The 144,179-nt window shown below is 51.4% G+C and overlaps 2 protein-coding genes and 3 non-coding genes across 8 annotated transcripts; all 5 read left to right on the forward strand.

The window, feature by feature from the left end:
- Positions 1-22,020: 22,020 nt before the first annotated feature.
- Positions 22,021-67,853, forward strand: SRF (serum response factor). Of its 4 annotated transcripts, none has more exons than XM_075598835.1 (7): positions 22,021-22,308; positions 25,208-25,474; positions 47,684-47,933; positions 50,999-51,103; positions 51,264-51,443; positions 56,628-56,709; positions 62,889-67,853. In XM_075598835.1, exons 1-7 carry the CDS (start codon positions 22,036-22,038, stop codon positions 62,896-62,898), a joined length of 1,167 nt encoding a protein of 388 aa, XP_075454950.1. In that variant the 5' UTR covers positions 22,021-22,035; the 3' UTR covers positions 62,899-67,853. The 4 variants fall into 4 exon arrangements, with proteins under 4 accessions (XP_075454950.1, XP_075454948.1, XP_075454949.1 ...); XM_075598833.1 differs by having other exon boundaries at positions 56,628-56,704; XM_075598834.1 differs by having other exon boundaries at positions 22,156-22,308; positions 25,208-25,441; positions 56,628-56,704.
- On the forward strand, positions 23,549-23,682 carry LOC142494107 (small nucleolar RNA SNORA54). Its single transcript, XR_012801342.1, has one exon. It is a non-coding gene; the product is annotated as a small nucleolar RNA SNORA54 (small nucleolar RNA).
- LOC142494108 (small nucleolar RNA SNORA54) lies at positions 31,049-31,182 on the forward strand. Its single transcript, XR_012801343.1, has one exon. It is a non-coding gene; the product is annotated as a small nucleolar RNA SNORA54 (small nucleolar RNA).
- A 67,092-nt stretch (positions 67,854-134,945) lies between the features above and the next one.
- Positions 134,946-135,029, forward strand: TRNAL-UAA (transfer RNA leucine (anticodon UAA)). The gene has a single exon. It is a non-coding gene; the product is annotated as a tRNA-Leu (tRNA).
- Positions 135,030-138,182: 3,153 nt separating this feature from the next.
- On the forward strand, positions 138,183-139,490 carry LOC142492480 (uncharacterized protein F54H12.2-like). Its single transcript, XM_075595116.1, has one exon. It carries the CDS (start codon positions 138,183-138,185, stop codon positions 139,488-139,490), a length of 1,308 nt encoding a protein of 435 aa, XP_075451231.1.
- The last annotated feature ends 4,689 nt before the right edge of the window (positions 139,491-144,179 follow it).

Here is a 144,179-nt window from a genome sequence, read left to right on the forward strand (position 1 = left end):
GGGGACGGTATGACAGCACGGTGCCCCTGGGTCCCTGTGGGCACGGTATGACAGCACGGTGTCCCTGGGTCCCTGTGGGCACGGTATGACAGCACGGTATGACAGCACGGTGTCCCTGGGTCCCTGTGGGCACGGTATGACAGCACGGTGCCCCTGGGTCCCTGTGGGCACGGTATGACAGCACGGTGTCCCTGGGTCCCTGTGGGCACGGTATGACAGCACGGTGTCCCTGGGTCTCTGTGGGCACGGTATGACAGCACGGTGCCCCTGTGGGCACGGTATGACAGCACGGTGTCCCTGGGTCCCTGTGGGCACGGTATGACAGCACGGTGCCCCTGGGTCCCTGTGGGCACGGTATGACAGCACGGTGTCCCTGGGTCCCTGTGGGCACGGTATGACAGCACGGTGTCCCTGTGGGCACGGTATGACAGCACGGTGTCCTTGGGTCCCTGTGGGCACGGTATGACAGCACGGTGCCCCTGGGTCCCTGTGGGCACGGTATGACAGCACGGTGCCCCTGGGCCCCTGTGGGCACGGTATGACAGCACGGTGTCCCTGGGTCCCTGTGGGCACAGTATGACAGCACGGTGCCCCTGGGTCCCTGTGGGCACGGTATGACAGCACGGTGCCCTGGGTCCCTGTGGGCACGGTATGACAGCACGGTGTCCCTGTGGGCACGGTATGACAGCACGGTGCCCCTGGGTCCCTGTGGGCACGGTATGACAGCACGGTGTCCCTGGGTCCCTGTGGGCACGGTATGACAGCACGGTGTCCCTGGGTCCCTGTGGGCACGGTATGACAGCACGGTGCCCCTGGGTCCCTGTGGGCACGGTGTATGCTGGGCTTGGTGCACCTGGGTCCCTGTGGGCAAGGTATATGCTGGGTTTGGTGCCCCTGGGTCCCTGCGGGCACGGTGTATGCTGGGCTTGGTGCCCCTGGGTCCCTGTGGGCAAGGTATATGCTGGGTTTGGTGCCCCTGGGTCCCTGTGGGCAAGGTATATGCTGGGTTTGGTGCCCCATGGTCCCTGTGGGCACGGTGTTGGCTGGGTTTGGTGCCCCTGGGTCCCTGTGGGCACGGTGTTGGCTGGGTTTGGTGCCCCTGGGTCCCTGTGGGCACGGTGTTGGCTGGGTTTGGTGCCCCTGGGTCCCTGTGGGCACGGTGTATGCTGGGCTTGGTGCCCCTGGGTCCCTGTGGGCACGTTGTATGCTGGGCTTGGTGCCCCATGGTCCCTGTGGGCACGGTGTATGCTGGGCTTGGTGCCCCTGGGTCCCTGTGGGCATGGTGTATGCTGGGCTTGGTGCCCTGGGTTCCTGTGGGCATGGTGTTGGATGGATTTGGTGCCCCTGGGTCCCTGCGGGCACCGTGTGCTGGGCTTGGTGCCCCTGTGTCCCTGCGGGCACGGTGTTGGATAGATTTGGTGCCCCTGGGTCCCTGCGGGCACAGTATATGCTGGGCCTGGTGCCCCTGGGTCCCTGTGGGCACAGTGTATGCTGGGTTTGGTGCCCCTGGGTCCCTGTGGGCACGGTGTATGCTGGGTTTGGTGCCCCTGGGTCCCTGTGGGCACGGTGTTGGCTGGGCTTGGTGCCCCTGGGTCCCTGTGGGCACAGTGTATGCTGGGCTTGGTGCCCCTGGGTCCCTGTGGGCACGGTGTTGGCTGGGTTTGGTGCCCCTGGGTCCCTGTGGGCACGCTGTTGGCTGGGTTTAGTGCCCCTGGGTCCCTGCGGGCACGGTGTTGGCTGGGTTTGGTACCCCTCGGTCCCTTTGGGCACGTTGTATGCTGGGCTTGGTGCCCCTGGGTCCCTGTGGGCACGGTGTATGCTGGGCTTGGTGCCCCTGGGTCCCTGTGGGCATGGTGTATGCTGGGCTTGGTGCCCTGGGTTCCTGCGGGCATGGTGTTGGATGGATTTGGTGCCCCTGGGTCCCTGCAGGCACCGTGTGCTGGGCTTGGTGCCCCTGTGTCCCTGCGGGCACGGTGTTGGATGGATTTGGTCCCCCTGGGTCCCTGCAGGCACAGTATATGCTGGGCTTGGTGCCCCTGGGTCCCTGTGGGCACGGTGTATGCTGGGCTTGGTGCCCCTGGGTCCCTTTGGGCACGCTGTTGGCTGGGTTTAGTGCCCTTGCGTCCCTGTGGGCACGGTGTATGCTGGGCTTGGTGCCCTGGGTTCCTGTGGGCATGGTGTTGCATGGATTTGGTGCCCCTGGGTCCCTGTGGGCACGGTGTATGCTGGGCTTGGTGCCCTGGGTTCCTGTGGGCACGGTGTTGCATGGATTTGGTGCCCCTGGGTCCCTGCAGGCACCGTGTGCTGGGCTTGGTGCCCCTGTGTCCCTGCGGGCACGGTGTTGGCTGGGCTTGGTGCCCCTGGGTCCCTGTGGGTACGCTCTTGGCTGGGTTTAGTGCCCCTGGGTCCCTGTGGGCACGCTGTTGGTTGGGTTTAGTGCCCCTGGGTTCCTGTGGGCACGGTGTATGCTGGGCTTGGTGCCCCATGGTCTCTGTGGGCACGGTGTTGGATGGGATTGGTACCCCTGGGTCCCTGTGGGCACGGTATTGGCTGGGCTTGGTGCCCCTGGGTCCCTGTGGGCACGGTATTGGCTGGGCTTGGTGCCCCTGGGTCCCTGTGGGCACGGTATTGGCTGGGCTTGGTGCCCCTGGGTCCCTGTGGGCACGGTGTTGCTGGGTTTGGTGCCCCTGGGTCCCTGTGGGCACGGTGTTGGCTGGGCTTGGTGCCCCTGGGTCCCTGTGGGCACGGTGTATGCTGGGTTTGGTGCCCCTGGGTCCCTGTGGGCATGGTGTTGGCTGGGTTTGGTGCCCCTGGGTCCCTGTGGGCACGGTGTTGGCTGGGTTTGGTGCCCCTGGGTCCCTGTGGGCACGGTGTTGGCTGGGTTTGGTGCCCCTGGGTCCCTGTGGGCACGGTGTTGGCTGGGTTTGGTGCCCCTGGGTCCCTGTGGGCACGGTGTTGCTGGGTTTGGTGCCCCTGGGTCCCTGTGGGCACGGTGTTGGATGGGATTGGTGCCCCTGGGTCCCTGTGGGCACGGTGTTGGCTGGGTTTGGTGCCCCTGGGTCTTTGTGGGCACGGTGTTGGCTGGGTTTGGTGCCCCTGGGTCCCTGTGGGCACGCTGTTGGATGGGATTGGTGCCCCTGGGTCCCTGTGGGCACGGTGTATGCTGGGTTTGGTGCCCCTGGGTCCCTGTGGGCACGCTGTTGGATGGGATTGGTGCCCCTGGGTCCCTGTGGGCACGGTGTATGCTGGGTTTGGTGCCCCTGGGTCCCTGTGGGCACGGTGTTGGATGGGATTGGTGCCCCTGGGTCCCTGTGGGCACGGTGTTGGCTGGGTTTGGTGCCCCTGGGTCCCTGTGGGCACGGTGTATGCTGGGATTGGTGCCCTGGGTCCCTGTGGGCCCGGTGTTGGATGGGTTTGGTGCCCCTGGGTCCCTGTGGGCACGGTGTATGCTGGGCTTGGTGCCCCTGGGTCCCTGTGGGCACGGTGTTGGCTGGGTTTGGTGCCCCTGGGTCCCTGTGGGCACGGTGTTGGATGGGATTGGTGCCCCTGGGTCCCTGTGGGCACGGTGTTGGCTGGGTTTGGTGCCCTGTGGGCACGGTGTTGGATGGGATTGGTGCCCCTGGGTCCCTGTGGGCACGGTGTTGGCTGGGTTTGGTGCCCCTGGGTCCCTGTGGGCACGGTGTTGGCTGGGTTTGGTGTCCCTGGGTCCCTGTGGGCACGGTGTTGGATGGGTTTGGTGCCCCTGGGTCCCTGTGGGCACGGTGTTGGCTGGGTTTGGTGCCCCTGGGTCCCTGTGGGCACGCTGTTGGATGGGATTGGTGCCCCTGGGTCCCTGTGGGCACGGTGTTGGCTGGGTTTGGTGCCCCTGGGTCCCTGTGGGCACGGTGTTGGATGGGCTTGGTGCCCCTGGGTCCCTGTGGGCACGGTGTTGGATGGGTTTGGTGCCCCTGGGTCCCTGTGGGCACGGTGTATGCTGGGATTGGTGCCCCTGGGTCCCTGTGGGCACGGTGTTGGCTGGGCTTGGTGCCCCTGGGTCCCTGTGGGCACGCTGTTGGCTGGGCTTGGTGCCCCTGGGTCCCTGTGGGCACGCTGTTGGCTGGGCTTGGTGCCCCTGGGTCCCTGTGGGCACGGTGTTGGATGGGTTTGGTGCCCCTGGGTCCCTGTGGGCACGGTGTTGGATGGGTTTGGTGCCCCTGGGTCCCTGTGGGCACGGTGTTGGCTGGGTTTGGTGCCCCTGGGTCCCTGTGGGCACGGTGTATGCTGGGATTGGTGCCCCTGGGTCCCTGTGGGCACGGTGTTGGCTGGGTTTGGTGCCCCTGGGTCCCTGTGGGCACGGTGTTGGCTGGGTTTGGTGCCCCTGGGTCCCTGTGGGCACGGTGTTGGATGGGATTGGTGCCCCTGGGTCCCTGTGGGCACGGTGTTGGATGGGCTTGGTGCCCCTGGGTCCCTGTGGGCACGGTGTTGGATGGGCTTGGTGCCCCTGGGTCCCTGTGGGCACGGTGTATGCTGGGATTGGTGCCCCTGGGTCCCTGTGGGCACGGTGTTGGCTGGGTTTGGTGCCCCTGGGTCCCTGTGGGCACGGTGTTGGCTGGGTTTGGTGCCCCTGGGTCCCTGTGGGCACGCTGTTGGATGGGATTGGTGCCCCTGGGTCCCTGTGGGCATGGTGTTGGATGGGTTTGGTGCCCCTGGGTCCCTGTGGGCACGGTGTTGGATGGGCTTGGTGCCCCTGGGTCCCTGTGGGCACGGTGTTGGATGGGTTTGGTGCCCCTGGGTCCCTGTGGGCACGGTGTTGGATGGGTTTGGTGCCCCTGGGTCCCTGTGGGCACGGTGTATGCTGGGCTTGGTGCCCCTGGGTCCCTGTGGGCACGGTGTTGGCTGGGTTTGGTGCCCCTGGGTCCCTGTGGGCACGGTGTTGGATGGGATTGGTGCCCCTGAGTCCCTGTGGGCACGGTGTTGGCTGGGTTTGGTGCCCCTGGGTCCCTGTGGGCACGGTGTTGGATGGGCTTGGTGCCCCTGGGTCCCTGTGGGCACGGTGTTGGATGGGCTTGGTGCCCCTGGGTCCCTGTGGGCACAGTGTTGGATGGGCTTGGTGCCCCTGGGTCCCTGTGGGAACAGTGTATGCTGGGCTTGGTGCCCCTGGGTCCCTGTGGGCACGGTGTTGGATGGGTTTGGTGCCCCTGGGTCCCTGTGGGCATGGTGTTGGATGGGTTTGGTGCCCCTGGGTCCCTGTGGGCACGGTGTATGCTGGGCTTGGTGCCCCTGGGTCCCCCTGGGTCCCTGTGGGCACAGTGTTGGATGGGATTGGTGCCCCTGGGTCCCTGTGGGCATGGTGTATGCTGGGTTTGGTGCCCCTGGGTCCCTGTGGGCACGGTGTTGGATGAGATTGGTGCCCCTGGGTCCCTGTGGGCACGGTGTTGGCTGGGTTTGGTGCCCCTGGGTCCCTGTGGGCACGGTGTTGGATGGGATTGGTGCCCCTGGGTCCCTGTGGGCATGGTGTTGGCTGGGCTTGGTGCCCCTGGGTCCCTGTGGGCACGGTGTTGGATGGGATTGGTGCCCCTGGGTCCCTGTGGGCACGGTGTTGGCTGGGTTTGGTGCCCCTGGGTCCCTGTGGGCACGGTGTTGGCTGGGTTTGGTGCCCCTGGGTCCCTGTGGGCACGGTGTTGGCTGGGTTTGTTGCCCCTGGGTCCCTGTGGGCACGGTGTTGGCTGGGTTTGGTGCCCTGTGGGCAAGGTGTTGGCTGGGCTTGGTGCCCCTGGGTCCCTGTGGGCACGGTGTATGCTGGGCTTGGTGCCCCTGGGTCCCTGTGGGCACGGTGTTGGCTGGGTTTGGTGCCCCTGGGTCCCTGTGGGCACGGTGTTGGCTGGGTTTGGTGCCCCTGGGTCCCTGTGGGCACGGTGTTGGATGGGATTGGTGCCCCTGGGTCCCTGTGGGCACGGTGTTGGATGGGATTGGTGCCCCTGGGTCCCTGTGGGCACGGTGTTGGATGGGATTGGTGCCCCTGGGTCCCTGTGGGCACGGTGTTGGCTGGGTTTGGTGCCCCTGGGTCCCTGTGGGCACGGTGTTGGCTGGGTTTGGTGCCCCTGGGTCCCTGTGGGCACGGTGTTGGCTGGGTTTGGTGCCCCTGGGTCCCTGTGGGCACGGTGTTGGCTGGGTTTGGTGCCCCTGGGTCCCTGTGGGCACGGTGTTGCTGGGTTTGGTGCCCCTGGGTCCCTGTGGGCACGGTGTTGGATGGGATTGGTGCCCCTGGGTCCCTGTGGGCATGGTGTTGGCTGGGTTTGGTGCCCCTGGGTCTTTGTGGGCACGGTGTTGGCTGGGTTTGGTGCCCCTGGGTCCCTGTGGGCACGCTGTTGGATGGGATTGGTGCCCCTGGGTCCCTGTGGGCCCGGTGTTGGCTGGGTTTGGTGCCCCTGGGTCCCTGTGGGCACGGTGTTGCTGGGTTTGGTGCCCCTGGGTCCCTGTGGGCACGGTGTTGGATGGGATTGGTGCCCCTGGGTCCCTGTGGGCACAGTGTTGGCTGGGTTTGGTGCCCCTGGGTCTTTGTGGGCACGGTGTTGGCTGGGTTTGGTGCCCCTGGGTCCCTGTGGGCACGGTGTTGGATGGGATTGGTGCCCCTGGGTCCCTGTGGGCACGCTGTTGGATGGGATTGGTGCCCCTGGGTCCCTGTGGGCACGGTGTATGCTGGGTTTGGTGCCCCTGGGTCCCTGTGGGCACGGTGTATGCTGGGATTGGTGCCCCTGGGTCCCTGTGGGCACGGTGTTGGCTGGGTTTGGTGCCCCTGGGTCCCTGTGGGCACGGTGTATGCTGGGATTGGTGCCCCTGGGTCCCTGTGGGCACGGTGTTGGCTGGGTTTGGTGCCCCTGGGTCCCTGTGGGCACGGTGTTGCTGGGTTTGGTGCCCCTGGGTCCCTGTGGGCACGGTGTTGGATGGGTTTGGTGCCCCTGGGTCCCTGTGGGCACGGTGTATGCTGGGCTTGGTGCCCCTGGGTCCCTGTGGGCACGGTGTTGGCTGGGTTTGGTGCCCCTGGGTCCCTGTGGGCACGGTGTTGGATGGGTTTGGTGCCCCTGGGTCCCTGTGGGCACGGTGTTGGGTGGGATTGGTGCCCCTGGGTCCCTGTGGGCACGCTGTTGGATGGGATTGGTGCCCCTGGGTCCCTGTGGGCACGGTGTTGGCTGGGTTTGGTGCCCCTGGGTCCCTGTGGGCACGGTGTTGGATGGGATTGGTGCCCCTGGGTCCCAGTGGGCACGGTGTTGGATGGGATTGGTGCCCCTGGGTCCCTGTGGGCATGGTGTTGGCTGGGCTTGGTGCCCCTGGGTCCCTGTGGGCACGCTGTTGGCTGGGCTTGGTGCCCCTGGGTCCCTGTGGGCACGGTGTTGGCTGGGTTTGGTGCCCCTGGGTCCCTGTGGGCACGGTGTTGGATGGGTTTGGTGCCCCTGGGTCCCTGTGGGCACGGTGTTGGCTGGGTTTGGTGCCCCTGGGTCCCTGTGGGCACGGTGTATGCTGGGATTGGTGTCCCTGTGGGCATGGTATATGCTGGGTTTGGTGCCCCTGGGTCCCTGTGGGCACGGTGTTGGCTGGGTTTGGTGCCCCTGGGTCCCTGTGGGCACGGTGTTGGATGGGCTTGGTGCCCCTGGGTCCCTGTGGGCACGGTGTTGGATGGGCTTGGTGCCCCTGGGTCCCTGTGGGCACGGTGTTGGATGGGCTTGGTGCCCCTGGGTCCCTGTGGGCACGGTGTATGCTGGGATTGGTGCCCCTGGGTCCCTGTGGGCACGGTGTTGGCTGGGTTTGCTGCCCCTGGGTCCCTGTGGGCACGGTGTTGGCTGGGTTTGGTGCCCCTGGGTCCCTGTGGGCACGCTGTTGGATGGGATTGGTGCCCCTGGGTCCCTGTGGGCATGGTGTTGGATGGGTTTGGTGCCCCTGGGTCCCTGTGGGCACGGTGTTGGATGGGCTTGGTGCCCCTGGGTCCCTGTGGGCACGGTGTTGGATGGGTTTGGTGCCCCTGGGTCCCTGTGGGCACGGTGTATGCTGGGCTTGGTGCCCCTGGGTCCCTGTGGGCACGGTGTTGGATGGGTTTGGTGCCCCTGGGTCCCTGTGGGCACGGTGTATGCTGGGCTTGGTGCCCCTGGGTCCCTGTGGGCACGGTGTTGGCTGGGTTTGGTGCCCCTGGGTCCCTGTGGGCACGGTGTTGGATGGGATTGGTGCCCCTGAGTCCCTGTGGGCACGGTGTTGGCTGGGTTTGGTGCCCCTGGGTCCCTGTGGGCACGGTGTTGGATGGGCTTGGTGCCCCTGGGTCCCTGTGGGCACGGTGTTGGATGGGCTTGGTGCCCCTGGGTCCCTGTGGGCACAGTGTTGGATGGGCTTGGTGCCCCTGGGTCCCTGTGGGCACAGTGTATGCTGGGCTTGGTGCCCTTGGGTCCCTGTGGGCACGGTGTTGGATGGGTTTGGTGCCCCTGGGTCCCTGTGGGCATGGTGTTGGATGGGTTTGGTGCCCCTGGGTCCCTGTGGGCACGGTGTATGCTGGGCTTGGTGCCCCTGGGTCCCCCTGGGTCCCTGTGGGCACAGTGTTGGATGGGATTGGTGCCCCTGGGTCCCTGTGGGCACGGTGTATGCTGGGTTTGGTGCCCCTGGGTCCCTGTGGGCACGGTGTTGGATGGGATTGGTGCCCCTGGGTCCCTGTGGGCACGGTGTTGGCTGGGTTTGGTGCCCCTGGGTCCCTGTGGGCACGGTGTTGGATGGGATTGGTGCCCCTGGGTCCCTGTGGGCATGGTGTTGGCTGGGCTTGGTGCCCCTGGGTCCCTGTGGGCACGGTGTTGGATGGGATTGGTGCCCCTGGGTCCCAGTGGGCACGGTGTTGGATGGGATTGGTGCCCCTGGGTCCCTGTGGGCACGGTGTTGGATGGGATTGGTGCCCCTGGGTCCCAGTGGGCACGGTGTTGGATGGGATTGGTGCCCCTGGGTCCCTGTGGGCATGGTGTTGGCTGGGCTTGGTGCCCCTGGGTCCCTGTGGGCACGCTGTTGGCTGGGCTTGGTGCCCCTGGGTCCCTGTGGGCACGGTGTTGGCTGGGTTTGGTGCCCCTGGGTCCCTGTGGGCACGGTGTTGGATGGGTTTGGTGCCCCTGGGTCCCTGTGGGCACGGTGTTGGCTGGGTTTGGTGCCCCTGGGTCCCTGTGGGCACGGTGTATGCTGGGATTGGTGTCCCTGTGGGCATGGTATATGCTGGGTTTGGTGCCCCTGGGTCCCTGTGGGCACGGTGTTGGCTGGGTTTGGTGCCCCTGGGTCCCTGTGGGCACGGTGTTGGATGGGATTGGTGCCCCTGGGTCCCTGTGGGCACGGTGTTGGATGGGCTTGGTGCCCCTGGGTCCCTGTGGGCACGGTGTTGGATGGGCTTGGTGCCCCTGGGTCCCTGTGGGCACGGTGTATGCTGGGATTGGTGCCCCTGGGTCCCTGTGGGCACGGTGTTGGCTGGGTTTGGTGCCCCTGGGTCCCTGTGGGCACGGTGTTGGCTGGGTTTGGTGCCCCTGGGTCCCTGTGGGCACGGTGTTGGCTGGGTTTGGTGCCCCTGGGTCCCTGTGGGCACGCTGTTGGATGGGATTGGTGCCCCTGGGTCCCTGTGGGCATGGTGTTGGATGGGTTTGGTGCCCCTGGGTCCCTGTGGGCACGGTGTTGGATGGGCTTGGTGCCCCTGGGTCCCTGTGGGCACGGTGTTGGATGGGTTTGGTGCCCCTGGGTCCCTGTGGGCACGGTGTTGGATGGGTTTGGTGCCCCTGGGTCCCTGTGGGCACGGTGTATGCTGGGCTTGGTGCCCCTGGGTCCCTGTGGGCACGGTGTTTGCTGGGTTTGGTGCCCCTGGGTCCCTGTGGGCACGGTGTTGGATGGGATTGGTGCCCCTGAGTCCCTGTGGGCACGGTGTTGGCTGGGTTTGGTGCCCCTGGGTCCCTGTGGGCACGGTGTTGGATGGGCTTGGTGCCCCTGGGTCCCTGTGGGCACGGTGTTGGATGGGCTTGGTGCCCCTGGGTCCCTGTGGGCACAGTGTTGGATGGGCTTGGTGCCCCTGGGTCCCTGTGGGCACGGTGTATGCTGGGCTTGGTGCCCTTGGGTCCCTGTGGGCACGGTGTTGGATGGGTTTGGTGCCCCTGGGTCCCTGTGGGCATGGTGTTGGATGGGTTTGGTGCCCCTGGGTCCCTGTGGGCACGGTGTATGCTGGGCTTGGTGCCCCTGGGTCCCCCTGGGTCCCTGTGGGCACAGTGTTGGATGGGATTGGTGCCCCTGGGTCCCTGTGGGCACGGTGTATGCTGGGTTTGGTGCCCCTGGGTCCCTGTGGGCACGGTGTTGGATGGGATTGGTGCCCCTGGGTCCCTGTGGGCACGGTGTTGGCTGGGTTTGGTGCCCCTGGGTCCCTGTGGGCACGGTGTTGGATGGGATTGGTGCCCCTGGGTCCCTGTGGGCACGGTGTTGGCTGGGCTTGGTGCCCCTGGGTCCCTGTGGGCACGGTGTTGGATGGGATTGGTGCCCCTGGGTCCCTGTGGGCACGGTGTTGGCTGGGTTTGGTGCCCCTGGGTCCCTGTGGGCACGGTGTTGGCTGGGTTTTGTGCCCCTGGGTCCCTGTGGGCACGGTGTTGGCTGGGTTTGGTGCCCCTGGGTCCCTGTGGGCACGGTGTTGGCTGGGTTTGGTGCCCCTGGGTCCCTGTGGGCACGGTGTTGGCTGGGTTTGGTGCCCTGTGGGCACGGTGTTGGCTGGGCTTGGTGCCCCTGGGTCCCTGTGGGCACGGTGTTGGCTGGGTTTGGTGCCCTGTGGGCACGGTGTTGGCTGGGTTTGGTGCCCCTGGGTCCCTGTGGGCATGGTGTTGGCTGGGTTTGGTGCCCCTGGGTCCCTGTGGGCACGGTGTTGGATGGGATTGGTGCCCCTGGGTCCCTGTGGGCACGGTGTTGGATGGGATTGGTGCCCCTGGGTCCCTGTGGGCACGGTGTTGGATGGGATTGGTGCCCCTGGGTCCCTGTGGGCACGGTGTTGGCTGGGTTTGGTGCCCCTGGGTCCCTGTGGGCACGGTGTTGGCTGGGTTTGGTGCCCCTGGGTCCCGGTGGGCACGGTGTTGGCTGGGTTTGGTGCCCCTGGGTCCCTGTGGGCACGGTGTTGGCTGGGTTTGGTGCCCTGTGGGCACGGTGTTGGCTGGGCTTGGTGCCCCTGGGTCCCTGTGGGCACGGTGTATGCTGGGCTTGGTGCCCCTGGGTCCCTGTGGGCACGGTGTTGGCTGGGTTTGGTGCCCCTGGGTCCCTGTGGGCACGGTGTTGGATGGGATTGGTGCCCCTGGGTCCCTGTGGGCACGGTGTTGGCTGGGTTTGGTGCCCTGTGGGCACGGTGTTGGATTGGTTTGGTGCCCCTGGGTCCCTGTGGGCACGGTGTTGGCTGGGTTTGGTGCCCCTGGGTCCCTGTGGGCACGGTGTTGGCTGGGTTTGGTGCCCTGTGGGCACGCTGTTGGATGGGTTTGGTGCCCCTGGGTCCCTGTGGGCACGGTGTTGGCTGGGTTTGGTGCCCCTGGGTCCCTGTGGGCACGGTGTTGGCTGGGTTTGGTGCCCTGTGGGCACGCTGTTGGATGGGATTGGTGCCCCTGGGTCCCTGTGGGCACGGTGTTGGCTGGGTTTGGTGCCCCTGGGTCCCTGTGGGCATGGTGTTGGCTGGGTTTGGTGCCCCTGGGTCCCTGTGGGCACGGTGTTGGATGGGATTGGTGCCCCTGGGTCCCTGTGGGCACGGTGTTGGATGGGATTGGTGCCCCTGGGTCCCTGTGGGCACGGTGTTGGATGGGATTGGTGCCCCTGGGTCCCTGTGGGCACGGTGTTGGCTGGGTTTGGTGCCCCTGGGTCCCTGTGGGCACGGTGTTGGCTGGGTTTGGTGCCCCTGGGTCCCTGTGGGCACGGTGTTGGCTGGGTTTGGTGCCCTGTGGGCACGGTGTTGGCTGGGCTTGGTGCCCCTGGGTCCCTGTGGGCACGGTGTATGCTGGGCTTGGTGCCCCTGGGTCCCTGTGGGCACGGTGTTGGCTGGGTTTGGTGCCCCTGGGTCCCTGTGGGCACGGTGTTGGATTGGTTTGGTGCCCCTGGGTCCCTGTGGGCACGGTGTTGGATGGGTTTGGTGCCCCTGGGTCCCTGTGGGCACGGTGTTGGCTGGGTTTGGTGCCCTGTGGGCACGCTGTTGGATGGGTTTGGTGCCCCTGGGTCCCTGTGGGCACGGTGTTGGCTGGGTTTGGTGCCCCTGGGTCCCTGTGGGCACGGTGTTGGCTGGGTTTGGTGCCCTGTGGGCACGCTGTTGGATGGGATTGGTGCCCCTGGGTCCCTGTGGGCACGGTGTTGGCTGGGTTTGGTGCCCCTGGGTCCCTGTGGGCATGGTGTTGGCTGGGTTTGGTGCCCCTGGGTCCCTGTGGGCACGGTGTTGGATGGGATTGGTGCCCCTGGGTCCCTGTGGGCACGGTGTTGGATGGGATTGGTGCCCCTGGGTCCCTGTGGGCACGGTGTTGGATGGGATTGGTGCCCCTGGGTCCCTGTGGGCACGGTGTTGGCTGGGTTTGGTGCCCCTGGGTCCCTGTGGGCACGGTGTTGGCTGGGTTTGGTGCCCCTGGGTCCCTGTGGGCACGGTGTTGGCTGGGTTTGGTGCCCCTGGGTCCCTGTGGGCACGGTGTTGGCTGGGTTTGGTGCCCTGTGGGCACGGTGTTGGCTGGGCTTGGTGCCCCTGGGTCCCTGTGGGCACGGTGTATGCTGGGCTTGGTGCCCCTGGGTCCCTGTGGGCACGGTGTTGGCTGGGTTTGGTGCCCCTGGGTCCCTGTGGGCACGGTGTTGGATGGGATTGGTGCCCCTGGGTCCCTGTGGGCACGGTGTTGGCTGGGTTTGGTGCCCTGTGGGCACGGTGTTGGATTGGTTTGGTGCCCCTGGGTCCCTGTGGGCACGGTGTTGGCTGGGTTTGGTGCCCTGTGGGCACGGTGTTGGATGGGTTTGGTGCCCCTGGGTCCCTGTGGGCACGGTGTTGGCTGGGTTTGGTGCCCTGTGGGCACGCTGTTGGATGGGTTTGGTGCCCCTGGGTCCCTGTGGGCACGGTGTTGGCTGGGTTTGGTGCCCCTGGGTCCCTGTGGGCACGGTGTTGGCTGGGTTTGGTGCCCCTGGGTCCCTGTGGGCACAGTGTTGGCTGGGTTTGGTGCCCTTGGGTTCCTGCGGGCACGGTGTTGGCTGGGTTTGGTGCCCCTTGGTCCCTGTGGGCACGGTGTTGGCTGGGTTTGGTGCCCCTGGGTCCCTGTGGGCACGGTGTTGGCTGGGTTTGGTGCCCCTGGGTCCCTGTGGGCACGCTGTTGGATGGGATTGGTGCCCCTGGGTCCCTGTGGGCACGGTGTTGGCTGGGTTTGGTGCCCCTGGGTCCCTGTGGGCACGGTGTTGGCTGGGTTTGGTGCCCCTGGGTCCCTGTGGGCACGGTGTTGGATGGGATTGGTGCCCCTGGGTCCCTGTGGGCACGGTATTGGCTGGGTTTGGTGCCCCTGGGTCCCTGTGGGCACGGTGTTGGCTGGGTTTGGTGCCCCTTGGTCCCTGTGGGCACGGTGTTGGCTGGGTTTGGTGCCCCTGGGTCCCTGTGGGCACGGTGTTGGCTGGGTTTGGTGCCCCTGGGTCCCTGTGGGCACGCTGTTGGATGGGATTGGTGCCCCTGGGTCCCTGTGGGCACGGTGTTGGCTGGGTTTGGTGCCCCTGGGTCCCTGTGGGCACGGTGTTGGCTGGGTTTGGTGCCCCTGGGTCCCTGTGGGCACGGTGTTGGATGGGATTGGTGCCCCTGGGTCCCTGTGGGCACGGTATTGGCTGGGTTTGGTGCCCCTGGGTCCCTGTGGGCACGGTGTTGGCTGGGTTTGGTGCCCCTGGGTCCTTTTGGGCACGGTGTTGGATGGGATTGGTGCCCCTGGGTCCCTGTGGGCACGGTGTTGGATGGGATTGGTGCCCCTGGGTCCCTGTGGGCACGGTGTATGCTGGGTTTGGTGCCACTGGGTCCCTGTGGGCACGGTGTATGCTGGGCTTGGTGCCCCTGTGGGCACGGTGTTGGCTGGGTTTGGTGCCCCTGGGTCCCTGTGGGCACGGTGTTGGCTGGGTTTGGTGTCCCTGGGTCCCTGTGGGCACGGTGTTGGATGGGATTGGTGCCCCTGGGTCCCTGTGGGCACGGTGTTGGCTGGGTTTGGTGCCCCTGGGTCCCTGTGGGCACGGTGTTGGATGGGATTGGTGCCCCTGGGTCCCTGTGGGCACGGTGTTGGCTGGGTTTGGTGCCCCTGGGTCCCTGTGGGCACGGTGTTGGATGGGATTGGTGCCCCTGGGTCCCTGTGGGCACGGTGTTGGATGGGCTTGGTGCCCCTGGGTCCCTGTGGGCACGGTGTTGGATGGGCTTGGTGCCCCTGGGTCCCTGTGGGCACGGTGTATGCTGGGATTGGTGCCCCTGGGTCCCTGTGGGCACGGTGTTGGCTGGGTTTGGTGCCCCTGGGTCCCTGTGGGCACGGTGTTGGCTGGGTTTGGTGCCCCTGGGTCCCTGTGGGCACGGTGTTGGCTGGGTTTGGTGCCCCTGGGTCCCTGTGGGCACGCTGTTGGATGGGATTGGTGCCCCTGGGTCCCTGTGGGCATGTGTTGGATGGGTTTGGTGCCCCTGGGTCCCTGTGGGCACGGTGTTGGATGGGCTTGGTGCCCCTGGGTCCCTGTGGGCACGGTGTTGGATGGGTTTGGTGCCCCTGGGTCCCTGTGGGCACGGTGTTGGATGGGTTTGGTGCCCCTGGGTCCCTGTGGGCACGGTGTATGCTGGGCTTGGTGCCCCTGGGTCCCTGTGGGCACGGTGTATGCTGGGTTTGGTGCCCCTGGGTCCCTGTGGGCACGGTGTTTGCTGGGTTTGGTGCCCCTGGGTCCCTGTGGGCACGGTGTTGGATGGGATTGGTGCCCCTGAGTCCCTGTGGGCACGGTGTTGGCTGGGTTTGGTGCCCCTGGGTCCCTGTGGGCACGGTGTTGGATGGGCTTGGTGCCCCTGGGTCCCTGTGGGCACGGTGTTGGATGGGCTTGGTGCCCCTGGGTCCCTGTGGGCACGGTGTTGGATGGGCTTGGTGCCCCTGGGTCCCTGTGGGCACAGTGTTGGATGGGCTTGGTGCCCCTGGGTCCCTGTGGGCACAGTGTATGCTGGGCTTGGTGCCCTTGGGTCCCTGTGGGCACGGTGTTGGATGGGTTTGGTGCCCCTGGGTCCCTGTGGGCATGGTGTTGGATGGGTTTGGTGCCCCTGGGTCCCTGTGGGCACGGTGTATGCTGGGCTTGGTGCCCCTGGGTCCCCCTGGGTCCCTGTGGGCACAGTGTTGGATGGGATTGGTGCCCCTGGGTCCCTGTGGGCACGGTGTATGCTGGGTTTGGTGCCCCTGGGTCCCTGTGGGCACGGTGTTGGATGGGATTGGTGCCCCTGGGTCCCTGTGGGCACGGTGTTGGCTGGGTTTGGTGCCCCTGGGTCCCTGTGGGCACGGTGTTGGATGGGATTGGTGCCCCTGGGTCCCTGTGGGCATGGTGTTGGCTGGGCTTGGTGCCCCTGGGTCCCTGTGGGCACGGTGTTGGATGGGATTGGTGCCCCTGGGTCCCTGTGGGCACGGTGTTGGCTGGGTTTGGTGCCCCTGGGTCCCTGTGGGCACGGTGTTGGCTGGGTTTGGTGCCCCTGGGTCCCTGTGGGCACGGTGTTGGCTGGGTTTGGTGCCCCTGGGTCCCTGTGGGCACGGTGTTGGCTGGGTTTGGTGCCCCTGGGTCCCTGTGGGCACGGTGTTGGCTGGGTTTGGTGCCCTGTGGGCACGGTGTTGGCTGGGCTTGGTGCCCCTGGGTCCCTGTGGGCACGGTGTATGCTGGGCTTGGTGCCCCTGGGTCCCTGTGGGCACGGTGTTGGCTGGGTTTGGTGCCCCTGGGTCCCTGTGGGCATGGTGTTGGCTGGGTTTGGTGCCCCTGGGTCCCTGTGGGCACGGTGTTGGATGGGATTGGTGCCCCTGGGTCCCTGTGGGCACGGTGTTGGATGGGATTGGTGCCCCTGGGTCCCTGTGGGCACGGTGTTGGATGGGATTGGTGCCCTTGGGTCCCTGTGGGCACGGTGTTGGCTGGGTTTGGTGCCCCTGGGTCCCTGTGGGCACGGTGTTGGCTGGGTTTGGTGCCCCTGGGTCCCTGTGGGCACGGTGTTGGCTGGGTTTGGTGCCCCTGGGTCCCTGTGGGCACGGTGTTGGCTGGGTTTGGTGCCCTGTGGGCACGGTGTTGGCTGGGCTTGGTGCCCCTGGGTCCCTGTGGGCACGGTGTATGCTGGGCTTGGTGCCCCTGGGTCCCTGTGGGCACGGTGTTGGCTGGGTTTGGTGCCCCTGGGTCCCTGTGGGCACGGTGTTGGCTGGGTTTGGTGCCCTGTGGGCACGGTGTTGGATTGGTTTGGTGCCCCTGGGTCCCTGTGGGCACGGTGTTGGCTGGGTTTGGTGCCCTGTGGGCACGGTGTTGGATGGGTTTGGTGCCCCTGGGTCCCTGTGGGCACGGTGTTGGCTGGGTTTGGTGCCCTGTGGGCACGCTGTTGGATGGGTTTGGTGCCCCTGGGTCCCTGTGGGCACGGTGTTGGCTGGGTTTGGTGCCCCTGGGTCCCTGTGGGCACGGTGTTGGCTGGGTTTGGTGCCCCTGGGTCCCTGTGGGCACAGTGTTGGCTGGGTTTGGTGCCCTTGGGTTCCTGCGGGCACGGTGTTGGCTGGGTTTGGTGCCCCTTGGTCCCTGTGGGCACGGTGTTGGCTGGGTTTGGTGCCCCTGGGTCCCTGTGGGCACGGTGTTGGCTGGGTTTGGTGCCCCTGGGTCCCTGTGGGCACGCTGTTGGATGGGATTGGTGCCCCTGGGTCCCTGTGGGCACGGTGTTGGCTGGGTTTGGTGCCCCTGGGTCCCTGTGGGCACGGTGTTGGCTGGGTTTGGTGCCCCTGGGTCCCTGTGGGCACGGTGTTGGATGGGATTGGTGCCCCTGGGTCCCTGTGGGCACGGTATTGGCTGGGTTTGGTGCCCCTGGGTCCCTGTGGGCACGGTGTTGGCTGGGTTTGGTGCCCCTTGGTCCCTGTGGGCACGGTGTTGGCTGGGTTTGGTGCCCCTGGGTCCCTGTGGGCACGGTGTTGGCTGGGTTTGGTGCCCCTGGGTCCCTGTGGGCACGGTGTTGGATGGGATTGGTGCCCCTGGGTCCCTGTGGGCACGGTATTGGCTGGGTTTGGTGCCCCTGGGTCCCTGTGGGCACGGTGTTGGCTGGGTTTGGTGCCCCTGGGTCCTTTTGGGCACGGTGTTGGATGGGATTGGTGCCCCTGGGTCCCTGTGGGCACGGTGTTGGATGGGATTGGTGCCCCTGGGTCCCTGTGGGCACGGTGTATGCTGGGTTTGGTGCCCCTGGGTCCCTGTGGGCACGGTGTATGCTGGGCTTGGTGCCCCTGTGGGCACGGTGTTGGCTGGGTTTGGTGCCCCTGGGTCCCTGTGGGCACGGTGTTGGCTGGGTTTGGTGCCCCTGGGTCCCTGCGGGCACGGTGTTGGCTGGGTTTGGTGCCCCTGGGTCCCTGTGGGCACGGTGTTGGATGGGATTGGTGCCCCTGGGTCCCTGTGGGCACGGTGTTGGATGGGATTGGTGCCCCTGGGTCCCTGTGGGCACGGTGTTGGCTGGGTTTGGTGCCCCTGGGTCCCTGTGGGCACGGTGTTGGATGGGATTGGTGCCCCTGGGTCCCTGTGGGCACGGTGTTGGCTGGGTTTGGTGCCCCTGGGTCCCTGTGGGCACGGTGTTGGCTGGGTTTGGTGCCCCTGGGTCCCTGTGGGCACGGTGTTGGCTGGGTTTGGTGCCCCTGGGTCCCTGTGGGCACGGTGTTGGCTGGGTTTGGTGCCCCTGGGTCCCTGTGGGCACGGTGTTGGCTGGGTTTGGTGCCCCTGGGTCCCTGTGGGCACGGTGTTGGCTGGGTTTGGTGCCCCTGGGTCTCTGTGGGCACGGTGTTGGCTGGGTTTGGTGCCCCTGGGTCCCTGTGGGCACGGTGTTGCTGGGTTTGGTGCCCCTGGGTCCCTGTGGGCACGGTGTATGCTGGGTTTGGTGCCCCTGGGTCCCTGTGGGCATGGTGTTGGCTGGGTTTGGTGCCCCTGGGTCCCTGTGGGCACGGTGTTGGGTGGGATTGGTGCCCCTGGGTCCCTGTGGGCACGGTGTTGGATGGGTTTGGTGCCCCTGGGTCCCTGTGGGCACGGTGTTGGATGGGTTTGGTGCCCCTGGGTCCCTGTGGGCACGGTGTTGGATGGGATTGGTGCCCCTGGGTCCCTGTGGGCACGGTGTTGGCTGGGTTTGGTGCCCCTGGGTCCCTGTGGGCACGGTGTTGGCTGGGTTTGGTGCCCCTGGGTCCCTGTGGGCACGGTGTTGGCTGGGTTTGGTGCCCCTGGGTCCCTGTGGGCACGGTGTTGGCTGGGTTTGGTGCCCCTGGGTCCCTGTGGGCATGGTGTTGGCTGGGTTTGGTGCCCCTGGGTCCCTGTGGGCACGGTGTTGGATGGGATTGGTGCCCCTGGGTCCCTGTGGGCACGGTGTTGGAGGGGTTTGGTGCCCCTGGGTCCCTGTGGGCACGGTGTTGGATGGGATTGGTGTCCCTGGGTCCCTGTGGGCACGGTGTTGGCTGGGTTTGGTGCCCCTGGGTCCCTGTGGGCACGGTGTTGGATGGGTTTGGTGCCCCTGGGGGCACGCTGTTGGCTGGGTTTGGTGCCCCTGGGTCCCTGTGGGCACGGTGTTGGCTGGGTTTGGTGCCCCTGGGTCCCTGTGGGCACGGTGTTGGCTGGGTTTGGTGCCCCTGGGTCCCTGTGGGCACGGTGTTGGCTGGGTTTGGTGCCCCTGGGTCCCTGCGGGCACGGTGTTGGCTGGGTTTGGTGCCCCTGGGTCCCTGCGGGCATGGTGTTGGGTGGGATTGGTGCCCCTGGGTCCCTGTGGGCACGGTGTTGGCTGGGTTTGGTGCCCCTGGGTCCCTGTGGGCACGGTGTTGGCTGGGTTTGGTGCCCCTGGGTCCCTGTGGGCACGGTTTTGGCTGGGTTTGGTGCCCTTGGGTCCCTGTGGGCACGGTGTTGGCTGGGTTTGGTGCCCCTGGGTCCCTGTGGGCACGGTGTTGGCTGGGTTTGGTGCCCCTGGGTCCCTGTGGGCACGGTGTTGGATGGGATTGGTGCCCCTGGGTCCCTGTGGGCACGGTGTTGGCTGGGTTTGGTGCCCCTGGGTCCCTGTGGGCACGGTGTTGGATGGGTTTGGTGCCCCTGGGTCCCTGTGGGCACGGTGTTGGATGGGTTTGGTGCCCCTGGGTCCCTGTGGGCACGGTGTTGGATGGGTTTGGTGCCCCTGGGTCCCTGTGGGCACGGTGTTGGATGGGATTGGTGCCCCTGGGTCCCTGTGGGCACGGTGTTGGCTGGGTTTGGTGCCCCTGGGTCCCTGTGGGCACGGTGTTGGCTGGGTTTGGTGCCCCTGGGTCCCTGTGGGCACGGTGTTGGCTGGGTTTGGTGCCCCTGGGTCCCTGTGGGCACGGTGTTGGCTGGGTTTGGTGCCCCTGGGTCCCTGTGGGCACAGTGTTGGATGGGATTGGTGCCCCTGGGTCCCTGTGGGCACGGTGTTGGCTGGGTTTGGTGCCCCTGGGTCCCTGTGGGCACGGTGTTGGCTGGGTTTGGTGCCCCTGGGTCCCTGTGGGCACGGTGTTGGCTGGGTTTGGTGCCCCTGGGTCCCTGTGGGCACGGTGTTGGATGGGATTGGTGCCCCTGGGTCCCTGTGGGCACGGTGTTGGCTGGGTTTGGTGCCCCTGGGTCCCTGTGGGCATGGTGTTGGCTGGGTTTGGTGCCCCTGGGTCCCTGTGGGCACGGTGTTGGCTGGGTTTGGTGCCCCTGGGTCCCTGTGGGCACGGTGTTGGCTGGGTTTGGTGCCCCTGGGTCCCTGTGGGCATGGTGTTGGCTGGGTTTGGTGCCCCTGGGTCCCTGTGGGCATGGTGTTGGCTGGGTTTGGTGCCCCTGGGTCCCTGTGGGCACGGTGTTGGCTGGGTTTGGTGCCCCTGGGTCCCTGTGGGCACGGTGTTGGATGGGTTTGGTGCCCCTGGGGGCACGCTGTTGGCTGGGTTTGGTGCCCCTGGGTCCCTGTGGGCACGGTGTTGGCTGGGTTTGGTGCCCCTGGGTCCCTGTGGGCACGGTGTTGGCTGGGTTTGGTGCCCCTGGGTCCCTGTGGGCACGGTGTTGGCTGGGTTTGGTGCCCCTGGGTCCCTGTGGTCCCTGTGGGCACGGTGTTGGCTGGGTTTGGTGCCCCTGGGTCCCTGTGGGCACGGTGTTGGATGGGATTGGTGCCCCTGGGTCCCTGTGGGCACGGTGTTGGCTGGGTTTGGTGCCCCTGGGTCCCTGTGGGCACGGTGTTGGCTGGGTTTGGTGCCCCTGTGGAGCTGGTTCAGCTGCTTTTTTATCTCAGCCTCCGGCCCCTTTAAGTTGGGACAGCTGCCCGGTGACGTCGCAAATGACAACACCCTCTTTGGTATTTATGCAAATTAAACCACGCCCTCTATGTTGAACAGACCAATAGCAGCCCCGCTTTCCCTGCACGAGACCAATCGGGAAGAGGCGCGGTGACTCACCATATAAGGACAGGCTTTGCCATAAAAGGAAACATTGTATCGCTTTATATGGCAGGAAATAGTGCAGACGCAGCACCCTGAACCCAAGTGATCCCTCCGCGCTATCCTTCCGCGCCCGGCGTGCTCTGACAGCTACTACAGGGAAATAGTTCCGGCAGCGCAGGAATCCGCCTCCTAGCCTGTCACTGGCGGTCACGCGCGAAGTGAGTGACGCGGCGCGGAATGTGATTGGCTGGGACAGAGTTCGCGGGGAAGCGGCGGCCAGAGCAAGATAGGAAGCCGGGGGAGAGGCAGGGAACCCGGGGGAGAGCAAGAGAGGGACCCGGGGGGAGAGAGACAGGGAACCCGGGGGGAGAGAGACAGGGAACCCGGGGGAGAGCAAGAGAGGAACCCGGGGGGAGAGCAAGAGAGGAACCCGGGGGGAGAGAGACAGGGAACCCGGGGGAGAGCAAGAGAGGGACCCGGAGGGAGAGACAGGGAACCCGGGGGAGAGACAGGGAACCCGGGGGGAGAGAAAGAGAGGGACCCGGGGGGAGAGAAAGAGAGGGACCCGGGGGGAGAGAAAGAGAGGGACCCGGGGGGAGAGAAAGAGAGGGACCCGGGGGGAGAGAAAGAGAGGGACCCGGGGGGAGAGAGACAGGGAGCCCGGGGGGAAAGAGACAGGGAGCCCGGGGGAGAGCAAGAGAGGAACCCGGGGGGAGAGAGACAGGGAACCCGGGGTGAGAGAGACAGGGAGCCCGGGGGGAGAGAGACAGGGGACCCGGGGGGAGAGAGACAGGGGACCCGGGGGGAAAGAGACAGGGAGCCCGGGGGGAAAGAGACAGGGAGCCCGGGGGAGAGCAAGAGAGGAACCCCGTGGGGTGAGGGGGGAGCCCGGGGACAGAGGGGGGAACCCTGTTGGAGGAGACCCGGGGACAGAGAGGGGGGAGCCCGGTGGAGGAGAGGGGGGAGCCCGGTGGAGGAGAGAGGGGGGAGCCCGGGGACAGGGGGGGAACCCGGTGGAGGAGAGAGGGGGGAACCCGGTGGAGGAGAGAGGGGGGAACCCGTGGAGGAGAGAGAGGGGAGCCCGGGGGCAGAGGGGGAGCCCTGTTGGAGGAGACCCGGGGACAGAGAGGGGGGAGCCCGGGGGCAGAGGGGGAGCCCTGTTGGAGGAGACCCGGGGACAGAGAGGGGGGAGCCCGGGGGCAGAGGGGGAGCCCTGTTGGAGACCCGGGGAAGGAGCAGGGAGTCCCCGGCCTGCGGTCCGTGCAGCCTCCCCGGCCTCCCATGCCCGGCCTCGCTGCGGGGGAGGGAGATCATGTTACCCAGCCCGGGGAACGGCTCGGTGCTGGGCCGGGCGCGGCCTCCCGGCGGCGGCGGCGGAGGTGGGGGTGCCTCCCGGTATGAGGGGGTCCCCTCGGGGAGCGGGGGGGGGCTGCCCATGTACAGCGGCAGCGAGGTGACCTCGGACTCCGGGGAGGAGGAGGAGGCGGCGGGGGCCCGGGGGGGGAAGCGGGCATGCCTGTCCTCCGCCGAGCTGGGGGGGGGCCCGGACCCGGGGGGTTACCCGCCCGGGGGCGGAGGGGGGAGCGTGTCCGGGGCCAAGCCGGGCAAGAAAACCCGCGGCCGGGTCAAGATCAAGATGGAGTTTATCGATAATAAGCTGCGGAGGTACACCACCTTCAGCAAGAGGAAGACCGGCATCATGAAGAAGGTGAGGACTGGGGGGGGGGGGGGGGGAGAGAGACTGGCATCATTAAGAAGGTGAGGACTGGAGGGGGGGAGAGAGACTGGCATCATGAAGAAGGTGAGGACTGGGGGGGGGGGGGGAGAGAGAGACTGGCATCATAAAGAAGGTAAGAACGGGGGGGGGGAGAGAGAGACTGGCATCATGAAGGTGAGGACTGGGGGGGGAGAGAGACTGGCATCATTAAGAAGGTGAGGACTGGGGGGGGGGGAGAGAGAGAGACAGGCATCATAAAGAAGGTGAGGACTGGGGGGGGGGAGAGAGAGACTGGCATCATGAAGGTGAGGACTGGGGGGGGAGAGAGACTGGCATCATTAAGAAGGTGAGGACTGGGGGGGGAGAGAGACTGGCATCATGAAGGTGAGGACTGGGGGGGGAGAACCTGGGACCGGGGGGGGGGGAGATACTGGCATCATGAAGAAGGTGAGGAGGACTGGGGGGGAGAACCTGGGACCGGGGGGGGGGAGGGAGAGACCGACATCATGAAGAAGGTGATGACTGGGGGGGAGAACCTGGGAGCGGGGGAGGGGGAGGGAGAGACCGGCATCATGAAGAAGGTGAGGGGGGGGGGGGAGAGACCGGCATCATGAAGAAGGTGAGGACTGGGGGGGAGAACCTGGGAGCGGGAGGGGGGGGGGGAGAGACCGGCATCATGAAGAAGGTGAGGACTGGGGGGGAGAACCTGGGAGCGGGAGGGGGGGAGGGAGAGACCGGCATCATGAAGAAGGTGAGGACTGGGGGGGAGAACCTGGGACCTGGGGGGGGGGGGGGAGAAGACTGGCATGAAGAAGGTGAGGACTGGGGGGGGAGAGAGAGACTGGCATCATGAAGAAGGTGAGGTGTGGGGGGCAGAGAGACTGGCATCATGAAGAAGGTGAGGATTGGGAGGGGAGAACCGGGGGTTGGGGAGAGAGAACCTGGGACCGGGGGGGAGCGAGACTGGCATCATGAAGGTGAGAGAGGGGGGGAGAGAGACTGGCATCATGAAGGTGAGCGTGGGGGGGGAGAGAGACTGGCATCATGAAGGTGAGCACGGCTTGTAACATCCCCCCCTCACCGCGCACGGCTTGTAACATTCCCCCCTCCTCCCCCCCTCACCGCGCACGGCGTGTAACACACCTCCCCCCCTCACCGCGCACGGCGTGTAACACACCTCCCCCCTCACCGCGCACGGCGTGTAACACATCCCCCCCCCCCCCCCCTCGCCGCGCACTGTTCGTAACCTGCTCCCAGCCTCCTCCTGGGTGCAGGTTCCATTCCAGTGCTACAGGAACCCCAGTCAGGGGGGTGCAGGTGGCGGGTGTGAGGTCCCGCTGCCTCCCCCAGAGACTGGGAACAAGGGGACGGGGGAATTACCCCGCTGGGTTTTATCGGGGAACGTGATGTCACTGCCAGGAAGCCGCTTTAAGTAGAGATGTCGGATGAAAGCGTTTCTCCCGGGCGCTGGTCAGTCCCGCTCCTAATCATTTCCTACTCGCTAAACAGCGCTACTCGTGCACCCCGCAAACACGGCCCTCACCCCCCCCCCCCCCCCGCACCGGGGGCTGCCAGACTCCCAGGGGCCCGACCGGAATAAGGGGGACCCCCCTCGGTGCTCCCAGAGACGCAGGGGTTTGTGTCGCGTTACAGGACATTTCTGCGGATAACCCAACTCCTACAGTGCCAGTGGCATCCAGAAACTCTTAGCAGGAGTGTCGCCATCTACTCTGACCTGCAGGGGTTAATATCAGTCATTTTTTGGGATGGGTGACCCGGCGGTAGCAGTCCAGGTCACATGGGTATGCGAGAGCTCCCACTTCAGAGGTCGCTCCGATGAATGAATGGTTATACTGTGATACTGTCCTGTGATACCTTATCAGCACCTCCCCGCAGACCCCCCTGCCTGTCCTGTGCTGGGGTCTCCTCTCCCCTTCCCCCCCTCTCCAGTGAGACAAGAAACAGATGTGGTGGGGAGGGGGGAGAGATAACAGCTGCAGGGGAGGGGGCTCTGGTGAGGCCATGTGCTTCCCCCATGTGCTATGAATAGTATACTCGCTGGTCTCCATGATGTCCTGGGGGGGTGGGAGGGAGTTTGTATATCATCTGAGGGTCTGGTGCGGGGAATGGGGACACATAGAGGGTCTGTGGTTTATGGCAGGGGGACAGGCGGAGCCTCTGTGGATTGGGGGGACAGGCGGAGGGTCGGTGGGGAGGGGGACAGGTGAGGGTCTGTGATGCAGGGAGGACACGCGGAGGGCCTGTGGTGTGGAGGAGTGGTGGGACAGGCGGGGGGGAGGGGGGGATTACAGGCGGAGGGTTGGTGGGGGGGGGAAGAGGGGTACAGGCGGAGGGTCGGTGGTGGGGGGGGAGAGGGGTACAGGCGGAGGGTCGGTGGTGGGGGTAGGGGGGTACAGACAGGGGGTGGGGGGGTACAGAGGGTTGGTGGGGGGTTGAAAAAATAATGATGCACAGTTATATATAGATGGAGATATCTCTATCTCCGATGTCTGTGACAATCCCTGGCAATATCTGGCGGTGGGAGGTGTTATATAGGTTTACACTGTTACACTGCCTGCGGGTTAGTCGCATGAATTATTAGTGATATATTACCATTTTAATGAATCAGAAAAACCTAATACAAGTGTCCTCCCCCTCTCCCTTCCCCATTGGCTGGGCTGGTCACTGTGGATGAGTTGTAGGAGACACCATGTGCATATCAGGCTGGAACTCTCCCCTCTCCCCTTCCCCCCTCTCCCTTCTCCCCTTCCCCCCCTCTCCGCCTCTCCCCTTCTCCCCTTCCCCCCTCTCCCTTTCCCCCTCGGAGTTGTAGGAGACGCCCATGTGCATCTCAGGCTGGGACTCTAACTCTCCCTCTCTCCTCCTGCAGGCCTACGAACTCTCCACACTCACGGGGACGCAGGTCCTGCTGCTGGTGGCCAGTGAGACGGGCCACGTGTACACCTTTGCCACGCGCAAGCTGCAGCCCATGATTACCAGCGAGACCGGCAAAGCGCTCATCCAGACTTGTCTCAACTCCCCCGACTCCCCTCCCCGCTCAGACCCGTCCACTGACCAGCGCATGAGCGCCACCGGCTTCGAGGAGACAGACCTCACCTACCAGGTGTCCGAGTCCGACAGCAGCGGGGAGACCAAGGTGAGGGGAGGCGGCAGGCTAGCAGGACCCAGCACCGACCCTCCCAAATACAGGCCACCGTGGGATGCCCATTTAATGAGCCCAGAGCTATTTACAAACGCCCGCCATTGTTAGGGTGGCACAGACTGGCGTGTAAGCCCAAACATGAGCCCTTGGTGTGCTGCTTATTCCTTCATATTCTCCTGTGCTGGGGTTAGAAAGGAATCCGTGCGTCTCGCATTGTGTGCCGGCGGCACCGCGAGAACACAACGCAGCTTGTTCAGCGCCCCAAGTCTCACGTCCAGGGTCCTGGCGTGCTCCCATAGAGTGGGAAAGAACAAGGGGTAACAACCACCCGTAGCTTAGAGAAATCCTTGGTCTCCCTAGCAGTAGTGTTTTGTGTATTGTGTGTTGTGTGTTGTATTTTCACTCTGCATTGTGTGTGTATATATTCACTTGCGTTACTGGGAAATGTTGTTAGCTGCAAAACAAAAATGACAGAAGCTGTTCCATGTCTAAGCGCTTTCACGTCATCGCAAACGTTGCATGATGCTCACGGGGACTTCCAGGAGTGAGCAGGACGCACTGTGTGTGTGTATTTTATTTATTTATGTGTGTTACCAGGAAGTAATACATTGAGTTACCTCTCGTTTTCAAGTCTGTCCTGGGCACAGAGACATATGCGTAGCTACGTAAGTGAGCAGGGTATACATTATATACAAGACATTGCATGCACAGTTACAGATACAGCCTTACCCCGGTTTAAGGACACTCACTTTAAGTACACTCGCGAGTAAGGAGATATCGCCCAATAGGCAAACAGCAGCTCACGCATGCGCCTGTCAGCACGTTCTGAACAGCAATACCAGCTCCCTACCTGTGCCGAAGCTGTGCGCAAGCGGGGAGACTATAGAGCCTGTTACATATGCGTTATTTACATCAGTTATGCACGTATATGACGACTGCAGTACAGTACATGCATCGATAAGTGGGGAAAAGGTAGTGCTTCACTTTAAGTACATTTTCACTGTTCATACATGCTCCGGTCCCATTGCGTACGTTAATGCGGGGTATGCCTGTGTTACATACATGCTCCGGTCCCATTGCGTACGTTAATGCGGGGTATGCCTGTAATATATATATTATAGGCGTATGTAACCGTTACAGACCAGGATAAAATGTGTGACAGCCTTAGTTTTGAAAGAACTTAAACTGGTGGTGGCTGTGAGAGTCTCTGGTAGCTTGTTCCAGTTTTGGGGTGCACGGTAAGAGAAGGAGGAACGGCCGGATACTTTGCTGAACCTTGGGACCATGAACAGTCTTTTGGAGTCATATCTCAGGTGATAGTTGCTGCATGTGGTAGGGGTGAGGAGCTTGTTCAGATAGCTGGGTAGCTTGTCCAGAAAGTATTTGAAGGCAAGACAGGAAAGGTGAACTTTGCGCCTAGACAAGTGATGACCAATCTAGTTCTTTGAGCATTTCGCAGTGATGTGTGTTGTTGTTGCATTGGAGAACAAAACGGCATATTGAATTGTAGAGGATGTCAAGTTTGCTAAGGTGGGTTTGAGGTGCAGAGCCGTATACTATGTCTCCATAGTCGATAATTGGCATTAGCATCTGCTGTGCAACACGCTTTCTGACCAGGAGACTTAGGGAGGATTTGTTCCTGTAAAGTACCCCTAGTTTGGCATAGGTCTTGTTTGTCAGGGTATCAATGTGCATCCCGAATGTTAAGTGGGAGTCAAACCATATGCCCAGGTATTTAAAACTAGTGACAGGGGTTAGGGTGGTGTTAGCGTTGGTTCTGATCTGGAGCTCAGTCGCTGGAAGCTTTAAAAATGTAGTCTTGGTCCCAAATACCATTGTTACAGTCTTGTCCGTGTTTAAAAACGGTTTGTTTTGGGAAATCCAGTTTTCGAGTCTCAAAAAGTCAGACTGAAGTATGTGTTGAAGGTCAGAGAGGCTATGGCTGTGTGCATATAGGATTGTGTCATCTGCATACATGTGTATTGAGGCTTCCTTACAAGCTGTGGGAAGATAATTGGTGAACACTGAGAAGGGAAGGGGCTCCAGAACAGAGCCTTGCGGGACACCACAGGTGATATCCAGGGGGTTGGAGTTAGAGCCTGACATAGACACATGTTGGGATCTTCCTGATAGGTAGGACTGAAACCAGTTTAAAGCATGCTTCCCTATTCCAGAGCTCTGGAGTTTGTTAAGCAGGATAGCATGATCAACTGTGTCAAAAGCCTTTGCAAAATCTAGGAATACTGCACCAGTGAGTTGTCCCCGTTCCATCCCACACTGGGTCTCATTGCAAACTTTTAGCCGGGTAGTTACGGTGGAGTGTTTGGGACGAAACCCAGATTGGAATTGGCTAGGGAAATTTGTCTTGTTATAGTAATCGCTTAGTTGGGAGTGGACACATTTTTCCATTACTTTGGATAGAATTGGGAGAAGGGAGATTGGCCTGTAGTTTGAGACAGTGTTTTTGTCCCCACTTTTGAAGATTGGGACAACTCTGGCAGTTTTCCAGGTCTTAGGGATATGGCCTGCAGACAGGATAGAGGTGGCTATAGAAGCAATTGGTTTGGCAATTGCTGGGCACCAAGTCTTAGGAACTTAGATTGTAGTAAGTCGGGTCCACATTGGCTGCTTAGTTTTAGTTTGAGGAGCACTTGTGTAATCTCCTCTTCAGGTACTGGGCCAAATTGAAAACGGTGGGCAGTGTTGGGAGGGGGTGGGGCTATGGGTACTCCCAGGGTGAGATTCAGGTTTGTGGTTTGGGCAGCGTTTTGCTAATAAGTTAGTAGCACACCCCACAAAGTAATCATTGAATGCATTTGCAATGTTAGTGGGGTTTGTCAGAGTAATATCCCCCTTAGTGATATTACTTGGGTGTTGATGGTTAGGAGGCTGGAATATATTGTTGATAACCTTCCAGAAGTTAGCTGGGTTTGATGTATTCTGGAGGAGATTGTCAGCGTAATATTGTGCTTTTGCGTGCCTTGTTTGCCTTGTGCACATGTTCCGCAGGCATCTGTAGTGATTGAGATCCTTGGTAGTGCCAGTTACTCTGTAAATTTTCCACAAGGCATCCCTGAACTGGTAGAGTGCTATAAGGTCCGGTGTAACCCATGGAAGGTGGGCCCCCCGTACCCTTATTCTGCGTAGTGGAGCACGGGTATCAGAGTTTTAAAAACTCGGATTGGAAATAGTCGAGCGCAGAATCAGGGTCGGGAATTAAATCGATTCTGTGCCATGGGCAGTTGGTAAGGTCAGCCAGAAACTGTTGTGGGTTAAAGTTTCTAAATGTTCTAGTGAGGAGAACTTTAGGGCTTGATTGGGACGGTTTAATTTTCCTTACACAGTACACTATTGCATGGGCTGCGCAATCTTTCTGCGCCTCGTCCCCTGCCTACAAGCCTCTGTGCTCGCGCCTTCCCTAAAATCCGGCGTCAAATGACGCGCTTTGCCATGGCGACACGTCACATGACACCACAGTGTAATTTCATCCCATGTTGCCATGGTGATGCGTCACCGAAGATGAGGTAGGAGACACTGCAGAGGCCTCACGCGATCCCCCGGCACTTAATTTAAATGCCGTGGGGAAGAGCGAGCGCGGGAGCCTCTGCGGCCCCCACTTTGCGCGCCCCCACTTTGCGTGCCCCACGCCCCCACTTTGCGCGCCCCGCACCCCCCACTTTGCGCACCCCTGCACTATTGCATGGTCACTGACAATATCAGGATGGATGCCAGAGGATTGGATTCTGCTGGGGTTTGAGGAGAGAATCCAGTCTAGCAAGGAATGGTTGTGCGATTTCAGGTTTGTCCGTGTGGGTTGTGTGATTTCAGGTTTGTCCGTGTGGGTTGTGCGATTTCAGGTTTGTCCGTGTGGGTTGTGCGATTTCAGGTTTGTCCGTGTGGGTTGTGCGATTTCAGGTTTGTCCGTGTGGGTTGTGCGATTTCAGGTTTGTCCGTGTGGGCTGTGCGATTTCAGGTTTGTCCGTGTGGGTTGTGCGATTTCAGGTTTGTCCGTGTGGGTTGTGCGATTTCAGGTTTGTCCGTGTGGGTTGTGCGATTTCAGGTTTGTCCGTGTGGGCTGTGCGATTTCAGGTTTGTCCGTGTGGGTTGTGCGATTTCAGGTTTGTCCGTGTGGGCTGTGCGATTTCAGGTTTGTCCGTGTGGGTTGTGCGATTTCAGGTTTGTCCGTGTGGGTTGTGCGATTTCAGGTTTGTCCGTGTGGGTTGTGCGATTTCAGGTTTGTCCGTGTGGGTTGTGCAATTTCAGGTTTGTCCGTGTGGGTTGTGTGATTTCAGGTTTGTCCGTGTGGGTTGTGCGATTTCAGGTTTGTCCGTGTGGGTTGTGCGATTTCAGGTTTGTCCGTGTGGGCTGTGCGATTTCAGGTTTGTCCGTGTGGGTTGTGCGATTTCAGGTTTGTCCGTGTGGGTTGTGCGATTTCAGGTTTGTCCGTGTGGGCTGTGCGATTTTCAGGTTTGTCCGTGTGGGTTGTGCGATTTCAGGTTTGTCCGTGTGGGTTGTGCGATTTCAGGTTTGTCCGTGTGGGTTGTGCGATTTCAGGTTTGTCCGTGTGGGTTGTGCGATTTCAGGTTTGTCCGTGTGGGCTGTGCGATTTCAGGTTTGTCCGTGTGGGTTGTGCGATTTCAGGTTTGTCCGTGTGGGTTGTGCGATTTCAGGTTTGTCCGTGTGGGCTGGGAAATGAGTTGCGATAGGTTAAGTGACTTGAGTTGTATCTGGATTTTGTGGTGTTTACGGTTACGCCAGTTGAAGTTGAAATCCCCATGAACCAGCAGCTCACTCTTCTAGTTCAGAGAGGAAATGGAGCCAAGAACCTGGGTAGGGTGCGGAGGTTGCCGATGGTACCACTCCAGTTTCTGCACTCACCTGTTGTGGACGTGTCTTTTGCCGGCGTGGCGCTGTGTCGTTGCCGGCGCCGGGCCGTTGCCTGTACAGTGGCAGGGAGTAAATTCCTCGTATAAATATCCCCGGGCAACAGAAAAGCTTTGTGTTCCAGGCCTGTGGCATTGAAGGGGTTAAGTACATCTTCCCCGTGTGGTGATTCTGCGGCCCCATAAATATAAACCTTTAACCGATGCCCTTTCCTTGCGGGGTCCGCCTCGGCCGGAGAAGCGGCCGCTTCCCCCCTCACCACATCATATAATCTGTAACGGCGTTTATTGGGGCGCGGTTATGCACGCATGCGCACCGCATAAACACATTTTTGCCAGACATCTGAAATTAATCTTGCCGCGTCACGTGAGCGGTTCAGCTAATGATGACGAACCGCTCGCGTGACGTCACGCCTCCGCGTCACCTGCAGGTTTCGTGAGTGACGTCACTAGCGGTTTTTAACACCCTTCCCCCCCCCCCCACCGCGCAAGGCTTGTAACATATCCCCCCCTCACGCCACATGGCTTGTAACATATCCCCCCCTCACCGTGCACTATTCGTATCATACCTCCCCCCCTCACCGCGCACGGCGTGTAACACCTCCCCCCCTCGCCGCGCACGGCGTGTAACACACCTCCCCCCCTCGCCGCGCACGGCGTGTAACACATCCCCCCCCCCCTCGCCGCGCACTGTTCGTAACCTGCTCCCAGCCTCCTCCTGGGTGCAGGTTCCATTCCAGTGCTACAGGAACCCCAGTCAGGGGGGTGCAGGTGGCGGGTGTGAGGTCCCGCTGCCTCCCCCAGAGACTGGGAACAAGGGGACGGGGGAATTACCCCGCGGGGTTTTATCGGGGAACGTGATGTCACTGCCAGGAAGCCGCTTTAAGTAGAGACACGGGTTTGTGTCGCGTTACAGGACATTTCTGCGGATAACCCAACTCCTACAGTGCCAGTGGCATCCAGAAAGATCCATGAGAAGACACTGCTCCGGGGGGGTCTGTGGGTCAGGACCCCGGGGTCTGTGTTCGTGTCGCGCAGCAATGCTGCTTTAGGCCGCGCTTCTAGTCCTGGCGACCGCGACGCTGACGTCACGCTGCGGTTGCTGAAAAAGCAAATTGAAGTGACTTCCAGCGATGGTGACCAAGCCGGCGCTCCTACCATTCAACCCTAGGGTGTGACCCCTATATAGCCCCTCACAGATATAACTAACATCTTTTTATTAAACATGTATGCGAGATAGAAACAATAACATCATCCATATGGATATTTACTTATAATAGTTATAACGGTTTTTACTTCCCTACCGTTCTCCTCTCCCTTGTCTCATTTTTGCTACTTAAAGAGACAATTATAGTGCTATTAGATTTAGACATACAGGCCTCTGCGTCCGTGCGGGAGTTCCCTGGTTTTTATCCTGTTATTGTTTCTATCTCGCATATATGTTCAATAAAAGATTGTGGTTATATCTGTGAGTGGCTATATAGGGGTCACACCCTAGGGTTGAATCTTTCCTAGCCTCTTATGTGAATAGTGAGTGCACATAGCTTAGGCCTGGGACCCGCTGCGCTCGTTGGCGCGGGCGGCCACACGCGAGTTCCCCACCGGCAGGGGAATCCTCCCGAGCCGGTCCCGGTCCCCCCTGGCTGCACAGCTCACTACACGCTGTGACGCGTCAGCCGCTACGGGATACAAGAGAATGGTGATCCCTAGCGTTGACGCGTCACGTGGTGTGGCTGTGAGCCAATGAGGAGGGGAGGCTTCGGGAGGAGGAGAGGCTTCGGGGAGCGCTGAGGAGTGTGGGGTGTATGTGTGTGTGTGAGTGCCTGCGTGTGTGTATGTGTGTGGAGAGTAGCGGGTCCCTCCGCTCAAGCCACGCCCCCCTCCCGCTCAAACCTCCCACTCCCGCCCCCCTCCCGCTCCCTACAGACCGCATATCGCCGCGGTCTGTGCCTGTCTGCAGTGCGGGAGCGCTGACGCAGGGAGCGGAGCCTTAGCCTTACTTTCTGTTGTCTGTCAACATCCATTTCTATGCGCATATATCTCCCGTATGCATCCTATTCATTAAACATTGATGTTCATTATGTAGGTGAGCGGCCGTATCTGTAACCTTTCTATGTATGAAAATAAATTCCTTCCCGACTCCAAGAATTGGCAATCGGATTAATCCCTGGATCAACATCCTTCCCATGTATACTTATTTGGTATATCCCTGTATACCTTTCCCATCTATAAAGATGTCCAACCTTTTTTTTAAGATAGAGGGTGCTGGATCTCTCCCTCTTTTAAAACCCACCTGCTTAACGAAACATATGAGCAGCTCCGTGGCTGATACTTTACACCTCATACATTAACCTTGGCCCCATGCAGACGCACTTACCAGAACGCCCTCCTACTCTGTGTACAAGCACTCCTAGATCCTTCTCCATCAAGGATTCCTCTAATGTATCCCCATTTAATTTGTAAGTCACCTTTTTATTCTTGCATCCCAAATGCATAACCTTACATTTATCTGTATTAAACCTCATTTGCCATTTACCTGCCCACGTTTCCAGTCTCTCCAAGTCCTTCTGTAGAGAAATTACATCCTGCTCTGATTCTATTACCTTACACAATTTAGTATCATCAGCAAAGATGGAGACTTTGCTCTCGATGCCAACCTCAAGGTCAATAATAAACAAGTTAAAAAGCAGGGGTCCCAGTACCGATCCCTGAGGTACTCCACTCACGACTTTAGCCCAACCTGAAAAAGTTCCATTTATGACAACCCTCTGTCTGTCCTTTAACCAGTTTTCAATCCAGGTGCATATATTATTACTGAGTCCAATTTTCTTTATTTTGTACACCAACCTCCTGTGTGAAACCGTATCGAAAGCCTTTGCAAAATCTAAGTAGACCACATCAACTGCATTACCCTGGTCTAAATTCCTACATACCTCCTCAAAGAAACAAATAAGGTTAGTTTGGCATGATCTATCCTTCATAAATCCATGCTGACTATTACTAATAATTTTGTTTTCCATTAGGTATTCCTGAATATTATCCCGTATTAAACCTTCAAGTAGTTTCCTACTATTGAAGTCAGGCTTACAGGTCTGTAATTCCCCGGTTGTGATCTAGCTCCCTTTTTAAATATAGGCACCACATCTGCTTTACGCCAATCTTGTGGTACTGAGCCTGTGCAAATGGAGTCCTTGAATATTCTTTATATATAAAATGTTTTACCAGGAAGTAATACATTGAGTTACCTCTCGGTTTCATGTATGTCCTGGGCATAGAGTTATGATGACAGATACATGGTTACCTTAAATGAACATAGTTATACATTGTATAAAAGACATTGCATGCACAGTTACAGATAATATATATTATAGGCGTATGTAACAGTTACAGATAATATATATTATAGGCGTATGTAACAGTTACAGACCAGGTTAAAATGTGAGACAGCCTTAGTTATGAAAGAACTTAGACTGGTGGTGGATGTGAGAGTCTCCGGTAGGTTGTTCCAGTTTTGGGGTGCACGGTAAGAGGAGGAGGAGCGGCCGGATACTTTGCTGAACCTTGGGACCATGAACAGTCTTTTGGAGTCAGATCTCAGATAGGTGCTGCATGTGGTAGGGGTGAGGAGCTTGTTCAGGTAGGCGGGTAACTTGTCCAGAAAGTATTTGAAGGAAAGGTGAACTTTGCTCCTAGACTCGAGTGACGACCAATCTAGTTCAAAGCGGCATATTGAATTGTAGAGGGTGTCAGGTTTACTACGGTGGGTTTGGGGTGCCGTGCCATATACCAGGGGTGCGCAAACTTCTTGAGCTGCGCCCCCCTGCCCGGGAGCCGCAGCGTTTGCGCCGCCTCTCCCATTGACTCGACATGAAATGACGACGTGACCCCGCCACGTTGCCATGGCGATGCGTCGCCGAAGACCCAGCTGGCAGCAGGTAAGTGAGTTAGAGGCCTCACGCCTCCCCCGGCACTTAATTTAAATGCCATGGGAAAGAGCGCGGGGCCTCTGTAACCGCCCGCGCCCCCCCTACAAATTCTCCCGCCCCCCAGTTTGCGCACTGCTGCCATATACAGTACTATGTCCCCATAGCCTATTATCGGCATTAGCATTCAATGTAATGGTTTGGCTATTACTGAGCTTAACTCCCTGAGAACCCTTGGATGTAATGAGATGTAAGGATGGGCTGAGTATGCTGATGTATGAGAACCCTTGGATGTAATGAGATGTAAGGATGGGCTGAGTATGCTGATGTATGAGAACCCTTGGATGTAATGAGATGTAAGGATGGGCTGAGTATGCTGATGTATGAGAACCCTTGGATGTAATGAGATGTAAGGATGGGCTGAGTATGCTGATGTATGAGAACCCTTGGATGTAATGAGATGTAAGGATGGGCTGAGTATGCTGATGTATGAGAACCCTTGCATGTAATGAGATGTAAGGATGGGCTGAGTATGCTGATGTATGAGAACCCTTGGATGTAATGAGATGTAAGGATGGGCTGAGTATGCTGATGTATGAGAACCCTTGCATGTAATGAGATGTAAGGATGGGCTGAGTATGCTGATGTATGAGAACCCTTGGATGTAATGAGATGTAAGGATGGGCTGAGTATGCTGATGTATGAGAACCCTTGGATGTAATGAGATGTAAGGATGGGCTGAGTATGCTGATGTATGAGAACCCTTGGATGTAATGAGATGTAAGGATGGGCTGAGTATGCTGATGTATGAGAACCCTTGCATGTAATGAGATGTAAGGATGGGCTGAGTATGCTGATGTATGAGAACCCTTGGATGTAATGAGATGTAAGGATGGGCTGAGTATGCTGATGTATGAGAACCCTTGGATGTAATGAGATGTAAGGATGGGCTGAGTATGCTGATGTATGAGAACCCTTGGATGTAATGAGATGTAAGGATGGGCTGAGTATGCTGATGTATGAGAACCCTTGGATGTAATGAGATGTAAGGATGGGCTGAGTATGCTGATGTATGAGAACCCTTGGATGTAATGAGATGTAAGGATGGGCTGAGTATGCTGATGTATGAGAACCCTTGGATGTAATGAGATGTAAGGATGGGCTGAGTATGCTGATGTATGAGAACCCTTGGATGTAATGAGATGTAAGGATGGGCTGAGTATGCTGATGTATGAGAACCCTTGGATGTAATGAGATGTAAGGATGGGCTGAGTATGCTGATGTATGAGAACCCTTGCATGTAATGAGATGTAAGGATGGGCTGAGTATGCTGATGTATGAGAACCCTTGGATGTAATGAGATGTAAGGATGGGCTGAGTATGCTGATGTATGAGAACCCTTGCATGTAATGAGATGTAAGGATGGGCTGAGTATGCTGATGTGTGAGAACCCTTGGATGTAATGAGATGTAAGGATGGGCTGAGTATGCTGATGTATGAGAACCCTTGGATGTAATGAGATGTAAGGATGGGCTGAGTATGCTGATGTATGAGAACCCTTGGATGTAATGAGATGTAAGGATGGGCTGAGTATGCTGATGTATGAGAACCCTTGGATGTAATGAGATGTAAGGATGGGCTGAGTATGCTGATGTATGACAACCCTTGCATGTAATGAGATGTAAGGATGGGCTGAGTATGCTGATGTATGAGAACCCTTGGATGTAATGAGATGTAAGGATGGGCTGAGTATGCTGATGTATGAGAACCCTTGGATGTAATGAGATGTAAGGATGGGCTGAGTATGCTGATGTATGAGAACCCTTGCATGTAATGAGATGTAAGGATGGGCTGAGTATGCTGATGTATGAGAACCCTTGGATGTAATGACATGTAAGGATGGGCTGAGTATGCTGATGTATGAGAACCCTTGGATGTAATGAGATGTAAGGATGGGCTGAGTATGCTGATGTATGAGAACCCTTGGATGTAATGAGATGTAAGGATGGGCCGAGTATGCTGATGTATGAGAACCCTTGGATGTAATGAGATGTAAGGATGGGCCGAGTATGCTGATGTATGAGAACCCTTGGATGTAATGAGATGTGAGGATGGGCCGAGTATGCTGATGTATGAGAACCCTTGCATGTAATGAGATGTAAGGATGGGCTGAGTATGCTGATGTATGAGAACCCTTGCATGTAATGAGCTGTAAGGATGGGCTGAGTATGCTGATGTATGAGAACCCTTGCATGTAATGAGATGTAAGGATGGGCTGAGTATGCTGATGTATGAGAACCCTTGGATGTAATGAGATGTAAGGATGGGCTGAGTATGCTGATGTATGAGAACCCTTGCATGTAATGAGATGTAAGGATGGGCTGAGTATGCTGATGTATGAGAACCCTTGGATGTAATGAGATGTAAGGATGGGCTGAGTATGCTGATGTATGAGAACCCTTGCATGTAATGAGATGTAAGGATGGGCTGAGTATGCTGATGTATGAGAACCCTTGGATGTAATGAGATGTAAGGATGGGCTGAGTATGCTGATGTATGAGAACCCTTGCATGTAATGAGATGTAAGGATGGGCTGAGTATGCTGATGTATGAGAACCCTTGGATGTAATGAGATGTAAGGATGGGCTGAGTATGCTGATGTATGAGAACCCTTGGATGTAATGAGATGTAAGGATGGGCTGAGTATGCTGATGTATGAGAACCCTTGGATGTAATGAGATGTAAGGATGGGCTGAGTATGCTGATGTATGAGAACCCTTGCATGTAATGAGATGTAAGGATGGGCTGAGTATGCTGATGTATGAGAACCCTTGCATGTAATGAGATGTAAGGATGGGCTGAGTATGCTGATGTATGAGAACCCTTGGATGTAATGAGATGTAAGGATGGGCTGAGTATGCTGATGTATGAGAACCCTTGGATGTAATGAGATGTAAGGATGGGCTGAGTATGCTGATGTATGAGAACCCTTGGATGTAATGAGATGTAAGGATGGGCTGAGTATGCTGATGTATGAGAACCCTTGGATGTAATGAGATGTAAGGATGGGCTGAGTATGCTGATGTATGAGAACCCTTGCATGTAATGAGATGTAAGGATGGGCTGAGTATGCTGATGTATGAGAACCCTTGGATGTAATGAGATGTAAGGATGGGCTGAGTATGCTGATGTATGAGAACCCTTGGATGTAATGAGATGTAAGGATGGGCTGAGTATGCTGATGTATGAGAACCCTTGGATGTAATGAGATGTAAGGATGGGCTGAGTATGCTGATGTATGAGAACCCTTGGATGTAATGAGATGTAAGGATGGGCTGAGTATGCTGATGTATGAGAACCCTTGGATGTAATGAGATGTAAGGATGGGCTGAGTATGCTGATGTATGAGAACCCTTGGATGTAATGAGATGTAAGGATGGGCTGAGTATGCTGATGTATGAGAACCCTTGGATGTAATGAGATGTAAGGATGGGCTGAGTATGCTGATGTATGAGAACCCTTGGATGTAATGAGATGTAAGGATGGGCTGAGTATGCTGATGTATGAGAACCCTTGCATGTAATGAGATGTAAGGATGGGCTGAGTATGCTGATGTATGAGAACCCTTGGATGTAATGAGATGTAAGGATGGGCTGAGTATGCTGATGTATGAGAACCCTTGGATGTAATGAGATGTAAGGATGGGCTGAGTATGCTGATGTATGAGAACCCTTGGATGTAATGAGCTGTAAGGATGGGCTGAGTATGCTGATGTATGAGAACCCTTGGATGTAATGAGATGTAAGGATGGGCTGAGTATGCTGATGTATGAGAACCCTTGGATGTAATGAGATGTAAGGATGGGCTGAGTATGCTGATGTATGAGAACCCTTGGATGTAATGAGATGTAAGGATGGGCTGAGTATGCTGATGTATGAGAACCCTTGGATGTAATGAGATGTAAGGATGGGCTGAGTATGCTGATGTATGAGAACCCTTGGATGTAATGAGATGTAAGGATGGGCTGAGTATGCTGATGTATGAGAACCCTTGCATGTAATGAGATGTAAGGATGGGCTGAGTATGCTGATGTATGAGAACCCTTGCATGTAATGAGATGTAAGGATGGGCTGAGTATGCTGATGTATGAGAACCCTTGGATGTAATGAGATGTAAGGATGGGCTGAGTATGCTGATGTATGAGAACCCTTGGATGTAATGAGATGTAAGGATGGGCTGAGTATGCTGATGTATGAGAACCCTTGCATGTAATGAGATGTAAGGATGGGCTGAGTATGCTGATGTATGAGAACCCTTGCATGTAATGAGATGTAAGGATGGGCTGAGTATGCTGATGTATGAGAACCCTTGGATGTAATGAGATGTAAGGATGGGCTGAGTATGCTGATGTATGAGAACCCTTGGATGTAATGAGATGTAAGGATGGGCTGAGTATGCTGATGTATGAGAACCCTTGCACGTAATGAGATGTAAGGATGGGCTGAGTATGCTGATGTATGAGAACCCTTGCATGTAATGAGATGTAAGGATGGGCTGAGTATGCTGATGTATGAGAACCCTTGGATGTAATGAGATGTAAGGATGGGCTGAGTATGCTGATGTATGAGAACCCTTGGATGTAATGAGATGTAAGGATGGGCTGAGTATGCTGATGTATGACAACCCTTGCATGTAATGAGATGTAAGGATGGGCTGAGTATGCTGATGTATGAGAACCCTTGCATGTAATGAGATGTAAGGATGGGCTGAGTATGCTGATGTATGAGAACCCTTGGATGTAATGAGATGTAAGGATGGGCTGAGTATGCTGATGTATGAGAACCCTTGGATGTAATGAGATGTAAGGATGGGCTGAGTATGCTGATGTATGAGAACCCTTGGATGTAATGAGATGTAAGGATGGGCTGAGTATGCTGATGTATGAGAACCCTTGGATGTAATGAGATGTAAGGATGGGCTGAGTATGCTGATGCCATCGGGGCCAGGTGCCTTATTTACTTTCATTTTTTCAAGTCGCTTATGAACTTCTTCCTCAGTTAACCAATTGTTCATTAATATGGAGGTTGTGGCTTCCTCCTGTGGCGCTACTATTACTATTGAACTTGATTCTTCCCTGGTAAACACAGAGGCAAAGAATTTGTTTAATACCTCTGCTTTTTCCTTATCTCCAATAATCTGAGAGTACTAGGGCGCTCCAATGTAACTGACCAAAATCTGTAACGTGACGATGAAAACGTTTATACGTAATAAGGCCGAAAATAAACTACAATACTGTCCCAATATAAATGCTGCAGCTCGACCCGAAGAGGTTCGTCCCGTGATCCTCAAGGGGTGCAAGGAATAAAGTAGGGGAGCGCAAGGTGGTATAAAAACAGAGATACAACACTGATTAGCATGGAAAAGTGGCTGAAGAGCAGCGAAACAGCTCAAATCAATCCTATACTATTACCACAGTGGTATAGGGATGTGCAGGGGTTAATGCAACTCATACATCACAAAACACAACACTACATGTCCCATAGCACCGTGTCACCAATTCTCCAGTAATCTGCCCGCCCGTCTCACACTGAAAGGGTCCTAGATTTTCTTCTTCTCATTTTCTGTTATTAAGGTACTTGGTGCGTGTCTGCGTGCGTGCGTGTCACCGCTCGCTCGCTCGCACCCCACAATGCCTTGCGTAGCACAATTGCTGCACCACGGAGCTGGGACTTGTAACTTGGTCTTTGTATTGTGCTGCAGTGTTACGTCTCGCTGCAATAACAGCACATAGCGTCGTCGCTGTCGTGCAATAACAGGAGAGAGGAGCGGGTGTGGTGCCTTTTATTGGACCAGCACACAGTTGATATGTTGCAAGCTTTCCATCCTCTGCGGGTTCTTCATCGGGTCTGACAGAAATACAGATTATTATATGCAGTGTTGTAAGTGAGCAGTGGCGGGGTTACCCTGTGTGCCTGTGCCCCTCTGTATGGGACAGAAGTCGGGGCGATGTATATTTGTGGTGGGGTACGATAGACATGGGACAGCTGCTCCCGGACACGGCTGGGCTGCCCGGGCACGGCTGTGCCTCCTCCCCCCTGCCCGGGCACGGCTGTGCCCCCTCCCCCCTGCCCGGGCACGGCTGTGCCCCCGTGCCCGGGCACGGCTGTGCCCCCGTTCCCGGGCACGGCTGTGCCCCCTGCCCGGGCACGGCTGTGCCTCCTCCCCCCTGCCCGGGCACGGCTGTGCCTCCTCCCCCCTGCCCGGGCACGGCTGTGCCCCCTCCCCCCTGCCCGGGCACGGCTGTGCTCCTGTTTCTCGGCCTCTCATTGATAAAATAGTGATTCTGCCTCCGTGGCCTTATAAGGCGAGGTTCCCCTTCGCTGGCTGGGCCTCCTGCATTCCTTATATGCTGCAGCTGTCTCTCCCTATGGGAGGGGGGAGTGTCTGAGGACATGGAAACACTGGGACCTTCCATCAGTAAACACACAGCATGGCTCCGTCCCGCGCCTGCTTCTCCCCGGTGTCACGCTGCCCCGCGACCGTCCGTCCTCGGCTCTCATGCCCCCCCTCCCCAGCTCATGCCCAGCGTCTCCCCCCTCCCCAGCTCTCATGCCCAGCGTCTCCCCCCTCCCCAGCTCTCATGCCCAGCGTCTTCTCTTCCCCCCCACCCTCCCCCCCAGCTCTCATGCCCCGCGTCTCCCCCCCCAGCTCTCATGTCCCGCGTCTCCCCCCCCCCCCAGCTCTCATGCCCCGCGTCTCCCCCCCCAGCTCTCATGTCCCGCGTCTCCCCCCCCCAGCTCTCATGTCCCGCGTCTCTCCCCCCCCCGGCTCACATGCCCCGCGTCTTATAGGGCGGGCATGGTGGCGCGTTCTGTTCTGGTGCCGGGTTATAGGGCTGGCATGGTGACGCGTTCTGTTTGGGTGCCGGGTTATAGGGCGGGCATGGTGACGCGTTCTGTTTGGGCGCCGGTTATAGGGCGGGCATGGTGACGCGTTCTGGTGCCGGGTTATAGGGCGGGCATGGTGACGCGTTCTGTTTGGGCGCCGGGTTATAGGGCGGGCATGGTGACGCGTTCTGGTGCCGGGTTATAGGGCGGGCATGGTGACCCGTTCTGGTGCCGGGTTATAGGGCGGGCATGGTGATGCGTTCTGTTTGGGCGCCGGGTTATAGGGCGGGCATGGTGACGCGTTCTGGTGCCGGGTTCCGGGTTATAGGGTGGGCATGGTGACGCGTTCTGGTGCCGGGTTATAGGGCGGGCATGGTGACGCGTTCTGGTGCCGGGTTATAGGGCGGGCATGGTGACGCGTTCTGGTGCCGGGTTATAGGGCGGGCATGGTGACTCGTTCTGTTTGGGCGCCGGGTTATAGGGCGGGCATGGTGACACGTTCTGTTTGGGTTCCGGGTTATAGGGTGGGCATGGTGACGCGTTTTGTTTGGGTTCCGGGTTATAGGGCGGGCATGGTGGTAGCCATATTCAGGAGGATATGACCGTGCAGAGATTGGGATGGGACCTGCATGTTTGGGGTTTGACAAGGTGTCTCCTGAAGTGTGGACATTGTGTCCCCTCAGTGAGGTCACCTGGACAAGCGGACACAGCTGTGGGGTCACGGTGCCTCCTTATCACATGCTCTTTCTAATTCTGACTGCTCTGCACAGCAGAGTTATCTTGGTGTCTGCTCCCCTCCCTCGGACCTTCCCCCGGTCCCCTCCCCTCCAGCTGTTGGAGCGACAGATAAGGCTGGCAGGGACCTACAAAGGCCCAGGAACCCTTTTATAGAACATGTAAGCTGAGCTGCCACCCCCGGGGTGTAACCCTTTCCACCCCGCAGTCACAGGAGCTGGGCTGCTTCTCTGCTGCCCACAGCATTAAGGGGGGGGGGTCTCGTGTGGTTAACCCCAGGGCACGTGGGGGAGGAGGGGTAACCCCGGGGCAAGGGCACAGGGGGTGCCTTGCCTGCCTTCCAGGGAATTGAAGATGGCTGATGTTCCTTTGAAGCCAGTTTAGTACAATCTTTATCCAACGATGGTCACTTCTTCTTGTGACATGGCCAGCCCATCGCCATTTACATTTCTTCCCCATGTTGTGATGTTTCAGACATTTGTTTGATTATTAAACCCATTCATTCTTCAGCATGCATCTCTTCGGGTAATACCCAGCATGCATCTCTTCAGGTAATACCCAGCATGCATCTATCTCTCCATACTCCTTCTTTGAGTTGTCTGACGCTTCTGAGTTTTCTTCACATAATCCATACGTTGGCTCGATACACAGGTCCCATCCATACGTGGGCACGATACACGGGTCCCATCCATACGTGGGCACGATACACGGGTCCCATCCATACGTGGGCACGATACACGGGTCCCATCCATACGTGGGCACGATACACGGGTCCCATCCATACGTTGGCATGATACACGGGTCCCATCCATACGTGGGCACGATACACGGGTCATACTTGATTCTCCAATTGATTTAATTCAGAAGGTTCCCACCTATTGTTATTTGCCGACCAAGGTAGACATTGTGTTTGAATTCACTGACTTTTTTTATTCCATTTGTTTCAGTCTTTGTAGAGTTGACACATTTGTTGAGCACCACTTTTATCTTGCCGAGATTCATATGGAGACCACCTTAATTGCTTCTGATGATACTAGAAGAATATTAATTGTTTTACACAAAGCTAATTCCCATAATTTTATTGTCACTCTATGCAAAAAAGGCATTTGGCAGAGTGATCTGGCCTTTCATATTTAGCGCTTGAGTCCTATTTTCCTTATCCGGTCAACATTATGTACTGTTTGATACTCGGCTGGGCTGCTCCTTATCTCCCCTCCTGTTTGCACTCACTATAGAAGCACTGGCTTCTAGGATTTAGGAAAACCCTGATATCTCGGCCTCAAAGTTGGTAATCTGGAATATTGCTTTATATGCCGATGTTATGCCATAGCTAACTAAGTGATATCTCTGCCGAACCCTATGGTGGCCCAGATCTACAAAGCGTGTGTGTGTGTGTGTGTGTGTGTGTGTGTGTGTGTGTGTGTGTGTGTGTGTGTGTTCCTCCCTCCCTCCCTCCCCTCTGGGATTACTACGGCTTTAAAGCTGCAGTTAAACTTCTGTTTAAAAATAAAATAAAAAAAGAAAGTACATCAATACAATTCACACAATAAGTATTTAGCTACATTGCCGATCGATCCGTTCTCCTGTGATCGATCGGCGAGGATTCGGCTTGGGGGGGGGGGGGGGGGGGTTCATTAAATGGCTGTCAGTGCAGCAGAAGAGGACCCAAGATGCAGAGTTCTGTGGGGAAGATCATGTGACCAGGCAGTCACTGGATACAATTGGTGCGCTGCTAGAGAGGACAGGGCTCAAAAAGGGGTGTGCCAGAGTCTGTTTTAGAAGAGGAAGGGGATGTGACTTTGTAAATGTTCCTATAATGTAACCACGTAGTCGCTCGAGCGATTTGTGTGCAACGGGGAGGCGTGGCCGTGACATCACCAGGCTGGTTCGCAGTGATTGGCTGAACCGCTCACGTGACGCGGCCCCCGGTGCGAAAAGACAAAATTATGTGTTTTCAAAAATGTCGCGTAATCGCTCTCCTATAGAGAGGGGGCGGCCTCCTGGGGGAGGGGTCTGTGCGCGTTGCGCACACTATAATCGCGCCCGTACTCTGTGCCCAGGACATGGGAACGACGGGTAACTCGCTGTATTACTTCCTGGTAACTCGCTGTATTACTTCTTGGTAACGCGCTGTGTTACTTCCTGGTAACGCGCTATATTACTTCCGGGTAACTCGCTGTATTACTTCCGGGTAACTCGCTGTATTACTTCCGGGTAACTCGCTGTATTACTTCCGGGTAACTCGCTGTATTACTTCTTGGTAACGCGCTGTGTTACTTCCTGGTAACGCGCTATATTACTTCCGGGTAACTCGCTGTATTACTTCCGGGTAACGCGCTGTATTACTTCCGGGTAACGCGCTGTATTACTTCCGGGTAACTCGCTGTATTACTTCCGGGTAACTCGCTGTATTACTTCCGGGTAACTCGCTGTATTACTTCCGGGTAACTCGCTGTATTACTTCCTGGTAACGCGCTGTATTACTTCCTGGTAACTCGCTGTATTACTTCCGGGTAACTCGCTGTATTACTTCCTGGTAACTCGCTGTATTACTTCCGGGTAACTCGCTGTATTACTTCCGGGTAACTCGCTGTATTACTTCCGGGTAACTCGCTGTATTACTTCCGGGTAACTCGCTGTATTACTTCCTGGTAACGCGCTGTATTACTTCCTGGTAACGCGCTGTGTTACTTCCTGGTAACGCGCTATATTACTTCCGGGTAACTCGCTGTATTACTTCCGGGTAACTCGCTGTATTACTTCCTGGTAACTCGCTGTGTTACTTCCGGGTAACTCGCTGTATTACTTCCGGGTAACTCGCTGTATTACTTCCTGGTAACTCGCTGTATTACTTCCGGGTAACTCGCTGTATTACTTCCGGGTAACTCGCTGTATTACTTCCGGGTAACTCGCTGTATTACTTCCTGGTAACGCGCTGTATTACTTCCTGGTAACGCGCTGTATTACTTCCTGGTAACGCGCTGTATTACTTCCTGGTAACGCGCTGTATTACTTCCTGGTAACTCGCTGTGTTACTTCCGGGTAACGCGCTGTATTACTTCCGGGTAACTCGCTGTATTACTTCCGGGTAACTCGCTGTATTACTTCCGGGTAACTCGCTGTGTTACTTCCGGGTAACGCGCTGTATTACTTCCGGGTAACTCGCTGTATTACTTCCGGGTAACGCGCTGTATTACTTCCTGGTAACGCGCTGTATTACTTCCGGGTAACTCGCTGTATTACTTCCTGGTAACGCGCTGTATTCCTGGGTAACTCGCTGTATTACTTCCGGGTAACTCGCTGTATTACTTCCGGGTAACGCGCTGTATTACTTCCGGGTAACTCGCTGTATTACTTCCGGGTAACTCGCTGTATTACTTCCGGGTAACTCGCTGTATTACTTCCGGGTAACTCGCTGTATTACTTCCGGGTAACGCGCTGTATTACTTCCTGGTAACGCGCTGTATTACTTCCGGGTAACTCGCTGTGTTACTTCCGGGTAACTCGCTGTGTTACTTCCGGGTAACGCGCTGTATTACTTCCTGGTAACTCGCTGTATTACTTCCGGGTAACTCGCTGTATTACTTCCGGGTAACTCGCTGTATTACTTCCGGGTAACTCGCTGTATTACTTCCGGGTAACTCGCTGTATTACTTCCGGGTAACTCGCTGTATTACTTCCGGGTAACTCGCTGTATTACTTCCGGGTAACTCGCTGTATTACTTCCGGGTAACTCGCTGTATTACTTCCGGGTAACGCGCTGTATTACTTCCTGGTAACGCGCTGTATTACTTCCTGGTAACTCGCTGTATTACTTCCGGGTAACTCGCTGTATTACTTCCGGGTAACTCGCTGTATTACTTCCGGGTAACGCGCTGTATTACTTCCGGGTAACGCGCTGTATTACTTCCGGGTAACGCGCTGTATTACTTCCGGGTAACTCGCTGTATTACTTCCGGGTAACTCGCTGTATTACTTCCGGGTAACTCGCTGTATTACTTCCGGGTAACTCGCTGTATTACTTCCGGGTAACTCGCTGTATTACTTCCGGGTAACTCGCTGTATTACTTCCGGGTAACGCGCTGTATTACTTCCGGGTAACGCGCTGTATTACTTCCGGGTAACTCGCTGTATTACTTCCGGGTAACGCGCTGTATTACTTCCGGGTAACGCGCTGTATTACTTCCGGGTAACGCGCTGTATTACTTCCGGGTAACTCGCTGTATTACTTCCGGGTAACTCGCTGTATTACTTCCGGGTAACGCGCTGTATTACTTCCGGGTAACTCGCTGTATTACTTCCGGGTAACTCGCTGTATTACTTCCGGGTAACTCGCTGTATTACTTCCGGGTAACGCGCTGTATTACTTCCTGGTAACGCGCTGTATTACTTCCTGGTAACTCGCTGTATTACTTCCGGGTAACTCGCTGTATTACTTCCGGGTAACTCGCTGTATTACTTCCGGGTAACGCGCTGTATTACTTCCGGGTAACGCGCTGTATTACTTCCGGGTAACTCGCTGTATTACTTCCGGGTAACTCGCTGTATTACTTCCGGGTAACTCGCTGTATTATTTCCGGGTAACTCGCTGTATTACTTCCGGGTAACTCGCTGTATTACTTCCGGGTAACTCGCTGTATTACTTCCGGGTAACGCGCTGTATTACTTCCGGGTAACTCGCTGTATTACTTCCGGGTAACGCGCTGTATTACTTCCGGGTAACGCGCTGTATTACTTCCGGGTAACGCGCTGTATTACTTCCGGGTAACTCGCTGTATTACTTCCGGGTAACTCGCTGTATTACTTCCGGGTAACTCGCTGTATTACTTCCGGGTAACGCGCTGTATTACTTCCGGGTAACGCGCTGTATTACTTCCGGGTAACTCGCTGTATTACTTCCTGGTAACTCGCTGTATTACTTCCGGGTAACGCGCTGTATTACTTCCGGGTAACGCGCTGTATTACTTCCGGGTAACGCGCTGTATTACTTCCGGGTAACGCGCTGTATTACTTCCGGGTAATGCGCTGTATTACTTCCGGGTAACTCGCTGTATTACTTCCGGGTAACGCGCTGTATTACTTCCGGGTAACTCGCTGTATTACTTCCGGGTAACGCGCTGTATTACTTCCGGGTAACGCGCTGTATTACTTCCGGGTAACTCGCTGTATTACTTCCTGGTAACGCGCTGTATTACTTCCGGGTAACTCGCTGTATTACTTCCTGGTAACGCGCTGTATTACTTCCTGGTAACGCGCTGTATTACTTCCGGGTAACTCGCTGTATTACTTCCGGGTAACGCGCTGTATTACTTCCGGGTAACACCTTGTACATAAGTAGCTGATCCGTGCCAGCAACATCTCTCACTGGGGTGGGCTGCTGGGGGGCCGCCTGTTCCCCACCAATGGTATACAGGCCTGGTCTTTTAGGGGGGCTGTATTCCTTACTGGTATCCTGTGAGAAAAGACTTGTCCTTTTTGTTAGGAATAGTGGATTCCAGCCGATCTGCTCATTACATTTCTCTGTTTCAATGTCCGCTTTATAATTGCGTTTGCAAAGGGTGGGAAGCTCAGGGCAGAAATCCTTCACGCATTGGGGTGGGCGCATGGCACCGTCTCCCAGCGGAGGTGCTGGTTAATGCAGTAACCGAATGGTGTGTGTGTGTGTGGCCATTAACCCCTTGGCAGTCAGAGCGGTGGGCCTGGCAGTGAACGGGTTAATTCCTGTGGTAGTTGCAGAGTAGAGAAGTAACAGGCCCCTCTTTGCTCCCCTCCCAGGACTCTCTGAAGCCGGCGTTCACCGTGACAAACCTCCCCGGCACGTCCAGCATTCAGACCGCTCCCACCACCTCCACCTCCATGCAGGTCAGCAGCGGGCACACCTTCCCCATCACCAACTACCTGGCTCCCATCTCTGCCAGCCCTACCACCATCACCAGCGCCAACGGCACCGTCCTCAAGACAGAGGGCAACGCCATGTCCTCGGGGGGGCTCATGCAGCTGCCCACCGGCTTCACGCTGATGTCCGGTAAGGGGGGCACGATGGGATGTCCCAGGGGGTCTGCGCACGGCGGGGGTGACACCTTTACAGATGATTGGTCAGCTACCAGCTTTGCAATCACCGGGCGTTGTGCCGGCATTTCCCTCAGAGCTGTAAGTCGCCAGCATGAGGTGATACTGGGGCCAGAGGAAGTGTGCTCCGCTCGCTCACCTTCACCCGGGGATACAGCCGCCTGGCACGCATGCGCGCGATCACTTCCCAGCTCGCTCACCTTCACCCGGGGATACAGCCACCTGGCACACACACGATCACTTCCCAGCTCGCTCACCTTCACCCGGGGATACAGCCGCCTGGCACGCATGCGCGCGATCACTTCCCAGCTCGCTCACCTTCACCCGGGGATACAGCCACCTGGCACACACACGATCACTTCCCAGCTCGCTCACCTTCACCCGGGGATACAGCTGCCTGGCACGCATGCGCGCGATCACTTCCCAGCTCGCTCACCTTCACCCCGGGATACAGCTGCTTGGCACGCATGCGCCCGCGATCACTTCCCAGCTCGCTCTCCTTCACCCGGGGATACAGCCGCCTGGCACGCATGCGCGCGCGATCACTTCCCAGCTCGCTCACCTTCACCCGGGGATACAGCCGCCTGGCACGCACTCGCGCTTGATCACTTCCCAGCTCGCTCATCTTCACCCGGGGATACAGCCGCCTGGCACGCATGCGCGCGCGATCACTTCCCAGCTCGCTCACCTTCACCCGGGGATACAGCCGCCTGGCACGCACTCGCGCTTGATCACTTCCCAGCTCGCTCACCTTCACCCGGGGATACAGCCGCCTGGCACACATGCGCGCGCGATCACTTCCCAGCTCGATCACCTTCACCCGGGGATACAGCCGCCTGGCACGCATGCGCGCGCGATCACTTCCCAGCTCGATCACCTTCACCCGGGGATACAGCCGCCTGGCGTGCACTCGCGCTTGATCACTTCCCAGCTCGCTCACCTTCACCTGGGGATACAGCCGCCTGGCGTGCAAACGCACACGCGCGCGATCACTTCCCAGCTCGCTCACCTTCACCCGGGGATACAGCCGCCTGGCACGCATGCGCGCGATCACTTCCCAGCTCGCTCACCTTCACCCGGGGATACAGCCGCCTGGCACGCATGCGCGCGATCACTTCCCAGCTCGCTCACCTTCACCCGGGAATACAGCCGCTTGGCACGCATGCGCGCGATCACTTCCCAGCTCGCTCACCTTCACCCGGGGATACAGCCGCTTCGTACGCATGCGCGCGATCACTTCCCAGCTCGCTCACCTTCACCCGGGGATACAGCCGCCTGGCACGTATGCGCGCGCGATCACTTCCCAGCTCGCTCACCTTCACCCGGGGATACAGCCGCCTGGCACGCATGCGCGCGCGATCACTTCCCAGCTCGCTCACCTTCACCCAGGGATACAGACGCCTGGCACGCATGCGCTCGCGATCACTTCCCAGCTCGCTCACCTTCACCCGGGGATACAGCCGCCTGGCACGCACTCGCGCTTGATCACTTCCCAGCTCGCTCACCTTCACCCAGGGATACAGACGCCTGGCACGCATGCGCTCGCGATCACTTCCCAGCTCGCTCACCTTCACCTGGGGATACAGCCGCCTGGCGTGCAAACGCACACGCGCGCGATCACTTCCCAGCTCGCTCACCTTCACCCGGGGATACAACCGCCTGGCACGCATGCGCGCGATCACTTCCCAGCTCGCTCACCTTCACCCGGGGATACAGCCGCCTGGCACGCATGCGCGCGATCACTTCCCAGCTCGCTCACCTTCAACCGGGGATACAGCCGCCTGGCGTGCAAACGCACACGCGCGCGATCACTTCCTAGCTCGCTCACCTTCACCCGGGGATACAACCGCCTGGCACGCATGCGCGCGATCACTTCCCAGCTCGCTCACCTTCACCCGGGGATACAGCCGCCTGGCACGCATGCGCGATCACTTCCCAGCTCGCTCACCTTTACCTTGGCATACAGCCGCCTGGCGTGCACGCACTATCACTTCCCAGCTCGCTGTCACCCAGGGACCTTGTTTCCCTTTGTGTCCCAGGGGTGCACAGTGTTACGGTGACACTGTGCCGCCGGTATATTAGCATAGCCAGTAATGCCGGCTCCAGCGGCTGCTGCAGGAAATCACCACCTTTCTGGCAGCGAGAGTTAGAGCTTTAACACCTGCCGTTTCTTCTTCCCTCCCCTCCCTCTCCTTCCTTCCTTACTTCCCTCCCCCCCGTCCCTCTCCTTCCTTCCCTCCCCCCCCCCTCTCCTTCCTTCCCTCCCCCCTCTCCTTCCTTCCCTCCCTCCCTCTCCTTCCTTCCCTCCCCCCCCCTCTCCTTCCTTCCCTCCCCCCTCTCCTTCCTTCCCTCCCTCCCTCTCCTTCCTTCCCTCTCCTTCCTTTCCCCCCCTCTCCTTCCTTCCCTTCCCCCCCTCTCCTTCCTTCCTTCTCTCCTTCTCTCCCTCCCCCCCTCTCCTTCCCTCCCTCCCCCCTCTCCTTCCCTCCCTCCCCCCCTCTCCTTCCCTCCCTCCCCCCCTCTCCTTCCCTCCCTCCCCCCCTCTCCTTCCCTCCCTCCCCCCCTCTCCTTCCCTCCCTCCCCCCCTCTCCTTCCCTCCCTCCCCCCCTCTCCTTCCCTCCCTCCCCCCCCCTCTCCCTCCCTCCCTCCCCCCCCTCTCCTTCCCCCTCTCCCTCCCCCCTCTCTCCCTCCCTCCCCCCCTCTCCTTCCTTCCCTCCCTCCCCCCCTCAATTTCTTTCCCTCCCTCCCCCCCCTCTCCTTCCCTCCCTCTCCTTCCTTTCCCCCCCCCTCTCCTTCCTTCCCTTCCCCCCCTCTCCTTCCTTCCTTCCCTCCCTCCCCCCCTCTCCTTCCCTCCCTCCCCCCCTCTCCTTCCCTCCCTCCCCCCCTCTCCCCCTCTCCTTCCTTCCCTCCCTCTCCCCCTCTCCTTCCTTCCCTCCCTCTCCTTCCTTCCTCACCCCCCCCCCTCTCCTTCCTTCCTTCCCCCCCCCCCCCTCTCGTTCCCTTCCCCTCCCTCCCCCTCTCCAGGAGCTATGGGGCAGCAGATGCAGGCCATCCAAGTACACCCGGCCACTCAGTCCCCTTCCAGTGATAGCAGCTCTGAGATGATACAGACCACGTCCTGTGGGACAGGTGAGAGGGGGGAGTCTGTCTGCGGGGGGGAGGGACAGCTGCCTCCCTGCAGTGGGAATGGCGAGCCTCTCCTCCTGCGCATGCGTTACATACAGCTGTTGGGCTTTGCTGACACCTGGTGGCTGTTGTGAACATTACACTCTGTTCTCTCCCCTCGCAGTAACGCTACCCGCTGCCATCATGACATCGTCGGTGCCCACAACGGTGGGCGGTCACATGATGTACCCCGGCTCGCACACGGTGATGTACGCGCCCACGCAAGGGCTTACAGACGGGGGCCTTACTGTGCTTAATGCCTTCTCCGGCTCCTCCATGCAGGTGTCTCACACACAGGACCAGGGTAAGGACCGCAGCACTCACAGGAAGGGCCTTCCTAACACGCCCACTCATCTGTCACTCACAGGAAGGGCCTTCCTAACAAGCCCACTCAGCTGTCACTCACAGGAAGGGCCTTCCTAACACGCCCACTCATCTGTCACTCACAGGAAGGGCCTTCCTAACACGCCCACTCACCTGTCACTCACAGGAAGGGCCTTCCTAACACGCCACTCACCTGTCACTCACAGGAAGGGCCTTCCTAACACGCCACTCACCTGTCACTCACAGGAAGGGCCTTCCTAACACGCCACTCGCCTGTCACTCACAGGAAGGGCCTTCCTAATACGCCCACTCGCCTGTCACTCACAGGAAGGGCCTTCCTAATACGCCCACTCGCCTGTCACTCACAGGAAGGGCCTTCCTAATACGCCACTCACCTGTCACTCACAGGAAGGGCCTTCCTAACACGCCCACTCATCTGTCACTCACAGGAAGGGCCTTCCTAACACGCCACTCACCTGTCACTCACAGGAAGGGCCTTCCTAACACGCCACTCGCCTGTCACTCACAGGAAGGGCCTTCCTAACACGCCCAATCGCCTGTCACTCACAGGAAGGGCCTTCCTAACACGCCCAATCGCCTGTCACTCACAGGAAGGGCCTTCCTAATACGCCACTCACCTGTCACTCACAGGAAGGGCCTTCCTAACACGCCCACTCGCCTGTCACTCACAGGAAGGGCCTTCCTAATACGCCACTCACCTGTCACTCACAGGAAGGGCCTTCCTAACACGCCACTCGCCTGTCACTCACAGGAAGGGCCTTCCTAATACGCCACTCGCCTGTCACTCACAGGAAGGGCCTTCCTAACACGCCCACTCACCTGTCACTCACAGGAAGGGCCTTCCTAACACGCCCACTCACCTGTCACTCACAGGAAGGGCCTTCCTAACACGCCACTCGCCTGTCACTCACAGGAAGGGCCTTCCTAACACGCCACTCGCCTGTCACTCACAGGAAGGGCCTTCCTAACACACCACTCGCCTGTCACTCACAGGAAGGGCCTTCCTAACACGCCCACTCACCTGTCACTCACAGGAAGGGCCTTCCTAACACGCCACTCGCCTGTCACTCACAGGAAGGGCCTTCCTAACACGCCACTCGCCTGTCACTCACAGGAAGGGCCTTCCTAACACACCACTCGCCTGTCACTCACAGGAAGGGCCTTCCTAACACGCCACTCGCCTGTCACTCACAGGAAGGGCCTTCCTAACACGCCACTCGCCTGTCACTCACAGGAAGGGCCTTCCTAATACGCCCACTCGCCTGTCACTCACAGGAAGGGCCTTCCTAATACGCCCACTCGCCTGTCACTCACAGGAAGGGCCTTCCTAATACGCCACTCACCTGTCACTCACAGGAAGGGCCTTCCTAACACGCCCACTCATCTGTCACTCACAGGAAGGGCCTTCCTAACACGCCACTCACCTGTCACTCACAGGAAGGGCCTTCCTAACACGCCACTCGCCTGTCACTCACAGGAAGGGCCTTCCTAACACGCCCAATCGCCTGTCACTCACAGGAAGGGCCTTCCTAACACGCCCAATCGCCTGTCACTCACAGGAAGGGCCTTCCTAATACGCCACTCACCTGTCACTCACAGGAAGGGCCTTCCTAACACGCCCACTCGCCTGTCACTCACAGGAAGGGCCTTCCTAATACGCCACTCACCTGTCACTCACAGGAAGGGCCTTCCTAACACGCCACTCGCCTGTCACTCACAGGAAGGGCCTTCCTAATACGCCACTCGCCTGTCACTCACAGGAAGGGCATTCCTAACACGCCACTCGCCTGTCACTCACAGGAAGGTCCTTCCTAACACGCCACTCGCCTGTCACTCACAGGAAGGGCCTTCCTAACACGCCCACTCATCTGTCACCCTTCCTAATACGCCCACTCGCCCGTCACTCACAGGAAGGTCCTTCCTAACACGCCCACTCGCCTGTCACTCACAGGAAGGTCCTTCCTAATACGCCACTCGCCTGTCACTCACAGGAAGGGCCTTCCTAATACGCTCACTCGCCTGTCACTCACAGGAAGGGCCTTCCTAACACGCCACTCACCTGTCACTCACAGGAAGGTCCTTCCTAACACGCCACTCGCCTGTCACTCACAGGAAGGGCCTTCCTAACACGCCCACTCATCTGTCACCCTTCCTAATACGCCCACTCGCCCGTCACTCACAGGAAGGTCCTTCCTAACACGCCCACTCGCCTGTCACTCACAGGAAGGTCCTTCCTAACACGCCCACTCGCCTGTCACTCACAGGAAGGTCCTTCCTAACACGCCACTCGCCTGTCACTCACAGGAAGGGCCTTCCTAATACGCCACTCACCTGTCACTCACAGGAAGGGCCTTCCTAACACGCCACTCGCCTGTCACTCACAGGAAGGGCCTTCCTAATACGCCCACTCGCCTGTCACTCACAGGAAGGGCCTTCCTAATACGCCCACTCGCCTGTCACTCACAGGAAGGGCCTTCCTAATACGCCACTCACCTGTCACTCACAGGAAGGGCCTTCCTAACACGCCCACTCATCTGTCACTCACAGGAAGGGCCTTCCTAACACGCCACTCACCTGTCACTCACAGGAAGGGCCTTCCTAACACGCCACTCGCCTGTCACTCACAGGAAGGGCCTTCCTAACACGCCCAATCGCCTGTCACTCACAGGAAGGGCCTTCCTAATACGCCACTCACCTGTCACTCACAGGAAGGGCCTTCCTAACACGCCCACTCGCCTGTCACTCACAGGAAGGGCCTTCCTAATACGCCACTCACCTGTCACTCACAGGAAGGGCCTTCCTAACACGCCACTCGCCTGTCACTCACAGGAAGGGCCTTCCTAATACGCCACTCGCCTGTCACTCACAGGAAGGGCCTTCCTAACACGCCACTCGCCTGTCACTCACAGGAAGGGCCTTCCTAATACGCTCACTCGCCTGTCACTCACAGGAAGGGCCTTCCTAACACGCCCACTCACCTGTCACTCACAGGAAGGTCCTTCCTAACACGCCACTCGCCTGTCACTCACAGGAAGGGCCTTCCTAACACGCCCACTCATCTGTCACCCTTCCTAATACGCCCACTCGCCCGTCACTCACAGGAAGGTCCTTCCTAACACGCCCACTCGCCTGTCACTCACAGGAAGGTCCTTCCTAATACGCCACTCACCTGTCACTCACAGGAAGGGCCTTCCTAATACGCTCACTCGCCTGTCACTCACAGGAAGGGCCTTCCTAACACGCCACTCACCTGTCACTCACAGGAAGGTCCTTCCTAACACGCCACTCGCCTGTCACTCACAGGAAGGGCCTTCCTAACACGCCCACTCATCTGTCACCCTTCCTAATACGCCCACTCGCCCGTCACTCACAGGAAGGTCCTTCCTAACACGCCCACTCGCCTGTCACTCACAGGAAGGTCCTTCCTAACACGCCCACTCGCCTGTCACTCACAGGAAGGTCCTTCCTAATACGCCCACTCGCCTGTCACTCACAGGATGGTCCTTCCTAACAGAGAGGGAATCCCTGCGCTTCTCCCGTTGGGCTAACAATAAATGGGGAAATAAATATACATAGTGACACCTAAGTCTGTAAGGCAAAGGAGACTTTTGGTTACATCCTTAGATCACATAATGATCTGCCTGCTAACCAGCGTCACGCTAAGTCCCAGTAGCAGGTCCCTATGCTGAATGCATAACAATGTTCTGGGACATATACCCTGAAGGGGTTAATATACTAAGCATATGCTCATGTAACGTGGTGCCGTTAAACTGGTACATACCAGTGAGGATACTCACGTGTGTGCAAGTAAAGTGAGTTACAGGGACCTACCTGGGAGATTATATACCTTGAAAATGAGGGACTAACCTCCCACAAGCTGCTCAGTGAGCACGCCCTAATCCTTCCTAACACACCCACTCACGGGGTGGGGGGCGCTTCCCGACACGCTCACTCACCTCTCACTCACGGGGTGGGGGGCGCTTCCCGACATGCTCACTCACCTCTCACTCACAGGGTGGGGGGCGCTTCCCGACATGCTCACTCACCTCTCACTCACAGGGTGGGGGGTGCTTCCCGACATGCTCACTCACCTCACACTCATGGGGTGGGGGGTGCTTCCCGACATGCTCACTCACCTCTCACTCACAGGGTGGGGGGTGCTTCCCGACACGCTCACTCACCTCTCACTCACGGGGTGGGAGGTGCTTCCCGACACGCTCACTCACCTCACACTCACGGGGTGGGGGGCGCTTCCCGACATGCTCACTCACCTCTCACTCACGGGGTGGGGGGTGCTTCCCGACACGCTCACTCACCTCTCACTCACGGGGTGGGGGGCGCTTCCCGACATGCTCACTCACCTCTCACTCACGGGGTGGGGGGCGCTTCCCGACATGCTCACTCACCTCTCACTCACGGGGTGGGGGGTGCTTCCCGACACGCTCACTCACCTCTCACTCACAGGGTGGGGGGTGCTTCCCGACATGCTCACTCACCTCACACTCATGGGGTGGGGGGTGCTTCCCGACATGCTCACTCACCTCACACTCACGGGGTGGGGGGTGCTTCCCGACATGCTCACTCACCTCTCACTCACAGGGTGGGGGGCGCTTCCCGACATGCTCACTCACCTCTCACTCACGGGGTGGGGGGTGCTTCCCGACACGCTCACTCACCTCTCACTCACGGGGTGGGGGGCGCTTCCCGACATGCTCACTCACCTCTCACTCACGGGGTGGGGGGCGCTTCCCGACATGCTCACTCACCTCTCACTCACGGGGTGGGGGGTGCTTCCCGACACGCTCACTCACCTCTCACTCACAGGGTGGGGGGTGCTTCCCGACATGCTCACTCACCTCACACTCATGGGGTGGGGGGTGCTTCCCGACATGCTCACTCACCTCACACTCACGGGGTGGGGGGTGCTTCCCGACATGCTCACTCACCTCTCACTCACAGGGTGGGGGGTGCTTCCCCCCCCCGACATGCTCACTCACCTCTCACTCACAGGGTGCGGGGTGCTTCCCGACATGCTCGCTCACCTCTCACTCACGGGGTGGGGGGTGTTTCCCGACATGCTCACTCACGGGGTGGGGGGTGCTTCCCGAAACGCTCACTCACCTCCTTACTCTCACTCACACAGGGGGTGTCCAGCAGGTTTTCCTCACAGCCCCGTCCGGCACTGTCCAGATCCCCGTGTCTGCCGTCCAGCTCCATCAGGTGAAGTGTGTGTCCTTCTCCTCTATCCGGGGTATACCTGTCAAAAGCATGCGTGTCATGTATCCCTCCCCCTTTGCAGGCGTGTGCGTGTCCTTCTCTATCCGGTGTATACCTGTCATTATAAGCACGTGTGTCATGTATCCCTCCCCCTCTGCAGGCGTGTGCGTGTCCTTCTCCTCTATCCGGGGTATACCTGTCAAAAGCACACGTGTCTCATGTATCCCTCCCCCTCTGCAGGCGTGTGTGTGTGTGTGTGTGTGTGTGTCCTTCTCTATCCATGTAATTGGGATATTGCGATGTATGTAAATATACAGTGTGAGTTATATACACACACTCCTCCGTGTGTCCGTCCCCGGCAGTGTACACACGGTGTGAGTTATATATATACACGCACTCTCCTCACGTGTCCGTCCGTGTGTACAGTGAGAGTTATTTATACACTCTCCTCACGTGTGTGTCCGTCTGTCCGTGTGTACACAGTGTGCGTTATATATGCGCACTCCTCACGTGTGTGTCCGTCTGTCCGTGTGTACACAGTGTGCGTTATATATGCACACTCACCTCACGTGTGTGTCCGTCTGTCCATGTGTACACAGTGTGCGTTATATATGCACTCGCCTCACGTGTGTGTCCGTCTGTCCGTGTGTACACAGTGTGCGTTATATATGCACACTCTCCTCACGTGTGTGTCCGTCTGTCCGTGTGTACACAGTGTGCGTTATATATGCACACTCACCTCACGTGTGTGTCCGTCTGTCCGTCTGTCCATGTGTACACAGTGTGCGTTATATATGCACTCGCCTCACGTGTGTGTCCGTCTGTCCGTGTGTACACAGTGTGCGTTATATATGCACACTCCTCACGTGTGTGTCCGTCTGTCCGTGTGTACACAGTGTGCGTTATATATGCACACTCTCCTCACGTGTGTGTCCGTCTGTCCGTGTGTACACAGTGTGCGTTATATATGCACTCTCGCCTCATGTGTGTGTCCGTCTGTCCGTGTGTACACAGTGTGCGTTATATATGCACTCGCCTCACGTGTGTGTCCGTCTGTCCGTGTGTACACAGTGTGCGTTATATATGCACACTCGCCTCACGTGTGTGTCCGTCTGTCCGTGTGTACACAGTGTGCGTTATATATGCACACTCTCCTCACGTGTGTCCGTCTGTCCGTGTGTACACAGTGTGCGTTATATATGCACACTCGCCTCGTGTGTGTCCGTCTGTCCGTGTGTACACAGTGTGCGTTATATATGCACACTCGCCTCACGTGTGTGTCCGTCTGTCCGTGTGTACACAGTGTGCGTTATATATGCACACTCTCCTCACATGTGTGTCCGTCTGTCCGTGTGTACACAGTGTGCGTTATATATGCACTCTCCTCACATGTGTGTCCGTCTGTCCGTGTGTACACAGTGTGCGTTATATATGCACACTCTCCTCACATGTGTGTCCGTCTGTCCGTGTGTACACAGTGTGCGTTATATATGCACACTCACCTCACGTGTGTGTCCGTCTGTCCATGTGTACACAGTGTGCGTTATATATGCACTCGCCTCACGTGTGTGTCCGTCTGTCCGTGTGTACACAGTGTGCGTTATATATGCACACTCTCCTCACGTGTGTGTCCGTCTGTCCGTGTGTACACAGTGTGCGTTATATATGCACACTCACCTCACGTGTGTGTCCGTCTGTCCATGTGTACACAGTGTGCGTTATATATGCACACTCGCCTCATGTGTGTGTCCGTCTGTCCGTGTGTACACAGTGTGCGTTATATATGCACACTCACCTCACGTGTGTCCCGTCTGTCCGTGTGTACACAGTGTGCGTTATATATGCACACTCGCCTCGTGTGTGTCCGTCTGTCCGTGTGTACACAGTGTGAGTTATATATACACACTCTCCTCACGTGTGTGTCCGTCTGTCCGTGTGTACACAGTGTGCGTTATATATGCACTCTCCTCACATGTGTGTCCGTCTGTCCGTGTGTACACAGTGTGCGTTATATATGCACACTCTCCTCACATGTGTGTCCGTCTGTCCGTGTGTACACAGTGTGCGTTATATATGCACACTCGCCTCATGTGTGTGTCCGTCTGTCCGTGTGTACACAGTGTGCGTTATATATGCACACTCACCTCACGTGTGTCCCCGTCTGTCCGTGTGTACACAGTGTGCGTTATATATGCACACTCGCCTCATGTGTGTGTCCGTCTGTCCGTGTGTACACAGTGTGCGTTATATATGCACACTCACCTCACGTGTGTGTCCGTCTGTCCGTGTGTACACAGTGTGCGTTATATATGCACTCTCCTCACGTGTGTGTCCGTCTGTCCGTGTGTACACAGTGTGCGTTATATATGCACTCTCCTCACGTGTGTGTCCGTCTGTCCGTGTGTACACAGTGTGCGTTATATATGCACACTCACCTCACGTGTGTGTCCGTCTGTCCATGTGTACACAGTGTGCGTTATATATGCACTCGCCTCACGTGTGTGTCCGTCTGTCCGTCTGTCCGTGTGTACACAGTGTGCGTTATATATGCACACTCTCCTCACATGTGTGTCCGTCTGTCCGTGTGTACACAGTGTGCGTTATATATGCACACTCACCTCACGTGTGTGTCCGTCTGTCCGTGTGTACACAGTGTGCGTTATATATGAACACTCACCTCACGTGTGTGTCCGTCTGTCCGTGTGTACACAGTGTGCGTTATATATGCACTCTCCTCACGTGTGTGTCCGTCTGTCCGTGTGTACACAGTGTGAGTTATATATACACACTCGCCTCACGTGTGTGTCCGTCTGTCCGTGTGTACACAGTGTGCGTTATATATGCACTCGCCTCACGTGTGTCCGTCTGTCCGTGTGTACACAGTGTGCGTTATATATGCACACTCGCCTCACGTGTGTCCGTCTGTCCGTGTGTACACAGTGTGCGTTATATATGCACACTCTCCTCACGTGTGTCCGTCTGTCCGTGTGTACACAGTGTGCGTTATATATGCACACTCTCCTCACGTGTGTCCGTCTGTCCGTGTGTACACAGTGTGAGTTATATATGCACACTCTCCTCGTCCGTCCGTCCGTGTGTGTGTACACAGTGTGAGTTATATATACTCACTCTCCTCACGCGTCCGTCTCTCTGTCCGTGTGTACACAGTGTGCGTTATATATGCACTCTCCTCACGCGTCCGTCTGTCCGTGTGTACACAGTGTGAGTTATATATATACACACTCGCCTCACGCGTCCGTCTGTCCGTGTGCACACAGTGTGAGTTATATATGCACACTCTCCTCACGTGTGTCCGTCCATCCGTGTGTACACAGTGTGCGTTATATATGCACACTCTCCTCACGCGTCCGTCTGTCCGTGTGTACACAGTGTGAGTTATATATATACACACTCTCCTCACGTGTGTCCGTCCGTCCGTGTGTACACAGTGAGTTATATATATATATATATATATATATATATATATATATATATATATATACACACTCTCCTCACGCGTCCGTCTGTCCGTGTGTACACAATGTGCGTTATATATACACATACTCCTCACGTGTGTCCGTCCGTCCGTGTGTACACAGTGTGCGTTATATATACACACTCTCCTCACGCGTCCGTCTGTCCGTGTGTACACAGTGTGAGTTATATATATATACACACTCCTCACGTGTGTCCGTCCGTCCGTCCGTGTGTACACAGTGTGCGTTATATATGCACACTCGCCTCACGCGTCCGTCTGTCCGTGTGTACACAGTGTGAGTTATATATATACACACTCTCCTCACGCGTCCGTCTGTCCGTGTGCACACAGTGTGAGTTATATATACGCACTCTCCTCACGCGTCCGTCTGTCCGTGTGCACAGTGTGAGTTATATATATGCACACTCTCCTCGTCCGTCCGTCCGTGTGTGTGTACACAGTGTGAGTTATATATATACACACTCTCCTCACGCGTCCGTATGTCCGTGTGCACACAGTGTGAGTTATATATATGCACTCTCCTCACGCGTCCGTATGTCCGTGTGCACACAGTGTGAGTTATATATGCACACTCTCCTCGTCCGTCCGTCCGTCCGTGTGTGTGTACACAGTGTGAGTTATATATACACCCTCTCCTCACGCGTCCGTCTGTCTGTCCGTGTGCACACAGTGTGAGTTATATATGCACACTCTCCTCACGCGTCCGTCTCTCTGTCCGTGTGTACACAGTGTGAGTTATATATGCACACTCTCCTCACGCGTCCGTCTGTCCGTGTGTACACAGTGTGAGTTATATATATACACTCTCCTCACGCGTCCGTCTGTCCGTGTGTACACACAGTGTGAGTTATATATATACACTCTCCTCACGCGTCCGTCTGTCCGTGTACACACAGTGTGAGTTATATATATGCTCACTCTCCTCGTCCGTCCGTCTGTCCGTGTACACAGTGTGAGTTATATATATACACTCTCCTCACGCGTCCGTCTGTCCGTGTGTACACACAGTGTGAGTTATATATATACACTCTCCTCACGCGTCCGTCTGTCCGTGTACACACAGTGTGAGTTATATATATGCACACTCTCCTCGTCCGTCCGTCTGTCCGTCTGTCCGTGTACACAGTGTGAGTTATATATATACACACTCTCCTCACGTCTGTCCGTCTGTCCGTGTGCACACAGTGTGAGTTATATATGCACACTCGCCTCACGCGTCCGTCTGTCCGTGTACACACAGTGTGAGTTATATATATGCACTCTCCTCACGCGTCCGTCTGTCCGTGTGTACACAGTGTGAGTTATATATATGCACACTCGCCTCACGCGTCCGTCTGTCCGTGTGTACACAGTGTGAGTTATATATATACACACTCGCCTCACGCGTCCGTCTGTCCGTGTGCACACAGTGTGAGTTATATATGCACACTCGCCTCACGCGTCCGTCTGTCCGTGTGTACACAGTGTGAGTTATATATATACACACTCTCCTCACGCGTCCGTCTGTCCGTGTGTACACAGTGTGAGTTATATATATACACACTCTCCTCACGCGTCCGTCTGTCCGTGTGTACACAGTGTGAGTTATATATGCACACTCGCCTCACGCGTCCGTCTGTCCGTGTGTACACAGTGTGAGTTATATATATACACACTCTCCTCACGCGTCCGTCTGTCCGTGTGTACACAGTGTGAGTTATATATATACACACTCTCCTCACGCGTCCGTCTGTCCGTGTGTACACAGTGTGAGTTATATATACACACTCTCCTCACGTGTCCGTCTGTCCGTGTGTACACAGTGTGAGTTATATATATACACTCTCTCCTCACGCGTCCGTCTGTCCGTGTGTACACAGTGTGAGTTATATATATATACACTCTCGTCACGCGTCCGTCTGTCCGTGTGTACACAGTGGGAGTTATATATATATATATATATATACACTCTTCTCACGTGTCCGTCCGTCTGTCCGTGTGTACACAGTGTGAGTTATATATATATATATATATACACTCTCCTCACGCGTCCGTCTGTCCGTGTGTACACAGTGTGAGTTATATATATACACTCTCTCCTCACGCGTCCGTCTGTCCGTGTGTACACAGTGTGAGTTATATATATATACACTCTCCTCACGCGTCCGTCTGTCCGTGTGTACACAGTGGGAGTTATATATATATATATATATACACTCTTCTCACGCGTCCGTCTGTCCGTGTGTACACAGTGTGAGTTATATATATATATATACACTCTTCTCACGTGTCTGTCCGTCTGTCCGTGTGTACACAGTGTGAGTTATATATATATATACACTCTCCTCACGCGTCCGTCTGTCCGTGTGTACACAGTGTGAGTTATATATATATATATATATATACACTCTCCTCACGCGTCCGTCTGTCAGTGTGTACACAGTGTGAGTTATATATATGCACACTCGCCTCACGCGTCCGTCTGTCCGTGTACACACAGTGTGAGTTATATATATGCACACTCTCCTCACGTGTTCGTCCGTCTGTCCGTGTACACACAGTGTGAGTTATATATGCACACTCTCCTCACGCGTCCGTCTGTCCGTGTACACACAGTGTGAGTTATATATATACACACTCTCCTCACGCGTCCGTCTGTCCGTGTACACACAGTGTGAGTTATATATATACACACTCTCCTCCTCACAGATGGCAGTGATTGGTCAGCAGTCCGGCGGGGGCAGCAGTAACCTCACAGAGCTCCAGGTTGTGAATCTGGACACTTCACACAACAGCAAGAATGACTGACCCCTCCCCCCCTCCTCTCGGGAGGGGGGGTGTCCATGCCGCAGGGGGAGGAGCCTGAAGAGCGCAGGGGGGGAGCCTGGTACGGCTGCTGCCCCTCACATTACAGACTGCATCCCTTATTTATTGCTGCCTTTCTCCCGTTTCCTTCTGCACCAGTGGGGGGCGGCGGAGGAGGGGGGGATACCGGGGGTCTGCCCACACGTTGTGTGTTTCCTTACCTCTCCTATGGACGAGGAGTGGGACCGCGTGCTGGGGGGCTGCTGCACTATGAACTCGCCCCTCCTGCAGTGAAGGGGTAACGGGCCGCGTCTGCCTGCGTGGGGGGAGGGGCCTGGCGGCCCCTTGTCTGATGGCAGGTGGGGTACATGCCTCGTCTTGGTATGAAAGCTCCATAGTAAAAGCAGTTACTGTTACCCCTCCCTTCTCTCCCTTCCCCCCCTCACAGGAACCACCCTGCCTCTCTCCCCCACCTTCCCCCCACACACAGGACTCGCTCTGCCTCTTCCCCAACCACCACACAGGATTCACCCTGCCTCTCTCTCTTCTCCCCACCCTGCCTCCCCCCTCTCCCCCACACACCACAGGTCCTCAGAAAAGGGAAGGACTATTTTGCACTGAAGGTGGGTGTCAGGGGCAAACATTGCAGGTCAGTCCGTGCCCCCGGGCGGGGGCAGTATTACCAGCGAGTGTGAGGCATGTGGGTATACTAGTGACATGCCCCCCTTCCCATGCTGCCCCCGTTCTTTAATGGTGCCCAGCAGGACAGCTGGCTAAGTTAGAGGAATGGGCATTTTATACATTGCTCCCCCTCCTCCTCCGGTGTTGGGGCGCTGGCACCTTCCTGCGATGTGTGGGTTACCCCAAGATGGCGGTAGCCCCTACCCCGTTCCCCTCTGACCCCACTGACAAGCCATGCGTTTCTCTGCAGTGACCGCTGCGTTCCTCAGACTCCGCCCCCTGCGTTCCTCAGACTCCCCCTGCTCGCGGTGACGGGCCGGAGATGGTTTTATTGGGGGGAAATGAACAGTTGAAAACAAATCCCCCCCTCCCCCCTCCCCCCCCCCCCCAACGCCTTGACAAGAAGCCTTTATTTTTCTAAGTGTTGATTCTCAGTATTTATGTTCTGGGGGCGACTTCTGTACAGTTTTCACAAGCGAAGCTGCGCCCCTTTTCTATGGCAAAGAAGGGGTGCTGTGATGGGGCTTTTATAATGTGCTTTTTGTGGTTTTGGTTTCCCCGCGTTTAATGTCGCGACGGTTATTTATCCCTTTGCCGCCGCTGGGCCTCCCCCTCCCCCCCCCCCCCCCCCCCCCCCGAGGCAAAGAGGTCGACTACATTTTGGGTATTGAGACACTACAGTAGTAGGGTGATCTAAGTATTGCCAGGCCGTGCTCCTCGCCTGCACCGTGACCACGGATCAGGTCCGGCAGGCTGGTTTGTTTTGTTCTTTTTGAATCCTGGCACAGATTTTTTTGTTTGTTCACAACCGGATGAGATTTGGGGAGCGGGAGCCAAGTTGTGAGAAAGTGGGGTGCCACCTCCCGGCCCGAGTGGAGGAACCTGCCCCCATCCCGAGACACGCGACCCTATTTATACCCCCCCGATCCCGAGAAACTGATGTATTTGCCGCCAGTCTCCTCCTGTTTAAGAATTTCAACATGGCGGCCTAATCCTGTGCGTCCTTCAGGCCGGTCAGGGGGTCGCATGACATCGGGGGGTACGGTTTCCTATTGGACGACTGTGTAAATGTTCAGGATGTAACACCAGTAATTAAACTGGTCGGTAAGTCCCCACGGTGGGGGTGGGGGGGGGGAGACCCCTGTTAGAAGGCAGTCCCGTAATTATCAGCACAGGTAGGTCCTAGTTATCTGACCCAAGATAACGCGTTATCCGCCGCTCACCGCCGCGGATTAACATTGGATCATTGGGTCTCCAGTCCTCAACACTGGACCAAACAGGACAGGTTTTCAGGATATCCCACGTTTCGGCACAGGTGGCTCTCAATAACTGATTGAGCCGCCTGTGCTGAAGCAGCGATATGCTGCACCTGTGCTGAAGCAGGGATATGCTGCACCTGTGCTGAAGCAGGGATATGCTGCACCTGACCTTTTGGGAGGAGGGTGAGGACTGGAGTTGAGAATCCCTGGTATAGTGAGAGATGGTGCCTAGCACGTGGCGTCCCGCGCTGAAGCAGTAACGGATCTTAATTATCCGGCGTCGGTGCCTATACGCGCGCCCCCACGCACGTGGAGTTTGTACGGGCGATTACAGACAGTCTGCACCCGCTATTTCTCACGCCATCTGTCTTATTTATATGTGCACCTTCAGTGTCGCCCATCCCTTCATGTGACCACGTGAGGCACACACGCCCCAGGGTGTTAGAAACGGGGGGGGGACAGGCCTCAGGCTTTTCCTAGGAACCCCCGAGTTACCGAGAGATTTGCCTTTTTTATGTGCTGATAAAAGATGGCGGCCTAGCGAAGGGCGTCCAATAGGAAGTTTGTGCGAGCAATCTCTGACCATAGTGGCCCGGGGATTGCAAATAGTGGTTCTACGTCCGGGACCCCCTCACCCCTCCGTTCTGACGCTGTAACAGGGAGATGGCTGCGGGGCGCTGGGTATACCGGCGGTTTCTGGTTCAGGATCGGTCACGGTGCAGGAAAAGGATGTTCCACGTGTCCGCGCTCTCAGAACTTGGCTCCTATTAGTGGCATGGAGACCGGCCAGCCTCAGATCTGTCCCGTGGGACGTGTGACGTGACGCCTGAGACCTGGCCCGAGGTGCGATGACACTGTCCCTGCGCTGGGTGGGTGGCTCCTGGTGGCATTCTCCCCACGCCGCGTGCGGTCTCAAAGCCTACGAGTGCTCAGATACGGGCGAGATATTTTACCAATGTGTATGTTCGTTCCCCTAAATGATCCTGTCGCAGGGTTTGACTCTGTGCAGAATGTGCCAAACGGTGTGCAGGGAGTGGCAATGGCACGCTCGCGCGGCAGGGAGCGCCAGTGACGCCCACGCTGGAGGGAGCGCCAGTGACATGCCCACGCTGGAGGGTTCGTCAGTGACACGCCCACGCGACAGGGAGCGCCAGTGACACGCCCACGCGGCAGGGAGCGCCAGTGACACGCCCACGCGGCAGGGAGCGCCAGTGACACGTGCAGGGGGCGTGAATGAGTTAAGATTCCTGGTCAGTGCCATTAGGTAAAGACCAGACGGGGTAATTATTTTTCTAGGAGTCTAGGTCAGCGTGGGATTTAAATGTCCCTCTGTGTCACCACCGTTCCCTTGTCCCTCTGTCACCACCGTTTCCTTGTCCCTCTGTGTCACCACCGTTCCCTTGTCCCTCTGTGTCACCACCGTTTCCTTGTCCCTCTGTGTCACCACCGTTCCCTTGTCCCTCTGTGTCACCACCGTTTCCTTGTCCCTCTGTGTCACCACCGTTTCCTTGTCCCTGTGTCACCACCGTTTCCTTGTCCCTCTGTGTCACCACCGTTTCCTTGTCCCTCTGTGTCACCACCGTTTCCTTGTCGCTCTGTGTCATCACCGTTTCCTTGTCCCTCTGTGTCACCACCGTTTCCTTGTCCCTCTGTGTCACCACCGTTTCCTTGTCCCTCTGTGTCACCACCGTTTCCTTGTCCCTCTGTGTCACCACCGTTTCCTTGTCCCTCTGTGTCACCACCGTTTCCTTGTCCCTCTGTGTCACCACCGTTTCCTTGTCCCTCTGTGTCACCACCGTTTCTTTGTCCCTCTGTGTCACCACCGTTTCCTTGTCCCTCTGTGTCACCACCGTTCCCTTGTCCCTCTGTGTCACCACCGTTCCCTTGTCCCTCTGTGTCACCACCGTTCCCTTGTCCCTCTGTGTCACCACCGTTCCCTTGTCCCTCTGTGTCGCCACCGTTTCCTTGTCCCTCTGTGTCGCCACCGTTCCCTTGTCCCTCTGTCACCACCGTTTCCATGTCCCTCTGTGTCACCACCGTTCCCTTGTCCCTCTGTGTCACCACCGTTTCCATGTCCCTCTGTGTCACCACCGTTCCCTTGTCCCTCTGTGTCACCACCGTTTCCATGTCCCTCTGTGTCACCACCGTTCCCTTGTCCCTCTGTGTCACCACCGTTCCCTTGTCCCTCTGTGTCACCACCGTTCCCTTGTCCCTCTGTGTCACCACCGTTCCCTTGTCCCTCTGCGTCACCACCGTTCCCTTGTCCCTCTGTGTCAGGGCCACGTGTTCCATGCAGTCTGCAGCATGTGCTTGGCCTGTAGGTTATAACAGACTTAGAATACCCCGCCCTATAAAGTAGCAGAGAGCAGGTGCACATGGTCTATATGGAGTTGTGCAATATATACAAATAAAAACCCAGCATTGATTGCAGTGGCTGGTGACTTCTCACACCCTTCTCGGCCTGCTAAGTTACAGAAAGGGTTAACCCCACTCACATCTCTTCCACTTCCTGTCTGGTCACACCTGCCCAGGTTCCACTTCCTGTCTGGTCACACCTGCCCAGGTTCCACTTCCTGTCTGGTCACACCTGCCCAGGTTACCTTTCCACTTCCTGTCTGGTCACACCTGCCCAGGTTACAGTCACATGATGAGTTTATTTATGGGTTCTGCCGCTGAAGCATTATACAGACATTGACGATCCGGGAAAGGAGACATTTTATCGTGTGGTGAATTGACTTTCTCCTGCTTTTTGAGTTTATTTTTGTTGTGCTTGCGTGTATTTTATTATTATTTTTTGCCTATTTTCCCAGGAGTGGTTCCCGGGAGAAGTTGTGAAAGTTAAACACAGTACTGTGTACATAATCTTTTGTATAAAACAAAAAAAAAAAAAGAGAATCTTTCAATAAATGTATCATTTTGTGCACATTTTCTTCCGCACCGTCATGGCGTCTTATATCGACGCCAATTGGGGGGGGTGACAGCCATGTACACAGCACTGTACATGTGGATTTGGATGCACAGGTCGCACCTCCCCTGAAGAGCTTACCATCTAATGTTAAATGAGATGGGGAGTTAGGAAAATAATATTTTGTATTTAATTGGGTGATGTGCCGGCTTTATGTGCAATATCTGCATTGTGGAGCCATGTAACATCTTGTGTTTATTCTACAACTGACCACGACATGGCTGATATATCTCATATTTATCCAAAGAGAACATTACTAAACAGAAGGAGATGGGTGGATATCGCCTGCGCGGGCGCTGGGATTTCAACCAGGTCCCGCTGATTTACACCGTAATAGTGTATCTTGGGTATCCGCTGGTAATATTGTTACTTGGGTATCCGCTGGCACACCGTAATATTGTTACTTGGGTATCTGCTGGCACACCGTAATATTGTTACTTGGGTATCTGCTGGCACACCGTAATATTGTTACTTGGGTATCTGCTGGCACACCGTAATATTGTTACTAGGGTATCTGCTGGCACACCGTAATATTGTTACTTGGGTATCTGCTGGCACACCGTAATATTGTTACTTGGGTATCTGCTGGCACACCGTAATATTGTTACTGGGTATCCGCTGGCACACCGTAATATTGTTACTTGGGTATCCGCTGGCACACCGTAATATTGTTACTTGGGTATCCGCTGGCACACCGTAATATTGTTACTTGGGTATCCGCTGGCACACCGTAATATTGTTACTTGGGTATCCGCTGGCACACCGTAATATTGTTACTTGGGTATCCGCTGGCACACCGTAATATTGTTACTTGGGTATCTGCTGGCACACCGTAATATTGTTACTTGGGTATCCGCTCGCACACCGTAATATTGTTACTTGGGTATCCGCTGGCACACCGTAATATTGTTACTTGGGTATCCGCTGGCACACCGTAATATTGTTACTTGGGTACCCGCTGGCACACCGTAATATTGTTACTTGGGTATCCGCTGGCACACCGTAATATTGTTACTTGGGTATCTGCTGGCACACCGTAATATTGTTACTTGGGTATCTGCTGGCACACCGTAATATTGTTACTTGGGTATCCGCTGGCACATCGTAATATTGTTACTTGGGTATCTGCTGGCACACCGTAATATTGTTACTTGGGTATCTGCTGGCACACCGTAATTTTGTTACTTGGGTATCCGCTGGTAATATTGTTACTTGGGTATCTGCTGGCATACCGTAATATTGTTACTTGGGTATCCGCTGGCACACCGTAATATTGTTACTTGGGTATCTGCTGGCACACCGTAATATTGTTACTTGGGTACCCGCTGGCACACCGTAATATTGTTACTTGGGTATCCGCTGGCACACCGTAATATTGTTACTTGGGTATCTGCTGGCACACCGTAATATTGTTACTTGGGTATCTGCTGGCACACCGTAATATTGTTACTTAGGTATCCGCTGGCACATCGTAATATTGTTACTTGGGTATCTGCTGGCACACCGTAATATTGTTACTTGGGTATCTGCTGGCACACCGTAATTTTGTTACTTGGGTATCCGCTGGTAATATTGTTACTTGGGTATCTGCTGGCATACCGTAATATTGTTACTTGGGTATCCGCTGGCACACCGTAATATTGTTACTTGGGTATCTGCTGGCACACCGTAATATTGTCACTTGGGTATCTGCTGGCACACCGTAATATTGTTACTTGGGTATCTGCTGGCACATAGTTACATAGTAGATGAGGTTGAAAAAAGACAGATGTTCATCAAGTTCAACCTATGCTAAATTTAGACGACAGATACTTTATCCTATCCTACTTACTTATTGATCCAGAGGAAGGCAAACAAAAAACCCCAGGGTCATATCATCCAATGATATCTCATAAGGGGAAAAATAAATTCCTTTCCAACTCCAAGAATTAGCAATCGGATTAATCCCTGGATCAACATCCTTCCCATGTTTACTTATTTGGTATATCCCTGTATACCTTTCCCATCTAAAAAGATGTCCAACCTTTTTTTTTTTTTTTAACAAATCTGTTGTATCTGCCATCACGGTCTCCATGGGTAATGAATCCCACATTGTAACTGCCCTTACTGTAAAGAACCCTTTACTTTGTTGCTGGTGAAATCTCCTTTCCTCCAACCTTAAGGGATGGCCCGAGTCCTTTGTACTGCCCTTGGGATAAATATTCATTCACTCCCTGTACTGTCCCCAAATATATTTGTATATAGTTTTCGCATCCCCTCTTAGACACCTCTTTTCTAATGTAAATAAATCTAATTTAGCCAACCTCTTTTCTAATGTAAATAAATCTACTTCAGCTAGCCTCTCCTCATAAGTTAGATTGTCCATCCCCTTTATTAATTTGGTGGCTCTTCTCTGCACTCTCTCTAGTTCCATAATGTCTTTTCTTAGGATTGGTGCTCAAAATTGTACTCCATATTCAAGGTGTGGTCTTACTAATGCTTTGTAAAGGGGCATAATTATGTTTACTTCCCTCCCATCCATTGCCCGTTTGATGCAAGTGTAGCCCTGGTAAGAAATGGGGCTATAGTTCTATCCTCCTCCTGATATAATCCCTGGTAAGGGCAGGTTGCCAGGAGTTATCATGGGTTTCCCCCACTTCAAGGACTTGCCCTGAGTGGTGTAGGTAGGTCACCTGACCCTGTGTCAAAGCAAGAGACACAGGGGCGGTGCCTGCTGATATCATAAAGAGCAGTGCACTTCCTATTTAGTGTCAGTTGGTTAGAAGTGTGGGAGTAGTTAGAGTTGGAGGAGAAGAGTGATCAGCTCATGAGTAGAGCTGATCCAACCATAGTGTAGTTAGCAAGGTGGACCAGTACCTCTCACCTGGACTAGGGGGTGAGGGAAGAGTTAGCCCCATTCTGGATGTCCTTGATCCAGAGTGGTGGCAGGGAAGGACCATCACAAAGGAGGACAGTCTGTGGATGGTACCTGAGCTGTGCTGTCGGCTGCTGCTGCCGCCCTGCTGTGAATAAAGACTGCTGCTTTTAAAGAAAGACAAACCTGTGTGAGACTGGAATCTCTCATCCCTGTGTGGGAACTCTGGTAAGGATTCCACCCCGCATTCCTGGGGCTTACTAAAGATGGAGGCGTTGCACCATTGAACCAGAACGAAGGCATCCACCCCAGTAACCTGTTCCTGTTATCCCCCCATGTCATCGCGGGAGACTCAGGCCCCCCTGTTGCAAGCAGGTATGCACCACATAAAGACTCGTAGCCAGACCCCAGTACACCTTAGGGGGGCCGATCTGCGATTGGCCCGGGGAGAGGGGGCTACAATTGGAGGCGCTGCTGAGAGAGCTGAGAGCAATAGGACAGGTTTTCAGCCAGGCAGAACTGAAAGATATAGGTACACTTTCAGAGCAAGTGCTGCAGAAGGAAGGGCATGTTTGCAGACTAGGGGTAGTCAGGAGAGACCGTCCTCTCGCACAGTACACCCTAGGTGCCCTAGGAGGGTGATGTAAATTTGGATAAAGAGGCTTTAGCTGTTCTAGTCCCTTGAGGCAGATAGTGTAGGATTCCTGTGGGGGTTAACCTGTTAACTAGTCCAGGGACTTCAGCACAGGGTCTGCACTATGAGTGGCCAAAAGTAGGTTGACGCCCAGTACTTAGGAATGCCAAGTACACTAGCCAGTATCCAGAAAACACACCACAGAGTGCTTGTTATGAACCGTCAGCGAGTGCGGTGTACTAGGAGAGAGTTCTGCCTAGCCTGGGGTATGCCATGCGTTATATTCATTGGTTAGAGCACCATTAAGTATAGTAAGTGTCTAGGAACGAGTTACACCATAGACACTGAGAGTAGCGCTATCGTGGGTTTAGAGGGCTCACTAAAGATGGTGGCGAGAGATACATGTGCTCTGCGGGGCATGGAGGAGGTTAAAATGGCGACAGCTGCGTCATTCACTGCAACGCGTGTTGCAGCCAGTCCAAAATGGCGACTCCCGCCAAGCCTAGATCGCGCACGTGCTGCATGCAAGCAGGCTGTAAAAGAAATGTGGCGAGAGATGTGCAGGGGTTTGGCGCCAAACCCAGATCCCCAGCCAAAAGGAGAGAGCAGCGCGAAAGCCGAAGCCACGCCCACCTGTGCAGTGACTGGCCGACAGATAAAGCCACGTCACACAAGGAGAGAGAGTGCCCCTCCTCTTGTTTCCACCAGAGGGAGGGGGCTCACCAAGAACCAATCCAAGCAGTCCTCCCCAGCGGAAGGAGGGACAGGAAGTGAGGCTGAGGAACTTCACTTCTGCTTGATTGGTGAAGGAGAAGGAGCTAAGAGCGAGACCAGCAAGCTGAGCAACTCAACCCCAGCGCAAAAGATGGCTGACCTAAGTATAACCACTTATCAGCTTCCAGGAGGCTTCCTGGTTGTGGAGGTTGATGGCCGAGAATACCTACGGTGCCTGTGCATCCAATGCAGGACACCCGGACCGGCCCCAAGTACTACAGCACGGTGCCAACAGTATGGCACGTTCTACCTCTGGCCTATCGAGCCATGGCCTATGATCCAGACCCCGTGAGGTGCCTCTCCAGCGACGATGATCGAGGTAGAGGAGGCGGAGGCTAAGGCTGCCCTGGTCCCATATGTCACCCCTGAGGTAGGGACCCAGGCCCAGCCACCAAGATATGTCCGGGCGGAGAAGAGCGTGACCGCAGTGGAGGTACCTGAGCGGGCCCGTTTCGTACCAGTATCCACTGGTGGTGCTGCAAGGACTCGAGGTGATTCCCAAGCGGAGGAGCCGTTGCAGTCCTCGTCGGATGAAAGAGACAGCCTGTCATCGGTGGCGATGCGCCGGCCGGCGGACCACCCCAGCTGTAAGAAAGAAGCAGTTCCACTAACATCGGAGATGGAGCAGACGAGTCCGGAGACCCCAGACGGCGAGCGCTGGTGCGGCCTGAACCGTGTAGAAGTCCCACGGCCATGGCGACTCCCAGTGCGGCGGAGATGGGATCCGAGATGGCTCCGGAGGAACCGCAGAGCATCGCAAGACAGCAGAGCGGTAAGAGGACACCACCACCCCCTTATTCCCACCAGGTGAAGGAGGAACCTATGGAGAGAGAAGGGCTTGAGGCCTACCTGCCCGTCCGCGACCCTGATGGTCCACCACCGCCCCTTCCGGTCCTCGACGCACTTCCGGTGCGAGACCAAGGAGCGGATGGAGATTCCGCGGCGACCAGCGATGAAGTCACTTCCGGGTCAGACTGGCGCAGAGGCCCGGAAGCTTTGCTGACTTCCCTAAGGAGAGCGGGGTTGGAAGCAGAGTTTGAGTAGTTTAAGGCTCAAGTAGCCAAGCGAGGAGTCTGAAGTGCTGCCGAAAGAGCCAGTAAGAAGTTACCTACCGGTCGTGGCATCGCCCGACTCAGAGACACTATAATGGACATTGGCGATCCCATGGTCACCGCCCCTAGCACCCATTGCCACGGCCACTGTCCATGCCCCGTCACGTGTCATGCCACCGGGTCCTAGTAGGATTAAGATGGATAAGACGCCCAAGTATTCAACTGATTGGCGGGATTGGGTGACAAGTGATGAGGGTTCTGATGGGGAGATATCATTGTCAAGTGTTGTGCATGTACCTAACCCCACTGTGTTTAATCCTGTTCCTAGAGGTAGGGACCGAGGGTCCCGGTCTACTGCAAAAGCGGGTCCCGTAAGTCCCAAACCACCCAAGATGAACCCCACGATCTATAAGAATGTTATTAGAGGTAGACGCAGAGGCTCGCACTCTACAGAGGCAGCGACATCTGGTGTATCTTCCAGAGCAGAATCTGAGGAAGGTATGAGTGTATCATCATCCTATGAGCACCAAGATAAATGGTGGGCACCGTTAATCACAGGGTATGATGAGGGGATGGACCGCACCAGATTTGTGTTAATAAAGAAAGATATTGTAGATCACTGGTGGGACGTAGGCACCTATTCTCCACAGGAGGTTGCCGACGAGTTAGACAACAGGTGGAGAGACATTATGCAAAAGGTGATTACCCCCAAAGGCTCATCTATTCTATATGATGATGTTGCGCCTGAGGAGCCACAGTTCTGGGTACTGCCAGGAAAGGCTGGGAACCGGAAACTTACTAAATTAAGTAGGGCAGACAGAGCCATAGTGGCGAGGTACCGGCAATCTCATGGATATGAGTTTCCATACGTGCCAGAGCCGATAATGCAGGAGATCGAGGACCAGAGAGATACCTGGCTCAGAGATGCAGTCCTTGAGCACTTAAGAATCAAGTTTGGTAATACCACTTACTTAAGGGAGGATAAAATATGTGCTGTGATAAAAGCTTGGAGTACAGGCAGGAATATCTGTATGCACTATGTCCTGCACAGACCGGAGAATGGGCCTGTACAACCCTTCTTTGTTAAGATTGTGGATCACAACGGGCGGGAAGTGAAGAAGCCTGATCCCCGTCATTATTATTGAAGTTATGGGAACCTCCCAACATGGAGAACCCTATGTTATGTCGCCATCATGGGTGTTACAGTCTGATGTACACGATATTAAGCAATTGTGTTTTGTATGTCCACAGATTGTTCACCTGCAGGATGGTCCAGCAAATTAGGTCCAAGTGGGGACCATTGGATTCCACCTGAGGGAGAGTGTAGCCCTGGTAAGAAATGGGGCTATAGTTCTATCCTCCTCCTGGTATAATCCCTGGTAAGGGCAGGTTGCCAGGAGTTATCATGGGTTTCCCCCACTTCAAGCACTTGCCCTGAGTGGTGGAGGTAGGTGACCTGACCCTGTGTCAAAGCAAGAGACACGGGTGGTGCCTGCTGATATCATAAAATAGCAGTGCACTTCCTATTTAGTGTCAGTTGGTTAGAAGTGTGTGAGTAGTTAGAGTTGGAGGAGAAGAGTGATCATCTCATGAGTAGAGCTGATCTAACCATAGTGTAGTGAGGTGGACCAGTACCTCTCACCCTGACTAGGGGGTGAGGGAAGAGTTAGCCCCATTCTGGATGCCCTTGATCCAGAGTGGTGGCAGGGAAGGACCATCACAAAGGAGGACAGTCTGTGGATGGTACCTGAGCTGTGCTGTCGGCTGCTGCCCTGCTGTGAATAAAGACTGCTGCTTGTAAAGAGAACACTGTGTGAGACTGGAATCTCTCATCCCTGTGTGGGAACTCTCTGGTAAGGATTCCACCCCGCATTCCTGGGGCTTACTAAAGATGGAGGCGCTGCACCATTGAAACAGAACGAAGGCATCCACCCCAGTAACCTGTTCCTGTTATCCCCCATGTCATCGCGGGAGACTCAGACCCTCCTGTTGCCAGCAGGTATGCACCACATAAAGACACGTAGCCAGACCCCAGTACACCTTAGGGGGGCCGATCTGCGATTGGCCCGGGGAGAGGGGGCTACACAAGATAAGATCTTGTTTACCTTTGCAGCTACTGCATGACATTGGGCACTATTGCTAAGCCTGCAGTCTACAAGCGCTCCTAAATCCTTCTCCATCAAGGATTCCCCCAATATATCTTATTAATATTAAATTGTGAAGGTAGTAGAATCAGAGCAGGATGTAATTTCTCTTCAGAAGGACTTGGAGAGACTGGAAACGTGGGCAGGTAAATGGCAGATGAGGTTTAATACAGATAAATGTAAAGTTATGCATTTGGGATGCAAGAATAAAAAGGCAACTTCCAAATTAAATGGAGATATATTGGGGGAATCCTTGATGGAGAAGGATTTAGGAGTGCTTGTAGACAGCAGGCTTAGAAATAGTGCCCAAAGTCATGCAATAGCTGCAAAGGCAAACAAGATCTTATCTTGCATCAAACGGGCAATGGATGGAAGGGAAGTAAACATAATTATGCCCCTTTACAAAGCATTAGTAAGACCACACCTTGAATATGGAGTACAATTTTGGGCACCAATCCTAAGAAAAGACATTATGGAACTAGAGAGAGTGCAGAGAAGAGCCACCAAATTAATAAAGGGGATGGACAATCTAACTTATGAGGAGAGGCTAGCTAAAGTAGATTTATTTACATTAGAAAAGAGGCGTCTAAGAGGGGATATGATAACTGTATACAAATATATTCAGGGAAAATACAAGGAGCTTTCAAAAGATCTATTCATCTCACGGGCAGTACAAAGGACTCGGGCTATCCCTTAAGGTTGGAGGAAAGGAAATTTCACCAGCAACAAAGGAAAGGGTTCTTTACAGTAAGGGCAGTTAAAATGTGGAATTCATTACCCATGGAGACTGTGATGGCAGATACAATAGATTTGTTCAAAAAAAGGTTGGACATCTTTTTAGATGGGAAAGGTATACAGGGACATACCAAATAAGTATACTTGGGAAGGATGTTGATCCAGGGATTAATCCGATTGCCAATTCTTGGAGTCAGGAAGAAATTAATTTTTCCCCTTAATGGGGTTTTTTTGTTTGCCTTCCTCTGGATCAATAAGTAAGTATAGATATAGGATAAAGTATCTGTTGTCTAAATTTAGCATAGGTTGAACTTGATGGACCTATGTCTTTTTTCAACCTCATCAACTATGTAACTATGTAAGGTCCAAGTGGGGACCATTGGATTCCACCAGAGGGAGAGTGTAGCCCTGATTGGTTTTTAAGTTATAGGTCTGCTCTCCTCCTGGCAGTAATGCCTAGTAAGGGTAGGTTTGCCAGGAGTAATCATGGGTTTTCCCCACTCATTGCAGTGCATTGAGTCAGAGAAGGTAGTGACATCAGGCCTTGTGTCCAATTAGAGGCACAGGGGTGGCGACTACTGGATCTGAATTTAAGGCACTGCACTTCCTGTATTTAGCAGTGTTGCCTCTACCGTGAGAGAGGCTGGTCTACCCGAGAACAGTGTGCAGGGCTCTGTACACGGTGTGCCCTCCCTCTGGGGAGTTGTGGGAGACAGTTCCTCTTACTCTATTAGGGAGTAAGGGAAGAGCTGGGACTGCTCCTGGTGCCCTCTGGCTGGAAGTGAGTCCAGGGACATCCTGGGAGTGGAAACCCTACAAGCTGATACCTTGCTGCTGAATACAGAGAGACCAAATAAAGAACACTGTGTTTTACCATACTTCTGTCCTGAGAGTGAAGTCTATTGGGAAGAAGGGAAAGAGATTATCCTGCAGAGACTTCTCCCCATACATTTGGGGGCTGCAAGAGATGGAGGCGCTGTACCTGTGAGTACTATTCGGCAAGACCCCAGAAGCCTGTCCTGTTATTCCCTTATAACACCAAGCGGGAGACTCAGGGCCCCCTGTTACCAGCAGGTTTGCACCACACTGAACCATGTAACCAGAGCAATATTCCCCGAGATAGGCCCGAGATGAGATTGGGGGGGGGGGGTCATGAAACAGGGTTACATGTCTATTAAATGCACTTTTTTCTTACTTTCTTTAGTATTTCCTACCTCGAGGATTTCATTAATCACTAACAAGGTTACATATTGTTCTGATTATTCAGTATTACACTGTGTTTGGTGTGTTTTTCTCATTGCATATGCTGAGTTCTACGTTGATCTTAACACCAAACATTGGAGCAACTGGACATTTATATTGAGGACATTGTATTATTAAGACACAGAGTACAAGAGTTTCTGATTTATTCAATAATGTTTTTCCATTAGTTGCATTTCTATGAGGCCACGAGAAAGAACAGAGTTGAGATAACTAGCAGGTTCATTATCACAGATGTCGGTAACCATTGTATGAAGCTGTTGTGAGCCAAGTGAGTGTGCGGAGTCATTAGCACAGATATACTGTACCTTTTCCTTGCCAAAATGTTGTGCTGCATTTGCAATGCTAGGAAGAAAGTACAGAGACAGTAGGAGGACGTTCTAGTTACTGCTTCTGCAAGGGGTTACGGCCGATGTATGACGTGTAAAGTGTCAGCCACGGAGCCAGTCATATGCTGCATTATTTCTCCTGATAAAGGAGCTTTATTTTTAAAATAATAAGTTATTAAACAATCAATCCTATATTTATTTGTGGGCGGATTTTTCTAATTGTGCGTCTTTTATTTAGAGAGTGGGAGAAGGGGGGTTTGAGGCGGGGTGGGGTAGAAAGAGGGTGGGATTGAGGGGAGACGGAGCATGGGGAGAGCAGATATTGGAGCATCCGTTCAAACAGCCAGAAGTCTCAGACACAGAACTTTCTCACATGAGGAACTGAGGTCTCCCCTCAAACCCAGGTACGAGACCACCGCACCTCACCCCATCCCACACACCGCATCTCTCCCACTCCCCCACACAGCATCTCTCCCCCTCCCCCACACAGCATCTCTCCCACCTCCCCACACAGCATCTCTCCCCCCCTACACAGAATCTCCCCCCACCCCACAATCACGCACAGGATTTCTCCCCATCCCACACACCGCATCTCTTCCCCCCCCCACAGCTCCTCTCCTCACACACAACACCTCCCTCCCCACTCACACACAGCATCTCCCCCCATCCCATACAACGCATCTCTCCCACCCCCCCACACACAGCACCTCTCCTCACGCACAGTATCTCCCCCCCCCCACACTCACACACAGCATCTCCCCCCCATCCCACACACCGCATCTCTCCCACCCCCCCCCACACAGCATCTCCCCCCCCCACACGGCACCACCCCCCAACCCACACACTGCATCTTTCCCACCCAGACACAGCATCACCCCCCACACTCACATACAGCATCTCCCCCCCCACGGCACCACCCCCCCATCCCACACACAGCATCTCTCCCACCCAGACACAGCATCACCCCCCACACTCACATACAGCATCTCCCCCCATCCCACACAGCATCTCTCCACCCCCACACATTATCTCTCCCCCCCACACTCACACACAGAATCTCCCCCCATCCCACAAACCGCATCTCTCCCACCCCCCCACACACAGCACCTTCCTCCCCACTCACACACAGCATCTCCCCCCATCCCACATACTGCATCTCTCCCACCCCCTCACACAGAATCTCTCCCCCGACACAGCCTCTCCCCCGACACAGCCTCTCCCCTCCACCACGCCCCACACTCACACACAGCATCTCCCCGCATCTCATACACCGCATCTCTCCCCCCCCCCCCCAGACACAGCAACTCTCCTCACACACAGCACCTCTCCCCCCCCCCACACTCACACACAGCACCTCCCACACCACACACAAACAGGATCTTTCCTCCCCACACTCACACAAAGGATTTCTCCCCACCCTGCCATACTTATGTAGCCCCCTGTAAACAGCACAGGCTATACCTATCTCCCTTCTACTGTGGTAAGTCCTGTTAAGATCAGGCACCAGTAATCATCATGGGTTTTCCCCCTTCATAGCCCTGCCCTGAGTGGTAGATGCAGGCCTGGACTCTGCTGCAGGCGTGAGCAAGAGGGGAGGTTCTGCTGACATCACGAGAGGTGGGGCTAGCTCTATATTTAGCAGCCAACTCCGGTGAGTGGCGAGTCTAGTTCTGCCGTGGGAGTCTGCCGTGAGTCTGGCTGAGAGAGAGTCCTGCGGATCGGTCCGAGGCGTTGGAGGAGACCGCGGTCTCACCTGCACAGCCGTGCAGGAGCAGAGAGAGGAGTGGATAGACTCAGCCCCTTTTAGTAGAGCTGATAGCGTTATAGACCTGGTGGACCAATGCCCCTCACCCCCCTGCCTGGGGTGATGGGGAGAATCCAATCCCCACCGCGAGGATAACCTCGGAGGTGGGCTGCGGGGTATTGAGGCCCCAGCCCAGACCATCCTGTCGGAGGAGAGACTTGGAGGGAAGGAGAGGAGGAATTATCTGTGTGGGAAGAGAGCGGAGTAATTAGCAAGGCTTTGCTGTTGTTGTTGCGGCTGCTGGACGCCACTACATTCGGGAGTCGCTGATCTGCCAATAAAGAGACTATCCTTTGTTACCAAAGACTGTGTGTGAGTTGGAAGCTATTACCCTGGGACCGAGGGGGTTCTTCTATACAGGTCCTGTCCCATATTCCTGGGAGTATAGATCACCCCAGAAGCCCAGTCCTGGCTCCCCAATAACATCACGGGAAGCTCAGGCCCTCCTGTTCCTCACAGGTATGCACCACCACGACGCATGTAATCTGCCCTCATGCACCCTAGACACCACCGTAGAGTCTGGGGGGGTGGGGGAGCAGGGTTACATTTGGAGGCGCTGCTGAGATGTATGTCAGAACAGGACCGGCTTATAGCAAGGCGGAACGGGATGAGTGAGATGCACTCTCCGTGCAAGTGTTGGAGAAGGATGAGCGCAATTGCATATGCCGAGGGTAGTCAGGGGAGCGTAGACTCTCGCACAGTATGCCTTGGGCGCCCATAGGAGGTGGCGTAGGAAGGGTGATAGTTATAGCTGACCGAGTCCCTTGAGGCAGGTAGCGTGAGGTAACTGGTGGGGTCAGCCTGTTAACTAGTCCAGGGACCATGGCCCAGGGCCCGCGCTATGAGTGGCCAAAAGTAGGAGACGCCCGTACCTAGAAGAGAGGTAACCTAGCTATCACCCACACACACGCACCACAGAGCACTTGCAACGTAGGCACCGAGTACAGTGCATGGAGGAGAGGAGTTCCGCTGAGCCTGAGGTAAAAGCCACCTCAATTTAGTGAGAAACAGAATGCAGAGCACACAGTTGGAAGTCAGTCAGTGTTTAGGTACGAGATACCCGTTAGACATTGAGGATAGGGCACATGGACATTTGGAGGACTCATCCAAGATGGCGTCCGTCCCTACATGTGCTCCGTGGAGCATGAAAAGTGATCTAAAATGGCGGTTCCCGCCAAGCCTGGAGCAAGCACGTGCGTCGTGCACAGAGACTATAAGGAGAATGTGGCTGGAAATGTGTAATAATCTGGTGCCAAACCCGGATTCTTTGTAAGGGGAACGGAGCGGCGCGAAAGCCGAAAAACCACCCACCCACCTGTGCCGTGACTGGTCAGAAAGCCAGGCCAAGTCACGCTGAAGAGGAAAAAACCCCGCCTCTGGATTCCACCAGAGGGAGGGGGCACAATGAGAACCAATCAGGAGAGTCCTCACCAGCGAAGGGAGGGACCGGAAGCCTGAGCGAAGAGCTTCACTTTTGTCTGGCATTCGAGGAGCAAGGAGCTGAAACACTGAGCTGTTCCAACCCTGAGCGAACCATGTCCGAGATGAATACTTCCATTTACCAATTACCAGGAGGCCTACTGGTAGTGGAGGTAGCTGAGCACGAATACCTCCGGTGTTTGTGCGTTCACTGCAGAATACCGGGCGCGGTACCAAGCACCAAGGCCCAATGCCCTCCATGTGGCACGTTTTAGCTTTGGCCGAACGAGCCGTGGCCTTTGTTCGGAACCCCGCGGGGTGCCTCCCTGGGAACATTGACGGAGGTAGCGGAAGCCAAAGACAAGACTGCCTGGTTCCCCGCTACCCCCAAGCGGGAGGAACCAAGGCTCAGCCCGCTATTGAACTGAGCGAGCTGGCAACAGAGAAGAGCGCGACCGCAGTGGATGTACCAGAGAGAGACTACTTTGTACCTATACCCACTGGTTGTATCGCCGAAGAACCAGGTGACTCCCTAGCGGAGGAACCGATCATGATTTCCTCGGAGGAAGAGGTTGGCGTGACATCGGTGGCGATGCGCCTACCGGCGAACCACCCCAAAGGCATCAAGAGAGAGCAGACAAGTCCGGAAACCATCCGACGGTGAGCGCTGGTGCGGCCGGAGGCCCGTAAGGGTCCCACCGCAGTGGTGACTCCCAGTGCGGCGGAAACGGAGACGGAGACCGAGACGATCCTGGAGGAGCCGGATGTCATCAAAAAGCAGCGGAGCGGTAAGGAGACTCCACCACCCCCTTACTCCCGCCAGGCACAGACCGCAACCCCGGCGAACAAGAAAGAGAGGCTTGAGGCCTACTTGTTCGACTGTGTACCGGATGCTCCGCCACCGCCCCTGCAGGTCCTCGACGCACTTCCGGTGCGTGACCACGGAGCGGGTGGAGATTCTGCGGGCGATCCTGATGACATCGTTTCCGGTTACACCGGAAAGAGAAGGCCTGGAGGAGTGTTCTCCTCTCGAAGCATAGACTCAGCCATTGCCCTGGCTACCCTACAGAGTCGAGGTCCCTCCCGAGAAGCCAGAAGTATGGCGGAGAGTGCCTCCAAGAAAATGTTCATTGGGCGTGGTATCACCCGCTTGCTGGACAATGCTATGGACGTTCCCCCTGCCCTGGCACATAGTTCCACTGCCCCTGCCCCGTCATGAGTGGTGCCACCGGGACCTACCAGGGATAAGTTATGTAAATACCCCAAATACTCCAAGGACTTGCGGGAGTGGGAGTTGACTGATGAGGGGTCTGATGGGGAGATACCGTATTCGAGTGTTATACCTGTGCCTAACCCTGTGCCGTTTTCTCCTGCAGCTAGAGGGAGGGCCCGTGGGTCTCACACTCCAGTAGAGGCTGGGCCTACCAGCAAAGTGGTTCACAAAATGAACCCCACTAGGTATTATAATGCCAAGGGAAGGAGAGATTGCTCGCGATCTACTGATGCGGGTATGTCCGGTGTATCATCACAGGTAGAGTCTGATGTAGAACGCCCTAGTCATTCCGCAGAGTACGAACACCGTGACAAATGGTGGGCGCCTTTGTTCACCGGATACCACGAGGGAATGGACCGTACAAGGTTCTTATTAATTAAGAATAATGTAGTAGACCATTGGTGGGCGGCTGGTTCTTTCACTCCGCAGGAGGTGGAGGATGAGTTAGATCACCGGTTCCGGGAGATAGAACAGAAACTTGTTGTACCTCGAGGCCCCAGTATTTTGTACGACGAAGTAGCTCCAGAAGAGCCTGTATTTTGGGTACTGCCGAGCAGGGCAGGGCACCGCAAACTCACCAAACTAAGTCGAGCTGACCGGGCCATAGTCGCTAGATACCGGCAGTCACACGGGTATGAGTATCCCTATGTGCCTGAGCCCATAATGAGGGAAATTGAAGAGAACCGAGACAGTTGGCTTAGAGAGGCAGTCCAGGAATACCTTCGGACCAAGTTCGGTCAGGGAGGGTATCACAATGAGGATAAGATTAGCGAATGAGTACGCATATGGAGCATCGGTAGGTGTATCTACATGCACGGTGTTACATACAGGCCTGAGCATGGGCCGGTCCAATCGTTCGCTGTGACCGTCACTGATCATAATGGACGGCGGGTTAGAAAGCCTGATCCAAAGCACTATCAGTAGGGTTCTCCATGTCGGGAGTACCCGAGTGTGCTTGTACTGAACTACCTCATTATGCCATGTATTATGACAATGTTATGTGTGCTGTTTCCCAGGTGGTTCGCCGCAGGATGGGTCTGCTAAAACTAGGTCCAAGTGGGGACCATTGGATTCCACCATAGGGAGAGTGTAGCCCCCTGTAAACAGCACAGGCTATACCTATCTTCCTTCTACTGTGGTAAGTCATGTTAAGATCAGGCACCAGTAATCATCATGGGTTTTCCCCCTTCATAGCCCTGCCCTGAGTGGTAGATGCAGGCCTGGACTCTGCTGCAGGCGTGAGCAAGAGGGGAGGCTCTGCTGACATCACGAGAGGTGGGGCTAGCTCTATATTTAGCAGCCAACTCCTGTAAGTGACGAGTCTGTCGTGAGTCTGGCTGAGAGAGAGTCCTGCGGATCGGTCCAAGGAGTTGGAGGAGACCGCGGTCTCACCTGCGCAGCCGTGGAGGAGCAGAGAGAGGAGTGGAGAGACTCAGCCCCTTGAGTAGAGCTGATAGCGTTATAGACCTGGTGGACCAATGCCCCTCACCCCCCTGCCTGGGGTGATGGGGAGAATCCAATCCCCACCGCGAGGATAACCTCGGAGTTGGGCCGTGGGGTATTGAAGCCCCAGCCCAGACCATCCTGTCGGAGGAGAGACTTGGAGGGAAGGAGAGGAGCAAATATCTGTGTGGGAGGAGAGCGGAGTAATTAGCAAGGCTTTGCTGTTGTTGTTGCGGCTGCTGGACGCCACTACATTCGGGAGTCGCTGATCTGCCAATAAAGAGACTATCCTTTGTACCAAAGACTGTGCGTGAGTTGGAAGCTATTACCCTGGGACCGAGGGGGTTCTTCTATACAGGTCCTGTCCCATATTCCTGGGAGTATAGAAGATGGAGGCGCTGCACCACTAAGAGATCATGGAGGCTACCAACCCAGAAGCCCGGTCCTGGCTCACTAATAACATCGCGGGAAGCTCAGGCCCTCCTGTTCCTCACAGGTATGCACCACCACTACGCATGTAATCTGCTCTCATGTACCCTAGACACCACCGTAGAGTCTGGGGGGGGGGGAAGCAGGGTTACACTTACATACAGCATTCCTCCCCCCCCCACTCACAGAATCTCTCTCCCCCACACTCACACACAGGATCTCTCCACCCCCACACTCACACACAGGATCTTTCCCCCCCACACTCACACACAGGATTTCTCCCCACCCTGCCATACTTACATACAGCATTCCTCCTCCTCATTCACTCACAGAATCTCTCTCCCCCACACTCACACACAGCAACCCCCCCACTCACACACAGGATCTTCCCCCCGCCCCACACTCTCACACAGTATTTCTCCCACCTCACAGTCACACACAGGATCTCCCCCCCCCTCCACACTCACACACAGGATTTCTCCCCACCCTGCCATACTTACATACAGCATTCCTCCTCCTCATTCACTCACAGAATCTCTCTCCCCCACACTCACACACAGCAACCCCCCCACTCACACACAGGATCTTCCCCCCGCCCCACACTCTCACACAGTATTTCTCCCACCTCACAGTCACACACAGGATCTCCCCTCCACACTCACACACAGGATTTCTCCCCACCCTGACATACTCACTCACAGCATCTCTCCCCCCAACTCACTCACAGAATCTATCCCCCCCCACATGCACTCACAGCACCCCCCCCCCTCCCCACTCATCCACAGCATCTCTCCCCCCCACTCACACACAGGATCTCTCCCCCCGTTCACACACAGCACCTCCCCCTCCCACACACACAGCACCTTCCCCCCGCCCCCACTCACACACAGCGTTTCTCCCAACCCCCACTCACACAGGATTTATCCCTACCCTGCCACACACACACAGCATCTCTCCCCCACCCCACACTCACATATGGTCTGTGATGTCACATTTGAGTGGCAAGTGGTTCACAGGCATCTGATTGGCTAGGATAACTGTAACATGGTATGTCTCAATGTACCTGTCTACAAAATTATGTATAGTGATTTGTGAATGTATTTGTTTTCTGTCATTCTGCAGGTGTCAGGAAGACAGATGGTGTGTAAATTCGGACCTAAGCGAGGTCGTTGGGATTTTCACCCAGGGGAGAGTGTAACATAGTATGTCTCATGTACTGTACCTGTCTTTCCCCACATAGAATGGTCTGTTACGTAAGCCCTGTTAAGTTCCAGGCAGTAACAGGTTAATCTATGGGCTAATGACCCCCCTTGTTCTTCCTTTGAAGATGAAGGAAAGGAGGTGGTGACTCACGGCCTGTGTACAGCCCCTTGGAGGTGGGTACAGTCCATGATCCCGCCCCTTCTAGATTCATCTGGGGAGGATCTAAATTAGTAGTTGAGTTTTGCCCTCCGGAGGGAGAGGGTGAAGAGGGTTCTACTCTAACCTCCCAGGAGATAGGAGGTCCAGCACTACCCTCTGGCGGGAGAGGTTGTGCGGGAGAGAGTAGCGGTCGGCCCTGCTCTATGAGTAGTTGTGGAAGGAGATGAGGTCTGGCTCTGATCCTGAAAGGGAGTAAGAGGGCTATGAGTCTTCCCCATTGCGGGGCAAGCATGCTGTTTTAGGCCGGCCGGCCTAGAGACCATCCAGACCAGAATGCCACAAGAGAATGGGCGAGCACCATCCTGCACTGCAGGACAATGTGCTGATCTAAGGATTAAGAAGGAGAGAGAGAAAATAAAGATACTTGTGCACCTTGCCTCTGCCTGGGTGTCAGTTACTGGGCAGGAGGTCGATAGACTGCAATGACAGGAGCTGATATCCTATTCCTGGGATCCTGTCATGGATGGAGGCGCTGTACCAGGAGTGTGAGTAACTCAGAAATGTCCCTAAAGCTTGTCCCACTGCCCTTACCATCGCGCAGCTCAGCTTCTCCTGACACCACAGGTAGGGTTCAGCACCACACAAGAAGCAGTAACCAGGGTAGTTTCCCAGAGGAGGGGGGAAACAGGGTTACATAACCATGTGACATTTTTTTTTTGGATGTGACGTCATGTAAAGGGAGTGAAGCCAGTGAATCAGAAAGGCTGTGCTTCCTTTCCCTTTAACATGACGTCAGCACAACCAAGATGGCTGCCGTCACATGTTACTTCAACCAATCAGATTGGCTGTATGAAACCATATGATAGAGTCAAGTTTTGGAAAGGATGTGATGTCATCCAAAGGGAGTGATGTCACATCCTTTCCAAAAATTGACTCTGTCACATGGTTTGCGATATAAAAGGCCTGTACTGTCTCATTTGATGCTAAGAAGGTGAAGGAGCAACAGCAACAGATCTTTGGGAGATGGTCTCTCACGTTATATTGATTCATTTCTGCAACCTTTAGTCTTTGATTTACCCTCATTAGTAAAAGACTCGAGAGATCTCATAGAAGATCTGAAATGTATCAAATGGAATAAAAATCATACATGGGTTACAATGGATGTAAGATCTTTGTACTCTATTATTAATCATAAACAAGGCATTGAGGCTGTACAGTATTATCTGAATGTCTCGAGCCTTTCCCCAGCACTATGCACTTTTCTTATTGAGTCTATCACTTTTTTACTTACACATAATTACTTTTGTTACGATGCACAATTTTATTTACAATTTATAGGCACTGCTATGGGCACATCTTTCGCACCTTCGTACGCAAATTTATTCATGGGACTATGGGAATCACTTTTTATTCATGGTGACCGTAATCCCTTTAGACAACACATTACTTTTTATCGACGTTACATTGATGATGTAATCTTTGTTTGGGAGGGTGATGCACAAACTTTGGGAAAATGTATTGATACTTTAAACACTAATGATTATAATTTGCACTTCACCTATGAACACAATATTCACCATACTAGTATCTGTTACCTGGATCTAATGTTATATATAGATTTAGAGGGGAATATACAAACAGACGTGTACAGAAAGCCTAACTCAAGGAACGCCTACTTGATGGCCAGTAGTAATCATTCAAGACCCCTGAAGAAGGGGATCCCAAAGGGCCAGTTATTGCATCTAAGGCGGCTGTGCTCTACAGAAGAGAATTTTGATACCCAAGCTCGGAAGCTCATGATGAGATTTCGCGCAAGGGGTTATAAAGACAAGGACCTCACAGAGGCGTTTACCTTAGTTAAATCCATGAATAGGGAAGATTTCATTTCTATGAACATTTCCAAAAAGAGACAATGGGGTAAAAAATGATCAAAACCTATACCGCTCTTCATTACACAGCAGAGTGGACAATCTGATATCATACGATCTATCGTTGCAAAACATTGGGACACATTGAAATTAGATTTGGGTTTGAAGACAATTACTGGTAGGGGACCTAAATTTGTCTTTGGTAAGGCGAAATCTTTGGCGACGTATTTGTCCCCTAGCCTTTTCTCTTCACAACACACAATAGGTATAAAGAATATACCAAAAGGCTTTTTTCAATGTGGCCACTGCAACATGTGTCGATATGTGAAATCATTAAAAAAAGATAGGGTATTAAACCCAAAATAAAAAAAATAAAAAAACATACAAACATTCATTAATTGTAATACCAGTCATGTGGTGTATATACTCAGATGTGGACGCAAGAAAGTCTACATCTGCCAGACTGTTAGGCCATTAAAAAACAGAATCCAGGAGCATGTCCGCCTGATAAAGAAAAAAAGACATGATGCACCCAGTCTCGAGGCACTTGGGGATCCAGGGCTTCTCCTTGTCAGGTCTGGAACATATACCAGCAGCCACGAGGGGGGGAGATAGACTCAACCTTCTTAAGTCGGGAGATGTCTTGGATCTTTTGCATGGATAGTCTCCATCCATCCGGTATAAATGTGGATTGGGAATTGACCCATTTTTTTTTATAAATTGATGATTTCCAAGGAGAGAAGATTATCTCAATCTCTCTAGATTATATATTATGGGTACAATTCTGTAGTATATAATGTAGATCACTATACTAACCGGGGGCCGTTTACATTGATAGTGATAGATTTTTCTTGAATAGTAATATGTAGATTTGATGCAGACCTGGATAGAGTTAAGAGTTTATTGCAATATCTCACTCTCCCCATTTCTATTAACGTATATTTGTATTGTTACAATAGACACGGTCCTATGTGGGGTTCGGTATTAACATTTAAGATACATAGGACATGGTCTCATGATGCTCTGTGCATAGGTTACACTGCTCTGTATCAGAGCACATTGTGATTTATATGATATAGATTCAGCCATGCTTTCCCCTCATTCTATCCTGAAGCTAAATAGACTATATAGAGAGATCATTTATTAAATACATAGATTATATTGTATATATTATATTATATTGTATAGGCCTTTCCTTCTCTCACACTCCGCGCACTGATGGCAGGGGTGGAGGCGTGGGGCTCCTGCTCTCCTTTCTCTGTCGTTACCGAACCCTTCCTATTCCTCCCTCTCTTGCTTTTCCCTCCTTTGAGGCTCACACTGTCCAGATTTTCTCTCCTCTCCCTGTTCATGTGGCGGTCATCTATCGCCCACCTACCTCTACTCATCCCCCTTCTGCCTTTCTCTCTCACTTTGAATCCTGGCTCTCTTTCTTCCTCTCCTCAGACTCCCCTGTTCTTCTCCTTGGGGACTTCAATTGCCACATTGATGACCCCTCTCTCCCTTGGGCTTCCCGCTTTCTTTCTCTAACCTCTTCATTTGGCCTTCAACAGTGGACTGCAGCCAGCACCCACAAGGATGGCCACTACTTAGACCTGGTTTTCACTAAGAACTTCTCTCTCTCTGATTTCTCCATTTCCCCTTTTCCTCTCTCTGACCATCATCTCATCTCATTCTCTCTATCTCGCTTCTCCCCTTCTCCACCTCCATCTACACTCCGGTTCTGCAGAAACCTGCGCTCTATTCACTTACCTGACTTTGAGTCCACTTTACACTCCTCCCTCTCCTCTCTCAGCTCTGCTACAGACCCTGACAACCTGGTCAGGAACTACAACTCTGTCTTGTCCTCCTCTCTTGATCTACATGCCCCACTTTCTCTCTGCCGCACTCGCCCTTCTAACCCTAGACCCTGGCTAAATTCCCACACACGCATGCTGCGTTCCTCCACTCGTTCCTCTGAACGCCTCTGGAGGAAGTCTCACACTCTAGCAGACTTCCTTCACTACAAATTTATGCTATCCTGTTTCAACTCTGCCCTCTCGCAAGCTAAACAAGCCTACTTTTCTGCACTAATCAACATGCACAAGTCTAACCCACGCCGACTGTTCTCTGTCTTTGATACTCTACTCAAACCACCCTCAGCTGCCTCTCCTTCCTCCATCTCCACTCAAGACTTTGCTGACTATTTTAAGGAAAAGGTGGAATCCATACGTCAGAAAATCCCCTCTGTTTCTTCTTCCCATCCTACACCTCTTCCTAACTCTCCTCCTGCCTTCCTTGACTCTTTTTCCACTGTCTCAGAGGAGGATGTGTCGCTGTTGATCGCCACGTCTCCCTCTACCACTTGCCCTCTTGACCCCATTCCCTCCCATCTCCTAAAACCTCTTGCTCCTACTATAATCCCTACGCTCACACACATTTTTAACTCCTCCCTCTGCTCTGGAACCTTTCCATCCTCCTTCAAACATGCAACAGTCATACCATTACTCAAAAACAGCAAGCTTGACCCTACCTGTCTTTCTAACTATCGACCTGTCTCCCTCCTGCCTTTTGCCTCTAAACTCCTTGAACGTCTTGTATTCTCTCGCTTGCTTCATTTTCTCAACACCTATTCTCTCCTAGACCCTCTACAATCTGGCTTCTGTACAGCCCTCACTAAAATAACTGACGACCTCCATGCTGCCAAAGACAGAGGTCATTACACTCTGCTCATATTACTCGACCTCTCTGCAGCATTTGACACCGTGGACCACCCTCTTCTCCTTCACATTCTCCATACTCTTGGTATTCGGAACAAAGCTCTATCCTGGATCTCATCCTACCTAACCCATCGTACTTTCAGTGTCTCTTCTGCTAACACATCCTCCTCCTCTATTGATCTCTCTGTGGGGGTACCCCAGGGCTCTGTCCTGGGACCTCTTCTCTTTTCTCTGTACACACTCTCTCTAGGTGACCTAATAACATCTTTTGGGTTTAAATATCACCTCTATGCTGACGACACACAGATATATTTCTCAACACCTGACCTTACACCTGCTATACAGACCAAAGTTTCTGAATGTCTCTCTGCTATATCATCCTGGATGGCCCTCCATCGCCTTAAACTCAACATGGCTAAAACAGAGCTCCTCATACTTCCTCCCAAACCTGGCCCTACTACCTCCTTCCACATTACAGTTGGAACTACGATCATCCACCCAGTAGCCCAAGCACGCTGCCTAGGGGTCACACTCGACTCCTCTCTCACATTCGCCCCTCATATTCAAAACATTTCTAAAACTTGTCGCTTTTTCCTCCGCAATATAACAAAGATACGCCCTTTCCTCTGTTGCTCGACTGCTAAAACTCTGACTCAGGCCCTCATTCTCTCCCGTCTTGATTACTGTAACCTCCTGCTGTCCAGCCTTCCTGCCTCTCACCTGTCTCCCCTACAATCTATCCTAAATGCTGCTGCCAGAATCACTCTACTCTTTCCTAGATCTGTCACAGCATCTCCCCTCCTGAAATCCCTCTCCTGGCTTCCAATCAAATCCCGCATCTCACACTCCATTCTTCTCCTCACTTTTAAAGCTTTACACTCTTCTGCCCCTCCTTACATCTCAGCCCTAATTTCTCGCTATGCACCACCCCGACTCTTGCGTTCTGCTCAAGGATGTCTTCTTTCTACCCCCTTTTTATCTAAAGCCCTCTCTCGCCTTAAACCTTTTTCACTGACTGCCCCACACCTCTGGAATGCCCTTCCCCTCAGTACCCGACTAGCATCCTCTCTATCCACCTTTAAGACCCACCTTAAGACACACTTGCTTAAAGAAGCATACAAATAGCACTGTGGATATTCTGAACACATGATCCATAAAGCTTGGCCCCCTGCAGACGCACTTACCAGAACTCCCTCCTACTGTCTCTGTACGTTCTCCCTACCTACCAATTAGATTGTAAGCTCCTCGGGGCAGGGACTCCTCTTCCTTAATGTTACTTTTATGTCTAAAGCACTTATCCCCATGACCTGTTATTTATATTATCTGTTATTTATTTGATTACCACGTGTATTACTGCTGTGAAGCGCTATGTACATTAATGGCGCTATATAAATAAAGACATACAATACAATACAACTTATAGTTATTATGTATATATATATATCTTCATTAACTTCGTTCTTTATTTGTATTACATTTTTGATTTTTCTATTTTTTTTTTTTTCTGCATAGGAGATGTTTTTTGCTTTTGTAGGTTATATTTTTATGTTTGATTATATTTAGAGTTTATCATAATCCATCTTTTATGGATTGATGTTTAGGTTATCTATTATTTATTATAGGTTATTTTGTTAAAATTCATTTTGTTGCATTGAGATTTAGAAGAAAATATGTATTCTTTGTGATTTTTTTGTTTTATATGTGTAATATTATTATTTTTTTATATATATATATATATTTTAAATGGATTAGTTTTATTTTTTCTTTATATTTATATATATATATATATATATATATATATATATATATCAATGATTTTGTCTTTTTTCTCTTGTATTATTATGAATATATATATATATATATATATATATATATATATATATATATATATATATATATATATATATATATATATATATATATATATATATATATATGTAGGCTTTTTGTATGTATTCTGTCTTGGTTAATTTTTAAAGTGTTATATGTTAGGCATCTGATTCAGTTTGTATAGGCAGATCGGACACACTATTTATAATAGAATGTTGCTATATGATGATGTATTATAGATAAGGCTGCTTCACCCATTGTATACCTTTATTAGTCTGCGAGTGTCCATAACATCAGGGACATTATATTAGAGATCACAGAGCTCATGAAGAGGACAACAGAGTGTATAGAACGCAGACATTAGGGAGGTGCTAGGGGCTTACCCGCAGTGCGCAGGTGCGCGACGCTCTCCCTTTGGATGGGACTGGTGTCGGCTTACACCAGGTGTTGTGCAGGATTAGACGGGAGCTGCGATACACCTGTGCGCGAGCGAGGGGGCTATATAAAGCGTTGTACTGTGATCTAGAATCACTCTTTGATAAAGTCCCTTTGTGGACGAAACGCGTCAGAGGATTCTCCTCGTGTGTTTTTAGCCTTTTGGCTTACATGCCGCCATAAAGTTTTTTCGTGACGCGTCTGCCTCCAGCCTGATTCTGACTGCGGTGCTCACTCCCACAGCCCTGCCTGGCGATTTTCTTCACTGCTTGGGTCGGACGCACGCGACGGAGCAGGGTCCACCCCCAACAAACACACACCGGAAAAGGAACCATGTGCCGGTAGTGTGAGTATGTTTTAACTTCATTTGTCTTATGTGACCATCTCCTAGCAGGTTCAGGATGCCCTAGTGTGGAGAGTTAATGGAGCCACGGGATCACTGAAGACCCACCCAGAGAGGGACCACCGAACAAGCGTAGATTACTCACCGGACAGGTTAGAGGTCTTATTTTCCTGACATTTTTGGAGCTCCCTACCACACATTACCATTATCACAGATTTTTGGGCTATACCTGCTACGTGTCAATATGGGTCACAGTCACTGTGTGACATAAGACCGTGTCAGTATAAATAAGGGGATTTGGATCCTGCTCACATTATATACTATAAGGATTTGATTTTCCACAGCATTACCGGTATTGGAGCACCCAATTAGGGATTATCCCTCACCCACCTTACTGTATCTGAGGACCTGGCTTCTTTGTTAGAGAGCTTCCTGAAACCCCGGGAATCGTAGGGTGAAGACATCTATAGGTAAGAAAAAACATTGAATGTATGTTATTCTTATTTTGCAGGTTTTTTCATTGTATTTTTTTTATTTGTATTTTTTTAATTGCCCATTGATTGATAATGTATTTATGTATGCTATACATACATACAGTGACAAGGAATGCTTTTTTTTTGGAAAATGCTTGCTTTTATGTCTTTTAAATATATTTTGGTTATTTGCTTTTAAATATTTCTGCTATTTATTTTGTGTTTTGATTTTGAATTATGGGATTTTTTATTGTGTTTTCAATTGTTTATTTCTGTTTTGTTTTTTTGGTGTTTGCTTTTTAATTGTGGCTTATTTTTGGTCTTTAATTTTTTAATAATGGTGTTTATTTTGAGTTTTCTTTCATTTATTTGTAGCCAGGTCCCCCTTGGGCTACTAATTGTCTGGCACCTCCAGCACTGTAAGTCCCAGTAAAGAGGGTGCAGTGTTGGGAACAAACCCTGCAGGGCCTGGTTGTATTGTTATATGTGTGTTACTGTGACGGAGAGGGGGTAACCAAGCTCTAAATAAAGGTTAAGCCCGTTATTGGTTGCCCCTGATCCGAAAATAAGGGTTCAAGAGAGTTAGCTCTTGAGCCCAGTAATGCTGTATGTATAAGTGGTACTTTGCGTTAATAAAGAATGTTTGTGTTTTTACCTTTCCAGGCATGCCAGCGAGCAGTGAGTGCCAGCGAGCAGTGAGTGCCAGCGAGCAGTGAGTGCCAGCGAGCAGGGAGTGCCAGCGAACAGGGATTGCTAGGGCATGAGTTTCAAGGGGGGTTTTGTGGAGTGTCACGGGAGACCAGCACTTTCACACCGAAACCACCGGGATCACTAGCACCAGACAGGACAAGGTTATTGAATAAAATGAGGTTTATTCTGGCATGGCAGCAGACAAAACAAAGATGTATGTAGCACTGCTTCACCCCCCCCCCCCCCCTGGGGGATCCACTCTATTGCTGCCGGGTGGTGCTGAGGCTTACTTGTAGGTTCAGGAGAGCTGAGCTGAGCTGATCTGCGATGATATGGAGATCAGGACGGCTTTTGATGTCATCTGTAGTTCTTTATCTGTGGTGTTCAGCGCCTCCAGCTTCAGGGGTTTCAGGTAGTACGAGATACAGTCCTCTCTGAAGCCCATCTTCCATACACCACATGCACTGACTCAATGTCATGGGAGAGGGGGTTTGGCCTGGTATTAAAGGGATTACACCCCATTTGGCCACCCCCTGCTCTCACTTGGGAAGCAAGGGGTTAACAAGAGCGGAAACATTTTCTAAAAGATCACTGTTAGTTCTAGTTCAACGACAAGTGGCGTGGGAAACTTAGGTTCTAGGGCACCCAGAAATAAAATTATTTTTGCCCCTAGGAGCCCCCCCACACGACCCCCATTGGGGGTCGCGCCATTGACTTCAATGGCGGAGCGGAGGTCCCATTGAATCTAATGGCGGCGCTCGCCCATGCATTTCCTATGGCGGCGCCGGACATTGATTCCAATGGGAGAAAAACGCGTGGCGTTAAATCGGCTAAGTCCGAAACTGTAAAAAGGGTAAGTCCATATTTCCGGTTCTGGAAGGACCAGAGGGCTGGGATTTGGGTCGCATGAAGCCACGGTTCCGGCATAAAGGCATGCCCATTTCCAGCCCTCTCTGAACAACCAGACAGAGTATGGACAAATGTAAAGATTGGTGATTTTCCCCATAGCCGTCAATGGCGGCGTTTCCCCATTGAAAGGCTATGGCAGAGAAGTCCCATAGACGGCAATGGCGGAATTTCCCCATTGAAAGCCTATAGCGGCGGAACCCATTGACTTCAACGGCGGAGTTGCTCCATTGAACGCCTATGGCGGCGGAGCCCGTTGATTTCAATGGGGAAAGAGTGAAAAGCAGAGATTCATTTTTAAAGGGAAGAATCCTGTATTTAAAAAGTGTTTTAACCTGCATTTGGGTATCTCCGGTTCTGGGGGTCACAGAGGGCTGAAACTTGGCCACAATGGAGAGTCACTTCCGGCAGGAAGAACTGGCAAGTATCAGCCTACTGGGCCCAACAGAACAGATTATTTTGATATATGAAGTTATTAAACTATGAATTGTATTTTGGGTCTGGTAGGAAAACTCAGAACCCATCTGCTATGTTAATGCTCCGGATGGCTGACAAATGGCCGAACATATAACTCATGATCAAAGACTCCCCCCACCCTGCTTGTTAATGCAAGCACAATAAAGGGCAGGACATGGGGACTTGAGATTAAGTGTGGTAATTCCCACCTTAGACAAAGGGTATCCTGGCCAAGCTAGACTTGAAGGCGCCAGGTTAGTGGGAGGGGGACTGAGGAAATAAGCCCCCTGTTTAGAATATTACTCACCCAGTGGGCGGGTATTATGGTGCCCCTCAGGTGAGGTGGCAAGGAGAGATTGGGTGCAGGTAATTGTTCTCCAATGGCCTACACTCAATAATAAGGTATAGGACTAGAATTATATATAAACCGGTGTCAGTCCTATCCTCAGTTGTCTTTGTGCTTTTCGTGATGTCTACATCTGAACCTGTATTATGGAAGAACCTGCATCCTGATTGCTTTCTTGTCCAAACCCCTAAGTACGTGTATATTTTGCCTGTTACAGGTAAACCCCATTATAGCGCGGTCCTCGGGGTCCACCCCGAGACCACCGCGCTAGTAACGGGGTCGCGCTAATTTTAAAAAAAATGGCCGCCGCATACCTGATCGGGAGGGAGTGAGGAGGGAAGGAAGGAAGGGGTGGCCGGAAGCCCTACACGTCCCCTAGCAATGGCGAGTCCTCCCACCACCGGCATCCATTTCCTCCCCCCCAGGCCCCCACACCTACCGGCCCTCCGCGGCATAGCAGGGGTTAAGATGGCGGCGCCCGTGCTGAGAGTGTCTGTGCCGGTGGGAGAGCGGGGCCCGGTACGCGGTATGCGCACTGGGGATCCTGCTGGCCCTCTACGCCTACCACGTGGAGAAGGAGAGGGACCCCGGCTACCAGGCAATGTGCGACCTCAGCGAGTGGGTGCGCTGTCCAGCGTCTTATCCTCCAGGTACCGGGGAGGGAGGGGGAGACCCGCACACCGGTCCTGACATGCAGCCGCAGGGAGGAAGGACACCAGAGCAAGGGACTGGTCCTGATCACCATCTCCCCGTGTCAGGAGAGATAAGGACTAAAGGGGGAGGAGGGGGTGTGCTTCCCTCACTGGAAGTCTCATCCTCTGAGGGGTTAATATGGCTGTAACAGGGGGGATATGACTTCAGTGCGGGTGTGAAGTTTTTTTTTATTGTAGGTAGGGCTACATTAAACCCCATGCGTGTCAGGGGAGGGGGAGAGAGACAGCACTCATTGCTCTGCACTGACATTCAAGCGGTTAAGGTGTTCATTGTGGCACTCAAGGGGTTAAGGTGCTGGGGTCTGTGGGGGACCTACCTGTCTAAGAGAGATATCTGTTTAGAGTGTGTAGAGAGTGTGCAGTGTGTGCAGTGTAGTGTGTGTAGTGTAGAGTGTGTGCAGTGTAGAGTGAGTGCTGGGAGTGTGTGCAGTGTGTGTGCAGTGTGCAAAAAAACAAAAAAAAAAACGGGAACCGCGTTATAACCGATTCGCGTTATAACGGGTCGTGTTATAACGGGGTTTACCTGTATTTGTATATCTTGTGTGTTCACCTTTTTCAAGGAATAAATTATATTTGATCATATCTCAGTCGCGTTCAGTTCAACCCAGGTATTTTGCTGTATAATATAGGCCTCTCACAAGTTCCCGTGACACTCAATCCCGGCTGGTGTATAATTAACAAAGGGCTTTATTCAGCAGTCACTGCATCAGATCTTTACAGCGGTGCAAGGGTTCAGAGGGTTCCCACCTCTGGATGGTGCTTGACCCTGATAGTGTAGGGTCATCTTCCTTGGTCAGATGTTTCCTCAGCCACAAGGCTGAGGGTGAGGACGCTCATCCCGCTATGGGAGAGACTCACAGCTCTCTGCTTCCTCTCTCCTTCAGAGCAGGAACAGGACTGAACTAAATTTGCATTCCATCCTAGGAGGAACAAGAAGGGGCGGGCTCATGGTCTATACCTGTACCAGATAGGCTTACACAGGCCATGAGTCACCACCTTACTTCTGTCACTCATAAGAGGGGTATGAGGGGGGTCACAAGCCCACAGAATTAACCTGCCTGCAGCTAGCAGGGACTTGCAGTAGTCCTCTATATTTTGTAGGACTATGTTCCCGCCCTTATCTGCTGGTTTGATGGTTATTTCGGCCTTTTGCATCAGGCCCTATAGCAATTTTTGTTCATTATAGTTTACATTTTTCCTGCTGGGGTTAGGTTTATGAAGATTTTCCAATTTTTTTGTCACCGAATCCAAAAAAGTTAACACCTTTGAGCATGACTCTTGGTGTGGTGTAAATTTACTTTGTGGTTTGAGTTTAGTGTGTGGGCCGTCACCCGGATTTTTATCACTATCTTCTAATAGTGAGATTAGATTAGTCAGGTGCTCTTGGTCTTGAGAGTCAAATTCATCATCCTCATCTCGATGTACTCTTTTGTATGGTTCTTTTCGTTTAAAGAACTTGTGCAGAAGCATTTTACGTGCGAAGAGGTTCATGTCCTTGATAGTATTGAAGAGGTCAAAATTACTCACTGGGACGAAGGAGAGACCCTTTGTTAAAACATTTATTTTGTCTCTAGTGAGGATTATGTTTGTTAAGTTGATGGTTCTTGTTTTATTGCTATCACTCATGTTTTCAATATTGGTGTCCTCTAAAAGCGCCCTCTCCTCTGCCTGAATCCCTGATGTCTCCATCTTCCTCCCCGTCCTCTTCTGTATGTTCCTCTTCCCCCTTCTGGTTTTTCTCCAGGTCCGTAGTCCCCGCTTTCGTATGCCGGTTCTAAAAAAAGGGACCCGTGAAGAGGATTTCTCCGGGGATGATTTTGATTGAGATCTGTTGTAATTTTATTTTGATGTATTGAATTTTCCTCAACATCCGACGTTTCCCATTCCGTGGAAGATTCTCTCCACTCCTGAGTCTTTGCTTTAGTTGTTAAAAAGTGATGTTTATACACTTTGCCTTCTTTGAAATCCCTAAGATCTCTTTGGAATTTATTATGTTTGCGTTCTTTTAGTTCGCTAACATGTTTCTTTATATATTTTTTTTTCAACTTTATATTTTATTCAGTTTTCAAGAAGATATAACATTTGTCGTATACATTTTGTAACATCCGAAATCTTCTGTAACTTGTTTATACATTTTAAACTAGTAAAACACACAAACATACCTACATCTATGACAACGACATGGGGGGAAAGTCACATTAGGAGGGGAGGGATAGGGAGGGGAGGGTGGGGATAGGGAGGGGAGGGTGGGGTCACTGGATCTCATATTTCTGGCTTCGTAGAGGACACTGTTTAACCGATTCTCTATATTTTTTGCAAAGTGTTTTCATAACTCGTGAAATTGGGTGAATCTATCCACTTTGGGATGTCCTCCTTACTTTGTTCTAGTTTGATATTTGCTTTCTTCAATTCAATAAGTTCATTTTCAATAAGAAGTATCATCAAGTCATGTGAGCATTTCGTAATGATCTCACCCCAGCTTTCAATGAAGGATCTTCCTGAATATGGTACGAGGGGGATAAATTCACCCGTACGCCCCTGGGGATAAGTTTTGCTTTTTCATATTTTTGCAAACTGCACACCTCCCACCATAGACGTGAATGAATACGTAAAACAACACCGGCACTACACAGCAGTGAATCATAATAGAAGCGTCTGAGAGGTTGCCATGGCAACCAAACGATATAAAGGGGTCGTCCTAGACGCGGTCACTCATAGCGACGAAACGTACGTCGGGTCAGCAGGCACTGCCTGTGCCATGATTGAATCTGTGAACCACAAGTCTTTTTTTTAAAGTTCTGTAACGGGTATTCACTGTGAATACAGATGCTACTACCTGCTGTGTATACCTGTGTGGCTCTCAGGAGCCTAGGCCTCCGCTCGGGGAGCCTGGGGGACATATATATAACACAATCTCGTGGTGCAACGCCTCCACCTGCGACGGCTCCCGCCAGAGGGGGAGTGGTTCCGCGCAGGACAAATATATATATATATCACTCCACACACCGCATGTAAAATAACCAATGACTTTACTGTAAGCATATACTTATTCATAAATCAACAGGTGTCCCTCTATAGAGGAGACACTGACTACTGCGTCTCGCAGGACGCTCCCACCTACACCGGGTGATCCCTCCCCGTGTCCAATAACCCCACACAATATGTCCCACACCCTTAAAGGGAGAGGATATGGGTGACTGCGAAGCCACTAGTCCCGTAATAATAATACATGTAGGATCGTTGGTGCACTTGTTGATGGTTACCTGCCGAGCACTCCCGTGCCCGGGCCTGCCAAGGAGCTTCACAAAGGATCCGAAGGCTGACTAATCCAGGAACTACCGCCCGGGGCGATCCCACCCGGATGGCTGCTGCAGCGGTAGCGGAGGTCTGAGCCCAAACCTCTGGATGGACGCTGCTGTATCCCTAACTGACTCTGTGTAGTAAGGGGCAGGGTCCCTAACCTGGGGCCTGTCCCTACAACACTCAACTACTGGTGACTCAGGGCTATCTGGGGCCTAGGGGGCTGCTGGCCTAGTGCAGGGAGTCACTGACTCCTGCACCCTACCTCCTTCCCCTAGCTGCTCCTGATGCCAACTGACTAGCGTGCTTCAAGCCCGCGAAATGTATCTATCCCTGAGCAGGGAGATACTACAGCCCTATTGGCTACCTGGCGTCACCTGACTCTGCCCCTGTGCACCCTGGGGGCTGTATCTCTTGGGAGCTATTTTCCCCTATGGCCGCCTCGTGCGCACTTCCTCTGCGCATGTGCCAACCTCCGCAGTGGCCACCAGCTGCCCAGACCCATTGCGCATGCGCAACTACTTAGACAATGGCGGCGCCCTTCACGACGCTTAACGATAGCGTATGCGCTGTAACACTCCCACAAGGAGGCAACGTAAACAGAGCCACAGGAAACGGGGGGCGCCATTTGTTGCTAGTGCAGAGACGGGTAGATATAGTGTGTGTGCCTCATCTGAGTCAACACGGCTTTCCAATGCAGGATTACTGTGTCAATAGTATGTAGCCCCCTGTAAACAGCACAGGCTATACCCATCTTCCTCCTACTGTGATAAGTCCTGTTAAGATCAGGCGCCAGTAATCATCATGGGTTTTCCCCCTTCATAGCCCTGCCCTGAGTGGTAGATGCAGGCCTGGACTCTGCTGCAGGCGTGAGCACGAGGGGAGGTTCTGCTGACACCACGAGGGGAGGGGCTAGCTCTATATTTAGCAGCCAACTCCGGTGAGTGGCGGGGCTCTTTGTCTTGTTCTTCTCTTTTGATGGTTCTTCGGAAGAGAGAGTAGCTTACGAATTATTCTTGTGTTTTATTATTTTTGCTATTTTATCCTGTATTGTATAAATGATAGTAAGACAGATGAAGTCAATTACACTGTACCAACCCACTGTGTTAAATATATGTGATATCACTTTAACTGAATATATGTGATATCACTTTAACTGAATATATGTGATACCACTTCAACTGAACAATTAGATCTTAATTAGAGGGAGGGCATTAGGGTATATAGTAGTAGAGTAAGCAGCTATTAGACACTCCTGATGAAGTCGCAAGAGAGAGCGACGAAACGTGTAGAGTGTTCCAGTCAAACAGCCAAGAGAAGGGGAAATCCACTGATACCATCTGATCCGGTAGTCCCCGGCGCACCGGAAGTGACGTAGCGGGAGCTTGGGAGGCTCTCGGCGCGCCGGAAGTGACGTAGCGGGAGCTTGGGAGGCTCTCGGCGCGCCGGAAGTGACGTAGCGGGAGCTTGGGAGGCTCTCGGCGTGCCGGAAGTGACGTAGCGGGAGCTTGGGAGGCTCTCGGCGCACCGGAAGTTACGTAGCGGGAGCTTGGGAGGCTCTCGGCGCGCCGGAAGTGATGTAGCGGGAGCTTGGGAGGCTCTCGGCGTGCCGGAAGTGACGTAGCGGGAGCTTGGGAGGCTCTCGGCACGCCGGAAGTGACGTAGCGGGAGCTTGGGAGGCTCTCGGCGTGCCGGAAGTGACGTAGCGGGAGCTTGGGAGGCTCTCGGCGCGCCGGAAGTGACGCAGCGGGAGCTTTGGAGGCTCTCGGTGTGCCGGAAGTGAAGGGACGAAAGCTCCGGTGTGGATCCAAGTGTCTCCAGAGAGAGCGGAGGTGACAGAGTACCCCGAGGAATCGCGAGTCCCAGGGATATCCGTCAACCGCTACCTATGAGTGCCCACATCGACCGTATGAAGTGTAAGCCTTGAATCATGTTTTGATATTATAATTGTTTTACCTCTACACTGTATGGTCTCTCTTTTTTCTCCTTTGGAGGTTGTGATTGGTGGCTGCTGTTTACACATAGGGCGCATCCACCCCTTAAGTTGGATGAATGTCTGATTTGATTACTTAAAATGTGAGTAGTCATTTTGGATGAATTTCACTTTTTTTCACTGTTTAAACATTTTTGCACTATGATATGTTTTTCTATTTTATGACTTCGAGACGAACTCCCCTGACGCTTTGAAAATCATCCAAGAAAAGACAAGAGAAACAGTCTTTTTTCAAGGGTTGTAGTTTATTTTGAGGTTTTTTCACTTTATATGCACTTTAAGTAGACACGTGTATTATCACTGATTTTATTAATTGTATTAATCACATTGTCACTTTCACAATAGTGGTTATTATTATATTTTGGGTTTGTTTGAGCGCTATTGTCATTGTTTTCCTCACAGGGTTCTGCTAAAGATAGGTCCAAGTGGGGACCATTGGATTCCACCATAGGGAGAGTGTAGCCCCCTGTAAACAGGACAGGCTATACCTATCTTCCTCCTACTGTGGTAAGTCCTGTTAAGATCAGGCACCAGAAATCATCATGGGTTTTCCCCCCTTCATAGCTCTGCCCTGAGTGGTAGATGCAGGCCTGGACTCTGCTGCAGGCGTGAGCACGAGGGGAGGTTCTGCTGACACCATGAGGGGCGGGGCTAGCTCTATATTTAGCAGCCCACTCCGGTGAGTGGCGGGGCTCTTTTTGTCGTGTTCTTCTCTTTTCATGGTTCTTCGTTCGAGAGAGTAGTTTAAGAAGAGTTCGAGTGAACAGTGATATCGAGAGTCTGGAGTTGCCGGTTAATATGCCGTGAGCCACGAGTCCTGCGGAACGGTCCGAGGAGTATCAGGAGGCTGCGGGCTCCCCGGCGCAGCGTGCCGGAAGAGAGAGAGAGGAAATGAAACGAACAGCGTCTATAGGTAGAGCTGATAGAATTATAGACTGGTGGACCAATGCCCTCACCCCACTGCTAGGGGTGATGGGGGGAGAATTCAAGACCCACCGCTAGGCTAACCTCGGGGGTGGGCCACGGGGTATTGCAGCCCTAGCTCAGACCATCCTGTCGGAGGAGTGACTTGGAGGGAAGGAGAGGAGGAATTATTTGGGCGGAGGTGAGCTGTGTATACCCCATCCTGGCGATTGTATTGTGGCTGCTGGAAGCCTTATCGTTGGGACATTGTTGCTCTGTCTAATAAAGAGACCATTCTTCACCCGTAAAGACTGTGTGTGAATTGGAGAGTATAACCCTGGGACCTGAGGGGTTCTTCTATACCGGTCCTGTCCCATTACCCTGGGAGTATGGAAGATGGAGGCGCTGCACCACTAAGAGATCATGGAGGCTACCACCCCAGAAGCCCGGTCCTGGCTCCCCCACAACACCGCGGGAAGCTCAGGCCCTCCTGTTCCTCACAGGTACGCACCACACTGCATGTAATCAGCCCCCATGTACCCTAGACACCACCGTAGAGTTTGGGGGGGGGGGGGGAGGAAGCAGGGTTCCAAGTATATTAACTTATTGAATGAGCACGGGTTCTAAGGGAAACCATTACACCACAGTGTTAGGTCCCATTCAATGCAGTGATCCCCAACAATACTCTGAGCTCTCAACCTATGTGTATACCACTATCTCAGCCAGTGTACAAGCAATACAATAAAGATCTGTCCTTCACTATAGTAATACCATGATTGTGCCCCCTTGTCCTATCCACTGTCTATAATTCATACGGGCCAATTATTTGGGCCCTAAGCTATTTATCGTACATCTAAACTTTGGTAACAAGATACAGCAGCAATATGACGCGCCTATTCTAGCTTACCGCATCAGGACCACATGAAAGGACCTTTTATGTGGATACCAAGTAATAGCAGGATCCCTTACCCAACATACATCAACTCTGATACAAAGGTGATTACATCCCAACAATAGTGACAACGGGTTGGTAAAGGTATGTACACCTGATACTTGGTATATGTGAAGTTAGCACACGTGTGCATCTCCACGCTAGGATTAATATCTGAGGGAGAGAGGTGTTAGCTCCTCAGTCATGAATACTGCACAGTATCATCAATCTGGCACTTCCCTAGACAGATCCTGGATACGCAGCACGTTATCGTGGAGCGATACACCCCCTGAGAAGGACATTAACATATGTACATTACCAACTAGAGATACTAAATAAACAGGCGATCTAACCACTAGATGGCGCTCATGTGAGGCCGGTTACAGCAATCCTTTTAAACACAAAGGTGCTCTAGACTAGAGGTACACTAGTAAAGTACTCGGGGCTCAGTATGCGTATATAGAGCATTTACAAGTGCTGGATACTATTTAGCAGCACTGACCGTGTTCTTTAGATTCATCTGCTAATCTCACGGGCTGAGTTCCGCCGACCGCAGGGGACAGTGTTTAAGGTGTTGGTCGTAGAATTGTCGGTATATTATGGTCACTTGGGACCCGGTGTCCAGTAAAGCAGAGGCATAGACTCCTTCTACTACCACACGCACGATGGCAGAGGGGCCTACCTGACAGTAGCCATCCCCGACCGGAGTTCCATCGCCTGGGCTCAGGTCAGTAGGAGCTTCGGGAGGCGCAGGGGTGGCCTCGGATGTCTTGGCTTCTGTGGTCTGTATCCGACAGATCATGGACCTAGCCAGGCTTCCTTTACTGGGCGTTTTCTTTTCTTGGGTGACTCCATCAGGGCACTCTCTGGAGAAATGGCCTTTCTGTCCACAGCCATAGCAGACGATATATTTAGGATCCAGTCGTCTTGGGTAAGTGGGGGAGGATCTCCCCGAAGTCCGGCCTTTCGTTGAGGGCGACTTGGGTGGATCCTCTTCCTGTTTGACAGGTTTCTTGATCCGGCGAGCGGAGACTCTCAGGATGTCACTCGCAGGGGGATCTCTGACCTTGGTGCCTGTATGCAGCTTGGTATAGACTTCATGCCCTTTGATGATCCCCAAAATGTCCATGAAGGTAGGGGGAGGCCCCTCCATTAGTGAGCACCTGATCATGATCACTATGTGATGCGTGGGAATGGCCCCTCGGAGGAACTGCTTGCGCCGGTATTCGTCCATCTCTGAGGCTAGGATAAGGCCGCGAGTTCGCAATTTCCACAGGACCAGCTGGATTCGTTGAAGGAAATCTGACAGATCTTCCTTCTCCTTCTGTCAGAGACCGTAATATTTGAACCACAGCTCACTCTCCTCTTCATCTTTGCCATAGATCTGGACTAACAAGTCTACCATCTGATGAGCAGAGAGATCAGGGTCTTGGTCGCGCTGTGCACTGACCATGGTGGCTGCCGGGGGTCAGAGGCTTTCCAGGATTCTCTGACGTCTGACCGTTTCAGAGCAGGGCCATTCATCGATCACCTTGAGGGTGTGTTCCTTCCAAGATTCGATGCTTTCTTCGCCTGCGGGGACAGGAACCATTCCTGAAAACGCCTTCAACTTCCTGTAATTTTGGGCTTGGGCGGACGTAGTTATCGCTTCCACAAGCTGCAGGAATGTCACTCCTAGCATGGAGCCGAGGAACTTGCGATCCCCGCTCCCTGACTGTTAGGGGTTGGGGTGAAGCTGTTCACTAACCGGTTAGGGACCGGTGAGGTTGGCGGGCTACCGGCCCAGCTGGTGGCCCCTTGCCTAGCATCAGAAGAGAAAGTCACTTGGGGTAGGGATATGTCTGATCTGATGGGTGTACTGGCGGCCATATCTTTGTCTTCCCAACCCTCATCTCTGGTAAGGGAAATTACGTGACTGGATACGGTTCCAGGGTAAATTAGAGGGCACCCTTGCGGTAAAGTCTCTGGTAGATACACTACTTGTGGGCCTCTATCAGGGGGTATAGCTTGTTCGGTGGCCAGCAATAGGGAGTTCTCTTGCCGGTCAATGTTGTAGTGCTTGCTGATGAGGCGGGCGCCCGCCAGACCAGGTAATGTCTTTACTGCGCTGCAGATAGTAAACATGGACACATCGGCAGGTACCCTGTCTACGGCGACTACATGTCGCAGGAGCTCTCCTAGCTTTTCGGCCCAGTCGGCCACTTGTTTGGGTGTGAGCGCAGACATGCTGACTGATAGGATATTTTAACTACTGAATAGGGCACCCCAGGGCTATCTCAGCAGCGCCTCCAAATGTAATGGGTATTCCCTGTGAATACAGAAGCTTCTACCTGCTGTGTATACCTGTGTGGCTCTCAGGAGCCTAAGCCTCCGCTCGGGGAGCCTGGGGTACATATAACACAATCTCGTGGTGCAACGCCTCCACCTGCGACGGCTCCTGCCAGAGGGGGAGTGGTTCCTCGCAGGACAACTATCTATATATATATCACTCCACACACCGCATGTAAAATAACCAATGACTTTACTGTAAGCATATACTTATTCATAAATCAACAGGTGCCCCTCTCTAGAGGAGACACTGACTACTGCGTCTCGCAGGACGCTCCCACCTACACCGGGTGATCCCTCCCCGTGTCCAATACCCCCACACAATATGTCCCACACCCTTAAAGGGAGAGGATATGGGTGACTGCGCAGCCACTAGTCCCGTAATAATAATATATGTAGGATCGTTGGTGCACTTGTTGATGGTTACCTGCCGAGCACTCCCGTGCCCGGGCCTGCCAAGGAGCTTCACAAAGGATCCGAAGGCTGACGAATCCAGGAACTACCGTCCGGGGCGATCCCACCCGGATGGCTGCTGCAGCGGTAGCGGAGGTCTGAGCCCAAACCTCTGGATGGACGCTGCTGTGTCCCTAACTGACTCTGTGTAGTAAGGGGCAGGGTCCCTAACCTGGCACCTGTCCCTACAACACTCAACTACTGGTGACTCAGTGCTATCTGGGGCCTAGGGGGCTGCTGGCCTAGTGCAGGGAGTCACTGACTCCTGCACCTTACCCCCTTCCCCTAGCTGCTCCTGATGCCGACTGACTAGCATGCTTCAAGCCCGCGAAATGTATCTATCCCTGAGCAGGGAGATACTACAGCCCTATTGGCTACCTGGCGTCACCTGACTCTGCCCCTGTGCACCCTGGGGGCTGTATCTCTTGGGAGCTATTTTCCCCTATGGCCGCCTCGTGCGCACTTCCTCTGCGCATGTGCCAACCTCCGCAGTGGCCACCAGCTGCCCAGACCCATTGCGCATGCGCAACTACTTAGACAATGGCGGCGCCCCTCGCGGGAGCCGCCGGGGACCTTCCGAGCACCGAAGTGCTCCCTGCTCAGCCCCCACCCTCCAGAAACGCCTGCGGGGCTGCCGCTTGGCTTCGGCAGCCCCCACCATCAGCGGAGGTAACGGGGGTTGCGGAGCAAATGGGGGAACCTGGTTACAGTTCTAACGTACTCTCTACGTCATTAATTCAAGCAGCAGTAGTCTGGCTGACACTGCACTCTGAATATATGTGTTTACCCTGGTCTATACTATGTAGCAGGTGCAAGTTCATAATAGAGTATAAGAGGTCACGTATGGCTTACAAGGCGCATAAACATAGCACGCAGTAAAAAGCATTCAAAATGGAGCAAATTACCACTCCGCTAAGGGACCTCCCTGCATACAAAGATAACCCAAGAGACCAGTATCCTAATATAAGCACATAACATGGGTAATATTACTGCCAATAAATCCGTCACGGCGCTTAACGATAGCGTATGCGCTGTAACACTCCCACAAGGAGGCAACGTAAACAGAGCCACAGGAATCGGGGGGCGCCATTTGTTGCTAGTGCAGAGACGGGTAGATATAGTGTGTGTGCCTCATCTGAGTCAACAAGGCTTTCCAATGCAGGATTACTGTGTCAATAGTATGTAGCCCCCTGTAAACAGCACAGGCTATACCCATCTTCCTCCTACTGTGATAAGTCCTGTTAAGATCAGGCGCCAGAAATCATCATGGGTTTTCCCCCCTTCATAGCCCTATCCTGAGTGGTAGATGCAGGCCTGGACTCTGCTGCAGGCGTGAGCACGAGGGGAGGTTCTGCTGACACCATGAGGGGAGTGGCTAGCTCTATATTTAGCAGCCCACTCCGGTGAGTGGCGGGGCTCTTTGTCTTGCTCTTCTCTTTTGATGGTTCTTCGGAAGAGAGAGTAGCTTACGAATTATTCTTGTGTTTTATTATTTTTGCTATTTTATCCTGTATTGTATAAATGATAGTAAGACAGATGAAGTCAATTACACTGTACCAACCCACTGTGTTAAATATATGTGATATCACTTTAACTGAATATATGTGATATCACTTTAACTGAATATATGTGATACCACTTCAACTGAACAATTAGATCTTAATTAGAGGGAGGGCATTAGGGTATATAGTAGTAGAGTAAGCAGCTATTAGACACTCCTGATGAAGTCGCAAGAGAGAGCGACGAAACGCGTAGAGTGTTCCAGTCAAACAGCCAAGAGAAGGGGAAATCCACTGATACCATCTGATCCGGTAGTCTCCGGCGCACCGGAAGTGACGTAGCGGGAGCTTGGGAGGCTCTCGGCGCGCCGGAAGTGACGTAGCGGGAGCTTGGGAGGCTCTCGGCGTGCCGGAAGTGACGTAGCGGGAGCTTGGGAGGCTCTCGGCGCACCGGAAGTTACGTAGCGGGAGCTTGGGAGGCTCTCGGCGCGCCGGAAGTGACGTAGCAGGAGCTTGGGAGGCTCTCGGCGCGCCGGAAGTGACGTAGCGGGAGCTTGGGAGGCTCTCGGCGCGCCGGAAGTGACGTAGCGGGAGCTTGGGAGGCTCTCGGCGCGCCGGAAGTTACGTAGCGGGAGCTTGGGAGGCTCTCGGCGCGCCGGAAGTGACGTAGCAGGAGCTTGGGAGGCTCTCGGCGCGCCGGAAGTGACGTAGCGGGAGCTTGGGAGGCTCTCGGCGCGCCGGAAGTGACGTAGCGGGAGCTTGGGAGGCTCTCGGCGCGCCGGAAGTGACGTAGCGGGAGCTTGGGAGGCTCTCGGCGTGCCGGAAGTGACGTAGCGGGAGCTTGGGAGGCTCTCGGCGTGCCGGAAGTGAAGGGACGAAAGCTCCGGTGTGGATCCAAGTGTCTCCAGAGAGAGCGGAGGTGACCGAGTACCCCGAGGAATCGCGAGTCCCAGGGATATCCGTCAACCGCTACCTATGAGTGCCCACATCGACCGTATGAAGTGTAAGCCTTGAATCGTGTTTTGATATTATAATTGTTTTACCTCTACACTATATGGTCTCTCGTTTTTCTCCTTTGGAGGTTGTGATTGGTGGCTGCTGTTTACACATAGGGTGCATCCACCCCTTAAGTTGGATGAATGTCTGATTTGATTACTTAAAATGTGAGTAGTCATTTTGGATGAATTTCACTTTTTTTCACTGTTTAAACATTTTTGCACTATGATATGTTTTTCTATTTTATGACTTCGAGACGAACTCCCCTGACGCTTTGAAAATCATCCAAGAAAAGACAAGAGAAACAGTCTTTTTTCAAGGGTTGTAGTTTATTTTGAGGTTTTTTCACTTTATATGCTCTTTAAGTAGACACGTGTATTATCACTGATTTTATTAATTGTATTAATCACATTGTCACTTTCACAATAGTGGTTATTATTATATTTTGGGTTTGTTTGAGCGCTATTGTCATTGTTTTCCTCACATGATTCTGCTAAAGATAGGTCCAAGTGGGGACCATTGGATTCCACCATAGGGAGAGTGTAGCCCCCTGTAAACAGCACAGGCTATACCTATCTTCCTCCTACTGGGATAAGCCCTGTTAAGATCAGGCACCAGTAATCATCATGGGTTTTCCCCCCTTCATAGCCCTGCCCTGAGTGGTAGACGCAGGCCTGGACTCTGCTGCAGGCGTGAGCACGAGGGGAGGTTCTGCTGACACCATGAGGGGCGGGGCTAGCTCTATATTTAGCAGCCAACTCCGGTGAGTGGCGGGGCTCTTTTTGTCGTGTTCTTCTCTTTTGATGGTTCTTCGGAAGAGAGAGTAGCTTAGGAAGAGTTCGAGTGAACAGTGATATCGAGAGTCTAGAGTTGCTGAGTATTATGCCGTGAGCCACGAGTCCTGCGGAACGGTCCGAGGAGTATCAGGAGGCTGCGGGCTCCCCGGCGCAGCGTGCCGGACGAGAGAGAGAGGAACTGAAACGATCAGCGTCTATAGGTAGAGCTGATAGAACTATAGACTGGTGGACCAATGCCCTCACCCCGCTGCCAGGGGTGATGGGGGAGAATTCAAGACCCACCTCGAGGCTAACCTCGGGGGTGGGCCACGGGGTATTGCAGCCCTAGCTCAGACCATCCTGTCGGAAGAGTGACTTGGGGGTAAGGAGAGGAGGAAGTATTTGGGCGGAGGTGAGCTGTGTATACCCCGTCCTGGCGATTGTATTGCGGCTGCTGGAAGCCTTGTAGTTGGGATATTGTTGCTCTGTCAAATAAAGAGACTGTTCTGCACCCGTAAAGACTGTGTGTGACTTGGAGAGTATAACCCTGGGACCTGAGGGGTTCTTCTATACCGGCCCTGTCCCATTACCCTGGGAGTATAGAAGATGGAGGCGCTGCACCACTAAGAGATCATGGAGGCTATCACCCCAGAAGCCCGGTCCTGGCTCCCCCACAACACCGCGGGAAGCTCAGGCCCTCCTGTTCCTAACAGGTACGCACCACCACTACGCATGTAATCAGCCCCCATGTACCCTAGACACCACCGTAGAGTCTGGGGGGGGGGGGGGAAGCAGGGTTACAACTCTGATACAAAGGTGATTAGATCCCAACAATAGTGACGACGGGTTGCTAAAGGTATCTACACCTGATACTTGGTATATGTGAAGTTAGCACACGTGTGCATCTCCACTCTAGGATTAATATCTGAGGGAGAGAGGTGTTAGCTCCTCAGTCACGAATACAGCACAGTATCATCAATCTGGCACTTCCCTAGACAGATCCTGGATACGCAGCACGTTATCGTGGAGCGATACACCCCCTGAGAAGGACATAAACATATGTACATAACCAACTAGGGATACTAAATAAACAGGCGATCTAACCACTAGATGGCGCTCATGTGAGGCCGGTTACAGCAATCCTTTTAAACACAAAGGTGCTCTAGACTAGAGGTACACTAGTAAAGTACTCGGGGCTCAGTATGCGTATATAGAGCATTTACAAGTGCTGGATACTATTTAGCAGCACTGACCGTGTTCTTTAGATTCATCTGCTAATCTCACGGGCTGAGATCGAGACACTTGGAAATAGCCCGGAACATAGCATTGCACCTCTAGAGACATATGTACAACTAGTCCAGGGGACGGAGGAATAAGCTGTATCTTCCCATGTGGCCACTAGCAGTACAGAATCACTGCAGCACTGTCCTGCGTTCATAAGAATCTGTCACCAGACATTGATTCATTTCACCAGCAACAATATTGGTATCACTGGTGATATTCGCATTAATGCAACCCATCTTTTGGGATTGCATATAGTTTGTTTGGTTCACAGAACTAATTGTAAAGTTATTTCTATTTTTGATATCTTAATAAAGTTTAATTTTTAACAGGCTATCGAGTTCGCATCATTAAGACTTAGGGCCTTATGCAGTAAGCGCCAATAAGGCTTTTATCGGCATTTTCCCGCCAAAATTGGATTTGAGATTCAGTAAGCGCCGATAAGTGGTCAAAATCGGCATTTTTTCTTCCCGATAAAAATTTATCGGCATGCAGCTGCCGATAACCCACTTATCGGCACTTTTCGGCACTTTTTGACATCGGTTGTATTCTAGTAGCCCCGATCAGCTTATCGGTGCTGATCGGCACTCAAAAATGGAGATTTCATCGGCAATTTGTCCCGCCAACTAAAGTTGGCAAGTTGGAGGGGAGAAGGATCGGCAAGCTCATCTCTACATCAATGGAGTCAATGGAGCGGGGACTTATAACATTATAACATTATAGGACTGTTTACGTTCTATTGCTCATAATAAAAATGTGCTTGGCATTACAGTGTCGATGTGATTCACTTCATCGTGTCACCGCTTACGTTTATTATTGGCAGAACATTGTACTTTTCTATGTTATGATGATTTTCGTGTCACATTAGTCTTAATGTTAGGATGAAATAAAAAAAGGTTTATTTAAGTGGTCAGAGCGAAGTACATGGTGACTTTGACGCGTTTCAGGACATAGCGTCCCTTTATCAAAGATCTACTTTTTGATAAAGGGACGCTATGTCCTGAAACGCGTCAAAGTCACCATGTACTTCGCTCTGACCACTTAAATAAACCTTTTTTATTTCAACTGGCTGCAGCCCCCGTCGTTTGTTGAGCAGTGCACCGTCATTGGACCTCCGGGACCACCCTCCTCTCATACTACACCCAGCGTGATGCACGCATCCAGCTGACACAGAGCTGTGCTGCGAAGGGAGACTGACACTGGCAGATACGGTATGTACCCTTGTTTTCTGCTGGGGATTTACTCAATACCTCTATGGCATATATAGAGCTTTGAGTAAGCCTTTCAGCATGATTGGTACTATTATACCTTGTCCAGATTGTCTGATAGAGTCTCCCCAGCACTTATGTATGCTCTACAGCACATGGATTACAAACATAAAGACTGATATCAATCCCCATGCTTGGGACAGCTGAGACCTGATTGGGGGCTTATACCCCTCACCTAATCTCCATTAATGTTAGGATGTGTCAAGGGAAACTCCTATAGTAAACTCTTAAAGGAACAGGTCACATCATATGAAACATGTTACTTAAGTGTGCTTCAATTTATTATATGATGTAACAGATTTCACACATCTAACAGATCCAGCATATAGTAATGTTGGTATACATTAGAGAATGCTTTGAATGTGTAACGCATGATCAAATGTAAATGTAGCTGTTTGTTTTCATGTTTACATGTACTTTGTGACCTCCCTCTTTTGATGACATCCGCAATTGGACACTCAATAACATTGCATGTTTACATTGTACACGATGCATTAGAATCACTTCATGCTAAGTTATACACACATCTATAATAGTTACTCATTTTTACACGATTGAAACACAATCAATAGCAAGTATCCTGATGGCATTAAATTCTGCATATGCACATTACAATTAGTTCATGTGAACATGTGACAATAACATGCCAAATTAGACATGTTGCAACGTACTTTTTCAACGTCAATGTCATGGTTGTATCCTAATGAGATGACTGAGTGTTGCGTTCAGAAGTGGTACATGCATTACACATTCCATAAATACTTGCGAATAAATGGTTGTACAAAGCTTAACGTTACATCATTGTCAAATATTATGATTGCCTGGTGAACACACACAAATAATCCGTTTAATTCGTACTGGATACCCGTTTGGAGTTAACTACTTGGATATGTTAATGTAACACCTTGCACTTCATCAAGTCACCTGACATCATGACATAGGTATTTAAAGGAGGCTAATTACGTGCGCATTGACAGCTACAGACCTGAAAATTATGCGAATGTTTATGAGACGGAGGAAGATTCTATTGGAGGAGAGGTTTGCTGATGGAGAGGATGTCACAGGCCAAGGAAGGGACAGAGACAGGGACAGGGACGTGGAGAGGAGAGGTCGAGGGAGAGGGCAAGGAGATGAGAGGAGAAGAGAGAGGAGAGAAGTTGTGCCTCGTCCTCATTTGTACAGGGAGAGAACCCTGTTAGATGGGATGAGTGAGGAGGAGATTATAAGTCGCTATCGTTTGAGTTCAGCAGCAATCTTAGCTCTTTATGAAGAGATATGGGGAGATTTAGATTTTGTGACAGCCAGAGGTCGTGCAGTCCCTGGGCTTGTTAAAATGCTGTGCTCATTACATTATCTTGCTTCCGCGTCATTGCAGACAACTGTGGGCATAGTAGGCGGGGTCTCGCAATCTACATTCTCGCGGGCCTTTACCCAGTGTCTATGTGCACTGAATAGATGCGCTAGGAATTATATTCATTTTCCTACAGAGCACACAGAGTGGCTGGAAGTGAGGAATGGCTTTTATACCATAGCCGGGATACCATGTGTGATGGGTGCAATAGATTGCACCCATGTTGCTTTGATCCCGCCTAGTCAGAGTGAGCATGCTTAACGCAACCGTAAGCACTACCATTCCCTGAATGTACAGGTGGTATGCGATGCCACGATGAAGATTATGCATGTGGTAGCCAAATTCCCTGGTTCCAGTCACGATTCCTCTATCCTGAGAAACTCATCAGTCTTCCATGCTTTCGAAGAAGGCTATTTTGGACCTGGTTGGCTGCTGGGTGAGTACATATTATGATGTGTTAACAAACAACTCTAGTTTTTCTATGAACTGTTGAATGTAATAATGTTAACACAAATTGTTTCATATTTTTGCACGATGGATTATAGGTGACTCAGGATACGGAATTAGGCCGTGGCTGTTGACCCCGGTGGCAAACCCTCAATGTGAAGCAGAGGAGAGGTACAATGTTGCCCATATATCTACACGATCCGTCATAAAGAGGACATTTGGGCTTCTGAAGACACGATTCAGGTGTTTAGATAGAACTGGTGGGGCACTTCAATATAAGCCTGCTAAAGTGTCAGATATTATAATTGCATGTTGCATTTTGCACAATCTGGCACTCTGCAATAATTTAGAAACCGACATACGTCAGGGCTTGGAGGAGGAGCATCCTGTAAATTTACCAGCTGACACTGAGCTAACAGCCTGTGGTGTGGAGACACGTCGGAATGTCATAAACACATATTTTTCATGTAAGCAAATACATATATGTTCATAGTACTACATAGATATATTAATTCATTGTAATGATAAATACATGTGTCCAAATACCATTCACTTAGGAAACAGATGAATATGGTTCTCACACTTTTCTCTTCTCTGCTGTGTGGACAATTGCATGTGGCACTGGTATGTCATTCATCAACAGGTTGTGTTATACTTCTTACCACTAAAAGGTGTTGTGTGTACAGCAGGAAATAATGTGTACTAAATCTATATTTTCTGTACATGCTCTTTTTGGTTATGCATACACAATAAACCTACTATGTCGATATCCAATTGCTAGTGCAGTAGGGTTACATACAATTTTTCTTTTGGAGTGTGACGTGTGTCACAATGATGTGTAGACTATTGTGTATTTAAGATCATATTTGACGTATTCTAGATTTTGTTTCATATCACATACAAAATTGAAACTTCTGTGTGTTGCTTACCTTAATGAACATGTCATGACAATGATTTATATTCATTCATGTTTTCTTTTTCAAGGTATATCACTCAAAGGACTGCTCATGGTATGTATTTGAATTCACATCTGTCATAAGATGTGCAAACCTCAATACAGGTATAGTTACAGGATGTATAAACAGAACGTAATGAAAAAGATGGGACAATTGAAACATGTCGTTTCTGTATTGTGTCCGTGCGTTAATCTACACTTGGTGGTTATTGTGCAGTGTGTTTTCAAATCATTACGTACATTACATAACATGTAATTTTGGCAACGTAACAACATCCATTCATGCACATGAGCGATGTTAACACTCAATGCATGTTTGTATGAAAAGACCCAAATGTGTTAAACATCATTAACATTGCAATGTATGTCATTAGTTCTTCTCTCACTTCATCTTCATGTTGATTACTACATTGTCACATGTGTATGTATAAGTCAAAGATGTGTGTTGATTTGACGTTCATCTAACATTTGTCAAAATGTTAACTCCATTCCAAAGTATAGTTCTTTGTATTCTCAACTTTTCCTAAATCATTCAACACAATGACAATGTAGTTAATAAAATTTTTATTTCATTCACGTTAGTTATTCATAATGATCATGATCCTTTATAACTACTGTCAACATATGAGCATAAATGAAGTGGACATTTGCATACGCACACATTTCAAAAACATAGTGTGTGTGTGTGTTGTAGTTTTTGTGTGATGCATGTATTTCTACCAGAAATAATATAAACCAACATAATAATGTTGCTTTTATCATCGGCCTCACTTAGCTATGTATGTTTTGAACGTTTACTAATAACACTAAACTATAGTTACTCGTGTGAATTAAATGTACACACAAATGTTCATGGTTTAATGATCTGTACCTAACATTCATTAGCTCATGCATGTTAGGTTACCACTACAACTTAGGTGATAATATAACATTCACACAACTAAACAGTTTCTATCACCTCCCTATTGTTATTGTGTACGTTCAGATGCAATGTCTACGAGTTGTTATGTAGCATTTACATTCTTTGACAAGTCACACGTGAGATTATAATATATAGTAGATTAATGTGTTTGCTGAGTGATAATGTTGGTTGCATATATCACATGGCAATACATATAATGTTAGTAGAAAAGAAAAAAATATCAATAGAAGTTCTAACTTCCGTGCTTAGCAACATCATTATGATAATTAAGTGCATAGTAAATATTTGCATAAGAGGATAACATTATGTAGTGATTGTTAATCTGCTCACCAATCATTGAAAGCATTGTTACATATTTATTATAATAGTTGTTCGCTAGTCGTCACAATCATCTAATATAACGATTGTTCCATCTGAAATCATACATTGGTCCCATGTATTCATCCTCGACATCTGTGAAATACAGCAAACACATGATGTTCAAATATGCCACATTTATCTATGTCTCAGCATGACAACGCTTAACACATCTCTATATCATTGTGGATATTCACACATAAGTAACGTATATGTTTAAACTGAAAGGATAAAACTACAGATACAGTCAAATGGCGTTGCTGGCATTACTACTGATATGTTTGTTCCGGTGCCTGTATACATAATAATGTGCGCGCACAACGTCTGTTGCGCGCGCACGTCACGAATGTGTGGACTAAGTCTTAGCGCATGCGCAAAACAATGTGTACGCTGTGCGTTCAATACATGTCCCTCCATGGTGCTGCTAGCATTACGCATATCATGGCTGAAAGTTATGATATGGAAGCGAAACAAATTCACTTCTACACACGTACATATCTAAACTTTGTAAACGGACGTGTGCCCACGGCAAAAACGGACGATCAGCCAATGAGCGAACAAAATACGTGTGACGTCATGTTAAGGCACCGTGAAATGCACGCTAACACCCCTCCCACTGAATGAACATTGGCCTCCAGCGCTGTGCACGCACCGCCCCACCGACGCGCGCGCAAGACACACTGCACTGACCGTAACAATAAGCTACGGGCACAGCCAATACTGTTTCACGCGCGCACGTCGGTTGGGGGTGGGGCTTGCATCGGTAACCTTTTTAAGGATACCTTGGGACATGACCACGTTCCCACGTCATATGTGGGCGACACTTTGTTTTTATATGTTGAATGCTAAACAATGAGGTGTGTGTGTGTGTTACAGTTAGTGTAACATGTTGAAATGATACTTTAAAAGCGATAATAATCTATGATTTAGGACTCTGTCACCAATGTGTACTAATGGTTCGTCATGTAGTATATTGTTATAGGAAATAATGTCTTTGTGCACGCTACATGTGAGGCTGTCTGCAATGTTAAGCTGTATCCACCCATTTGGCTAACAAATGGTGTATATTATTAATGTACACATATATAATTTGAGTAAAGGCATAACGAAATTTGTATTTACCATTCTTGTAGAAGTCAAAACTGATTTGGCTGCAACAATTCGCTCCAGGAAGGCACAATAGTATCATCCATGGTTGAGGCAACCGTTGAATCCTGAATCACACACATCTCCATGAGGCCGTCATATGGATCTGCAGTGGCTTCTTCAAACAAGATGTCCGGAGGTACGTACAGTTGTTGGTTGTTTTCACATCCACATTGGTATTGCCTATATAAGTTTTGATACATATCATAGTAGTTATGTCCATCTTGAATCTGGTCTTGATGAATGGAGGGTGCACGTATATCAGCAGACGCGACAGTCGGTGCGGCTTCAGTGTAACTGGTATTAGGCAAAAAAATGCTATTTAACAGAAGATATGTTCCATGTTCCATGGTAAGTTTAAATGATGGCGCAACATGCCAGCATCCATATCGTTGATCTAGCCGATCATGGACACGCTCAAAACATTCATTTGCGGATAAAGTGAATCGTACAGAAGTTTTAAAATTTCGTTGTTTGTCAGGTTCTTGGTAGTATGGATATTTCTTTTGGATCAAGTCATAGATTTGCCCCACGGTTGCCCTTTTCTCTGGCGTTGATTCGATTGCTTCATAAATTAAAAATTTGTATGATTTACGTGGATGGCTGTGCAATGTGGAAGCTTCTGCCATTTCTTCTCTCTTCAAGTGTACAGTGTCTAAGTTGAACACATACGGATGTCTGCTGAATGTGTGAATAGTTACATGTTATCTTCGCGGTTTCTTTCAAGGTTATAATACAACCTAACAGTTACACGCCTAGGTTTTCTCCCACAAGAAATTTGTTACAATAATTGGCTGAAATTCTTTGTCTAAGATACACTCTTTTCACAGGAATCGAAACTTTACTTTCGGCTTAGGCAATCAACATGTGCAAAACAACTTGACTCTTTTAATTACAATAACAATGTGTGTGAAATCATCTACAGTGCTATGATGAACAGATTTCTGCTTACACTTACAGAGGCGACCAACTTTATTCTAACTCGGCTAGTTCCGCGAATTTCAGAATATCCCGGTGATGTTTGGTTTTGTATCGTTTTCGCCCGGAGTGTATTGCGTTATTTTCCCGGCTGTGATTTAAGCATTTTATCCCCGCTGGCTGCAATACTGCAATGCCGTGTAAAAACACATGGGGGCGTTTGCGAGCTGTTGTGTTTGAAGTCTAATACCTTCGCGGTTCCACCTACACAGTCTGTGCGCCCGCAGTAATAGTAAAATTGCATATTTAATTTATTTTAAAGTACAGTACTGTACATGCTCGGACCCTGTTGGGGTGAAGTGAGGGGGTTCCTAACATCTGGGGGCAAAAAGAATTTTCTTTCTAGGTGCAATAGAACAGAAGTTCCCACGCCAATTGTCCGTGAACTTGACCGAGGCCCTAAGTAGTTCCCACGCCAATTGCGCGAATATAATGTAAAATAACCCGTTCTGTGGGTCTGAGCGGGTTGAAAGTCGCCTGGTCCTCACGCGGAAGGACCCTTGCCATAGTGGCTAAATATCAGTGTGACGATAGTGAGGGTTTGGCCCGGGATTAACCCCCAAGAGCCCCCTCTAACCTCGCCAGGGAGACAAGGGGTTAACTGGGCTGAGGCCCAGAACTGTGACTTAACCCTTGTTAAATAACATGAAAATGCTTATTCCCCTGTGTAAATGTATTCTCCCCTGTTCCCCTGTCCCATTGTAATGTCTGGGTTAATCAGTACCTGCATAACACACACACTGGATCATCAGGGGTTAATAAGCTACAGTTTAAGGAAATTCCACTGTATGGTGTCTTTTCAGGAAACCTGGACTTCAAAGGGCTTAATTGAAGTGGAAGGTGAAAAGCAGAAGGGTTTTTAAAATGTACAGGCAGAATGCCTGCCCTTTTGAAATGCATGAGGAACCAAATGGTCTTGACACCTTAAAGCTGGGTTACCTCTGTATGCTAGATAGGACATCTTGCTAGAATATACATAGTGATCAAAAGAGTGATTACCTAATTGCTATGCAAGACCCAGGAAGCAGCCAACAGGTAACTGCCCTAGTTGGTTATGCGGGAAGCAGGCACAAGGAATGGAAGTGTTTGTTATTCACACCTTCCAGCAAAAGCTACCCCCAAACAGGATATCTGAATGGGTGACCTTATTAAATATAAGAATATTATGAGATGTCCTTGGCTGAACATGATAAGAATTACATATGTGTATCTGTGGGATGTAGCCCATCGTTTTGAGGCTAAACATTGTACATTTACCCGTTACGAAATGCCAGATATTAATATCTCTATTAATTTTCATATTACACTGTAATGTAGGGTCTCTCTGCGAGCGTCAGGTGTCAAGGATTGTATTAATATATCTCACCTGACTGTGTGTATTACGGAACGGAAGTTATGCAATGATTTGCAGTAAATATGAAATTTTGGTTGAGTTATGAGAAACTGCAGCCCCCCTGCTATGATAATGAGCAGGAAGGGCTAGAATTTACATTGCCTGGTCTAAAGGCTAAATTGCTAATTGCTTATGCTTGGCCCAACGGACAAAAGGAATTAACCAGAGTAAGTGTAACTTTTCACACTGACCCTGGAAGTCCAAACCGAGCTTCAAAAGCTTCAAAGGGGATTTTACTAGACGGCACGGCGCCATATCTGGGAAAGAGGGGGTTAAAATGATATATAAGTCAGAACCACCTTTTACCCATTGTTGTTCATGTTGTTCATGTTCTTCATGCAAAGGTTGTTCATGCAAAGTTCTTCATTGTTCTTCATGCAAATGATCTTCATGCATGCATGTATCCTGCCTGTTTTGCTGTGATGTCAACTGAAATATGGGAGAAGTGGCCAGTCTGTAATCCTGATGGCTTTCTTGCCATAATCTTTAAGTAAGTGTCTATATTTTGTTGTTATTGTATAATCTGCTGTGTTCAACTTTATCAAGGAATAAATTATATTTATCATATCTAAGTCTCGTCCCAGTTCAAACCCAGGTATATATATATTTATATATAGTTTTGGTGTAAATTACAACCTGTCACAAGCTACCGTGACAATCAGCTTTGCACGACCCACGGAACCCACATTACCAAAGTGGCTTTTTTTCTGCCATGCAAGTCAATGGCAGAAACCTGAACTTTAACATGACCCTGACTCCGTTCTGTTGCCACGAGAGGGTCGCAATTTGCCATGCAATCCTGCCGCAACTAGGACTACATGGTGACCGAATCTGGGCCCTCTAGGTTGAACAGAACCGGACTTGTGGGTTCCAGGTTTCTGCTCATTCTGGGAAAAGGGAGACCAAAAAGCGCACCAGCACAAACGGAGCAGGAAGAACCCAGGACAAAAAAATGATTAAAAGGGCACTTTAATGTGACAAAAGACCCATCCAATGCATTTCGAACGTCACAGCGTTCTTTTTCCTTGAAAAAGAACGCGGTGACGTTCGAAATGCATTGGATGGGTCTTTTGTCACATTAAAGTGCCCTTTTAATTATTTTTTTGTCCTGGGTTCTTCCTGCTCCGTTTGTGCTGGTGCGCTTTTTGGTCTCCCTTTTCCCTGTATTGCATTGAGTAGCTGCACAGCCTGCCTGCCTGCCCTACCAGGATGTGAGTATTTGTATATTTTTCAGGGGAACCTGCCAATGAGACTGATGGTGAGTGGGTTGCACCACACACCACCTGTCTTCAGGAGGATAGTACCCATTATATGACACAATAGGTACTATATCAATTGTTAGTACCCTGGTACAGTGGTCTGGCTTATTATCATTTTGAGATATACCTGCATTTGAGCGCTTCAGCTATTTTCCATTCTGCTCATTCTGACTTAGCCGGTTGAAAGCTTTGTCCGCCATTACGCTCAATGGTAGGACCCTCCTCGCCGGCGTGACCCTTTCTCGCCGCCATTACTGCTCGGACCCTGTTGGGGTCAAGTGAGGGGGCTCCTAACATCTGGGGGCAAAAATAATTTTATTTCTAGGTGCCCTAGAACAGAAGTTCCCACGCCAATTGACCTAGTTCCCACGCCAATTTCCCTAGTTCCTACTCCAATTGCGCGCTCATTGCTCTTTTTTTTACAATGTTGCGGATCTTGCGGCTGTGCGGTCTGGCAGTAAAAAAACAGTGCAGTAAGCCTCTACATTTGTTACACTGACAAAGGAGCAAATGGAAACAATGGGAGATAATTCAACATGTTCTTTTATTGTGGAGTCAGTACAAAAACATTTATTTACAAATACAGTACAATGTTGAAACATTTCAAGTGCACAGCAATTCTAACCATCAACACACAGACAGCACTCACAACCCACGCGCCACCTGCCGCCTCACACCCTAGCAGGACACACGCCTCACATTTTTACATCTGTTATGTCACCAAAATATACATTGTACTGTGGTGTGTTTACAATAAACCATTTTTAAACAACATCGTATTACATTTTATTCCATCTTTCTTTTCAACATTATTATCCAACCTTTACAACAAATACTCACCTATTGTTCCACGATTTATAAATAATACTACCTATTACGCATTTACATCCCGGGCAACGCCGGGTCTCTCAGCTAGTAATACATAAAGTGGTGAAAAAATAAGTGTGAATAGCGCTAGTGCAAACAATATACAGTGGTACAATTTAACCTGTGATACAGAGTTGGTAAGGTAGTCCTTGAGCTGCCTGAAAGGTTGATCTGGTATCTCCCAACCAGATATGAAGTCTGTGTGGATGAACCTCCTATGGCGCTGAGGAAAGAATGGACGTGGATTCTTGTGCAACAGTTCTTTTCTTTGAGCTGAAAAAAACTCAGAAAAGGAAGACAAAAAAAGGCAAAAAACACTGCAATAGTGTATAACCCAGGGACATGCTATGGTATACAAATTGAGAGCATTTATTAAATAAAACAATTATGACATTGAATATGAAACAATTAATAAATAAAACAGTTGATCAATCGGATAAGAAATGTAAAACTTCCAAGCACTGAAGCTATAGGAAGGTGTGCTGCTCCGCCGTGGTAAAATTGAAATCCTACTCACCGGACATGAGTAGGACATGTGCAAGGGTTTAGGGTCTTTTACTCCAGAAAACACCGCTCGCCGTGGGGTGCGTCCGTCTGTTGATGCGGGGGGACCGGCTGCAATACTCGTGGACTCGTGGATTACTTGACGAAGAAACCCATCAATAGGAGTTTCGAAACGCGTTGGAAATGTTTTTGGCCACTCAGGGACACCGTAGCAGTGAAATCCAGGTGGTGACGTCATCGGAGGAGACGATCGAGCGAACTCTGGCGGCAAGTAATCCACGAGTATTGCAGCCGGTCCCCCCTCTCCACCTCTTCCCCCCCCTCTCCGCCTCTCCCCCCCTCTCCACCTCTTTCCCCCTCTCCACCTCTTTCCCCCTCCACCTTTCCCCCCCTCTACCTCTTTCCCCCTCTCCACCGCTTCCCCCCCTCTCCCCCCTCTCCACCTCCCTCTCCACCTCTTCCCCCCCCCCTTCCACCTCTTTCCCCCCCCCTTCCACCTCTTTCCCCCCCCCCTTCCACCTCTTCCCCCCCCCTTCCACCTCTACCCCCCTTCCACCTCTCCCCCCCCCTTCCACCTCTCCCCCCCCCCTTCCACCTCTCCCCCCCCCCCCCCTTCCACCTCACCCCCCCTTCCACCTCACCCCCCCCTTCCACCTCTTTCCCCCCCTTCCACCTCTTTCCCCCCCTTCCACCTCTTCCCCCCCTTCCACCTCTTCCCCCCCTCCACTTCTTTCCCCCCCTTCTTTCCCCCCCTTCCACCTCTTTCCCCCCCTCGCGTTATAACGGGTCGTGTTATAACGGGGTTTACCTGTATTTGTATATCTTGTGTGTTCACCTTTTTCAAGGAATAAATTATATTTGATCATATCTCAGTCGCGTTCAGTTCAACCCAGGTATTTTGCTGTATAATATAGGCCTCTCACAAGTTCCCGTGACACTCAATCCCGGCTGGTGTATAATTAACAAAGGGCTTTATTCAGCAGTCACTGCATCAGATCTTTACAGCGGTGCAAGGGTTCAGAGGGTTCCCACCTCTGGATGGTGCTTGACCCTGATAGTGTAGGGTCATCTTCCTTGGTCAGATGTTTCCTCAGCCACAAGGCTGAGGGTGAGGACGCTCATCCCGCTATGGGAGAGACTCACAGCTCTCTGCTTCCTCTCTCCTTCAGAGCAGGAACAGGACTGAACTAAATTTGCATTCCATCCTAGGAGGAACAAGAAGGGGCGGGCTCATGGTCTATACCTGTACCAGATAGGCTTACACAGGCCATGAGTCACCACCTTACTTCTGTCACTCATAAGAGGGGTATGAGGGGGGTCACAAGCCCACAGAATTAACCTGCCTGCAGCTAGCAGGGACTTGCAGTAGTCCTCTATATTTTGTAGGACTATGTTCCCGCCCTTATCTGCTGGTTTGATGGTTATTTCGGCCTTTTGCATCAGGCCCTATAGCAATTTTTGTTCATTATAGTTTACATTTTTCCTGCTGGGGTTAGGTTTATGAAGATTTTCCAATTTTTTTGTCACCGAATCCAAAAAAGTTAACACCTTTGAGCATGACTCTTGGTGTGGTGTAAATTTACTTTGTGGTTTGAGTTTAGTGTGTGGGCCGTCACCCGGATTTTTATCACTATCTTCTAATAGTGAGATTAGATTAGTCAGGTGCTCTTGGTCTTGAGAGTCAAATTCATCATCCTCATCTCGATGTACTCTTTTGTATGGTTCTTTTCGTTTAAAGAACTTGTGCAGAAGCATTTTACGTGCGAAGAGGTTCATGTCCTTGATAGTATTGAAGAGGTCAAAATTACTCACTGGGACGAAGGAGAGACCCTTTGTTAAAACATTTATTTTGTCTCTAGTGAGGATTATGTTTGTTAAGTTGATGGTTCTTGTTTTATTGCTATCACTCATGTTTTCAATATTGGTGTCCTCTAAAAGCGCCCTCTCCTCTGCCTGAATCCCTGATGTCTCCATCTTCCTCCCCGTCCTCTTCTGTATGTTCCTCTTCCCCCTTCTGGTTTTTCTCCAGGTCCGTAGTCCCCGCTTTCGTATGCCGGTTCTAAAAAAAGGGACCCGTGAAGAGGATTTCTCCGGGGATGATTTTGATTGAGATCTGTTGTAATTTTATTTTGATGTATTGAATTTTCCTCAACATCCGACGTTTCCCATTCCGTGGAAGATTCTCTCCACTCCTGAGTCTTTGCTTTAGTTGTTAAAAAGTGATGTTTATACACTTTGCCTTCTTTGAAATCCCTAAGATCTCTTTGGAATTTATTATGTTTGCGTTCTTTTAGTTCGCTAACATGTTTCTTTATATTTTTTTTTTTCAACTTTATATTTTATTCAGTTTTCAAGAAGATATAACATTTGTCGTATACATTTTGTAACATCCGAAATCTTCTGTAACTTGTTTATACATTTTAAACTAGTAAAACACACAAACATACCTACATCTATGACAACGACATGGGGGGAAAGTCACATTAGGAGGGGAGGGATAGGGAGGGGAGGGTGGGGATAGGGAGGGGAGGGTGGGGTCACTGGATCTCATATTTCTGGCTTCGTAGAGGACACTGTTTAACCGATTCTCTATATTTTTTGCAAAGTGTTTTCATAACTCGTGAAATTGGGTGAATCTATCCACTTTGGGATGTCCTCCTTACTTTGTTCTAGTTTGATATTTGCTTTCTTCAATTCAATAAGTTCATTTTCAATAAGAAGTATCATCAAGTCATGTGAGCATTTCGTAATGATCTCACCCCAGCTTTCAATGAAGGATCTTCCTGAATATGGTACGAGGGGGATAAATTCACCCGTACGCCCCTGGGGATAAGTTTTGCTTTTTCATATTTTTGCAAACTGCACACCTCCCACCATAGACGTGAATGAATACGTAAAACAACACCGGCACTACACAGCAGTGAATCATAATAGAAGCGTCTGAGAGGTTGCCATGGCAACCAAACGATATAAAGGGGTCGTCCTAGACGCGGTCACTCATAGCGACGAAACGTACGTCGGGTCAGCAGGCACTGCCTGTGCCATGATTGAATCTGTGAACCACAAGTCTTTTTTTTAAAGTTCTGTAACGGGTATTCACTGTGAATACAGACGCTACTACCTGCTGTGTATACCTGTGTGGCTCTCAGGAGCCTAGGCCTCCACTCGGGGAGCCTGGGGGACATACATATAACACAATCTCGTGGTGCAACGCCTCCACCTGCGACGGCTCCCGCCAGAGGGGGAGTGGTTCCTCGCAGGACAACTATCTATATATATCACTCCACACACCACATGTAAAATAACCAATGACTTTACTGTAAGCATATACTTATTCATAAATCAACAGGTGTCCCTCTATAGAGGAGACACTGACTACTGCGTCTCGCAGGACGCTCCCACCTACACCGGGTGATCCCTCCCCGTGTCCAATAACCCCACACAATATGTCCCACACCCTTAAAGGGAGAGGATATGGGTGACTGCGAAGCCACTAGTCCCGTAATAATAATACATGTAGGATCGTTGGTGCACTTGTTGATGGTTACCTGCCGAGCACTCCCGTGCCCGGGCCTGCCAAGGAGCTTCACAAAGGATCCGAAGGCTGACGAATCCAGGAACTACCGTCCGGGGCGATCCCACCCGGATGGCTGCTGCAGCGGTAGCGGAGGTCTGAGCCCAAACCTCTGGATGGACGCTGCTGTGTCCCTAACTGACTCTGTGTAGTAAGGGGCAGGGTCCCTAACCTGGGGCCTGTCCCTACAACACTCAACTACTGGTGACTCAGTGCTATCTGGGGCCTAGGGGGCTGCTGGCCTAGTGCAGGGAGTCACTGACTCCTGCACCTTACCCCCTTCCCCTAGCTGCTCCTGATGCCGACTGACTAGCATGCTTCAAGCCCGCGAAATGTATCTATCCCTGAGCAGGGAGATACTACAGCCCTATTGGCTACCTGGCGTCACCTGACTCTGCCCCTGTGCACCCTGGGGGCTGTATCTCTTGGGAGCTATTTTCCCCTATGGCCGCCTCGTGCGCACTTCCTCTGCGCATGTGCCAACCTCCGCAGTGGCCACCAGCTGCCCAGACCCATTGCGCATGCGCAACTACTTAGACAATGGCGGCGCCCCTCGCGGGAGCCGCCGGGGACCTTCCGAGCACCGAAGTGCTCCCTGCTCAGCCCCCACCCTCCAGAAACGCCTGCGGGGCTGCCGCTTGGCTTCGGCAGCCCCCACCATCAGCGGAGGTAACGGGGGTTGCGGAGCAAATGGGGGAACCTGGTTACAGTTCTAACGTACTCTCTACGTCATTAATTCAAGCAGCAGTAGTCTGGCTGACACTGCACTCTGAATATATGTGTTTACCCTGGTCTATACTATGTAGCAGGTGCAAGTTCATAATAGAGTATAAGAGGTCACGTATGGCTTACAAGGCGCATAAACATAGCACGCAGTAAAAAGCATTCAAAATGGAGCAAATTACCACTCCGCTAAGGGACCTCCCTGCATACAAAGATAACCCAAGAGACCAGTATCCTAATATAAGCACATAACATGGGTAATATTACTGCCAATAAATCCGTCACGGCGCTTAACGATAGCGTATGCGCTGTAACACTCCCACAAGGAGGCAACGTAAACAGAGCCACAGGAATCGGGGGGCGCCATTTGTTGCTAGTGCAGAGACGGGTAGATATAGTGTGTGTGCCTCATCTGAGTCAACAAGGCTTTCCAATGCAGGATTACTGTGTCAATAGTATGTAGCCCCCTGTAAACAGCACAGGCTATACCCATCTTCCTCCTACTGTGATAAGTCCTGTTAAGATCAGGCGCCAGAAATCATCATGGGTTTTCCCCCCTTCATAGCCCTATCCTGAGTGGTAGATGCAGGCCTGGACTCTGCTGCAGGCGTGAGCACGAGGGGAGGTTCTGCTGACACCATGAGGGGAGTGGCTAGCTCTATATTTAGCAGCCCACTCCGGTGAGTGGCGGGGCTCTTTGTCTTGCTCTTCTCTTTTGATGGTTCTTCGGAAGAGAGAGTAGCTTACGAATTATTCTTGTGTTTTATTATTTTTGCTATTTTATCCTGTATTGTATAAATGATAGTAAGACAGATGAAGTCAATTACACTGTACCAACCCACTGTGTTAAATATATGTGATATCACTTTAACTGAATATATGTGATATCACTTTAACTGAATATATGTGATACCACTTCAACTGAACAATTAGATCTTAATTAGAGGGAGGGCATTAGGGTATATAGTAGTAGAGTAAGCAGCTATTAGACACTCCTGATGAAGTCGCAAGAGAGAGCGACGAAACGCGTAGAGTGTTCCAGTCAAACAGCCAAGAGAAGGGGAAATCCACTGATACCATCTGATCCGGTAGTCTCCGGCGCACCGGAAGTGACGTAGCGGGAGCTTGGGAGGCTCTCGGCGCGCCGGAAGTGACGTAGCGGGAGCTTGGGAGGCTCTCGGCGTGCCGGAAGTGACGTAGCGGGAGCTTGGGAGGCTCTCGGCGCACCGGAAGTTACGTAGCGGGAGCTTGGGAGGCTCTCGGCGCGCCGGAAGTGACGTAGCGGGAGCTTGGGAGGCTCTCGGCGCGCCGGAAGTGACGTAGCGGGAGCTTGGGAGGCTCTCGGCACGCCGAAGTGACGTAGCGGGAGCTTGGGAGGCTCTCGGCGCGCCGGAAGTGACGTAGCGGGAGCTTGGGAGGCTCTCGGCGCGCCGGAAGTGACGTAGCGGGAGCTTGGGAGGCTCTCGGCGTGCCGGAAGTGACGTAGCGGGAGCTTGGGAGGCTCTCGGCGTGCCGGAAGTGAAGGGACGAAAGCTCCGGTGTGGATCCAAGTGTCTCCAGAGAGAGCGGAGGTGACCGAGTACCCCGAGGAATCGCGAGTCCCAGGGATATCCGTCAACCGCTACCTATGAGTGCCCACATCGACCGTATGAAGTGTAAGCCTTGAATCATGTATTTGATATTATAATTGTTTTACCTCTACACTATATGGTCTCTCTTTTTTCTCCTTTGGAGGTTGTGATTGGTGGCTGCTGTTTACACATAGGGCGCATCCAGCCCTTAAGTTGGATGAATGTCTGATTTGATTACTTAAAATGTGAGTAGTCATTTTGGATGAATTTCACTTTTTTTCACTGTTTAAACATTTTTGCACTATGATATGTTTTTCTATTTTATGACTTCGAGACGAACTCCCCTGACGCTTTGAAAATCATCCAAGAAAAGACAAGAGAAACAGTCTTTTTTCAAGGGTTGTAGTTTATTTTGAGGTTTTTTCACTTTATATGCACTTTAAGTAGACACGTGTATTATCACTGATTTTATTAATTGTATTAATCACATTGTCACTTTCACAATAGTGGTTATTATTATATTTTGGGTTTGTTTGAGCGCTATTGTCATTGTTTTCCTCACAGGGTTCTGCTAAAGATAGGTCCAAGTGGGGACCATTGGATTCCACCATAGGGAGAGTGTAGCCCCCTGTAAACAGGACAGGCTATACCTATCTTCCTCCTACTGTGGTAAGTCCTGTTAAGATCAGGCACCAGAAATCATCATGGGTTTTCCCCCCTTCATAGCTCTGCCCTGAGTGGTAGATGCAGGCCTGGACTCTGCTGCAGGCGTGAGCAAGAGGGAGGTTCTGCTGACACCATGAGGGGAGGGGCTAGCTCTATATTTAGCAGCCCACTCCTGTGAGTGGCGGGGCTCTTTTTGTCGTGTTCTTCTCTTTTGATGGTTCTTCGTTCGAGAGAGTAGTTTAGGAAGAGTTCGAGTGAACAGTGATATCGAGAGTCTGGAGTTGCCGGTTAATATGCCGTGAGCCACGAATCCTGCGGATCAGTCCGAGGAGTATCAGGAGGCTGCGGGCTCCCCAGCGCAGCGTGCCGGAAGAGAGAGAGAGAGGAAATGAAACGAACAGCGTCTATAGGTAGAGCTGATAGAAATATAGACTGGTGGACCAATGCCCTCACCCCACTGCTAGGGGTGATGGGGGGAGAATTCAAGACCCACCGCTAGGCTAACCTCGGGGGTGGGCCACGGGGTATTGCAGCCCTAGCTCAGACCATCCTGTCGGAGGAGTGACTTGGAGGGAAGGAGAGGAGGAAGCATTTGGGCGGAGGTGAGAGGTGTATACCCCGTCCTGGCGATTGTATTGCAGCGGCTGGAAGCATTATCGTTGGGACATTGTTGCTCTGTCAAATAAAGAGACCGTTCTTCACCCGTAAAGACTGTGTGTGAATTGGAGAGTATAACCCTGGGACCTGAGGGGTTCTTCTATACCGGTCCTGTCCCATTACCCTGGGAGTATGGAAGATGGAGGCGCTGCACCACTAAGAGATCATGGAGGCTATCACCCCAGAAGCCCGGTCCTGGCTCCCCCACAACACCGCGGGAAGCTCAGGCCCTCCTGTTCCTAACAGGTACGCACCACCACTACGCATGTAATCAGCCCCCATGTACCCTAGACACCACCGTACAGTCTGGGGGGAGGGGGGGAGGGGGAAGCAGGGTTACAAGTATATTAACTTATTGAATGAGCACGGGTTCTAAGGGAAACCATTACACCACAGTGTTAGGTCCCGTTCAATGCAGTGATCCCCAACAATACTCTGAGCTCTCAACCTATGTGTATACCACTATCTCAGCCAGTGTACAAGCAATACAATAAAGATCTGTCCTTCACTATAGTAATACCATGATTGTGCCCCCTTGTCCTATCCACTGTCTATAATTCATACCGGCCAATTATTTGGGCCCTAAGCTATATATCGTACATCTAAACTTTGGTAACAAGATACAGCAGCAATATGACGCGCCTATTCTAGCTAACCGCATCAGGACCACATGAAAGGACTTTTTATGTGGATACCAAGTAATAGCAGGATCTTTTACCCAACATACATCAACTCTGATAGAAAGGTGATTACATCCCAACAATAGTGACAACGGGTTGGTAAAGGTATCTACACCTGATACTTGGTATATGTGAAGTTAGCACACGTGTGCATCTCCACTCTAGGATTAATATCTGAGGAAGAGAGGTGTTAGCTCCTCAGTCATGAATACTGCACAGTGTCATCAATCTGGCACTTCCCTAGACAGATCCTGGATACGCAGCACGTTATCGTGGAGCGATACACCCCCTGAGAAGGACATAAACATATGTACATAACCAACTAGGGATACTAAATAAACAGGCGATCTAACCACTAGATGGCGCTCATGTGAGGCCGGTTACAGCAATCCTTTTAAACACAAAGGTGCTCTAGACTAGAGGTACACTAGTAAAGTACTCGGGGCTCAGTATGCGTATATAGAGCATTTACAAGTGCTGGATACTATTTAGCAGCACTGACCGTGTTCTTTAGATTCATCTGCTAATCTCACGGGCTGAGATCGAGACCCTTGGAGATAGCCCGGAACATAGCATTGCACCTCTAGAGACATATGTACAACTAGTCCAGGGGACGGAGGAATAAGCCGTATCTTCCCATGTGGCCATTAGCCGTACAGAATCACTGCAGCACTGTCCTGCGTTCATAAGAATCTGTCACCAGACATTGATTCATTTCACCAGCAACAATATTGGTATCACTGGTGATATTCGCATTAATGCAACCCATCTTTTGGGATTGCATATAGTTTGTTTGGTTCACAGAACTAATTGTAAAGTTATTTCTATTTTTGATATCTTAATAAAGTTTAATTTTTAACAGGCTATCGAGTTCACATCATTAAGACTTAGGGCCTTATGCAGTAAGCGCCGATAAGGCTTTTATCGGCATTTTCCCGCCAAAATTGGATTTGAGATTCAGTAAGCGCCGATAAGTGGTCAAAATCGGCATTTTTTCTTCCCGATAAAAATTTATCGGCATGCAGCTGCCGATAACCCACTTATCGGCACTTTTCGGCACTTTTTGACATTGGTTGTATTCTAGTAGCCCCGATCAGCTTATCGGTGCTGATCGGCACTCAAAAATGGAGATTTCATCGGCAATTTGTCCCGCCAACTAAAGTTGGCAAGTTGGAGGGGAGAAGGATCGGCAAGCTCATCTCTACATCAATGGAGTCAATGGAGCGGGGACTTATAACATTATAGGACTGTTTACGTTCTATTGCTCATAATAAAAATGTGCTTGGCATTACAGTGTCGATGTGATTCACTTCATCGTGTCACCGCTTACGTTTATTATTGGCAGAACATTGTACTTTTCTATGTTATGATGATTTTCGTGTCACATTAGTCTTAATGTTAGGATGAAATAAAAAAAGGTTTATTTAAGTGGTCAGAGCGAAGTACATGGTGACTTTGACGCGTTTCAGGACATAGCGTCCCTTTATCAAAGATCTACTTTTTGATAAAGGGACGCTATGTCCTGAAACGCGTCAAAGTCACCATGTACTTCGCTCTGACCACTTAAATAAACCTTTTTTATTTCAACTGGCTGCAGCCCCCGTCGTTTGTTGAGCAGTGCACCGTCATTGGACCTCCGGGACCACCCTCCTCTCATACTACACCCAGCGTGATGCACGCATCCAGCTGACACAGAGCTGTGCTGCGAAGGGAGACTGACACTGGCAGATACGGTATGTACCCTTGTTTTCTGCTGGGGATTTACTCAATACCTCTATGGCATATATAGAGCTTTGAGTAAGCCTTTCAGCATGATTGGTACTATTATACCTTGTCCAGGTTGTCTGATAGAGTCTCCCCAGCACTTATGTATGCTCTACAGCACATGGATTACAAACATAAAGACTGATATCAATCCCCATGCTTGGGACAGCTGAGACCTGATTGGGGGCTTATACCCCTCACCTAATCTCCATTAATGTTAGGATGTGTCAAGGGAAACTCCTATAGTAAACTCTTAAAGGAACAGGTCACATCATATGAAACATGTTACTTAAGTGTGCTTCAATTTATTATATGATGTAACAGATTTCACACATCTAACAGATCCAGCATATAGTAATGTTGGTATACATTAGAGAATGCTTTGAATGTGTAACGCATGATCAAATGTAAATGTAGCTGTTTGTTTTCATGTTTACATGTACTTTGTGACCTCCCTCTTTTGATGACATCCGCAATTGGACACTCAATAACATTGCATGTTTACATTGTACACGATGCATTAGAATCACTTCATGCTAAGTTATACACACATCTATAATAGTTACTCATTTTTACACGATTGAAACACAATCAATAGCAAGTATCCTGATGGCATTAAATTCTGCATATGCACATTACAATTAGTTCATGTGAACATGTGACAATAACATGCCAAATTAGACATGTTGCAACGTACTTTTTCAACGTCAATGTCATGGTTGTATCCTAATGAGATGACTGAGTGTTGCGTTCAGAAGTGGTACATGCATTACACATTCCATAAATACTTGCGAATAAATGGTTGTACAAAGCTTAACGTTACATCATTGTCAAATATTATGATTGCCTGGTGAACACACACAAATAATCCGTTTAATTCGTACTGGATACCCGTTTGGAGTTAACTACTTGGATATGTTAATGTAACACCTTGCACTTCATCAAGTCACCTGACATCATGACATAGGTATTTAAAGGAGGCTAATTACGTGCGCATTGACAGCTACAGACCTGAAAATTATGCGAATGTTTATGAGACGGAGGAAGATTCTATTGGAGGAGAGGTTTGCTGATGGAGAGGATGTCACAGGCCAAGGAAGGGACAGAGACAGGGACAGGGACGTGGAGAGGAGAGGTCGAGGGAGAGGGCAAGGAGATGAGAGGAGAAGAGAGAGGAGAGAAGTTGTGCCTCGTCCTCATTTGTACAGGGAGAGAACCCTGTTAGATGGGATGAGTGAGGAGGAGATTATAAGTCGCTATCGTTTGAGTTCAGCAGCAATCTTAGCTCTTTATGAAGAGATATGGGGAGATTTAGATTTTGTGACAGCCAGAGGTCGTGCAGTCCCTGGGCTTGTTAAAATGCTGTGCTCATTACATTATCTTGCTTCCGCGTCATTGCAGACAACTGTGGGCATAGTAGGCGGGGTCTCGCAATCTACATTCTCGCGGGCCTTTACCCAGTGTCTATGTGCACTGAATAGATGCGCTAGGAATTATATTCATTTTCCTACAGAGCACACAGAGTGGCTGGAAGTGAGGAATGGCTTTTATACCATAGCCGGGATACCATGTGTGATGGGTGCAATAGATTGCACCCATGTTGCTTTGATCCCGCCTAGTCAGAGTGAGCATGCTTAACGCAACCGTAAGCACTACCATTCCCTGAATGTACAGGTGGTATGCGATGCCACGATGAAGATTATGCATGTGGTAGCCAAATTCCCTGGTTCCAGTCACGATTCCTCTATCCTGAGAAACTCATCAGTCTTCCATGCTTTCGAAGAAGGCTATTTTGGACCTGGTTGGCTGCTGGGTGAGTACATATTATGATGTGTTAACAAACAACTCTAGTTTTTCTATGAACTGTTGAATGTAATAATGTTAACACAAATTGTTTCATATTTTTGCACGATGGATTATAGGTGACTCAGGATACGGAATTAGGCCGTGGCTGTTGACCCCGGTGGCAAACCCTCAATGTGAAGCAGAGGAGAGGTACAATGTTGCCCATATATCTACACGATCCGTCATAAAGAGGACATTTGGGCTTCTGAAGACACGATTCAGGTGTTTAGATAGAACTGGTGGGGCACTTCAATATAAGCCTGCTAAAGTGTCAGATATTATAATTGCATGTTGCATTTTGCACAATCTGGCACTCTGCAATAATTTAGAAACCGACATACGTCAGGGCTTGGAGGAGGAGCATCCTGTAAATTTACCAGCTGACACTGAGCTAACAGCCTGTGGTGTGGAGACACGTCGGAATGTCATAAACACATATTTTTCATGTAAGCAAATACATATATGTTCATAGTACTACATAGATATATTAATTCATTGTAATGATAAATACATGTGTCCAAATACCATTCACTTAGGAAACAGATGAATATGGTTCTCACACTTTTCTCTTCTCTGCTGTGTGGACAATTGCATGTGGCACTGGTATGTCATTCATCAACAGGTTGTGTTATACTTCTTACCACTAAAAGGTGTAGTGTGTACAGCAGGAAATAATGTGTACTAAATCTATATTTTCTGTACATGCTCTTTTTGGTTATGCATACACAATAAACCTACTATGTCGATATCCAATTGCTAGTGCAGTAGGGTTACATACAATTTTTCTTTTGTAGTGTGACGTGTGTCACAATAGTAGTAGGGAGGCATACATTATGTCAAACTTTTTTTGACAGGTACCACGCCCCCTTTTCCCCTAAGCCCCGCCCCTTTTGGCCTTAAACCCGCCCTATGTCCCGCCCCTTCCGTATCCGGTCCCGCCCCATCCGTATCCGGCCCCGCCCCCTGCGCATTTTTAGGTTGCCGCCCCCTGCGCCAAAAAAACGCGGTTGACGCCCCCTACGCCAAAAAACCGCAGTTGACGCCCCCTACGCCAAAAAAACGCAGTTGACGCCCCCTAAGCCAAAAAACCGCGGTTGACATCCCCCAGACTCCATTTTTTATTATGATGTGCATTTTTTATTCTTTTTTGTGATTGGTGCGTACTGTTGACGTAGATTGGAGGGGGCGTATACATACGCGGGGCATGTCCGGGCATGTTTATAGGCTTTTGGGGCATGCCCGAACATGTTTTTTTCATACTGGGGCATGTCTGGACATGTTTATTCTGAAATAACGCCGTGCGCATGTCAGAAAAGTTCAAATGACGTTGAAAAGAGGGCGTAGCATTTTTTTTTAAATTCAGACAGAATACGGCTTTAAGAGGCTAAACCCTCAAGTGTCAGGGTGGCCGAGTGGTTTAAGGCGTTGGACTTAAGATCCAATGGACGTATGTCCACGTGGGTTCGAATCCCACCCCAGACATAATATTTTTATATATTTTTTTTTTATTTGTATATATATTTTTTATTTGTATAGAGACGGTACAGGGATTAGCCGCAACAGTCGGGGGTTACATATAAATAAAAAGCACAATTGTATGAGTCAAAAATTGCTTATTTTATTTTTTAAAAGATAACACAGTTTTCACCAGGAAATAATTACAAGACGTATTTACAAGTAAAAAAGTAAAACGGCTGTTAAGGCCTTAATAGACTAAAATCATCTAGAGGCGTTGAGTTAGTACGATACATAGTATAGAGGGACAGCAATACAATGTCTTATTTTACAGAGGGAAAAAAAAAAAATTAAACAGCTTATTTACAGTTTCAACCAGGCAATAATTACAATTCGTATTTACAAGTAAAAAAGTAAGTGAGTCATTTCAAAAGTCTTTGAAAAGCTTTTCATAGCAATTGATGCAATAACCTCATTAGCAGATGTTGTGGGGCCATAGTAAAAAAAGTAAATAAGTCATTTCAAAAGTCTTTGAAAAGCGTGTCATAGCAATTGACGCAATAACCTCATTAGCAGATGGTGTGGGGTCATAATGACAAGAAGCTAGACAAACACCATGGTTGTTAACTGAGAGCAGAGGTGTCGTGGGAACAGCCTCATTAACAGCGGTAAATAAGGCATTTCAAAAGACTTGGAAGAGCCTTGAACTGCGGGAGATTGTTTTAAACAGAGGCTGAAAACACCATAGAAGCATTATATTGTTTTATGAAATACTATTAAAGAATGCATAGCCATACAAGCTCAAAAAAAGCGGATGCACAATTACGAAAAATATATTACACGCCGAAAACGCCTGGTTCCTTTGGCGGCATACAGAGTTTAAATAATGCAGTACAAAAATACGGTATTTCAAACGCAACGGTCAAAAATTATCTTTCAGAGCAAGATGTCTATACGTTATACAAACCGGCGCGAAAAAATTTCAAAAGGAATATGATTTTAGTGTCCAATATCGATTCGCAGTGGCAGGCCGACCTCGTATCAATGATTGATTTTGCCAAGTGTAACGACGGAAATCGTTATATTCTGACCGTTATCGATATTTTGTCAAAATACGCCTGGGCAAAATTGTTGCAAAATAAAAAAGGGTTAAGCGTCGCTAATGCGTTACAAGAGATTTTTTTAGAGGGAAGGGTGCCTCAAAAGTTACAAACTGACGGGGGTAAAGAATTCTTGAATAAGAATGTTAATTTACTGCTCCAAAAATATGGCGTTAACAGGTTCATCGCCGGCAACGCCGTTAAGGCAGCCATTATTGAACGCTTTAATAGGACATTAAAAACGAAAATGTGGCGTTTTTTCACAGCACATAATACGCACAGGTACAGCGATGTGTTATCAGACTTAATATACAGCTATAACCGCACGCCACATCGCACCATTAAGTGTGCGCCAAAGGATGTAACACAAGCGAATTCTCTCACCGTTTGGAATACTATTTATAGGTCACATGTGTGTTCTAAGAAACTTAAGCCACTTTTAAAAATTGGAGACCACGTTCGGATATCAAAATATAAAGGAGTTTTTACAAAGGGTTATGAACAGTGCTTTACAGATGAAATATTTATTATTGCTGATGTACGCACGAAAGGCGTAAAACCTCTGTATAAGCTTACAGATAGCGCTGGTGAGGCCATAGAAGGCTCATTCTATGCTGAAGAGATACAAAAAATACCAAAGAATTTAAATCGCGTTTACAGAATTGAGAAGATATTAAAACAAAAAAGCGTAAGGCGTAAAATCGTCTACTACGTTAAATGGTGTGGATACCCTACAAAATTCAACAGCTGGATAGAAAAAGCACAACTAACTCGTTTGTAAAAAGACGTCACCATGGAGGATATTGCCTTTTATGTAACGCTGCCTAGTAATGCGTCATACGAAACGTTCCCCCAAAATGACATTTCTAATTATACGACAAAACTAGCCAAGCCCATTATTTTAAAAGGTGAATGGGAGGTTGCTTTAACAGAAATACAGTATCCGCATACTTGGAATACATTTGAAAACGTGGACGGTAACGTATCTGTAACACAACTAAGACCGCCGTTACGGAATGCTGCGCCAGACAGCACATTACATGTATCAACGCTAAACGCCATTAAATCAAACTTCATGGTAAAAGCGGGGTATTATAGTGATATTAATGAATTGGTTAGGTCTATTAACGAGGCGATGGCCATCAGTAAAGTGAAATTGAAATATGACGACTTTGAAAGAACAGTATCTGTTCCGGGTTCACATCGCTTTACAGCCTCAGAGCGTATGATGAACATTCTAGGCATGGATTCTAATAATATCGATAAAATTGAAAAATGTGATAAAATATGTGCAGATATAAAAAACGGCTTTTATACAATATTTGTTTATACCGATATCATTATGCATCAACGCGTAGGTCACAGTTTTGTCCCCCTACTGCGGACTGTTGAAATCACCGGCAATAATAATGATATCATTACGCAGCGCTACATAAAGCCTGATTACATACCCGTCAGTAAATATCACATCGATTGCATTACAATCGAGATAAAGAACGACCAAAATAAGAACGTCTCATTCAAGTACGGGAAGGCCATTGTAAAACTGCACTTTCGCCCGCGCAAAGGCTCTCTGTATTGAGGGTCCGGCAACATGGTGGCTGTTAAAAACTATGGAGAACCACAGGTTTACAGTATGTACTATAGAGCACAAGCGGGAAATGGCTTACAGGGCTTTCATGGGAGCCCTTATATGTACGGCCGTGGATTAGCAGGCGTTTTCCGCAGTCTCTTTAGACGGGCGGTGCCTTTATTCAGGCGCGGCTTTGATATTGTAAAACCTCATGTAAAAACTGCAGCACTAAATATCGCTAGAGACGTTGTGGGTCGTGTTTCAACCGCTGTGACGAATAAAATGGGTGGTGCAGCACAAGACGGATCAGGACTCGTGTACATCAGTAGAAGCAGTGCTAAAGGCAAACGCAAGCGCAGCGTTGCATTCCCACCCAGCACAACCCGTTATCAAAACAAAAAGAACAGTCGCAACGTCAGAAAGAAGAAAAAAACCTCGCGACAGAACTTAAACGACATCTTTTGATTCATTTGACAAGACAAAAAAATAAATAAAAGTTATTTCAGCATGGCGTTTATTCACACCAACTCCATAGAATGCGCTAAATCTGAACTGGATATCTTTGAAATACAGCCTACACAGACGAGCATAGAAAAAAGTCTGTATGTGGAAATACAACCGTTGGCCGCCCTTTCAGAAACGGCACCGTTGGAGTTTTATATCGCTGGCAACGGGGAACATTATTTCGACCTCAATAATACTTTGATTTACATTACGTGTAAAATCGTCAAACAGGACAATACACCGATTGCTGATGGAGCACGCGTGAGTCTAATCAATTATCCGATAGCAACGCTTTTCAATCAGTTAGATGTAACTTTGGGGGACAGACTCATATCGCAATCCAATAACCTGTACGCATATCGGGCGTATATTGAAACAATTCTGAACTATAGCGCTGATGCATTATCCACGCAGTTTACCACCGGTTTATTTTACAAGGATACAGCGGGGCAACACCAAACCCGCACAGTGGGTGGTGATAACCATGGTTTTACAAAGCGTTCCCAAATGACAGAACGTGGTAAAGCCGTAGAATTACTGGGACATCTACATAGCGATATATTTTTTCAAGAGAAACTTATACTGAACGGTCTGGACTTAAAAATTAAACTCACTAGAAATAAAGATACATTTTGTTTAATGTCTGCTGAGGCTGAGCCGTTTAAGATTCAAATTCTAAACGCGTCGCTGTTTGTCAAAAGGGTGCAAATTGCGCCGGCAGTGCGCATAGGTCATGCGCAGGGGCTTTTAAGCGGCAACGCAAAATACACTATCGACCGTGTGGGGATGAAAATTTATAGCATCGCGGTCGGAAGTCGCGTATGCAATCTAGAAAACCTGTTTTTGGGTCAATTACCCAAACTGGTCATTATAGGGTTCGTTGATAATGACGCTTTTTCTGGTGCTTACGATAAAAACCCCCTTTGTTTCAAACACAACCATGTGAATTTTGCAGCGCTGTATTTAGACGGCGAACAAATACCGACAAAACCGTTTCAACCAGACTTTGAGAATGCTAATTCTATTAGAGAATACATGGCCCTGGTACAAATTGCCGGTAAACAAAATGCAGACGCTGGATTTCTCATTAATCGTGAAGAGTATGTTGAGGGGTACACGCTATTTGCGTTTGATTTGTCACCCGATCAGGAACGCGGTGGTCACTTCTCACTAATTCGCAATGGAAACCTGAGGGCTGAAATACGCTTTTCAAGGGCTCTGGATAGAACCGTTAATATTATTGTGTACGGCGTTTTTGATAACGTTATTGAGATAAATCAGAGAAGAGAAGTGTTATATGACTTTCTCTGAATAAAAAAAAAAAGAATGAATACCGTGCAAATAACACAGTTTTTAAGCGCCGATCGATTCACCCGTGGATTGTTTCAAGGAGTTTACCCCTGCGATTTATTACCCCGTCGCGCGCTGACAAATGCACCCACATGTTTCATCATAAATACACATCCTCATAACGGTCCTGGTGAGCACTGGTTGGCGATTTTTTTTGATACAGATGGTTCTGGACATTTTTTCGACTCATACGGATTATCACCAAAAAGTGAACTCTTTCCTAAAGAAATTTTACAGTTTTTAAATACGAACGTGAATCGTATAACGTTTCAGAACGCACAGTTGCAAGATACTTTGTCTTCTGTCTGCGGTGAATTTTGTATTTTTTTCATTCATCACATGTGTAAAGGTTTAACATTTGAAGAGATCTTAAAAAGTTTCACTAATGATTTAAAAAAAAATGACCGCATAGTCGCTAATTTTGTGAGAAAGCGTATGAGCCATTTTAAGCGGCGATATGTACACATTGACTGTACACAAAAATGTGTGGCCTGTTATAAAAATATATAAGGCCATTTTTTTAAAAACATGTGTCTGATGTGTAATGTTTAATAAAAGACTAATTATATTATACACTGCCAACAATGTCTTGTTTTGTTTTATTTTTATGGTCTTTTGCAGCACTTTGATAATATAGATAAGTTAGTAAAAAATAAATAAATATATATATAATAAATCAGAAGGGTTAAGAACAGACCTTATAATAATTAAAGCTATTAAACAAAGAACAAGACAGCCTCAAGAGGATTGTTCACACCCCCACTAGCCATTGAAGGTGGAGCTACGAATTGTTAGAGCCTCAAGAAAAAACTATTTAAGAGGGGGCTTTTGAAATACTTCTGTCTCTAGCCTCATTGATCGTGAGTGCCCTTACATCCAGTCTGTGCCTAGCAGTGCTCTCAATATAACGGCATGGTGAGTAAACATAATATTGACTGTATTGTTTTATTCATGTCTGTCTTTTTTTCAAAACTGTGATATAATATACCTAAACCCTGATATATTATTTTATAGAATGATAATTACTGTATTTTAATGGCATTGAATGTATTTTTATGTAAACTTTATGTAATATACAGGACCTTTTTTTTTATTAGCGTATATTGAGTGTATTGTTTTATTCATATATGTCTTTTCAAAGTAGCATTTAATGTTTTTCTAAAAAGTGGCCCCGTTGATAATATAGTACATACTGTAGAACCTAAGGCCATAATATATTAGACCTAAAAATGTGATATAATATACCTAAACCCTTGATATATTATTTTATAGACTGCTAATTACTGTATTTTAAGGGCATTGAATGTATTTTTATGTAAACTTTATGTAATATACAGGACCTTTTTTTTTATTAGCGTATATTGAGTGTATTGTTTTATTCATATATGTCTTTTCAAAGTAGCATTTAATGTTTTTCTAAAAAGTGGCCCCGTTGATAATATAGTACATACTGTAGAACCTAAGGCCATAATATATTAGACCTAAAAATGTGATATAATATACCTAAACCCTTGATATATTATTTTATAGACTGCTAATTACTGTATTTTAAGGGCATTGAATGTATTTTTATGTAAACTTTATGTAATATACAGGACCTTTTTTTTTATTAGCGTATATTGAGTGTATTGTTTTATTCATATATGTCTTTTCAAAGTAGCATTTAATGTTTTTCTAAAAAGTGGCCCCGTTGATAATATAGTACATACTGTAGAACCTAAGGCCATAATATATTAGACCTAAAAATGTGATATAATATACCTAAACCCTTGATATATTATTTTATAGACTGCTAATTACTGTATTTTAAGGGCATTGAATGTATTTTTATGTAAACTTTATGTAATATACAGGACCTTTTTTTTTATTAGCGTATATTGAGTGTATTGTTTTATTCATATATGTCTTTTCAAAGTAGCATTTAATGTTTTTCTAAAAAGTGGCCCCGTTGATAATATAGTACATACTGTAGAACCTAAGGCCATAATATATTAGACCTAAAAATGTGATATAATATACCTAAAACCTTGATATATTATTTTATAGACTGCTAATTACTGTATTTTAAGGGCATTGAATGTATTTTTATGTAAACTTTATGTAATATACAGGGCCTTTTTTTTATTAGCGTATATTGAGTGTATTGTTTTATTCATATATGTCTTTTCAAAGTAACATTTAATGTACTTTATTTTTCTAAAAAGGGGCAAGTGTATTGTTTTATTCATATATGTCTTTTCAAAGTAACATTTAATGTACTTTATTTTTCTAAAAAGGGGGCCCCCGTGATAATATAGTATCATCTATTTTATATCATGATATTTAGTGTATTTTAATAGCATTGATTGTTTTGTTTTTTGTCCGTTTTTTTATCAGACTATATTGAAGGACTTTTAATGATAATATTTAAAGGCCTAGAATTGATTGTACTTTATAATACATGCAGGCTGACCGCTTCCAAACATATATTGCCGAAAATACACAGGGGAGTTCCACAGAGGCAGACCAAGAATGTAAGAATCGACAGAGACCGCTTAAGACAGCTCTTTTTTTTTATTTTTATTTCTTTATTATTATTTATTTATTTTTGTAATTTTCTTTCATGTAGTTTTGGCTGCTGCACTTCAAGCTGAGCGGTTGGCTAATGACGCTCTAGACTGTCGATTTGGAAAACAGGTTACCGATGGTGCGTATTTATATAAAAGCGGTTGCATATACTTTTTTTTTTTTACTTTTAAAGTTACCTGTGTACATGAATAACCGCCTATGCGGTCTTTTATGCCGTACAGAACAAACCAAGGGGGGTACGGAAAACGGTGTACGATCTGTCAAACGTACGATCAAACAGCACAACCCTGATCCGTCCATAATGACAAATCAAAAACGGGGTATGTATGACAATGTATCGCTGTTATATTTAAAACTAACACTATAGACATGTTTTGAACTTATTTAAAACTTTATAGATTACGGCTGTAATTATATATCTAAGTGGACTAAGATAGTGTTTCTATTCATTTTATTACACTTTTTTTTTATAGCCGACATTAGGGGTCATGCAGCCACAATAATTGTGTAGTTATTTTTTTTATTTTTAAATGCTGCTGTCTATTATAAAACTTTTTAATAATGAGGTCATTGTTCACAGCTTCAAAAATGCACCGGCACCAAAGCGTTAGAAGCCCAAAAGTCGCCGCTGAAATGCAAATCCAGAACAAGAAACCACGGTCCCCGCAACCTGAAAAGAAAGTCAACGCTGAAATGCAAACCCAGAACAAGAAACCACGGGCCCCGCAACCTGAAAAGCATGGTGAGTCTATTGTGCTGTAATTCAAGCATCTATATACGTGGTGTTGCGTAATGTAGTACTAACATAGTTCCTCAAGCTGTCTGGACTTTAATCTATTAATGAAATGAGCTGACAGTATTCTTTTTTTTTTTTTTTTTTTTTGATGTTTTTAGCCTCAAAGACGACCGTAAGGCATGCCACTAGACGTGTTCCTGATAAATGTACCCCTGCACACGACAATGAGCAGCCCAGCACATCAAAAGCTTTGTACGGTGTAAAGCGACCAACAACAACGGTTACGGTTACAATCGAACCACCACCAGCTACAATGTTGAACTCCCCAACAGCAAAGGCGGATATCATTTCGCGTGCCACCGGTGGTGAGTCAGCACGCATAAACACAACACCTGTATCAGGCCTGCAACAAGCCCAGTTGGAAAATATATTGCGTAGAATTGACTTTGGCAGACGCCCACGTGTAAATGACCCTGCTGTTGCACAGCCAACAATTAAAAGACGAAGGGTGCCTTTACAGGACATCACACCGGTCACAAACAGTAAAAGTCAAGGGTTTCCTTTACAGGACATCACGATTGTCACAAACAATGATCATGGGGCGCAGAAAGGTCAGTCAGGTAACTGTACGACGATTAATGACATTGATACACCGCATTATTGGCGATGGTTCTATAATCATTTTGTTTTTTGGATAGATTTAAATCGGCTTATAGAAAATGTAATAAGCGACTTGAAAACATTGATTTTTGTGAAAGAGCATGAACGCGATTTAGAGCGCATGAAAGCCTTGTTATTAAGGCTTCGCCGTTCAAGCGATATATTTCACAAGGGTGTAATGCATCTAAAGGGGGATTCAGGGGCCAACAACCAAAACATAATACACGACGTAATAATAACAACACCGTGTACTGACAATACACACCCAAAAGCCACAACAGCGCTGTGTATAGAGGACGAATCTGACATTGAGAGCCGGGGTTGTACTGAATACCTTTTCTGGGTGGATGTAAAGAGGTCTATCAACGCATTCATGCGTGAACTGTATTCACATTGTTGGGTGCCTCATGTCGAACGCAACATGTGTATGGAGCCGGCGTTCAAACTAAAACTTGATCGTTTAACGACTGTATTTAGCAACGGGGCCCAATTACTAACCAATTCATGACTAAATATGGTGGGCAGGGGCTTAGATCAACACCCCACGTTAAACAGAAGCACGCAGAGCAGCCAGCAGATAAATTATGTTGTAGACAACAACTCAGAACACACGCCAGAATGCTCATTAATGCCCGTTAGTACAGGTGATTTATCGACCCCCGTTATGAGCCCCAACTTAATTGCGG

The sequence above is a fragment of the Ascaphus truei genome, chromosome 4 (assembly GCF_040206685.1).
Source record: "Ascaphus truei isolate aAscTru1 chromosome 4, aAscTru1.hap1, whole genome shotgun sequence".
In the NCBI taxonomy this organism is placed as follows: domain Eukaryota; kingdom Metazoa; phylum Chordata; class Amphibia; order Anura; family Ascaphidae; genus Ascaphus; species Ascaphus truei.

Excerpts from the sequence above, each read along its gene's own strand:
- SRF (XM_075598833.1), top strand. The coding sequence starts at position 22,036 with ATGTACAGCGGCAGCGAGGTGACCTCGGACTCCGGGGAGGAGGAGGAG. Across the intron at positions 47,934-50,998 it reads CGGCTTCACGCTGATGTCCG|GAGCTATGGGGCAGCAGATG; the intron begins GTAAGGGGGGCA and ends CCCCCTCTCCAG. Across the intron at positions 51,104-51,263 it reads GACCACGTCCTGTGGGACAG|TAACGCTACCCGCTGCCATC; the intron begins GTGAGAGGGGGG and ends CTCCCCTCGCAG.
- LOC142492480 (XM_075595116.1), top strand. The coding sequence starts at position 138,183 with ATGGCGTTTATTCACACCAACTCCATAGAATGCGCTAAATCTGAACTG.